General features: G+C 40.4%; 1 protein-coding gene and 1 long non-coding RNA gene across 3 annotated transcripts; one reads left to right on the top strand and one right to left on the bottom strand.

The window, feature by feature from the left end:
- The first annotated feature begins 28,045 nt into the window (after positions 1 to 28,045).
- On the top strand, positions 28,046 to 101,798 carry LOC131232224 (folate-biopterin transporter 1, chloroplastic). Of its 2 annotated transcripts, none has more exons than XM_058228422.1 (9): positions 28,046 to 28,381; positions 47,647 to 47,891; positions 57,096 to 57,160; positions 57,242 to 57,404; positions 57,986 to 58,134; positions 58,226 to 58,471; positions 89,942 to 90,110; positions 90,214 to 90,306; positions 100,990 to 101,798. In XM_058228422.1, the coding sequence occupies exons 1-9, from the start codon at positions 28,090 to 28,092 to the stop codon at positions 101,290 to 101,292; spliced, it is 1,725 nt and encodes a 574-aa protein (XP_058084405.1). In that variant the 5' UTR covers positions 28,046 to 28,089; the 3' UTR covers positions 101,293 to 101,798. The 2 variants fall into 2 exon arrangements, with proteins under 2 accessions (XP_058084405.1, XP_058084404.1); XM_058228421.1 differs by having other exon boundaries at positions 47,638 to 47,891.
- LOC131232226 (uncharacterized) lies at positions 64,439 to 68,123 on the bottom strand. Its single transcript, XR_009164817.1, has 3 exons — positions 67,302 to 68,123; positions 67,058 to 67,148; positions 64,439 to 66,939 (listed from the first exon to the last, which is right to left on the bottom strand). It is a non-coding gene; the product is annotated as an uncharacterized LOC131232226 (long non-coding RNA).
- Positions 101,799 to 144,179: the final 42,381 nt, after the last annotated feature.

Raw genomic sequence — 144,179 nt, 5'->3', positions numbered from 1 at the left:
CTTAATAATTTTAGACAATGCATCTACAAATGATAGCATGATAACGAATTTACGGAACTAGTTTAGGGCCATTGGTGACTTGTATTTTGGTGGAAAGATATTTCATGTTAGGTATTATGCCCATACCCTAAACTTGATTGTACAAGATGTCCTTAAAACAATTGAGCCAACAATCAAGAACATAAAAGAAAGTGTGAAGTACATATAAGAGTCACCTTCACGGTTATATACATGGGATGAGATAGTAAAATGGTTGAATTTGTCATCTCAGAGAACGATGAAGCTAGATATCATGATACATTAGAATTCAACCTTTGAAATGTCAAATTCAACGATAGCTTTCAAAGATGTATTCTCTCACTATGTGGAGCATGATAGTGCGTATCTTTGGTTGCCTTCTGATGATGATTGGTCGAGAGCTTAATTAGTTCACAAGTTCCTTTCATTTTTTTACGACACACCGAAAAAATTTTCAGGAAGCAAGTATCTAACAATAAATATCTTTCTGCCAGAACTTTAGAGGGTAAAAGATGTTTTGCAGAGAAGTTGTAGTGGACCAAACTTTTTACAATTAATGACCATGGGTATACAATTAAAGTTTAAAAGTATTGGTCTAAGTGCAGTCTGGTAATAGTTGTTACAGTTGTTCTTGATCCTCAATACAAGATGTTCATGGTTATATTCATATTTAATAAGTTGTATGGTGTGAAGAGTGCCTCTGAGGTCGATAAGATTCGTGATGTAGTTGATGATTTATACAATTTCTATATACAAACTTTGGGCACTACAAAAGATAAAACTACAGCCACAGGCATGTACACTCATGAAGTGGGTTCTAGTTCTACTGTTGATGAACAACCAAACACAATCGATGATTTCATATCTTTCTTGGCACAGGTTGAGACTCAAACGCAGATAACACAATCAAAACTTGACCATTATTTTAATGAGCCACTTGTAAAGTACAAAGGCGAAGAATTTGATATTTTGGACTGGATTGGATGCGTTCGATCTTGGGGAAAGGGAACTCTACCGATGAGTTCGATGATGAAGAATGTGACAAGCAAGATGAGACAACATCTGCAACAATCGCATGAAAGAGGCTGTAGGATAAGACACTACCTTCTATTTCTCTTGCATTTGCTTACAAGGTACAACATGATATTGATAATTATTTTTTTATGGACTTAAATTGTAATATTTGAAGGGTGGATGGATATTTCTCTCTTTTCATTTGTACTTTTAAATTAGTTAATGTTACTTAAATCTCATATTATATGGTTGGCTAGTTGCATTTATTCATCATTATATCTTAATTATTTATGTTGCCTTAACCTAACTAGATATATTTCTTTTAAAATAAACACCTATAGATATGTCATCGGAAGATGATACATTGGCAGATATTTGGGATTATGGAGTCAAAGTCTACTTCCATAATGGAAAGATAAAGTTACAATGCAAGTTGTGTGGAAAACAATTTGTAAATAAAATAAATCAGTTGAAATTACATTTGGCTTATCGAGAAGGAGACACTACACCATGTAGAAAAGCTTCTCAGGAAATTCAGAATTTATTTCGAACCATTCTCGACTCAAATACAAAGACTTTCTCCACCCCTCCCCCTACAACTACAACCAATACAACCAACGATAGAAGATATAAAAGTACGCCTATTATAAATGAAAAAGGGTTAAGTAAAGGAACTACCTCTAAGCCCTCCAAAGTTAGTTGAGAAGAACAAGAGAGACTTTTAAGGGAACAAGAAAAACAAGATTATAAGAGAGGTCATAAAAGAAAGGTTGAAAATGACATTCAGGACCAGACAACAACATCTACCCCCTCCAAGATAACATAATGTTGAAACACACAAGAGTAAATCATCAAAGTTTCTTAAAAGTTTCGCAACATTTTATAGGCGGTTTGGAATCCCGTACAAATCGAATCATAAAAAGTGGCTGAAAAAACATGTTGAATCTATGAATGAGAACGATGGAAATGCATCTCCACTATCTGATTCAGCAGAGGTGGACACCTCCAGCTCGGAGTCAGCCCAGAGTTCTCCTGCAGTTGAAGCCGTAAAAAGAGAACTAAAGGATGATTCCGGCGACGAAGATGGAGGTGAAGGAGGAGGTTACTATTATGAACAAGGTTACTATGGTTACACGCCACAAAGACATTCATCATACAGATGTTATTGAATAAACAAAAGTTTTATTTGTTTGTATGTGGACTTGGTTTATTTACTCTTGATTTTTTACAATGTATATTTATGTTGTTCGTTTTATTGATGTGGTTTATTTACCTTGGATCTGTGATATTTTAACAGTTGAACGACCTAGCTCAATGGTCCAACGTATTGATATCATATGTCTCGCCATGGATGATGCTTCATAAAATCTCCCAAATTGAAAGATCTTAACCTTGGATCTATGATATTTTAACAGTTGAATGAGGATTGCTGTCTAATTTCTTTATTAACCGTCTATTTGTTTGTCATTAATTGAATGGCTAGAATTTTCAAATACGGGATATACATTGTGTTTGGTCTAATCAATAATGGACCCTATCCTTGTGGCATGAAATGTTACAATCTGTTGACATTAAATTGATGGTGAAAACAATATGTTAATGGTAAAAAAATGTAGTGAGATAAATTATAGAAAAGCTACCTGATCAGATTGTCTCCTAAGTTTTATTTTTAAACAGTAAGCCATCCATCTTGGTTCCAGTACAATAAATGGGTGTTCCCGATCAATACATGACCCCGCCACGTGTTCTGTGGAGAGATGGGTATACCATAGTCCAATTCTTCCTACTCTACCGGTAAATGGGTGGACCCGATCAATACATGACTACTGTATCGTCTTTTTCGAATCCTGGCCAGCTAGCCCGACGACCCATTGACCCAACCTAAATCGTAGCCAACTCGATTCGACTCGATATCTCTGACTGAGTCGGACTCAGTTCGGGTTAGACCAACCAAGATCCGGTTCGGATCGACTCAGGCCCGTTAGACCCGGTCCCGAGTCGGATCGAGTTTGGGTCAGGGATTTGACAAAACTGTCACGCCCCGAACTCGGGAACCGGGCTCACAAAATTCCCGATCGCCGAATCCGGCGCCGACAGCCTCCGTAGAACCCCATTCTCGGACCCCGGCACCCATTCACCAGGTTCCGATCCTGGGAAACTACAAGGAGGGTTTCAAATAATCAGTCTGAATCATAATGAGCATAACAAAAAGCATAACCCACAACAATAACCACAAGAACACCACCACAAAATCCACTATGATCAAAAACTTTTTAGTACAATGCGGCTGAAAGGGGAAAATACAATGTAATAAAAGAAACAAAACTCCAGAAGCTCGGCTGCACGCTCCAACTACAGCGAGACTATGGCTGCGACTGCGTCCTGGCGTCACCTGCACGCATCAATCGTGCATAAGCTTATAGAAAGCTTAGAGGGTGGTGTGAGTGTGTGCGCAATACAAACGTGCTCAAAATGCAAGGTCAGAGTGATGCGGAATCATGGTGATGAGCACATGAATACAATCACCGTACAAGGCTATGCGGTGCAAGATATGAATGCTATCGGCCATAACACGCCATACGATGCGAGATGCAACTCAAGCATGTTAATCCTCATCATGTATCAGTGCTTCTCTCTGCGATCATCACCGGGGTTTAGTACACTCCAAATGGCACTGCCGCTTTCCTAGCCGCACGGTCCAAGTGAGCGTAAGAAACCTCACTATCCTCCTGGCCAATAGTCTGCCAATACTTATCCGACACGTCGATAGTGGACCCATTCATGAGCTGGTCAAACTCAACTAGTATTGCCCCCTACCCTCGGGCGAGTAAGGCCACACTCCTTTCCAACCGACCACGACACAGTGGGAGACGCGGCCTCCTGGTATTCGGCCCTCATGCGCTCGTATATCCACTCGGTCTCGACGTTGGAGTCATCCTCTGGTACCATCGGGTTTAGGGATTTTCACCCAGGGACATCTATGGTGCCCGTATGCTAGAACCAAATATTTTCGATCTCCAATCCCGCCATCCACGATGTATCGTGGAGGCTATGGCCCGATGTCGCTAGGGCATACAAGAACTACAATCACACAAATGCAAGTGCATGAATCATACCATCAACCATGAACAGCACTGTATATACCATGCACTTATATGAGGCAACTCCGCCTATCAGGGAGCCCATAAACAGTCTATCCAAAGGTATATGCTATGATCGGTCATTCCTCACATCAGGCATACATATGGTGCGAATGATCATGAATCATGCATCTATACTAAACATGTTATGTGGTGATGGGCTCTGATCAACATGAAGATGAGCCCAAACAGCTGATATACTATAGACATGGGCCTATTAATGGGCCTTAGGGAGGATCGTAATGCGGACATTTAACCAACATTAACCTTACAATGTGGACATCAAACCATCATTACTCCCAAGGCATGCCGCTATAAGAGTCGACACATAAATCATGGTATGGGCCTCATGCACATCCCATTGGGCCTCTAAATCAAATAGGCCTCATGCATGGGTCTCGTAAACATATATCAAGGTAGGCTTCATTGACGGCCACCAATGCATCCACGTGGGCCTAGTCACATGGGCCTTACATATATCACAATGGGCCTCATAAAATGGGCCTTGACCCGTGGGCCTCCACAATGGGCTTTAAATTATCTCCAACACAGTTGGACAGTTGGATGAAACACATACATCATGATGGAGCTCACACTAACAGAGGGCGTGGTTTATAATACATACGTAGGTGGGTTCTAAGTAGGACTCACCGTAACGCTTATTCTCCACCCAACCTAAGGCCCAATATCATGTTTATTTTCTACCCAACTTCGGGCCCAACATAATGTTTATTTTCCACCCAACTTAGGGCCCAACAAATGTTTATTTTCCATCCATCTTAGAACCCATTATAATGTTTATTTTCCATCCAACTGTTCATAAGGTTATGTGGACCAGGGTAGAGCCCACAGTAGTTTTTATTTGTCATCCAATCTATTCATAAGGTCACGTGGGCCTAGATAGGCCCACTGTAATATTTATTTTTCATACAACCGGTTGATGGGGTCGTGTGGACCAAGGGCCCACTGAACTGTTTATTTTTCATGCAACCTATCCACAGGGCCACGTGGTGAAGGGGCCCACCGTAATGTTTATTGTCATCTAACCTGTTGCCTGGACGTTGTATTTTTTTGTAATATATAAATATATATATATATATATATATTATTTTTTGGGTCATGTGGACGGTGGATGTGGGGCCCACCGAAGTGTGGTTCACGAATCCGGCCGTCCATTATGTGGGTCCCATCCGGCTAACGGTCCAGCTCAAGAATAATCACCATCCAAAACTCGGGTAGGCCCCAAAACGATTTTATATGTTTTGGCATGTCTTCACATGATTTTAAATGATGTGGCCACCTGAGTTCCATATACACTAACTTTTAGGGTGGACGGCGGAACGAGGGAACCCAACAAATGCATGGTTTGGATGGCCTAAACGCGTCAACGTGGGGCCACTGGTGGCGTGAGCCCGCCAGCCGTCCGTCCGTCGCTGGCCGCGTGATGGCGGCAGTCGAGCCAGCGCCGCCTCCCTTGTCTCTCTTTTGTTTTTTTTTTTGAAAATTTGATTTTCTGCGGATTTTCATAGGAGGGGCCCACATCCGCAAGATCCACTCCAGCCATGGGTCCCTATGGCTTGATACAAGCCCATATAGTCCAATATCGGGCTATTTTTGATATGCAGGAGCCTTAGGGAGTAAACCGAAGGTAGGAACACTGTTTCCTATATCACGGCCCGCCAGAAAACCAAATCAATCTCATTTTTCGGTTCAACGCCTTAAGTGACCTGAGGAAGAGAATGGACGGTTTGGATTGTATAAAAACATCAAGGTGGGGCCTGCATGAGTGGCCCACATCTCCCTTCCTTTTTTTTTTTTTTTTTATAAAGTCCACTGTTGCAACGTCCAGCGTCCAGGGACGCTGGACGGTTTATATATTCACAAAATTGTGGTGGGTCCCATGTGGATGTGGCCCACCAATATATATATATACATATACATTTAATATTTATCTTATATTGTATATATATATAAATACATATTATATTATATATTATATACATATATTATATAAAATATAACATACATATATATATATATACATATAAAAAGATGCATTGGACCCATCCCAACAGTGGAGGGTGCGGATCATCACCTATAATAAAGTGGGCCACACCGTCTGATGTAGATGGACGGGGGAGATGTAACACATATCGGTGGGATCCACACCATTACAAAGAAAGAATGAGAGAGAGATAGAAAAAGAGATACACGGTGAGATAGAGGAACCCCGCCACTATGGGCCCTCTTGATTAAATCACATACATCCAAATGGGTCCCACCAACAAGTGGGCCCTAAAATTTAAATTAATGGAAAAATCACCCACCTTATCTTCCTTCTCCTTGCTCCCTTGGACTCCTTAGCTCCTTACCTTCACTTTTAATGGAGGTTGATGAAAGATGAATGGTTGAGATTGGAGATGAGAGGGTGGGCCACACTTGAAGTTGAGAGGGAGTGTTGGATGAGTGAAATTTCTCATGGGATTTGGAAAAGTTGCTAGAGAATGAGAGGGAGAGATAGAAATAATGGGTGGAGGGATGGGTGGAGTGATAGTTGTAAGAAATGAGTGATGAGGGGTATGGTTTAGTTTGAAATTGGTGGAGAAGAGGGATGGTTGAGGTTGAAAATGAGAAAAAGAGGAATGGTGAGGTGGAAAGATGGTGGACTTTTGGAAAAAGAGGGAATGGGTGAAGTACTTTGAGGTATGGTTGCATTTATGGTTAATTAGTGGGACTAATTGTGTAGAGATTCCCTCGAAATCCGTAACGCGCGGTGTTTCTTCGGAATAAACGCTGATCGGCATCTTCTTACCTGGGTATCGGTTTGGTGCGCAAGTCACGGCGTTGGAACCGCGGCGACGACGCGATTACTAAGACATAAGTTTCGGATCGAGCCGACGTCGGTGTGCGGGACCTGGCTTAGGATCGTGCGCAAACACCGAATACGGTGCGAAGGTTGCCGGAATTTGACCGGAAGGACCGCGGAAGCTAACGGAACAGTACGGATTAGGACACGGGTCTTACAAAAACCGAATCGAGTCGAGTTGGACCTAACTCTGTCTGACTCAACTTGATGCCCACCTCTACATACACCCGCTAGTTAGATATGAGAAAATTATGGAATGCGATTGTGCTGATGTATATGACAAAATAATGGCTAACTGGGTAAGCTTCTTGGTAGGCCTACTCCGATTATATCAGTAAGCCATAGAACATATGTCCACCAGGTAGATACAAGAAAATGATGAAAGGCAATGTAATGATGATGTATATGAGGAGCAAGAGGGTTGAGAAGGGAATGAGTATTGCACGATATTAATGCTCTGATTGGATGAAACTGATTAAAGCTTAAATGGTTAGATGAATGGTAATATCGCAAGGCTAGATCAAGTGACTTAAATTTGAACTTAGGTGGCTCATGAGACTCAGATTCTAGCTAGCCTACGGTAGACCAAGGTTGGACTCTCTCTCTCTCTCTCTCTCTCTCTCTCTCTCTCTCTCTCTCACTCTCATTGGTAGACGGATTGTCACGCCCCAAACTCGAAAACTAGGCTCACAAAATTCCTGTTCGCCCGAATCCGGCACCGACAGCCTCCGTAGTACCCAGTTCTCGGCTCCCAACACCCATATACCAGGATCCGATCCTGAGATCCTATAAGGAGGAATTTCAACGTACATTTGTCTCGTAATAAGCATAACTATAAGCATAACCCATGAATAATAATCAGAATACCATCATAAAATCCACTAAGATAAAAAAAAACTTTAAAGTACAATGTGCAAAAAGGGAAATACAATAATAACAAATCTCCAGAAGCTCGACTGCACGCTCCTGCTCCTGCTAAGCTACGGCTGCAACCTGGCGTCACCTGCATGCATCAATCATGCATAAGCTTATAGAAAGCTTAGAGGGTAGTGAAAGTGTGTGCGCAAGGTAACAATGCAAGAAGATAGTATCAGAGTAATACGGAAAGATGTTGATAAGTCTATGAATGTAATCAGTCGTACCAAGGCTATACGATACAAGGTATGAATGCTATCGGCCATACCAAGTCCATGCGATGCAAGGCATGAATGCTATCGGCCATACCAAGGCTATGCGATGCAAGGCCTACATGGCCAAGGTCATATGCAAGATGCAACTCTAGCATACCAGTCCTCCTCTGGGACCGCATATCGGTACAACTCATCTCTGGAATATCACTGGGGTCTAAAGCACTCTACACTGGTTACCTCCTCCCTAGTCGGGTAACCAAGTAAGTGAAAGAGACCTCACTACCTACCTACCAATTTCAGCCTGGCTCGTCGGTGACGAACCCATTTGTGAGCTGGTCAGACTCAGCTTAGCTTAAAGCCCCCTCACTTGGGCGGATAAGGCCACACCCCTCCCAACCGACCACGACATAGTGGGAGACGCGGCCTATTGGTATACGGCCCTCATGCGCTCATGTATCCATTCGATTTAGACATTGGAGTCATCCTCTGGTACCATCAGGTTTAGGGACTTTCACTCAGGGACATCCTTCGCGCCCCATGTAAAGAGAAGATTTTCGGTGTCCAAACCTACCATCCATGTTATACCTGTAGAGGCTATGGCCCTGATTTCGCTAGGGCGTACAGCAATCACAACACACAATGCAAGATGCATGAGTCACACAGTCCAATCATGCATCAATCCTGCACATATCGTGCGCTCATGTGGGACAGCTACGCCTATCGAGGAGTCCCATAAACAACCTGCCCTACGGCATATGTAATAGTCAATCACATCTCATAATAGTCATACAGATGATGCGTATGGGCATGAATCATGCTGCTATGCTGTCACATAATCATAATCGGCATTAATAATCGGCATCGATGATCGGCCTATATGCAAGGCGGGGTCCATAGGTGAACAGCCGATCTAAACCATAATATAAAGATCGGCCCTCAACCGTGGATATATCAAATCCAATAGCACGGAGCCATCCGTCTACAGCGATGATGGACCATGCAACATCAATGGGGCCAAATGATCTGGGTTAACCCACTTAGAGAATGATGAGAATGGGCCTAACAAGGCCTAAGGGAAGGTCACAATGTGGACATTTAACCATCATTACCCATCAATGTGGACATTTAACCAACATTGCTCCCAAGGAGTGGCCCACATAAAGCTAAACATATGGTGGGCCCATGGCCTCACATAAGGGCCCAATACACATCCCATTGGGCCGTACACAAAAGCCTCATACACATCATAATGGGCCTCATCAAATGGGCCACATATACATCACATTGGGGCCTGATATCTGGGCCTCAAATACATCATAATGGGCCTCAAACGAGGGTTATATATATATATATATATATATATATATATATATATATATATATATATATATATAGACTATCTGGATATCCCAAATGGCTGGATGGTTTAGATATAACGTATACCTCAAGATGGGCCCCACCGTCAAAAGGGTTGGACAACTAGAATATAACACATACATCGCATGGGTCCCGTCGTCCATATTTGGACGGTGGACATCATGGGTGAACACATGCATCATGATAGGACCCATCGTCCAGATCATGGTGGGCCACGTCCAAAAAGAGAATTGGATGGACAGCTTGGAATAAAACACATATATCATGGCTGGCTGCACCCAGCAGCAGATGAACGGTGCTGATAAAATACATAAATCATGATGGGTCCCCACAGCACCGTCCATGTACGGACGGTGTGGATACAAACACTAACATCAAGGTGGGTCCCACCTTCCCTGGACAGATGGACGGATTGGATATATATACATCAAGGTAGCTCCCATGGCACACCATCCAGATGGACGGATGAATATACAACACATCATCTGGTGGGCCCCATCTCCACACATGCAGGATATGTGGGGTGGGTCCACACGGACGGACAGCGTGGACAAAAACAAATACATCACTGTTGGGGTCCACACGTGGACAGCAGGGATGAAACATATATATATATATAGGTCCCACCGTCTTGTGGTGTGGACAGTGTGGATATAGACTGCATACATCAAGGTGGGCCCACCCCACACGTGCAGCACATGTGGGTGGGTCCCACGTCCTAAAAAGGACGGTGTGAATAAAACACATACATCATGCTGGCCCCACAGCACCATCCCAATCCATGGATTGTGCAGATATAGAATGGGCACCTCAAGGTGGGTCCCATCCCACACGTGTGGGGTGGACCCCACAGGGCTGCCCGATGGAGGACGGGATGAATAATACATACCTCGTGATGAGATCCACGGAACTTGCTGACATTAGTCCAGCAACTGCATGCTGCTGGCCGTCCAGCAGATGGATGGCCCAAATACGACACATGCATGAGGTGGGTCCACACGTGTGGGACCCACCAGCAGCTTTGAACAAGTTGATATTTATGTTTTCTCTTCATCTGGGCCTGTCCAGACGGACAGGCAGCAAGCCCGTCCACTGGACAGTCCAGCAAGGGTGGGTCCAACATATAGACAACATGGATATAATACATCATGGTGGGCCACACACACACATCATCACCAAAAAGAAAAGAGAGAGAGAGAGAAAGAGAGAAGAAGAAAGACCGTGGGGACCCCGCCACTATGGGCCCCTCAAAAGATCCAAACCATACATCATGATCATCATAAGGGTCCCATGCATGCATAGGCCCTATAATGGAAAATTTGAGGTGGGGATGGGGATGCCATCCCCACCTCAAATTCAAGGGTCTAGATGACCCATCAATGAACTAAATCAAATAATACATCATGATGGGGTCCATGGAGGATGGCCCCATCATGGCTTGTGCATGCAACCAAGGTGGGCCATTGGCCATACCTAGGGGGTAAAATAGGATCTCCACCATTGATTGGTGGGTCCTACATGCCCTCAAGCAAGAATAGAATGAAGATCCATGGAGAAAATGAAAGAAACTACACCTAAGATGCACCCACCTAAGATCTTCTTGTCCTTCTTCCACCAATGGCTTCCAATGCTCTAAGGAGTGACATTGAAGGGTTGAGATCGATTTTTAAAGGCTAGATTTGGGGGTGGAAAGCTTGCAAAGGGCTAGAATGTTTTGGGAGCTCTCTTCTCTCTTACAATGGAGGATGAAAAATGAGAAGGAAAATGGAGGGAAAGAGAGATAAGAGAGAGAGGGAGTAGCTAGGTAGGCTCTCTCTCAAAGGTAGGTATGATTGGTTTGGGGAAGAGAGGTGGCTAGGGTGGTCATTGCTTGTACGAGAGGCATGGCTAAAGTCATCATTACCTTGTAAGAGGCATGGGGCTATGGAGTAGGGTGGTAGGGTGGCTAGGTGAAGGGTTGATGTCATCCTCATAATGACCTAGGAAAATGTGTCATGGGTTAGGCGGGTCTCGCAACATGCGGTCCACGGCCATGATCATGCGCAGCCCACATCTCATGATCTAGACGTCAAATTAACGCACGAGACGCGGCGACGGTGCGGTCGCAATGGCATAGGTCTCAGGTTGAGTCGACTCGAAATTACAGGATGCGGCTTATGGTCACGGGCAAATGCAATATACGGGTCGCAGGTCGTCGGAATTCAACTGAAGGACCGCAAGATCCTACGGAACAGAATGATCACTAGGATACGAGCCTGACAAGGATGGTTAGATGGCTGAGGAGAGATATTTGATCCTCTCTGAATGCTTTGGATGTAGTTTATTAGGATCTAGTAGACGCTTGAAATGAGAATGGGAGGGGGCTATTTCTAGCCTCCAAACCTAGTTTGTAATTATTAGTAATCTTATGGGCAAAAGGTGGTTGAAGGGTTAAGATTGGAGATAGCCACATGACACCATCTCATGGGTTGGATGAGGTAGTAAAAGGGTAATTTTGGGTAAAGAGATGGGCATGAGAGTAAATACACCTCAAGCGCACACTTAGAGTTTGGAAAAGGGAGATCTCACATGCTTGAGGGACACCATCCCAAAGAGGGGGAGTGCCACGTGGTCGGCAGCAAGCTGGCTGCTGCTGGTCCCCACTTGAATTCCTTACTTTAGCAGGCAGCCTCCTCTAAGCATGTGGAGGTTATGCTGTGAAGGAAGCTTTGTTGAGGTTTTACATGGCACTCCGATTAGGCATTCATTGGGGCTTTAGTTCGGGCTTGGTTTTGGGCTTAGCTAAGTTAGTTGATTGGATTATTGGACCAATTAGGGTGACCAGGTGAGTTAACTCATCGAGCTGACTTAAGGCTCTATGGTTTTAGGTCTTAGGGTTGAGTTTAAGGTTTAAGATTAAGGTTCCTAGGGCTTAGTATTCTAGGATTAGGGTTTAGGATTGGTGTTTTGGTTGACCATCTATTGGTTCAAACTCAATCAACTTATCAACCTGAGATGGGGTGTTTACAATTGGCAAAGGTTGTGTGAAACTGAATGCCAAAGTGAGTGGACACCCCACTATGTCGGTCAGTCATGAATTGTTATCTGGATTCATTGCCTGCCTTTATGCCTGTGTTAATTGGTTGCCTAAAAATAAATAACTCGCACATATCACGATGGTTTGAAGAAAATGTTACGATTGTTCCAACACGGGCCATCAATCGCAACCTTTTCACTTTTGATCAGTACTAACATAAAAAATGTACTGTAAGACCCATATCCTAGCCTGTACCATTTCGTAGGCCTCCGCAGTCCTCTCGGTCAAATTCGGGTGACCCGCGATCTATTATCGGTGTTTGCACGCAATCCTGAGTCATATCCTGTATATCAGTGTCGGCTCGACTTGAGACTTGTACCCTTGCAACCGCGTCGTCGTCATGGTTCCGATGCCGCGTCTCATGCGCCAAGGCGATACCCGAGCCAGGAGATGTGAACCCGTGTTCAATTCGAGGAAAACGCCGCGCGTTGCAATACTGAAGGAATCTCTAAGACACGTCACATCAAGTATGAGCAACCCAACCCATCCCTCTCTTACACAACCTTACCTAAAGTCAACTCTCTCTTACAACCAAGTATACATCCATCACCCATCTCACACCCATCACACCCCATCACTTACCCATCCCTCTCTCTCTTACAACCTCTCTCTCTCATCTTTCTCTCATTCTCCCAACTAACCTAAGCACCCAACGTCCATGGCCTCCCAAGGGAGAGAGGAGGCTATGTGTGCGCCACTTCCTATCCCTCTTATCCTAGCCACTCAATTTTCATCTTCAACCATCAAAAGGAAGCCAAGGAGCAAAGGAAGCCATAGGAGCCAAGATGAAGATTGATCGGTGGGTGATCTTTGAGTTTCTACCATTGATTTCATGATTTGAGGGCCCACTTGTATGCGGGACCCATTTTGATATATGTGTTGTAATCAGGAGGGGCCCATAGTGGCAGGGTCCCTCCATCTCATCGTCTCTCTCTCTCTCTCTCTCTCTCTCTCTCTCTCTCTCTGTAATGACCCGAAAATTTTGTGCTAATCTTTCCTTAGTAGTTGTTTTTGGGGTAATTAGCGCTATACTCGATTGCTTGTGAAATTTGCATCAATCACTTTAAATTGGATCTGCATGACTCAAAACGTGTAGATTAATTAGCGCATGTTACTCTGAAATCTGGGATCTATCGCTAAATCTAGTTGTTCTTGGGAATTTTTGGAAGTTCTGGATCGGACCTGGACCGCGCTTGAAAGTCCGATAGCAATGATCTTAGGCTGTTGCGGTCACCATGTTGGGCTTGACCATCACCTCAAAAATCAAGTCCAGAAGATGTCCTGGGTCGATTTGATTGAGTTCGGAGTGAAGAGTATGAGAATGGTTAGAAATTTATTAAGCTTTTATGAAATCTGAGTCGTGTCGCTTGCGCGACGATTTTAAGTAATCTGACCGTTGGATTCTGACCCAATTTCACCCTCTGATCAGGAAGGTGGCCCAGGCATGTCCTTGTACTTGTGGACCTGATCGAGATCCTGTGACTGTTGAATTGAGTGTGGTCCGCGACGGCTGATCTGAAGATTCGGTCGGTACGAAAACTCAGCTTGACCTAGATCCATGGTCAGTGAGCTTAAGTCCGACCTTTCGTGGTAATAGGCCCACCAGAAGTGCTTCGTTGGATCGCGAGAGGCCGGTTTTGGTTATACCCTAAGTATACCTTGACCCTAGGGTTATTTTCATCAATTTTAGGCCTGTTTATAGTCCTTAAAACCCTAGCTCTCTTTTCCATACGAATTTCTTAACCCTAGCTTAGAAAGAGAAAGGAAAAGAGAGAGAAAGTGAGAGAGAAAGTTAGTGAATCATCCTAGATTCTTTCTTATTCTTCTTCATCCTTGAACCTTCACTTTAAAATCGTTATTCCGGTGATTCTGAGTTCATCTTTGGGTAAGTTAACTTAATCCTAATCTGTGTTAGAGCTTAGAATAGTCTTGGTGTTGTTGTATCTCATTTCTATTCTTGCTTTAGGGTATTCTATCGCCGTTGACGAAGACAACTCGTCTGAAATCAGTTCGGTGTTCTTTTATGGCTTAAGGTGCGGACTTTAAGTGTATAGGTTATGGTTTTCAAGGCTTTCAATGCCAGTGAATGGTTTATTCTTGCTATGGATGAAATTTCACATGCTAAATGTTATGTTTATTTTGCGTTCCTGATATGTATGTGTTATATTGAGATTTGTGTATTCTGTGTATGTATAAAGTACCGTATGCGTATAAAATATGAACCTGTGTTTGTCATGATTATCTGTCGTGTACTTATGCTAGATGTATGTGCAACAACTCCTTGGCAAAAGGAATTGTCCAAATGTGTGTATTTCAACATACGTCATGTATGTTGTATTATGTATTCTAAGTGTTTGTAGAAATGTCTGAATGATCTAAAGTGTGATATATCAACCTAGTATGGGTGTTGAGGAGTGATTCTCAACTCTCCCACTAGTGTGTATGATTTCCTTCATGCAAGTTATATTCCTTGTTATTCAATTTCAAGCTTTACTTATGCTTACATTAATGTTAAGTTGTTATCCTTCAAGTACTCATATGTTACATGATTTGAGTTGTTGTTCCTTTACTGTTCTACATTCAATGCGAATATCTGTTGTAGTGTAATGTGTGTGGGACTATGCATTAGTTCAGGAAATCGGTAATCTGCCTTAGGTTCGTGGCTGAGATTGCTTTCGCCACGAAGGACGTGATTAGACGAACCCGAGTCGTATTAGAGTTGTCGGCAGTGGTTTGGCCACGCGGAGTGTTTGCGCACTCTATGTCGTTCAATTCAACATACGCTCGTGCTAGTCGAGTTCGTCAAGTAACCCGATTGTCCGATGTATGTTCACTATACATGGACGCTACTGTTTAAATCTAGGGTACCGACTTACCAATGAAATCCTATTAACCATGGTACCTTGATCCACTAAGACTCATGAGTCGGACATGGTGGTATGGGACACCGCGGTCGAGCTGTCGGCCTACGCTGGGGTGACGAGCCTCCCCGTAGTGACCAGTGAACAACCGAACTCGTGAGCCGATTATGGTGGTATGAGACACTATATTCGTACTGTCAGCCTACATTGATTGGTGACGAGCCCTTTGTAGTGACCTCGAGCATACCTGGATATCGCATTGAGGTGACGAGCCTTGGTGTAGTAACGATGGTGTGATAGGCGTGCATTGATTGGTAACGAGCCCTTTGCTACAACCTAAAACCATATGATCGTATGAGATGTCTAGGACTGACGACCCTAGAATGGATCACTGTTTGGATGGTGATATGAGGAAGGTACCTTAGCTTCCCAATCCTGTTGTATGAAAAGGACTAATAACAACTTGGTAATCATGTTCATGCACCGCATTTGCATGTGCTTTGTAGACGTGGCGCACTTTGAGGCGATGTCATGCGTAACGTAAGATGAAGACGCTAAGAGTGTACGCATGAGGGGCACGCATCATTCTACATACATCCTTGCATTAACAAGAATACTTAGGACTTGTTTAATTGTTCTGCTTTATCATTACTGCTTGATTGAACTGATAACATGTTAACCTGTGCTTTATTGTTCTACTGAGTGATCACTCACTCCCACGTTCTGGGGCGGTGTTAAACACCCACCAGACTCTGTCTTAACTGCTGATGTTGCAGATGTGGATGCGACCTCTGAGGCAGAGCGGGAGATGAATGATGATGAGGCTGCTTTCTCTTTTATGCAGTTTTCAGACAGGTTCTAGTGAGCCTCATTCTGATGCGCGAGATGCTGGGATTTCTTTTGGAATTTAAATGATGTAATTTTGATACTTGTAATTTTGATAGTAACACTTGTCAGAACGACCTGGTATATACATGTACTTCAGGGATTTGCACTTGTACACATATATTTCTATAAGTCTTCTGCTTGCTTTCTTCACTTATCCCTGAATTATATTTGCTAATTGGCTTAATCTATTCCATATTTTATGCACTAATACAGACAACATACATCCATCATTAAATATGTTGCATAAGTGATGTTTTGGAACTCGGGAGCTGAGTTATGCTCGACCCCTGAATTTCAGGGCGTTACACTCTCTTTCCTAATGGTATGGCCCATCTTGAAGAATGTATCATATCCATGTCGTCCATGCAGTGGGCCCATCTTGCTAGATTGTCTAGTGGATGGGATCGCTACTCGTCCGTCTGGACAGGCCCGGATGAAGGAAAACATAACTATCAGCTTGATGCAAAGTTCCTGGTGGGCCACCACGTGTGGACCCACCTCAGTACACGTGTTCATCAAGCCATCCATCTTACTGGACGCGGGGCCACGGACCACACAATACGTGTGTTATATCACCGTCCGTCTAGCGTCCAGGCCTGGACGCTAGAGTGTATATGTACATATATGTGTGTGTGTGTATATATATATATATATATATATATATATATATATATATATAATGTAATATATAATATATGTAATAAATATTCATATATATTTATATATTATCTGGTGGGCCCCACATGGGACCCACCCATTTGATGGAAGTGGATTGGTTGGTCTACCACGTACCAGCCACAGCTGTTGTATCGTTAGCAGGTCTGTGGGACCCTGACTATGACGCAGTGATCCATCTGCACCGTCCATTCATGCAGGGCCCACCTTAATGTAAATGTTTTATCTACACCGTTCGTCCAGGGGACGCATTGTACATGTGGTGTCCACACCGTCAGTAGGACGTGGACCCCACACGATGTGGGTGTTTTATCCAAGTCGTCTAGCCACTGGACGTGGGCCATGATGTATGTGTTGTAAATCCACACCGTCCAGCGTTTCTGGACGGTGGGACCTGCCTTGATGGATGTATTCTCCACATCGTTCATTTGAAGACGTGGACCAGCTATGATGTATGTACTATGTCACACCCCAAACCCGGAAATCGGATTCACAAGAATCCCGATCGCCGAATCCGGTGCCGACAGCCTCCAGAGTACCCCATTCTCGGCTCTTAGCGTCCATATGCCAGATTCCGATCCTGGGATTTTACAAGGGGGATTTTTTTTGTGTACATTTAACTCGTAATAAGCATAACCATAAGATTACCCAATTCACAAAGGCAACATCATCATCACATATCCACTAATATAATTATTTCAGTACAATGCTAAAAAGGAAATACATAAATCGAAAATCAAGCTCTAGAAGACCACTGTACGCTCCAAGCTCAACACTGTTCCAACCTAACATCACCTGCACGCATCTATCATGCATAAGCTTATAAAAAGCTTAGAGAGTGGTGTAAGTGTGTGCACAAAGTAAGTGCCAAGTATTCAATACAATACCATAGTCATACAATACCGAAAATGCTGGTAATCCATAAATCGTACAATGTCGAAATAAGCAGAAATACTGGCAGGATCATGAATTTTCAGAGTAAGCAGAAATACTGACAAGATCACAAATCATAAGATAACAGAGTAAGCGAAAATACTGACAAGTCCATAAGTCATACAATATTAAAATACGTAATATGAATCAACTATGCAAATGAGGAGTCATAAATCGTCAAATACCAGATGCAGAAGATGCAATGCAATATACATTCCTGATGAGTAACACAAATAGTGTCAGCCGTACCTAGACCATATAAATGTAGAAACACAACAGCCCAAATTGCCATATACCGCGGATGTAATGCAATATGCGGTGCGAATGGAATGACTATGCTGAAGTGTGAAGTCGGGATGATAATACGTAGTATCGCAGGCTATGGGGTCCATCACAAGGAACTTCTATCCAAAGCAGTCCCATATCTAAATTTAGATAGTCAGACTCAATGTGGTAAACTTCTGATCTCAAGTTAGTCGCACGCCCCAACCGAACTCCTAACCATTGCGAAGGTACATATAAAAAATAGTTGCGCACCACCAGCCCGAGTGGATAGTGAGTGAATGAATGAATGAATGAGTATGCAACTCCTGCTCAATAAGTCCATATATCAGTACAGTTTCTCTCTGGGATCATCACCGAAGTTTAGTACACTCCAAATGGCACTGCCGCTCTCCCAGCCGCACAGTCCAAGTGAGCGTAAGAAACCTCACTATCCGCCTGGCCAATAGTCTGCCAATACTTATCCGGTACGTCGATAGCGGACTCATTCACGAGCTGGTTAAACTCAGCCTAGCAATGCCCCCTACGCTCAGGTGAGGAAGGCCACACCCCCTCCCAACCGACCACGACACAATGGGAGACGCGGCCTCCTAGTATTCGGCACTCGGGCGCTCATGCATCCACTCGATCTCGACGTTGGGATGTCCTTTGGTACCATTTATGGCAGCCCGATGCTAGAACAAATTTTCGGTGTCCCGTCTAACCATCCACGATATGCTTGTGGAGGCTACAGCCCTGATGTCGCTAGGGCGTACAATAATAATAATGCAAGATGCATGAGTCATACAATTCAGTCATGCATCAATCCTGCACATACCGTGTGCTCATGTGAGATAACCTCCGCCTATTAAGGAGTCTCATACAACACGCTCAATAACATCTGCAATGATCAACCACATCTCGTAACAAATATGCAGATAATGCGTATGGGCATGTATCATGATGTTATGCTGTCATATACTTATAATCGGTATCAATAACCGGCATCGACAATCAACCTCGACAATGTGGATATTTAACCAACATTGCTCCCAAAGAATGGCCCATATAGATCCTAACATATAGTGGACCATGACCTCACATAAGGGCCAAATATACAACATCATGGGTCCCACTTAAGAGCTTAATACACACCACGATGGGCCTTTCACATGGGCCTAATATACATCACAATGGATTCCATCGCCCGACCCTCAAATGCATCACATAGGCCTCATATACATCACATTGGGCCACGACAATCAGATTCGATAATCGGCCTTGATCGATAATCGGAATTGACAAAATCAACCACGTCAATCAGAATCTGCCTCGCTACTCGATCTCGACAATCGGCCTAACAAAGAGCCTATGGAAATGTCACAATGAGGACATTTAACCATAATTACCCATCAATGTAGCCATTTAATCAACATTGCTCCCAAGGAGTGGCCCATATAAGGCCAAACATGCAGTGGGCCCACGGTCTTACACATGGGCCTAATATACAACATCGTGGCCACAAATATACATCACAGGTGGGCCTTACTAAATGGGCCACAAATACATCGCAATAGGCTGCATCATTTGGGCCAGAATACATCACAATGGGCCACAGCATATGGGCCAGAAATATATCACAATAGCCATAGCATATGGGCCGAAAATACATGACAAGTGGGCCTACACATGGGCCTCAATACATCACAAGTGGGCCTCAAATATACATCACAGGTGGGCCTTGCACATGGGCCAGAAATATGTTACAATGGGCTTCATCATATGGCCTTCAAATACACAACAGGTGGGCCCCACACATGGGCCTTAAATATATCATATGGGCCGTATCAATGGGCTACACCAACGGGCCTAATACACAACACTATGGGCCGCTTACATGGACCTTCTACACAACACTATGGGCCTACTACATGACACTATGGGCTGCTCACATGGGCCACGCCAACGGGCCTAATACATTATCACAATGGGCCTTGCCCATAGGCCACGAATAAATCACAGTGGGCCTTGCCCATAGGCCTCGGACGCATCAAGTCGGGCCTCATCATGTGGGCTTCAAATACAAAACAGCTGGGCCCCATCACATTGGCCAAAAATATAAACACGTGGGCCCCGCACATAGGCCATAAACACATCACATCAGGCCTTGCCCATGGGCCTCGAATACATCACAGTGGGCCACAACCCATGGGCTTCTAATACAATAGGTGGGCCCTGCACATGAGCCCCAAATACATCACGTCAGGCCCTTCCAAATGGGCCCCAATTACATCAAATAGGCCATATCAAACGGACCACAACAACTACACCATTCATCCATCTATAGAAATCATTTTAGATCATTACCCAAACAATGAATCATATCAAAAGATCATCCAGACCATACCACAAATAACAGTGGTGATAGTGATCAAAAGGTCAGTTAGACCACATAACAAATAGCAGTGGAGACTGTGATTCCCACTGTACAAAATATCACAGGGGCCATCATAACACGTATTTTTCCATCTAGTCTGTTCATAAGTCACAAGGACCTGAACCAACCTGTGAAGCAAATATCATATTGGTCCAAAACTTCTGTGAGCCAAAAGGGGTTTCAATGATAGACGTCCCATCTCCACTGTTTTTGGCAGTGAGGTCCACTTGATAACTAGATCTGTTTTTTTTTTTTCATCCCAAGTCCTAAGATGAGCTGATCAAATGGATGGACGGTTTGGATGTTTCATATACATCAGGGTGGGGGGCCCACGTACTTGGCCCACTTAAGACCAGCTTGCCATATGTATGAATGGTTTGGATGGAACACCCTCATTAGCCGTGGGTCCCACCGTCCAGCCATCTGGACGATGGATACAACACATAAGTGTGGGTCCCACGTGGTGGGCCACCCACTACAGCCCTCTCTCCCTCATATGTATATCGTATAGTATTATATAATATATTATAGATATGTACGTATATAAAGCACGTACATCATCTATCCACGACCCGGCTAGATGAAACAGATGGACGGTTGGGGTTTAACACATACCTCATGATGGGATCCACCGTCTCTGGCCACCTGGACAAGTGGATATACGTATATCAAGGTGGGTACCCACTGTCACATGCCACATGGCGTGGCCCGGCCAATGGATGGACAGAGAGGATGGGTCCCATGGACCCTGATGACATTCTCAGGTGCTGCACGTTGCAGCCAAAAGAGGAAAAAGAGGAATGGGTCCCACGTTTTGACTACCCTCCCCCATCTAATATCATATATTATTTCATATTTATATTTTTTTTTCCTTACTGCTAGCTAGCACACCCACTGTCAGTTAGCACTCTACTTTTAGCCATCTCCACCGTCGGTCCACTCTCCACTGTAAGTCTAGGATGATGTGGATATGCACCTCATCAAGGTGGGTCCCACATGGTCCACCTGCTTTGGATCCAAAACTTCTGTGAAATCCCAAAGGATTTCAATGGCAGACGTTTAATCAACACTATTTGCTATGACGTGGGCCACCTGAGTTCCTCCAATGGCTGATTTTGGGATGACCCACTGATTAAAGGAGGGTCCATCAAATTCACGGTATGGATGCTCCACATACGTCACGGTGGGGCCCACAGCTGGGGCCGTGCATCTCTGCCCACCCACGTCCACGCAGACGCTACTGCATCTCTGGTCAGCGGCAGCAGCAGGTGTTGCATGCCTGCCTCACGTTTTTTTTCTTTTTCTATGGATTTTACTAGGTGGGGCCCACATCCGTAGAATTTGACCCAGCCATTGCATCCCATGGCTCAATACCGATCAAAATAAGCCCAATATTGGGCATATTTCGGTGTATAGAATCATCAGGTGGGTTTTAACGGTAGGAAATACTATTTCTTACGATATGGCCCGCCAGATAGTCGGATTGGGTTCATTTTCGGCTCAACGCCTAAAATGATCTGAGGAAAAGGATGGACAGCTTGGATTAAGTCCACACATCAAGGTGGGGCTTATATAAGTGGTACACCCAAAGTTTTTTTAAAAAAATCAAACTAACATTCTAGTTTCCTTGTTAGTACACAACACTGTCAGTTCACTCTTCACTTCTCAGCCACGTCTAGCGTCCCTGGACGCCGGACGGTTTGCATACAACACATGTGTAAGGCGGGTCCCACGTGTGGGGACCATAGCTGATGGGTCCCACATAGACGTGGCCCACTTGATTTGGACCAACTTGATATTTATGTTTTCCCATCTCTCTAAGGTAGGGCCCAAATGGTTTGGATGGTTGGATAAGACATACATCAAGTGGGGTACATTCGGGTGGGCCACATCGCCACATCGTCACTCACAACAAAAGTGAAAGAGAGAGAGAGAAAGAGAGAGAAGAATAGAGGCACCCACATCATAAAAATGGAGAAATCTACCCTAAAAATGCACCCACCTTCCTTCTTTTTCCTCCATAGTGCTCCAAAGCTCCAATGAGGCTCCTTCAACGATGGAGATGGACTTCTAATGGTTGGATTGAAGGGGATCTAAGGTGAATGTGGCTAGAAATGGGAGGGCTGCCATGGACATTTTTAGCTTCTCTCTTACTAGGGGAGAAAATGAAGAAGAAGAGAGAGAGAGTAATTAATTCATGTAAGGCTATAAATGCTAGGGTTGACTCATAGGGAAAATAAATGCCATAATTACATGTGAGCATTTATTACTTGGCATGGGTTGATGACATCACCCCATGATAATATAGGAAATAGTGCCATTGTGATATATGGGTCCACAAATGTACGATCCACAACTATTATAATGCGCGAGCTACATCTCATGATCTAAGAGTCGCATTGATGCACGAGACGCAGTGTTGGAATCGCGGCGACGACGAGGTCACAATGGCATAGGTTTTGAGTTGAGTCGGTTTGGGTTTACAGGATGTGATTCAAAAGCATGCGCAAGTGTTATCTACGTACCGCGGGTCGCAAGAATTCGACCGGAAGGACCGCGGGGTCCTATGGAATAGTACCGAATAGAATACGGGTCTCACATACTATATCTACACCATCCACTTGGATGAGGTACATGCAACATCGTGGGTCCATAGAGCACCATCTAGTAGTGAAGTGGGCCCATGCCATTTGCGGGTGACAGATTGCATGCATGCATGTCACGTTGAATGACTTGAGTGCATGGCATGTGTGTATGTACATGTGAGATGCATGACTAGTTAGTACTTGTAATAGTTGTATGCATGCGTACATGTATGATGAGTGTGTGATATGGTGCATGACACAACATTATGTGTTATACATGCATGGATGTAAGTAATACATGCACGAGTGATGGGTTATATTGAATGCATATGTGACATATACGAGATGGATGCCTGATCCGCGCATGACCTAAACTATGGTAGGAAGTAGGGTTGTTCACGAGTCGAGCTAGCTTGAAAAACTCCCTCGACTCGGCTCAAGTCAGCTCAGATTGACTCAGCTTGAATGGCCGATTCGAGCTGAGCCTAGTTAATTATTTGAAGCTCAAGTTGAGTTCAAACCAAGTTCGACCAGGGGGCATTTCAACTCGACTCGAACTCGAACTCGACTCGACTCGAACTTGAACTCGACTCGACTCGAAGCTTGAACTCGAGCTCGACTCGGCTCGATTAATAAATATATTAAATATTCTATATATATATATATATATATATATATATATATATATATATATAAGTTTAAAGTTTAAAAAAAAAAAAAAAAAAAAAAAACCCTAGAGTCTCTACCCGACCGCACGCACCCGCTTTCCCTTTCTTCTCTTTCTCTACCCACTGCCAGCCGCACGCCCGCCCGGACCACCACCACCAGTTTTCATTTCAGCTCCACAATAGTATGATTTCAATCTCTCGAGATCTACTTCTTGGGTAAGAAACCCAAGAAATCCGAGATGGGTTCTTCTCAGATTTGTTAGAGCTTCAAAGAAATCCAATGATCCGATTGGCTAGAGCTCTTTACTTGGATTTCTTATCTGTGTTCTGCTCTGCTTCTTTTCTAGTACTTAGATTTCTACTGGTGGAAGAAGATCAAGAACAGATCGGTTCTTACAGGTTTCCTCATCCGATTCGAAGCTTTGTTTGATTTTTTCATTGGGTTTTGCTTTGATTCTCTTAAGATTTTTGAATTTTTCATCAATGGAGGAGAATCAAGAACAGAATCCATTACTCTCTCACCCAACAAGCTCGAGCTCGACTCGAGGTAAACTCGACTCGACTTGGACCACTAGCTTGACTCGAACTCGACTTGACAGCTTTGGCAAACAAGCCAAGCTTCAATGTTGAGCTCGAGCTCGAGCTCAAACTCGAGTACATCATGGATAAGCCAAGCCAAGCTTGGTCCACCTCGACTCAACTCGGCTCGATGCCCACCTCTAGTAGGAAGGCACGTGTGAGGCTTGAGGTCGAGTAAGCACTCCCTGGTAATATTATTTGAATGCATGCCTGCACAGGAGCTTAGCCGTACGTGTGAGTGTATTGCATGCACCTTCACGGCCCTGTCAATTAGATGTATTTCAGGCCCATCATGATGTATATTTGAGGCCCATGTACAAGGCCCACCAATGATGTATATAGGCCCATGTGTAAGGCCCACCTATTGTGTATTTGAAGCCCATGGGTTGTGGCCCATTGTGATGTATTCAAGGCCCATGGGTTGTGGCCCATTGTGATGTATTCGAGGCCCATGAGTAAGGCCTGATGTGATATGTTTATGGCTCATATGATGAGGCTCATTGAGATGTATTTTCGGCCCATGTATTGCAGCTCATTTGATGTATACGAGGCTCGTTGGTGCGGCCCATTGATACAACCCACTTGATGTACATGAGGCCCGTTGGTGTGCCCCATTGATACAACCCATGGTGATTGTATGAGGCCATGGGCCCATGATACGTTTGACCCTATGGGGGCCACTCCTTGGAATAATGTTGGTTGAATGTCTACATTGATGGCAATGATGGTTAAATGTCCGCATTGTGACCTTCCCTTAGGCCCTTTGTTAGGCCGATTTCGATTATCGAGACCGATTGTTGAGGTCGATTCGATTCCGATTGTCGAGGCCTAATGTGATTTATATGCGGCCCATATTTGAGGCCCATTGTGATGTGTATTCAACCCCTATTTAAGGCCCAATGTGATGTATATAAGGCCTATGAGATGAGGCCTATTGTGATGCATTTGAGGGCCAAGCGATGGAGCCCATTGCGATGTATGTTAGGCCCATGTAAAAGGCCCATCATGATGTGTATTAAGCTCTTGAGTAAGGCTCATGGTGTTGTATATTTTGCCCTTGTGTGAGGCCATGGGTCTACTATATGTTAGGCTCCATGTGGACCATTCCTTAGGGCAATGTTGGTTAAATGTCCACGTTATCGAGGTCGATTATCGATGTCGGTTATTGATACCGATTATGAGTATGTGACAGCATAGCATTATGATACATGCCCATACGCATCATCTGCATGTTTGTTATGAGATGTGGTTGACCATTGCATATGTTATTAGGCAGGTTGTTATGAGACTCCCTGATAGGCGGAGGTTATCTCACATGAGCGCATGGTATGCGCAAGATTGATGCATGAATGGATTGTATGACTCATGCATCTTGCATTATGTGTTATGATTACTATACACCCTAAGGACATCAAGGTCGTGGCCTCCATAGACATATCATGGATGGCCAGATGGGACACCGGAAATCTGTTATTAGCATTGGGCTACCATAGATGGCCCTGGGTGAAAATTCTTAAACCTCCAGGTCAGGAGACGCCCCAACGTCGAGACCAAGTGGATATATGAGCGCCCGAGTGCCGAATACCAGGAGGCCGCGTCTCCCACTGTGTCGTGGTCAGTTGGAAGGGGGTGTGGCCTTACCCACCCGAGAGTAGGGGGCATAGCTAGGCTGAGTTTGACCAACTCGTGAATGGATCCGCTATCGACGTGTCGGGTAGATATTGACTGACTACTGGCCATGCGGATAGTGAAGTCTCTTCCACTTGCATGGTCGTGCATCGTGGGTGGCGACTTACATGTAGAGTGTACTAGACCCTGGTGATGATCCCAAAGAGGAACCGTACTGATATGTGGACTTATTGAGCAGGAGTTGCATACTCATTCATTTATTCATTCACTATCCACTTAGGCTAATGGTGCGTAACTATTTGTTACATGTACATTCGCAAAGGCCATGATTTCGGTTGGGGCGCGCGACTAACCTGAGATCGGGAGTTTACCACATTGAGTCTGACTATCCAAATTTAGGTATGGGACTGGTTTGGATAGAAATCCCTTGTGGTGGACCTTGTAGCTTGCGATACTATATACTATCACCCCGACTTCACACTCCAGCTTGGTCATTTCATTCGCATCGCATGTTGCATTACATCCACAGGCATATGGCATTTTGGGTTGTTACGTTTCTGCACTTATATGGCCTAGACGGACTTAACAGGATTTACATATTACATTATACCCTCGGCATCTGATATTTAGCTCTCTATGATTCCGTATTTGCATAGTCGATCCGTATTGCGTACTCTAATGTTGTATAACTCATGGTCTTGCCAGTATTTCTGTTTATTCTGATATTACATTCTCAGCATGCATATTTTGCTCACACACTTACACCACCCTCTAAGCTTTCTATAAGCTTATGCATGATAGATGCATGCAGGTGACATTATGATGTAGCTGAGTTAAGGTAGGAGCATGCGGTGGAGCTTCTGAATTTTTTTTTTTTATATTTCTATATTGTATTTTCCTTTCAACATTGTACTCAAATGATTATATTAGTGGATATGTGATGATGATGTTGCCTTTGTGGTTTGGGTATACTTATGGTTATGCTTCTTACGAGATAAATGTAAATTGGAAAATCCTCCTTAAAGGAACCCAAGATCGGAACTTAATGTATGGGCACTGGGAGCCAAGAATGGGGTACTACGGAGGTTGTCAGCACCGGATTCGGCAATTGGAAATTTTGTGAGCCCAGTTTTCGAGTTTAGGGCGTGACATGTACAGTAGAACCCCTACGCTTTTTGCGACCTTACGAGGATACCGACCCAAATTGGAATGTTCGTTGCTTCTTAGATCACCCTAGGAGTACTTGTTTTACTTGATCGTTAAAATAGTTAGCTGTCCTGTACTTTCTACAACTTTAAGGAAAACTCACTACGCTGACTTGGACTCAATCAAATTCCGTAAGCATCCACACCTAGGTATGTGTGGGTGATATTTTTCCATTCAATCTTTTGATTTTGACACTTAGGGTACAAATTATTTTTTCGCTATTTGGATGATTTCTTCCAACAAGTCAGCTTATCGTATTTTCGTAGCATTAACATTTGATATGATGGAGCTGATGCTGGAGTTTAGTCTGATCGTACTTTGACATGCATTCGGATCCAATAGTCTCGGAGGAAACTGTGAGACATCAAATCTTATTTGGTTTGCATTGACTCCCACCTAAGAAATATGAAAAATCTCTTAGTGCCTTGGAAGTCTGACGCTTCATTTTAAAAATATTTTGTAATTTAAAAATGATTGAAAATATCAAATTTTAGTGATAAGTTATGAAATTAAGTTTTAGGAAGCACATACTTCAAAATTTCAGCACCTGAATTAATTTTCAGTTTAGCACGTGCCATCTCATTCCAATGCAATAGGCAAAAGCAGCTACTTGCGATAGTCCGAAATAGGCGGGGTGGTATTGACATTTTGGGAAACGGGAATGAAAGTTTTTGTAATTAGCCTCTTTTTTTTTTTAATAAAATGATGAAACGTTGGTACCTGTTCCCTCGTTTCCCCGTATTTTAATGGCTACCCTTTCTATTTCGGTTTCGTTCTCACATTATTTCTTATCACCCTCTCAGCAAAACTCCTCTTTCACCTCTCCCGCCATTCCTCCCATCTGCCGGAAACCTGACCCCTCTCGCCGGAAAGTCCGACGCACCACCCCGGAACGGGAGGTGACCGTTAACGTCCCGATGTCCTCCCGGCGGGAAAGAGAGGAAGACAAGAAGCTTCTCCAACCGAAAGAATTCCAACGCGACATTGAATGCCAGATGATGCCCTACAATGATGATGATTCTTCTTCGAGAAACTACTGTGAGCATTATTAAATGCTCTTCTTATTTGATGCAACCAAATGGCCGCACTAGCCGACTGATCAAGATTTGAAGAATCGAGAACGGTTGGATTCTTCAAATCTTTATCAATCGGCTTGTGTGGCCATTTGGTTGCATCGTTATTGCTTACTGGTACTCTCTAATGTATGTGTGTGTTGTTGAGGTCTAATCCTTTTGGTAAGTATATATCGATGATTGTGTCTGATCAAAATTAGACTTCTAGTTACTATCCAAAGAGGATTGAATTTTTCTTTTTGGCTGGAATTGAAATTTTCTTTATTTATTTATTTTTATTGAGATCAGTTAGAGTCTAGAAACATGAAATTTGGAATAAATTGTTGAAAGTTTTACAAATAAAGAGTACATTTTTGTATATCACTTGAGTTGCCCTTGTACACGTTACTGCATGGCTAGTATTGTTTAGGTAATGAAGGTGGCAGTTACAAACTTTGGATTGAAGAATTCGTTGTGGTGATTGTTCCTAATTTAAGAATATCATGTGTAAGCTAGGGAGAATTAAGATATCTACTCTTGTTATCTTTGTTTTTTTTTTTTCTGTGTGTGTGTGTGGTTGTGAAGATGACTTAATATTATACACTATATACATTACAGAAGGACCAAAAGGCTGAAGAAATGAATACACAATGGCCCAAATTGTCATTTACCCTCTTGTTGTTCCACCTTGGGCACACCAAAAGCTAGGAAAGGAGAAAGGAAAAAGGAAAAAGGAAAAAAGAAAAAGAAGCCAAAGGCACAATCGGACCTACATGCACAAGGTCCCACCCCCATTATAGGAACTGAGAAACAGGCAGCTATTCCGAACAATGAGACACCCTAGTTGTTATACAATGACGACGCTAAAATCCCCTTGGAACTGAACAAGTGGTTCGAGGATCTAATTGGTGCTCGTAAAAGATCTTGAATTTCTCTCTTCAAAGGATGATTCTTAATATTGGTATAGTTGAGCGCATGGGCCTAGCTGAAATCAGTACAATAGGGGCGTCGCGTGTTGGAATCAGCCCCGTATTGGCCTGTATCGGTTGAATTTTTTGAAGCCAAAAAATTATGAGATAATATTAGAAAAAAGGAAAAAAAAAAGAGATAATCAACAATCTATCCTTAAATAATAATAATAATAATAATAATAATAATAATAATAATAAATTAAATTAAATTTCAATAGATTCAATGGTATATCAGACCAATTTTAGGTAAGAACATTGTTTGTCGAGTTGATTTGAAACTCAACCAAATGGGCCCTAATTGGACACAAATCAAGCATGATTTGGTTTATTCGGGTCCATTACAATGAAAAATAACAAAAAGAAGAAAGCATGACAAACAAAAATGGTTTACCCTTTCTTCTAATTTTTCCCATAATGGAATGGTACATTCTACGTTGGTTCTTCGATTCTTTGTTTTGATCCCAAAATAGATCTAGATCTAGTCTAAGATGAATTTTAGGGCCTGTATTGATTGAAGGTAAACTAGGGGGGTCTTTCATTTCTAGTTTTTATATTTCTTGGCTTATTACTAGTTTTTACAAAAATTATGTTTGGTTCACACTTTTTTACCCTAGGAATTCCATTCTCCAACTTTTCCTTTCAAAAAAAGGCCCTAGCTTTTAGTTGGGGAATGAAAAACCAAGAGAATTTAAAATAGAATTTAAAATTTTTCCATGCTTTCTCTAGAAACCTAATTGATAATTTATTAAGGGGAGCAAAGCAACCAGAAAACAGAAATGAAAACAAAGGAGACAAACAAAAGCAGGAACATAACAAAAACAAAAGGAAACAAAAGAAATAAGAGAAACCCCAAGAGAAGCTATACAACTAGAGACAAAGGATAGAGAAAGGAAGAGAAGGCAACAACTAAACAGCTAGAGCCGCTGATGAGATATCAATGCATCATCCACTGGAAATTGAGCCGAAGCCCACTCAACGGAGTTGTGGAAAGCCAAATCAAACACTCTACTTGGTGAGGAAGAAATATTCTTGAAACTTCAATTATCTCTCCTTCCAAATTCCCTAAAGAACAACAAGCGCCGACATATGACAAAAGTAGGAGGGACGGATGAAGAGACATTGTGCCATATGAAGAGGTAAGAAGTGATTGACGAAGGCATTACCCAAACCACCCGAGACTTGGAGAGGAGGAGGGACCACACATTACTGACATAAAGGACAATGAAGGAAGAGGTGGCTTATTGATTCCCCACTATTGTAGCAAAGGTTGTAAATGTTGGGGAGGATCATCCCTCTTCTCTGAAGGTTGTCAATGGTGAGAATCCCCCCCTAGCCAGGGTCCAGATGAAAGTTGCAATCTTAGGGGGGCATCCATAAGACCAAAAGTAAGTGGGGAAGGTGTCCAAAGCAGGAGGGGATCCTCCAATAATACAAAAAAAGGAGAAGCAAGTGAAAGATCTTGAAGCAGACTGCGACCAAACTAAGTTGTCTCCAATCTAGTGGAGTGGTTGAATGCCATGGAGTGTCAAAAGATCCAACAGCTCATGAGTTTCCTCCTCCATAAGGACTCTCCTATAGGAAAGGCACCAAGCACTTGAACCAAAGTTATTAGAGCTGACAACTGTTAAGGCAGGAAAGGCTAGGGCCAAAGGCTTGTCGAGAATCCACCGATTAGACCAAAATTTAATTATGTTTCCATCCCCAGGGAGAAAGATGAGCTTTCTTGGAATAAAGGTTTCAGCCTTGTGATATTTTTCCAGATGGAAGAGGCTTTATAGAGAGAGGAAGCCTTGGTGAACCAGGCTCCCTCTTCTACACCATATTTTGCTGATAGGATTATCCTCCACCAAGACCTTGGCTCATTGGCAAAACTCGATGGCTATTTACCGATGAGGGAAGAATTGATACTCGACAATTCCCTAATTCTTGCTCTCCCTTCCACATAAGGTTTACACACTTCAAACTAGGAGAGCAGGTGGAATTTGTTAATGTCATAGCTTCCGTTCCACAGAAAATGTCTCCCAAGCTTCTCTATTCTAGAAATAACTGATTTGGGGCATCGGAAAAGAGATAGAAAGTAAGAGGGAAGATTCGAAAGAGATGATTTGATAAGGGTGAGAGATCCTCCAAGGGAGAGGTATTTGGCTTTCCAGGGTGAAACTTTCTGCTCAATCCTTTATATGACAACATCCCAAAGGTGTTTGGCAAGTTTGCCAATACATAACGACAAATCTAGATAAGTGGAGGGGAACGAGTTAGCTTTACAACCGAAAAGATATGCAAAGAGAGAGGGAGGATTCAAGGATATTAATACCTAGTAATTCACTTTTAAAAAGGTTAGCTTTAAGGCCACATACAACTTCATAACAGCTTATGATTTTCTTGATATTAATAACAACTTCAGCCGAGGCTTCAGAGAAAAGCAGAGTGTCATCTGCGAATTGAATGTGGGTGATTGTGGGGCTGGAAGGGGCCATAAGGAAGCCATGGTAGAGGTCAATCGACTCTCCTTTTCTAATGGGGACATCAAAGGACTTACTCAGGTGTACCAGGGACAGAGACAACCACCCACATTAGTGCAACTTTCTTTGTGGATGAGAGACGAGTTCCAGATGGGGCCCGCTGGGCCATTTTGAAGACCCCACGTGCACTGGACGTGCATCAGGAAGACCCCACCTTAGGATGATGCATGTGGGTTGCTTAGGAGATCATTTTAGTTATAGGATTTCTATTTCGTGTCAATCTAGCCATTGGATCTTGTTGATCAAGCCATCGATTCTTTTAGATCTGGATCCCTTGGACTCTGATCTTGCTTTCTTTATGTTTTTTGTTATTTTTAGGATTTATTCGATGGTTAAGATTGATAATAAATGTTTTAGTTTTCTTATTTTGAACGATGGGCTACTTCACTTAAGTGAGTGGCATAGTTGTAATTATGCTGAATTTTTAATTTTGAAATTTTAATAATAAAAGCATAGAGGGTGGAGATCCAACCCTATTGGATTTTGTGATAAAAAAGAAGAAGAGAAAAGCTCTTGCTTTCTTCTCCCATATTCATGCGATTTAAAGATACTTCCAAGCGATTGGGAAGGAAGATTGGTGCGAGGCTAATATTCATCGTCGGAGGTGCGACGTCTCCATCTATCCCCACGCCATCTTTTATTTTCTCCCCTATCCAGGTATTTTCTTTAGGTTCTTCATTCTTTTCATCCTAGATCTTTGTATTCTCACAAACCCTACTTTCCCATACCCATCTACAATCCAAACCCTAACCGACATAAAACCATCCTCCCATGCCACACGTGTGGCCGTACGTGTGTATCCCACCTGCCCCTTTTAGTTTCCCACTATCATTATATAGTTTCCCACTATCATTATATCAAAACCCCTTTCTTCCATCTTCGAAGCCCTAATCCTAAACCTAAAATCCCTAACTTTCCTAGATTTTTCTTAATTTCTATAAAAAAAAAACCCTAATTCCAAAATTCTCAATTCCTATGAACCATAATTCTTCAAATTTAAGATTTTCTCCTTCCAAACCCTAATCATAAAACCTACAAATTTATCCCTTGAGTGTGGAACGTGCCTATGCTAAATTGGAAGTTTTATCCCTTCATCGAGCCTAGTTTTAATTGATTTATGTGATTTCTTAGTATGCAGGCATGTGATTTAAGTTAAATCAGATTTTATTTCCTATTATTTACTCTTAATTACTTGGTGGATTAGCATCTTTTGTTAATTGAATTACTTTATGGACTCTTTCATAATCTCCACATTGCATGCTAGCATTAAATCATGTATCCTGCATCAAATTTGGTATCAGAGAATAGGTTTAGCATATGATTTTTGTGTTGCATCTAGGTTAGAGTCACATCTAGGGTTACTAGAGTATGCATTGCATATAGGATCATATTGCTGAATTTTTGTTGGAGTATCTTATTGCCGAATTTTCAGTTTGCATCCCCATTTATGCCATTGCTGAAATTTCAGCATAGTAATTTCAGGTTGTCACATTATTGAATTTTCAGCTTGTAATTTTCGGATTACACTCGTGCTGAATTTTCAGTTTGGCACCCTCAGATTACTATTTTGTTGAATTTTCAACATAAGATTTGAGAATAACAACTAGTTGAATTTTCTGGTTAGTGTGTCTAGCATAATCTCTAGGTTAGTACTATCATTGTCATCACATTGTCTTAGGACCTAGGGTTTCCTTTTAGAGTGTCTTTGTGTATGCCCACTCGTTCTGGACGTGGCTTTGGTCTACATCCCACTATGAATCCAGAGCAGATTGCCGAGTCCCTTAACGCTATCAACAATCGTCTGACGACTATTGAAGCGCACAATAAAACCATCATGACTCAATTGACCGTGACCAATACGCGTATCGATCGGCTTGAAGGCTCCCTTCAGGCGAACCCCGACATTGAGGAAGATGTCCAATCACAAGTCGATGATCAAATTGAAGGAGTTGAGACTATGCCACTTGCAATTAATAGCCGTGCCTTAAGCCAAATTGTAGAAAGTGATGATTGGCGCATGAATTCAATTTTCCACACTTATGCCAAGTGTGGTGACAAAAACTGCTAGGTGATCATTGATAGTGGTAGTTGCATCAATGTGGTATCTGCTCGCCCCATTGACCGCTGGTATGCTAGTCATTCCTCACCCTCAGCCCTATCGAGTCTCATGGGTTGATGCATCTTCGATTCCAGTTTCTCAATATTGTCCCATTTCCATCCAATTTGGTTCCTATACGGACACATTGTGGTGTGATGTTTTGCCTATGGATATAGGCCATATCATTTTAGGCAGGCCTTGGTTGTATGATAGGGACGCAACACTGTTCGGTCGCTCGAATACGTGTTCGTTTCTATATGGAGGCAAAAGGATTGTCTTGAAGCCTCTCCCACCCAAAAGCACCTCGGAAAAAGAGGACGTCAAGAAACGTGGTCATGAAGGTGTGACAAAACTACAACTTGAGTCTCTTCCTATAGTTAATGCCCAAGAGTTTGAAAGAGAGACAAACTGATATGACGTCGTACGCCCATATGACAAGTGAGATCACATCTAAGGTTATTATGGAGATGCCATCTGAGGTTACACCTGAAGCTAGTGTAGAGTTACCATATGAGGTGAGTCCGGAATGGAGGAGTCCAGTGTTGTTATTCCAGAGGGCATACCGAATGAACTTACACCCGTGCGGGACATTCACGCATTGACTCTACCTAACTTTCATCACGATCAAATGAGTACTGGGGAGGAAGTGGATTTAGAAAGACGAGTAGATGAGCCTAGGACCCCTATAGATTGCATACCCATATCTGTGTTCCATAAGCCTTCAGAATATACACATGCATCTACACAACATATGCATGACTTGCATGTGTAGATTAGAAAAAGAATCAAAACAAGTAATGAAACATACAAAATGATTGCTGACTCACACCATAGGTTTAAAGAGTTTGTTATGGGTGATGAAGTCATGATTAAAATACGTCCAAAAGGGTTTTCACAAAGAACCATAAAAAATTTACAAGCTCGTAACACTAGATCATATAAAATCTTGAAAAGACTGGGTTCGAATGCATACTTGATAGATCTTCCACCTAACATGGGTATCAGTTCCACATTTAATGTAGAAGATCTTGTACCATTTCATAGACATTCCCCTAACCCTCATATGAAATTTGATGATGATGCCCCCGACTTGTCCCACAACCCATGGCCATTACCTGGCCCCTCTTCTTAACCTTTACCATCCATACCATCCATACCTACAAGAAGAGAGGAGATAGAGGATATTTTAGATGAACAAGCAATTTCCACATGACATGGCAGTTACTAGGAGTACCTTGTCAAGTGGAAGGGCATACCAAAATTAGACAGTACGTGGATCACAGAGGCAGAGCTTCAACAACGAGACCTAGATCTCTTTGAGCATCACCGCAGCTTTATTTCGCCAGAGGCGAAATCTTCTCAACCGAGGGGAATTGATGGGGATATCAGAGGACCTACTCAGATGTACCAGAGACGGAGACGACTATCCACATTAGCGTAACTTTCTTTGTGGACGAGAGACGAGTTCCAGATGGGGCCTGCTAGGCCATTTTGAAGACCCCACATGCATTGGACGTGCATCAGGAAGACTCCACCTTAGGATGATACATGTGAGCTGCTTAGGAGATCATTTTAGTTATATGATTTCTATTTCGTGTCAATCCAACCGTTGGATCTTGTCGATCAGGCCATTGGGCCACCGGATCTTTTAGATCTGGATCCCTTGGAATTTGATCTTGCTTTCTTTATGTTTTTTGTTATTTTTAGGATTTATTCGATGGTTGAGATTGATAATAAATATTTTAGTTTTCTTATTTTGGACGATGGGCCACTTCACTTAAATGAGTGGCATAGTTGTAATTATGCTGAATTTTTAATTCCGAAATTTTATAATAAAAGCATCGGGGGTGGAGATCCAACCCTATTGGATTTTGTGATAAAAAATGAAGAAGAGAAAAGCTCTTGCTTTCTTCTCCCATATTCATATGATTTGAAGATACTTCCAAACGATTTGAAAGGAAGATTGGTGCGAGGCTAATATTCATCAATGGAGGTGCGACATCTCCTCTATCCCCACTCCATCTTCTCTTTTCTCCCCCATCCAGGTATTTTCTTCAGTTTCTTCATTTTCTCCATACCAAATGTTCGTATTCTCTCAAACCCTACTTTCTCATACCCATTCACAATCCAAACCCTAACCGACCTAAACCCATCCTCCCACGCCACACGTGTGACCGTACGGCCACACGTGTGTATCCCACTTGCCCCCTTTTGGTTTCCCATTATCATTATATCAAAACCCTTTTCTTCCATCCCCAAAACGCAACCCTAAACCTAAAATCCCAACTTTCCTAGATTTTTTCCAATTTCTAAAAAAACCCTAATTCCAAAATTCTCAATTCCCATGAACCCTAATTCTTCAAATTTCATATTTTCCCCTTCCTAACCGTAATCATAAAACCTACAAATCTATCCCTTGAGTGTGGAACATGCCTATGCTAAATTGGAAGTTTTATCCTTCTATCGAGCCTAGTTTTAATTGATTTATGTGATTTCTTAGCATGCGGGCATGTGATTTAGGTTAAATCAGATTTTATTTCATATTATTTATTCTTAATTACTTGGTGGATTGGCATCTTTTGTTAATTGAATTACTTTATGGACTCTTTCATAATCTCCACGTTGCATCAAAATCATGTGTCCTGCATCATTTTCTAAGCATACGGTTAAGGCCCTCAACAACAACCAGGAAAAGGAAGGGGGAGAGAGGATCTCCCTATCTAAGGCCTCTTATGTCTTTGAAAAAACCTTTGGGCGATCCATTAATTAGGATTGAAAAATGAGCCAAAGACATGCATGCATGGATCCAACCACGCCATTTTGACCCAAAGCCAAGGCGGAGCAGAATATAATCAAGGTAATTGCAACCAATGTGGTTGAAAGCATTTTTTACATCAAATTTACACACCAACCCACCTTAACCTAGTTTGGACCACGAATGAATGCACTCATGAGCTACAATAGTGCAATCTAGAATTTTCCTGTTGGTGAGAAAAGTCCCCAGGGATTCAGACGACACATTGGAGAGGACGAGTTTTAAGTCTAGAGGCTAAAAGTTTTCCTAGAATTTTGTAGGGAGAGCCAAGTAGATTAATTGACTGGAAATCTTTGAGATCAACCGCTCCCTTAACCTTAGGAATGAGGGTTATGAAGGAAGCCCCCATTACCCTGGAAATATATCCGTTTTGTAAAAACTGAAAGATGAAATCAATAACGTCTTTTTTCAAAACTACCCAAAAATGTTGGTAGAACGCTAGAGGAAAGCCATTGGGACTATGGGCCTTGTCTCACCCCAGGGAAAAGATTGTAGCCCTGATCTCATCTTCAGAAAAAAGGACATTCAAGAACGAATTTTCGTCAGGCGTGATTTGATCAAGTGTAAATTGTCCAATTTGGGTCTAGACTAATGTTTAGCCGAAAGTAATGATGAATAAAATGACGTTATATGATTGCATACTTGATCTTTGTCCTCAATTGAAGAACCATTGAAGTTAATGGAACTCATCTTGTTTGATATGCTCTGGAGCTGGCTATGTCATGGAAGAAACGAGTGTTTTTGTCGCTTGCCTTTAACCACATGGATTGAGATCTTCGCCTCCATTTTATCTCCAATTGTCTGGTTGTAAAGGCATATTGGATTCTGTGTAATTCTTTAAGGGTTTTATCCTCAACTGAGAGGGGGCCAGATTCCTCCTGCACATTTAGAAACTGAATAGCCGAGAGGGAGATAGAGGCAACAACCTCCAGGTCATCTCGAGCTTCCCTTCTCCATTTGATTAAATCCAATTTGAGGGAGTGGAGCTTACGACTCAGGACAAAGTTGGGGGAGCCAAAGAGCGAATAAGATGACCACTAGTTGGCAACCATATTTGAGAAACCTTCTATTTTGAACTAAGAGATCTCAAATCCAAACGGCTCTGGGCACCAACTTTCCTCCATAGAGTCTGGGAGTATAGGACAATGATCGGATATAGGTTTAGGGCGACATCGTTGTTGACTATCGGGAAGACATCAAGCTAGGATGGAGAAACAAGAAACCCATCCAGCCTAGAAAGGATGGGAGGGTTCTGATTGTTGGTCCAAGTATATTTAATTCTTAAGAGAGAGAAATCAATAAGGTCATTGGACTCGATCCAATTTGCCAAAGATCTCATACTATGAGTTATTGAACCCCCTAGGCAACTCTAACATTCCCCAATAAACTAAAAACTAGGGAATGAATTCAACTAAACAAGCCATAGGGGAATGTAAGGAATAGCAAAAACATGTGGCATAAACGGGAGATAAACTGACATCAGTGCTAGGGTAAGTAAACTCCTTGCACTTGTTTGTTTTGCTAAAGAAAAAAAAAACCTGGTAAATGCTTTTCCTTTGCAACTATTTGGATTGCAAATCCCCAAAGGGAAACATTTTTCCTTACAAAATTGTCATTTCAAACATCAAATTAGAGGTTCTAATCCTCCCCCTCCCAAATCTTCCCCGTTACCCTCATGAAGAAAAATGCTAAACCTCCTTTAAAAGAGTACTTTGAGTTCTAGCTTCTAAGATGACATTTTACACATACATTTTACCAAAAAAATAAAATAAAAAAGGAAAATCTAATGAATCTCTTTCTTTCAATGTGTAGGTGGGTCCTATGGGGGATTCTACCTCATTATCATAAAACAATTGCATAGGTGGATTCACCGCAAACCTCATTTCCTGTAACAAATTCTTGATGCACATTAACTCATAAGTAATATATGCCATTGCTCTATATTCTGCTTTAGCACTTGATCGGGCTACAACGCTTTGATTCTTAGTCTTCCTCATGACTATTTCCTCCCACAAACGTGTAGTACCAAATAGTTGAACACCTGTCTGTTAAAGAACCTGCCCAGTAATACAGGGGCATTTTCACACCGGGCTCGAGTAGGGTGGCTTGTGGGATGCAGGGGGCACACTCGGGGTGGGCGGCCTGTGTGAGGCGGGTGGCTCATGTGAGACGGAAACCATGTGATGTGGGGCCCACGAGGGGGGTTCGGCCAATGACTTAACTCATGGGATGTGGCACTTTGAATATGAGACAAAGGGATTGATTCACCATACTCTTCAGTTTGAGCTTTTAGAGCAAGTGATTAGTTGTCCTTGGTGTTTCAAATAGCGCCCGTAGCGTAGCATAGCCGTAGCGCTACGTAGCGTCCCAAATAGCGTAAATCCCCTGTAGCGTACGCTATGGGGGTCGTAGCGTACGCTACAGCTACTTAGTGCGTCACGTCCGTAGTGTAAGCTATAATGTATTTTTTTACTATATTTTTTTATTATTTTTTTCATGTTTTCTTTGTTTCTAATGTTGAGGAACATGACACTTGGATTATACTTGATACTTTTAACCTATGGGATTTTTATTTCTTTTCATAATTGTGACTTGTGGTTTCAATTAGATATTATTAATTAAAGTGGTTTGCTTAGAAAGTTGTTGATGTGATAATTATTTAATTTGGCTTATATATGTGGATTGGCTTTTGATAAATGACAACTAATAACTTTTTTGAACATGCTTATAATTGATAAAATGAATCATCTTTTAGGCATATATATATATATATATTTCACTATTTATTATATTTGTCCTTTTTTTAAATTAAAAAATAAAAGTATCGGGTAGCTTACGCTACACACTACGTATTTACACTACACGCTATAGAGGGCTGAGCGCTACGCATCACGCTACCACTATTTAAAGCACCGGTTGTCCCGCATCACCCAATTTGCAAACACTTTATTTTCAGAGATGGCACATCCTTGCGACCCAAAATCTGTGCACGAACTGTTTCATATTCACATTTTAAGCCATATAAAAACTTGGCCCGCAGGACTCCTCTCGTTGCTGATGTTGCTTCTCTAAATCAATAGTTGTTGACGTTGCTTCTCCAAATCAATAGTAAGGAGTTGATACACATTCGGCTCCTCTGACATTCCCTTAAGTTTCGAATATTCACCCAATGATTTATTTTCTTGTTGAAGCTCAAATATTTCCTCAAATAATTGATACATCCAAGAGATGTTTTTGTCAGATGAATACTTCTCTTGTAATGCATATCACACTTCTTTTGTAGTATTAAGAAATATTACATTTGCACTACGGAAGGTTCCATACTATTTCACAGCCACGTCATAATTTGAGCATTCTTCTAGATCTTTTGATCATACGTGCTAGCACTCTCACTAGGCTTTTCAATGGTCCAGTATTTTAATTTGCCCTTGGCAGTTAAAAACACTTGGATGGATTTGGACCGTTGAAGATAGTTCGTTCCATTTAATTTAATAGAGGATATTAAGACCCTTGAAAAATCATATGGATTTATGAATCCAGTTCTTAAATCACTTTTCTCATACATCTAGTAAAAGGACTAGAATATACTCTGCAAGCTTATACGAACATGGTTGACCTTTCGTGACCAACGAACACCGAACTTGTACGCTTCAAACAGTATATACACCATACTTGAAGAGAATAACCAACCCATAAATTCCACATGTTCCAACACATGAATGGTGATGATCATGAACACCTCATCCCCTTCTCACGCATGATCCATTACAAAGGCTTAGCACACCGAAAAAGGATTTTTCACACAAGAGAGAGACCAACAAATAAAAGAAGGAAAAAGGAATTATAAGATAAAGGGGAGAAAGACGATTAGATTAGCAGCAAGGATGCTCTGGTACCATATAGAATCATAGATTAAAGAGAGAAGAGGAGGAGAGAAGAAAAGAGAGGAGAAAGTTGGGAGGAGAGGAAAAAGAGTTAGGGTTGGACATTCCTACTCTTCCCCTTGGGATTAATAATAAAAAGTAATAAGTACGAAAATACCCTCACTAATAATCTTCATATTCTAAACAAGTCCTAATCCAATATAAACACTAAATATAAAAAAGAAAGAAGCTAGCTGGGTCATACAGTGGGATGGCCCACATCCACATCCATTAGGTGGGCTGTACAACCCACATCCTCATGCATTAACACTTCTGTTGTCGTGTCATGCACTCATGCTTTCAATTAAACATTAATTAAGTAACTAAGAAACTTGTTCATGTGATATGATTTGGATTGAATGTAAGTGGGTTAGCTTTTGATAACTTATTTTGAACATGCTTTTATTGGGAAAAATGAAACATCTTTTTCTAGTTTTTTTTTTTTCCTTTGCTGTTTTCCATATTTATTTGTTTTACTATTTATTATATTTTTCCCCTATTTTTTATATATTAATAATAGAGGTGTTTATGTATTCTTTGCTGTTTTCCATATTTATTTGTTTTACTATTTATTATATTTTCCCCCTATTTTTTATATATTAATAATAGAGGTGTTTATGTAGCTTATGCTACATGATATTTCAGGAATTAAGTAGCAATTTTCAGAGGGTATTCACAACAGTTTATGGGCCATGGGATGATAGTCAAAAGTGTGAGTTCCAGGGAAAGCTAATAGGTGAGAACGAAATGGAATGATCCATGCTAAAAGGGGTGAGGAGAAAACAACTTGGTAATGGAAAATGGACAAAAAATTCACCTTAGATCTTTTTTTAAGGTGATTTTTTTTGAGTTCGAGGGGGCCAACACTTTGGTTGCTAAGGCATGGGAGATTATTGTGCCTCCCAAGGTCCAATCATTTGAGTGGATTGCTATGGCTAACAAGGTTCTCACCATGGTGTGTCGTAAAGGTAAAAGTGGCAACTGTTACACGTTACAGGGTTGTAATGGCCGTAACAGCCGATATGGAAAAAATGAGCTATAACCGCTATTATCGGCTTGTTATGCCCCCTGTAAAGGCCGTAACACACCTATAATGGTCTTTTACAAGGTAGATATAGGTTTTTTGGAATTTTTTTTCAACATTACGATGCAGATACAAGTTTGTTGGTTTTTTTTTTTTTTTCTCAATAAAAAAAGAGACCATAACAGCCATTACGGGGGCTGTAATAGCTGTTATGACCTGTATCGTAAAGGTAACGGTGGTGGCCGTTATGGTCACCGTTACCGTTACGGAATACCTTGGTTCTCACTATTAATAATCTCAAGATGAGGAGCTGCTATCTCAAATATTTGTGTCATACAGAGAGGGCAAGGAATTGGGGGAAGCATCTCTTCCTTCATGTAAAGTTTCTAGAGCTATTTGGAGTCATTTCTTTAACTTCATTGGAGTGTCATCAGCCTCAACAAAATCGTCTTGGACCTCATTGTAGGTTGTGTGCATGGGCCATTTACCTCTTGTGGAAAACTTATTTTGAAAATGATTCCATCCATGATAATGCAGGGGATCCAACATTGATACGACCTCAGTAAGTTGGAAAACCATTTCAAGGAGATTGGACATTTTCCCTGCAGGTTTGAACTATGAAGTGGGGGATGGTTCACGGATAAGGCTTTGGGAATTCTTGGTGCAAAGATAGACCACTTTGTCAGGTGTATGCTAGATTCTCTGGCATCTGCACGGATCAAAGGCAACTATTTCCCAATGCTTCCAAGTTTTGCGGGGGAGTGATGTCTTGGTCTCCATGCTTTCGCAGAAACCTCCATGATGATGAATGCTGAATTCATGGAATTTGCTTACAATCAGAATCGCAATCGGAAAATTTAATGGAATTTGCTAACAATCAGAATCACACATGGAAATTTCTGTTATCCTTTCGTGATGCCAACGGGTGGAGATGGAAGTTTGATCCATCAGGAAAGTTCACTGTTAAGTCCTTTCAGTGCCACCTCAGTGTTGATAGGGAAGGGGGTCAGGAAGCATTTTCGACCATGCTATGGTACTATCCTGGGCCTTTGAGAGTGGGGGTATTTGGGTGGTTAGTTGCCTATGATAAAATCCTTACAATCAACAATTGTCGAAGCAGGAAAATGCTGATTATCAATGGATGCATCTTTTTCCTTAAGGATGCAGAAATGGTGGATCTCCTCTTCATTCACTGTGAGAAGGCTGTTGCAATTTGGAGAAGATGTTGGCCATCTTCAACTTGCCATGGATCATGCCAAGATCAATAGACATTTTTTCAAGCCAGGAATGGGTGAGTCCAAAGCTAAAGGAAAAATCCGTATGGCAACTGTCTCTTCGTTTTTTGGTTTGGTCTCTATTGAAAGAACAAAATGATAACTTTTCACAATAGATCTGCTACTTTGGAAGTTGTATTTTGAAAGGTCAAGATAGGATTATGGGAAGCTTTTTCAGGTTCTTGGATAAACATCCTTTTCTGGGGTCTGTGATGATTTCTCATTCATCCTTTGCTCTAGTTTGCTCCTCCATTCTACAACCACGCCGCCGCCGCCCCCCCCCCCCCCCCCAACGCATTTCTTTCTTAAAAAAATAAAATAAAATAAAAATTGGCAAGTTGCCATTATAAAAGAGTGAAAATAAAAGGGAAGAGGAGAGATTAGAGATTCTAGCTTTGTTTGGCATGAGATGGGTTATGCAGGCTCAGTTGAGGCTTTGGTGCTCTCTTGTTGTCAGGGTATGCATTGTAATTGGATAAGCTCTCTTTGGTAACTTTCTCTCTTGGCAGTTGTGTGGTACTTCTGTAGAGAATGCAACAGTCATATGTTTAATAATTTTAGTGACTCTTCTGCTGCTGTGTTCCATGACACAAAGGGTCAAATTATCTCTTGGGCCATGGGGCTTGGTTCTTTTGAAGGCTGTAAAAGGGCAGGGAATTATGTTAATGTTGTATAAGGCCTGGCTGGGATCCCCGGGATAATCTCTCACACTCCCATGGTTCCTTTAAAAAGAAGAAGAAAAAATAATAATTCTGTTTTGCTTTTTGTTCGGTTTGAATAAAATAGCAATACCATTAGAAGAAAAAAAAACTGCCATCCGTCAGTTTTCTGCTATCGCTTTGTGCTTGTTTGAATACGTTTGGAGGTTATAATAGCTGATTGATCATTCTCAGTTGAGGGCATGGTGTCCTGTATCGGTATCGGTTGGCGTAACGGTGCCCTCCGAAACCGATACGGATACGGGGGCGTAACGGCGATACGGAGGCGTAACGGCGTAAATTTTTTTTTTTTGCCAAAAAAATATGAAAAAATATTGATTAAATCCGGAATATTCTAAGCATTCCAAATATGCATTCATTTATAAATTGGAACATGTTTATGGTGGTGTAACGGTTCACTCTTTGGTGAGAAGTTGTATCGGACTGTCTAATTAATTTTTTAACCAGGTAACTTGAATTTGACTACAAAATTCATATATTTAATTTTTTTTAAATATGTAATTTATATACTTAACAACTTGATATCATTTCTCCCAATAGTTCTTTAAAAAAAAATGAAATTAAATTCAGGTAGATGGCGTTACCAATTTGGGGCTGACTTGGAGGACCAATCTATTCTCCAAATCAGCCTCAAATTCATGTCATTTATTGTCATTATCCCACTTATAAATTGGTGGACATTTATTGGATAGTGAATCATAAAAAAAAATAAAAATCAAAAGGCCCTATTTTAAAAAATAAAAACTCACAAATTAACGATTAAAACTATTTAAGTAATTTGATTTTGGCATTGTGAGTTAGCAATTGCAGTCCATAATTTAATTGTCAAATTTTAAGTTAATATATGTCTCGTGTACAATTTTTTAAGGCTTGAATTAGGAGGGACTCAGATGTAAAGTGCAGCACACGTGTCAAAGTTTTTTGGGCCCCACCCGTGATGAATGTGTTATATCCACAACGTCCATTCATTTTGCCAAATAATTTTAGGGCATGAGCCCAAAAATGAGGCACATCCAAAGCTCAGGTGAATTGCACCATAAAAAACAATAATAATTAAATGTTCACCGTTAAAAATTTATTGGGGGCTAGAAAAGTTTTAGATCAAGCTGACATGTGTGTTTTCCCTTCATCCACGTCAATGTGACCCAATTAATAGGTTAGATTGAAAATAAACATTACAGTGGACTTTAAGAAAATTTTAATGGTGAGCATTCTATAACCACTTTTTCCTATGGTGTGGTCCACCTAAGATTTGGATATTACTAATTTTTTGAATCTTGACCTAAAATGATGTGGCAAAATGGATGGACGATATGGATAAAAAATATACATCATAGTGGGGCCCAATCGGGTCTGATCAGATTGGATGGAAAATAAACGTTACCGTGTGCCCTACGAATTATTTAACCGTGAAAATCATTATCTCTGTTGCTATTTTTGGTGTGGTCCAGATGATCTCGGGATATAATTCATTTTTTGGGTGGTGCTCTAAAATGATCTCTGAAAATAGACGAACGGTGTAGATGTAATAAATACATCACTGTGGAGCCCATATAACTTTGATCTCCTTTGAACCGTTCGTACAACTCGGAGCTCGAGGAGTGTCAGCGCTCGTCTTTGCGTGACACGTACCTACAGCAGTATTAAAAAAAAAATGGGGAGAGAGGGAAACGAAAAGAAAAAAAGAGGGAAAGAAGAGAAAAGAAAAAAAGAGGGAAAGGGGGAAAGAAGAGATTGAGAGAGAGAGAGAGAGAGAGAGAGAGAGAGAGAGAGAGAGAGGAAGAAGAAGAAGAAGGAAGAGGAGGAGGAGAGCTGCTCGAGAAGAAGAAGAAGAAGAAGAAGAAGAAGAAGAAAAGAAAGGAAAAAAAGGTAAGTTTTTTTTTTTGTTTTTCGTTTTTTGTTTTTTGTTTTTTTTTAGGGCCCGTCACAGCCGTTACAGGTCCGTAACGGCCGTTACGGTCACAGAATTTTGTAACGGCCGTTTCGACCCCGTATCGCGTAACGGGTCCCACCGTTACCGTTACGTATCGGCCGTTACGGCCGATACGTAACCGATTTGGGATACCATGGTTGAGGGATTTCACCATCAAATCATTAAACACAGGAAGGTCACAGAAACCCGTAGGTGCTGCATTTTAGTTTCTGACCATTATAACCTTTATTCTTCTACCCGCTGCATTTATCTTCGTAGAGCACTTAATCAGAATAAGAATCTGGAAACACTAAAATCTTCTTGTATCCATTGCCTTCTCGCAAAATATTAACAATCAAGGAAGACCAGAGAAGGTGTTAATAAATTGTACAGGATTGCGCTACTTCACAATGCGATGCCGGGGGGAATTTAGGCTGAGCACCCACCTTTACACTTCCCACAAAAGGTGGGGCCCATAAAGCCTATAAAAGGGCCTCTCAAGGCTTATTGAAGGAGAATGACACAATCATGCTGATTGCTTATGGATGATTGCCGTTGATTTGGGGGTCGAAATTCTTAAAGTACAACTGTTGTATTTGGAAGATTATAACTGCTGATTTTTTTGGGGTTGAATGTTTGGATTTTTTGCTTAATCTCTGTAGATACAACTGTTGCTACACAATAACTAGTTTTTGGTATTGAGGAAATCTATGTTTGAGACTTGTAGGATTCTATGTTGCCCATAAGGTCTATAAAAGGATTGTTCTTGGATCAATCTTTAATTCTATCTAAATGATCACCAACATCAACAGTTCCAGTTGATATTGCTCTCAGAATATGTCAGTAATTTTTTAAGAGAAACCTTTAATATTGTTGCTTTCTTTTGCTTGAGTTATTCGTGAATCTCTCTCTTGGTACATGTTGCGAATATGTACGATGGTTAAAACCATTGGTTCTTCAGAACTTTACATGACACACTATTGGCCAAATCTAACATTGCTTGGACAACCCTAACCCTTCAGCTATGTGCGTGTGTGGATTTTTATTTATTTTTTTAACCATCTATTTACCTTCCTCAAAAGTCCTACAACCAAATTGCTAGGATTGTCCAATCAGTGTGACTTTTGCACTCTGCCCATCTAAGATGTGGTGCAGGTGATCAGCCTGGATTCTCTGCACATGTGCCACGTGCACAAAATCCAGTCACCAACATATGCATTTAACACATTAATTTGTCTCATTCTTCAATGTGTAATTTCATACGTGTATAATTAGAAATGAATACATTCAAGGGAACTTAGTAGCAGCAGCAACAGGTAATAAGATTAGGGAAAGTAGACTTAGATGGTTTGGTCATGTGCAACAGAGACGAAGAACTGCGCCATTTCGGAGTGAGCTGGTACAAGTTGAAGCCTCTAAAAGGACAAGGGGAAGGCGCAAAGGGATACAGGTGGAGGTAGTAATACAAGACTCGATGACCTATGGTCTAACTGAAGTTCTGGCCCTTGATAGTGAAATGGTGGGACAGGATTCGTTAGCCAACCCCAATTAGTTGCGATCATTTAGCCTTAATTACCCTTGAACCTGCAATCACCTTTTTCCTTAATCATGTTCCCCTGTTAGTTTCATCAGTGTCTTCATGTTCCCTCATTAGTTTCAACCGGGTGTCCTCTCTAGTTGATGAAGTTGTTATTTCATTTTAATAACATTGATTCAGGAAACTAAGTGGTAGGGATATTTTATGGAATTTATATTCCTCCACCTTTTGGGAATTGCATTATCTTATTCATTGATTGAAAGTTTCAGTGATGTATTTTGAGATTATCCTTAGGTGGAAATTTAAGAAACAAGTTTCATTCACTCTCTCTGTCTCTCTCGTTTTATTGAGCATATTTTGGAAGATATGATGTTTACTTGGTATCTACAATTAGCAGATCCAGCATGCGACAACTTCTTTTGTTTTTAATTCTGATGGCTGATACAGGTGCTGCAGCATCAAGGAACCAGCTAGTGTCAGGGAAAGGAGAATTGGTAGTTAGAGGTACTGAAGGAGCCCGCAGCAAAAATGCTCACATGAAGAGCAGAAATTTCTTGAGCAATATAAAATGTTTTGGGGTGGAATTGTCCCCAGATAACATTGCAGTTGCAATGGTATATTTTGTCCAAGGTGTTTTAGGCCTTTCTAGGCTTGCTGTGAGCTTTTACTTGAAAGATGACCTTCATCTTGATCCAGCAGAGGTGCGTTATGTAAATTTTTTATTACTGTAATATAGTTAGCACTAAGTCATGTTCAGATCTTTTAAACATGTGTGCTCTGATGATAATATGTACAAGAAGGTACTTGCCATGACTGAGTAGATTAAGATGCATCTTATCAGAGGGGAGGTTCCAGGCTCGAGTTTGTCTCGATGTTAATCCTACCATCATCATCGTCATAGCGTTGTTCCAACTATTTGGGCTAGCTTCTGTATCTTGGTTCACTGAAAATTCCTCAGGCATCTTCAGTAAGTGAGAAAGCCTTCATATCCCTTCCCATGACCTCTACCAAAGTCCTTTTAGGTCCTCTTCTCATCCCCCTTTAAGACCCTTCAACCCAATCAAAGATCCCTTAGTGGGGGAGTCTGGTTTCCTCAGCACATGGTTTAACCATCTCAATCAGTTCGCCTCCATTTTAACTCCAAATGTTAATATGGTTGTTATGATGGTAAAACAACATGGATAAATTAGTAACCTCTCTCCTAAGTAGATTCTATGATTATCAGAAATCCTTCCATATAAGTTGTTCTGAGCTGCTGCTCATATATGCATTCATGTTGTTATTATAAGATCTTATTTCTCTTTTCGTTTTCAATGCCTATTATTACTTTGTACTTCTGCAAGGCATTATTCTTGGTGGTATTGTCTAGATTTTAAAGGCATTAAAAAAAATGTAAATGCTTTTATGCTTCCAGTCATCATTGAGTACACTTTTGCCCTTTTTGACTATTAACCTTATATTTTGAATGCCATAGTTCAATGATTTTATCAGTTGCTGATGAAGTAGTTTATGCATCTATTTTGAGACTTTGAAGACACTACGGGGCCGTCTGGTAGTAATAAAGGTTGGAGCCCGGACTGCCTTGTCTAGACTTATGGTAGTTAGGGAGGAAGTTGGTGTTTTTTGAGAGATATCCTAGCTAGGATCCCCAGAAAATCGGGAACAGCTATCACTTTTTGGGAGTTAACTGGTTCTTGTGTTATGGGCTAGTTAGAGGCATTTGTAGGAAGAGATCCCATGGTGTATGTTGTTTGCAGATAACATTATTTTGTTAACATTATTTTGATTAACAAGACGAGGGAGGGTGTAAACACAACTAGATTTATGGAGAGGTGCTTTAGAATCTAAAGGAGGCTTTATTTTGGTCTATATGGAGGGAGTGGAATGGTTTGTCCTTTTGGAATGAGAGTTCTTTGGGGGAAGGGATTATTGGAAAAGTTGAGGATCTTGTTTTGGGTTGGGCTCATTGTGTAAATGTAGCAAAGGCGATTAAGCTTTTTATCTCTTTTTGAGTCCTAGTGCTGGGTTTGTATTATTTTCTCGCTTTTCGGCAGTTTTTTTTTTCCTGACAAAATTTCAGTTCTCTAAAAAAAATTTTTAAAAAATAGTAGTCTAAAACAGAGTGTATGGTGTGCAATTTTGGTAACAATAGGAGTGGGAACTAGGAATTAGTAAAGATTGTTGACCAAGAAGTTTCCCAAAATGACCACTTCTGATATCTCGGTCTATAATTCATGAGAGTGGAGAGATTGAGAAGGTTGTTGCCCATAAAATTCGAGTGGGGTGGAAGAAATGGAGATGTGCCTCTGGAGTTTTCTGTGATCATCATGTACCACTTAAAAAAGGGAAGTTTTTTGTAGGATGGCTATGAGACCAGCCATACTTTATGGGATAGAATGTTGGGCAGTTAAGGGACATGTCCATAGGATAAGCCTAGCTGAGATGAGGATGTTGAGGTGGATAAATAAGGAGGTTAGAATTAGAGATGAATGCATTCAAGGGAATCTAGATTCTAGAGTAGCACCAATAGGTAACAAGATGAGGGAAAGTAGTCTATTAGATGATTTGGTCATGTGCAATGGAGACCAAAAACTGCATCATTTAGGAGTTAGTTTGTACAAGTTGAAGGCTCTAAAAGGGCAAGGGAAAGGCCTAAAAGGACATGGGTGGAAGTAGTGAGTAAAGACTTGATGCCCTATAGTCTAACTGAAGTTGCAGCCCATGATAGAGTGGAATCAGTGTTTCCATTGTCGATGAATGTCGATATTATTGACGATAATATTGGTGTCGCTGCACTTTCAACACTGAAACCACAGAAATTCATTTCTCTACCAAATGTCGGCGAAATGTCAACAATATTTTGCGATTTCTCGATAAATTGGGGGGGGGGGGGGGGGGACCGTTAAAAAAAAAAAGCATTCATTTCGGTATTTTTTGAAAGATTTGCAAGTGATTTTCAGTACCTATTGTTTGATTAGAAGAACAATCTCATTGGCGCATCGCGGATCGATCAACAGCGCTAGTCTTCAATAGGTAAGAAAAAAAAACCCTCAAAATTACCCTTTTTTCTTCGATTTGAAGATGGATTTTGCAAAAGGCATGGATTTCAGCAACTAATTTGTGATTTTGGGTGGATTTCTACAAGATTTTGGTCGAATTAGGGTTTTCGAATTCTCCGAAAGAAACCCCTCTTGACGAGGTGGGGCCCACAGAGCACCGACCATTACTCACTCCATTTTGAGCATGGTCGGTAGGAGTGGATTGCCAGTGACCCTAGACATAGAGATATACGTGTGCCCGGGGTTGTGTGGAGCCCACAGAGATGCTCGTGACAAATCCACACCGTCCATCTATTTTTAAAGACCACATTAGGACAGGTATCTGAAAATAAGGCAGATCCGAAACTTATGTGGACCATACCACACAAAACAGTGGCTATTGAAAGCTTGGGGATGACAAAAGTTTTATATCAGGATGATATTTTTGTCTACACGAGAAACTTTTAATGATCAATTACCACCGTTTTTGTATTATGGTCCATTTGAGATTTGGATTTGCTTCATTTTTGTGATGATGCCTTAAAATGAGTTTTCAAAATGGATAGACAATGTGGATATAAGGAACATAGATCACAGTGGGCCCCATGGTCAAGGATCCCACCTACCTTGGTAGATCTGGGGATCCACCGAAGTCATGCCTGGAACCGGGAGATCCGAGTTAAAAAGGGGAGCGGATTAGCTGTTACCCGTTGCCTTACCATGGGGCCCATCTTGATGATGTGTTGTATATTCGTTTCTCCAGCCCATTTTAGGACATGATCCAGAAAATTAAGCAGATCCAAATCTCAGGTGTACCGCGCCATAAGAAACAGTGGTGATTGAGTGCCTCACCATTAAAAATTCCAAAGGGCTCATTATAAGGTTTTCGAAATGTTTATTTGCCATCCAACTTGTTGATAATATCAAGCAGACCTGGATGAAGGGATAACACGAAAATCAACTTGATCCAAAACTTTTGTGGCCCATAAAAAGTTTTTAACGATCATTCATCCATGTTTCTAGTGTTGTGGTCCACCCGATATTTAAATCTTCTTAAGGTTTGGGATACACAACCACTCATAAATTGTACACATGGCATATATTAATTCAAATAAAATTGACTAGGTTGAGCCCTTTGCAACCAAGTCACAATCCCAGTGATAGAACAATCGTTGCCTCTTATCCATGGATGCTTGTTTATGGAAATAGGACCTTTGGATATTTCTCATTTGACCATCCAATAAATGTTTATGAATCTGTTACTTAGATGATGGAATAACCGTAATTTTTGGATCCATGATCCATCTACACTAGGTACCATAATCTGGACAGTTTAATTTGACTAATTGTGGTCATACTTGCAATTTCTAAGTGCTTGCATGTCATCCATTGCACTTTGTGAAGCCCACATGACGTATGTGTTTTATCCATGTTGTCCATCCATTTTCCCAGCTCATTTTTGGGTTCATGCCCAAAAATGATGCGAATTCAATGCTCAAGTGGACCCCACCACAAAAAACAGTGGGGGATTGAATGCCCACCGTTGAAAACTTCCTAGGGTCCACCATGGAGTGATTTCTTATGGCAGCGCATGCTTTTTGGCCATTAAATGAAAACTTATTATGTAATGTATTTTTTTTGTAAATTTTTTATTCTTAAATATGTAAATATATGTATTTAGGCATGTCCCGAAGTTTTAGTGAAAAATTCCACCATTTCCCCCAAGTTTTTCCCTTTTTCCTCACATTTTAGTTATCGGCAATAACGATATTATATCTTTATCTCTGGCCAGCGAAACTTGTAGCGATATCGACAACTCAAACAGTGAGTGAAATGGCGAAAAAGAATTCATGAAGCCGACCCCAATTAGTTAGCCAAGGCTTAGATGATGATGATGAGCTGGTCCTCTTGTCTCTACGAGTAGGTTCTTAGCGGATCCTTACTCTTGCTTGGGTGGTAGACTCTCAGGAGTTCCAACACCTGGTCAAGAGTTCCGAGTATCCATGGGTGGTGAAATTCCACTAGCGTGAGTGTGTGGGGGTGTGTGTGCGTGTGTAAAAAAAAAAGAAAAAAGAGTAGGTTCTTAACAAAACGCGGATTACATTCTCTCTCTCTCTTTCCTTCCCTTCATATGCTGTGTGTGGTGACATCTAATCCATCAATGACATTTAAATTGTGATTTTAGGCCCTCGCATCAAATATCCACCCGATTCATAGTATGGGTGGGTCACATGGCAGGCAATAGTGGGAATAGAGACACACTAAACATTGTGCATGGGGCCTAAGTTTGTCTAAATATTGAATTCAACTCGTTAATCAAGTTCCAACAGGATCAAGGGACACCAAATATTTTGATGATTGAAAACTCAAATGGTCCACAACACCCAATTTAGGGGGTTTTACTTGTGATTTTACATAAATGTTTCCTATTGTATGGGCCAACTGAGGTTTTTATTAAGATGATTTTTTGTATGGTAGATATGCGGGGAGAAGCCTACAAAGAACAAAACAGGCTTGTTCTTGCCACGTCAAACAGGTTCCAACAAACAACAGTTTGGCCTGACTAGGACAAAATCGGCCTAGCTAGATAAGACGAGGGTGTTATTTGGTAAGCTAAAAAATAAAGTTTGAAAATTAATTTGAGTGCTGAAAACTTAAAAGTGCTGAATTTTAGTACTTATTAAGTCCTGAAAAATCTGTTTGGTAATTTGTCTGAAAAAAAGTCCCGATATATGACATTAAGCACTTTTTTCACAAAAATCTGTTTGGTAAACACAAACTATAAATGTCTGAAAATTGGCAATTTTTCATACTTGCCCTTATTGTCTCAATTTCTATCTTATGTAGAGTATGAGACAAAACGTGTTATTCCCATGCCACCAAATTTGGCACACCTATGCCCAATTCACACACATCTCTCAAACATAATCCTTTGATTAAATGGACCATGTACTATATTATTCTTGATAGAATAATCATAACCTTTCGATTGATGTCCTTGAATTGGATAGCTAATAAGAGAAACACAACATCTCATATGTAACTGATAAAGGCCGATATGAAGGTTAGGATCATCTAATATTTATTATTATTATTATTATTTTCATGGTCCATCCATAGTGGGCCCCATGTTGACAATATTATTGATCATGAAACCAATGGGCCCACGCATACGAAAAAATTCAAGATATGACCCATATTTGGATGGAGCATCATATAACTTCACTTGTCGAGAAATGACCCATACTCAGGTGGAGCATCATATTTGTTGAGAATTAATGCCAAATGGGTCAAAGCCAAGACACATAGGAAAACCCATCTAAAAATGAGGTAGCCCACCTTGTATATGTGAAATCCACACCATCCCACCATTTTGCCAACTTAATTTAGGGCATGAGCCCAAAAATGAGGTCGATCCGAATCTCAGGTGGACCACAACACTGGAAAAGTGGTGATTGAACGCCCACCATTAAAAACTTCTTGGGGCCCATCTAACAATTATTTTCCATCCAACCTGTTGAGTAGGTCACACGGAAATGGATGAAGGGAAAACACAAACATCAGCTCGATCCAAAAACTTTTGTGTCCTTAAGAAGTTTTTAATGGTGGGTGTTCAATTACCACTATTTCTTGTGGTGTGGTCGAATTGAGATTTAGATCGGCCTCTTTTTTAGTCTCATGCCCTAAAATAAGCTGGCAAAACGGATGAACGGCATGGATAAAACACATACATCATGGTGGGGCCCACTGAGCACTATCATATACATAAACTACGTGTATGCCATCTCTAGGATGCAATCCGCCTCATGATTGCATATGAGTCCCGGGCCATCCCAAAAAAATGAGTTGGCCCACCTTGATGTCTATTTTAAATCCATGTCTTCCTACCATTTGCCAACTTATTTTAGGGCATGAGCCCAAAAATGAGGCAAATCCAAATCTTATGTGGACCACACTACAGGAAAAGAGTGGTGATTGAACGCCTACCATTAAAAACTTCCTAGGGTCCCCAAGAAGTTTTTAATGGTAGGTGTTCAATCACTACTATTTTCCTGTGGTGTGGTCCACTTGAGATTTGGATCTACTTCATTTTTGGGACCATGCCCTAGAATGATCTGGAAAAATTGATGGATTGCTTGGATATACAACACATACATTGAGGTGGGCCATACAGTTAGGGAAACACCCACTAATTTGTTACCTGGTAACATCTAAACCGCTCCTGGATTGCGCAATGTAGAACCAACACCTAGGTCTAGAGCTATACACGAGTTGAGCCGAATCGAGTTTGACCCAAGTTTGGTTTAGCTTGTTTATGTGACACCCCCTGTTTGAGCTTTACACAAGCCGAGCTTCGAGCCTCTCCCTACTATTTGAGCTTCGTTTGGTTGGTTTGGTCCAAATATTTAAGCCGAGTCGAGCCGACTTGAGCCAAGTTCGAACAGGGGTCAAGAAATGGAGATCATTGAATGACCACCATTACAACTTTCCAAGGGTCTACTGTAATGTTTATTCACCATCCAAACTGTTGATAATGTCACATAGACGTGGATAAAGGTTATTGACCATGAAATACTTTGTGGGGCCAGAAAAGTTTTGGATCAAGTTGATATTGACACTGATGATTTCAATGGCGGTCGTTCAATGATCAATGTTTCATGTGGTATGGCCCACCTGATATTTGGATCTACTTAATTTTTTAGCATATGCCATAAAATGAGTTGGAAAAATGGATGGGTGGTGTGGATATGCATCACATACATTGAGGTGGGCCCCACCACAAGAAAACAATATTGATTCGAAACTTCTATCCCCCAACAAGTTAGATCCTGTGTTGTGGTCTACCAGAGGTTTGGATCTTCCTTATTTTTTTGTCCCATACTGTAAAATGAGCTAGAAATTTTGATGGATGGCTAGATAAAATACATACAATGGTGGGGCCCACAAAGCTTTAACACCAACTATGCAGCGGCTGTTGAGGTCACCAGCCAATTCGATTCCCACTTTAGCATACTGAGTAAACTTTGTGGGCCCGTCATGTATATGTATTATCCACGTCATCCATCCATTTTTACATATCATTTTAGGGCATTATCCCAAAATTGAATCATATCCAAAGCTCAAGTGGATCACACCACAAGAAACAGTGTGCACACAATCTACGAGCCGAATCAAACCCAACTAAATCAAGTCGAGCCGAGCCATTATTGCCCTGGTTTAAGCTTGGTTTGTTTTTTCAAACGAGCTTGACTCCGAGGCTTGGTTTGGTTTGAACTTCTATTCGAACCAATCCAAGCTGAGCTTTTTCAAACCAATCCGAGCCGAGCTTTCGAGCTAGCTTGGTTTGTGTCCAGCTCTACCTAGGTCGGTCTGTGTTGATGTGGGAAAGTTCCTTGGGCCCTAGCATGATGTATGCGTTATATCCACACCATCCATCCATTTTGTCATATCATTTAGGTCATGAGCCCAAAAATGAGGCAGATCTAAGGGTCTAGTGGACCACACCACAATAAAATAAAATAAAAAATTAAAAAAAAAAAGAAAAAACCACTATTTCCTATGGTATGTTCCACCTGAGATTTGGATCTGCTTCATTTTTTTGGGACCATGGCCTAGAATGATATGGAAAAACTGATGGACGACTTGGATATACAACACATACCATTGAGGTGGGCCCTGAGGTCAGGGAAACACTCACTAACGTGTTACTTGGTAACAACTCATTTGCTCTATTTTACTCGAATTGTGTGCCATAGAACACAACACCTGGGTAGTTACCGTGTTGACATGGCAAAGTTCTGTGGGCCCCACCATGATGTGTGTGTTATATCCACACCGTCCATCCATTTTGTGAGTTCATTTTAGGGCATGAACCAAAAATAAGGCAGATCCAAAGCTCTAAGTGGACCACACCACAGAAAACAATGGGGATATAACACCTACCATTGAAAACTTCTTTGGGGGCCACATAAGTTTTGTATCAAGCTGATGTTTGTGTTTTCCCTTCATCCAGGTCTGTTTGACCTTATGAGCAGATTTTTTGGCAAATAAACATCAAGATGGGCCCTAGGAAGGTTTCAAAGGTGGGCGCCATTATCCCAGTAGATTTCTGTGGTGTGGTCCAATCGAGCTTTGGGTCTGCCTCATTTTTTGGCTCATGCCCTAAAGTGATTTGGCAAAATGGATGGATGGTTTGGATATAACATATGCATCATGATGGGGGGCCAAAGAACTTTGCCACGTCAGCACGGTTCTACCCTACTCAATTACCCTTTGAAAGCTTGCACGGGAAGTTAGAAAAAGGGCAAAGTTGTGATTTAGAAGAAAAAAAATTAACCCAAAATCACTTACTGCATTCCGTGTTAAGTCAAAGGACGGGAAAAAAAAAAAACCCTATTTTTTCAGTGAAAATCCGAATTAAGTGCTTAATTTGTTGGATTTACCAAACACTCTAAATCAAGGAAAATCACTGAAAATAGCCCATTTCAGTGATAAGTGGTAAAAATAAGTTTTACCAAACAGACCCCTAGGACAGGCCTGACTAAACAGGTTATTTAGGGTTGAACTTTTGCTGCTACCAAACGGGCCCTACATGCACAACTGGACTCTAGTTTGAGTTCCTATGATTGCTTATCCTGCTTTACATTTAGTCATCCTATTTTGCTATGTAACTATGGTGGTAGTATGCTTGCAATTGCATTCTTTTACATTGTCTCTTTCAATCAAAAAAAACATACAATCAGATATCTATGACATAGCTCATGAAATAGTTATAGCTAGGGAAAGGAAGTTTATTTAATTTTACAATCTGATCAGTTTCCAAGGAGACATGTTATGGTGACTGACAGATTATATCTGGTGACTCAGACAGCAGTGATATCTGGTGTGTCTGCTTTACCATGGCTTATCAAGCCTCTTTATGGGTTCATCAGGTCTGGTTTTAGGTATTTCACATTCATTTTGAAGAATATTATTTTTCATATCTTCCTGTCTAACTCGTGTTTGCCATGCAGTGATTCGTTCCCACTTTTTGGTTATCGGAGAAGGTCGTACCTGGTTCTTTCAGGGCTTCTTGGAGCACTTTCATGGAGTATGATGGCCACCTTAGTTGACAGCAAGTATAGTGCTGCTTTCTGTATTCTTCTTGGTTCTCTTTCAGTTGCGTTCTCTGATGTTGTAAGTATCAGCTATTACTTCATAGTTTTAAAAGCAATCATTTACCAGTATTTGGCATTTTAGTACAAACAATGAGCAATAGTTGTTCTCAAATAGATGGTTGGTTAGGTGTGGTGGAGGCAAATGGCTAGAGTTCCTTCTGTGCATCTACTCTGCTCGAGTGCTGGCATGCTTGCAAGCACCTTTGTACAATTGACTACAGTCTGAGTCAGAAGCAGATCATGGATCTGATTTTTATATGCTTGATCATGACCTCAATAATTAAATTAAGGCATGTCCTGAATATTGCTTTAGCATTTGATCATTGGAGTTTCATGTACAGTTCAATAGACAGAGAGAGGACGATGATTAATATTTTTAACCAAACTGTTCACACATAATGGGAGTTAGTGATCCAATAATTCTTACCATCCTTTAACCAGGAAATATTTCATTTATTAATACTTGCAGGAATATACAACTATTGTTCACCGAGTGTTGATATGTGCATTAAACTACTAATGCATATGTCAAAACACTCTTTTTTAATTCCGTGGTATACTTGACATGCTTCATTCAGAATACTGAAGCATATGATTCAGGTTGTAGATTCCATGGTTGTCGAAAGGGCTCGTGGTGAGTCACAAAGTACTTCTGGATCTCTTCAATCATTATGTTGGGGATCTTCGGCTTTTGGGGGGATTGTAAGCGCTTACTTCAGTGGTTCACTGGTGGATACCTATGGTGTAAGGCATGTTACATGGGCTGAGTTTGATAAAATACTGTTTATAATCTAATGCTATTTTAACCGATTATTCATTGGACTTCTCTGTAAATTGCAGGTTTGTTTTTGGTCTTACTTCATTTCTTCCCCTGATAACATCTGCGGTTGCTGCTCTTGTTAATGAACAACATGCCACTAGAGGACATAATCTTTCTCTAACCAATCAAGGCTTTGCTGAAACCTCCAAACAGAGTATCATTCAGTTGTGGGACTCTGTCAGGCAGCCCAACATCTTTTTGCCCACATTATTTATATTCTTCTGGCAAGCAACGCCTCAATCAGACTCTGCCATGTTCTTCTTTACGTAAGTTTGTATCCAGATCATGTTTCTTTTATGCTTTTTGGTTTGTGTGGATCACAGTACATTTCAGTTATAACGTAGGCAAGTTTTTAGGAATTTAAATTGCAATACAAAGGCCCCTGTAGGTACTTAATTTGAATGAAGAAAATTCTAAATCATAAAATACCTTATGCGTGTATTGTTAATATTTCACCATTCTATTGTTGAAGTCTTGTCTCCAATATTTGGGCAAACAAAACAAAATTTCTGGTCCAATGGCACTTTGTTAAAACAATAGAAAATCATAAGATTCCATTGTTGGAGATAGCCACGATTCTACCGTTATCCGTGATCATCAGCGTCATCTACCATTATCCTTCATCTATCTTGATATAATGTGTTGAGAAACCCATGCTTTTGCTGATCATTTAACTTTGTGCTCTTCAAAGATTCCATTATAATACACATTTCACAAGCATAAGCACATACTTCAACAATGATATATCAATCTTACGGCTTGTGGGGCTGGTTAGAGTTTGCATTCCTCTATCACAGAGGTCATGGTTTAAAAAAGAGAGAAATATTGGCCTTGAGCGCTTGAGGGAAGGATTTTTTTATTTATTTTTATTTTTTTCATTCTTCTTTTTAATCTGATATCTATTTCAACCCTCATTCACCACTAAAATGGTGGTCATATCCAATGTTGTCAAAATCAGTATCATATTATGATCAATCAAGATTCAAACTGGATTTAATTATATACATCATGAGATTCAATTATTTTTTTGAAGTCAACAGAAAATATGAAAAGTCACAATTTTTTATCTTAAAAGTGATATTGATTACTCCATTTCCCTTCTATAGTCATCAATTAAATATGGAATACTATGAAGTATGGACACTTCCATACAGTCAATGTGTAGGTTTATTGCAAATGTTACTATTTAAAGAAATCATGAATCAAGTTTCCAGCAAGTATCGATTGATCCATTCATCCTGGAAAGAGATGTTCAGCCTTGAGTCTATCTCATGGATTTTGAGAAAAGATAGATGGTAATTTCCAAGGAATGGAATCTTGTTCAGTAGCCTAGGTAATGACCTCCCTCAATGATAAAGGGCCCAGGAAATTCTAAAAGAGGATTCTGAAAACTTCTTTAAGAGAAAGTGTCTCCACTTTTGATAATGAGCCTCTCCTAGGACCCAAGTAGGCCAATCTAATGACGTAGTCCCTAATTACTCTACTTTGAATTCTCATTGGCAAGACGTTCAAAATTAAGCGTCTAGTCATAGGTGGCAATGGGCTGGGCTGCTTGGCCCAGCCCGGGTGACCTGGCCCTGAAGGGTTGGGGCTTGAACCACTAAACCTGGCCCAAGGGCTGGGCTAGGGCTTGGAATCTAGGCCTGTTATTCAGACTGGGCTGGCCTAGGGCCAATGATGAATAGCCCGGCCCTGCCGGTTTCCTTGGTGTATACTTTATAGTACATAGGTATTTGTAATTTAAACTAGTGTATGCAGCAATATGAAGAACTTTGATACCCGGGTGGAGCGTGATGGATTGGTTTTATTTTTTATTTTTAGGGCCAGTTTGATTTACCAATTATCTAGGTAATTCATAGTAAAGAAGTAATGATTATTTATTCCCTGTATTGGCAGTGTGTCAGAGAGCTCTGACTTCTTTTACGTCTGTTTGGTAACTCAAATGTAAACGGTATAAAACCATCAATGACCCAGCCACCTCGCTTGGTTATAGAAGGTAAAGATGGTAACTGTCACTTCAACCAATGTAGTCAGAAGTATGGTGTTCCAACCTATTTTGGAGGCTTTTGCATCAGATGGTATGTTTGTTTGCAATAAACAGAGGTAATTTTGGACTGTTGTACATAGGCATGGAGTATCTGTATCCCCACTGATCCGAAAGGGGTGTCTGACCCGATACTAGGTAGGGCCCACTTTCATCTGTGTGACTACATCCATCCTATCCATCTGTATTGATAACTCATTATATGGCCCAATCCAATTAATGGTGGTGATCCAAATCTCAGATGGACCACATACTACAGGAAATGGTAGAATCTGAGCAGCAAAAACTTGTGTCTGGGTCACAGAAGCTGCCGATGAAGATGATATCGGTTTGGTCACTCCATATACGAATTGTCGACCTGCACTTCAAGTTTGTACTCACTACAACAATCCGGAACCGATTCAATTAAGCTTTCAATGGTCAGGATTTAATCATGACTGTTTCCTGCAGATGCTTAGTACCAATTAAGATTCGGGCACGCTTCATTTTTCAGACCATGGCTCGAATTGAGCTTCCAAATCAGTTTGATGGTGCAGATTTAAGACAAACACATCAATGCCTTTAACCCCATGATGCATCCTACACAATGAACCGTCCATCTTTGTCTCACCTCATTGTAGGGGATGTTCTTAAAACAAAAGCTGATCCAAACCAAAGTCGAAGTTGACGAAGGGCAATCTTTCCACATATCATACCCACCATATAAACATCCATACAGACCACACAAATTAAAGCTTCAACACACACACGCACATGCACGCGCTCGCTCACACACACACATATACCTAAGCTAATGCATCATTATACCATGCAGTCCATAGAGCTAATAGTTATATTGTATCCACATACCATACTATCATAACCTACCTAAAAAAAACAGTCCATATCTACGTACCCATCGGTATAGTATCAACAACCACAATCCAATACAAAAAAGAGAAGATGCATATCAAACTTTTGCATCAGTGTCCAGAGAGCAAATGAGTGATGAAGATTAGTACCAGCACAGAAAATATGACACCAACTAAGGTGGCCGTGCCATCCTGCACCAACTCACTTCCTAATCCCCATTCGCGGGTACCAGACGAGGAAGGGAAGCAACAACACGTACCACAGCTAGGCCGAGGCTAATCGGATGGACGTTTGTCATCCAAACCACCACCATGACCACTTCCAACACTGGTTACATCATCAGGAAACTCTCCAACAAGGACGTTTGTTGCGTCTGCGATCCCAGAAAAGGCTGCCCAAGCAATGAAAGCTTCTCCCGCCGAGCTGTTCCCACAGTAATGTGCACAACTAAATTCCTCGACTGGTGTTTGACATTCCTCCCAACCCTAAAATCCCAGGATTCCGGCCGTTGAAAACTACATACACTTTCTTCGCTGTCTGCAATCAACAAATATGTACTCATCTGAACGGCAACCTTTCACATAACATGTACAAAATGAATCGAAAGAAATCAGATTGATCATAAGAAATCAAATGCAATATACATACCTCAAACTGTCGTATATAAATGAGGAACCAATATGCAAGTTACAGTATCATATCGCAAAGATATTTCATGAATAGATAAGTCAATATTAAATGGGTTGTCATGAAATGAGAAAATATCAACAATAGTAATATCACAAATACAGTTAATGATTTCTTTGGATGGTATTGTAATCACTACAGTGGAATACATACATTGCATTAGTCCAACAAAAAGCCACTGGACTACATAAGTCCACCAAGATACACCCCCCCTCTCCCCCCCCCCCACAAAAAAAAAAAAGAAAAAAAAGAAGAAGCACATACCAACCTATAAGGCTATTGAATCAGCATACATTCTTAGAGTCCTTCGTTTCCCTATCTCCAAATTGTAACCGAAGGACTCAAAGTAACATTCACCATATACTCACCATCACAGCAAACATGTAATAGTCCAAAAGAAGGACTCTAAGAATGTATGCTATTGAATCAGCATACATTCTTAGAGTCCTTCGTTTCCCTATCTCCAAATTGTAACCGAAGGACTCAAAGTAACATTCACCATATACTCACCATCACAGCAAACATGTAATAGTCCAAAAGAAGAAAACCCAAAATACAAACCTATAAATTATACGGTTTATAGAGTTTAGGTTAGGTTGTTCCTTATACACTCATCCCAGCTTTTCCTAACTCCAGCAATATCATTTGCACGCTCGTCACATAACAAAAAGGAATGTTCTGGTCCATGGCAATTTCGGGCGCATAGGGAAATAAACAGAACCAATAACACCACACCCTTATCACAAACTAAGATCGTCTGCTTAGAGCAACATCAGCACATAGTCCAGCCTCCTCGTAGGGGCCAAGCTAAGTAATGTTGCCCCTTGACCCTCATCCTTCAAGAATAACCTAGTTACACGAAGCGCCTCATCTCCAATTAAACCTTCTATTTCCTCCAGCGCCTATATTACTAGCAACATACAGGACATCTGCTTCCCTATAGTAATACTAATGGCAAGCATCTTAACAACATCTGCAACCTAGCTCATCCCTTTTCCAATTATATCTCAAGGCTGACCTATCCTTGCCCTCTTCCTGGAATTAACAGTGCTATTCGTGGTAGTGGAACTGTTTCCGTTAACATTTGGGCTGCGATACGAGGTATGCATGCCATCCCATCTATGGAAGGACCAACGTATTTCGGGCCCACTATCCCCAACATCATTAGATGATAGTACCATAGTATCATCATTCAAATCCACCGGAGGTGTTGGTGAATCTTCACGATCTCTTGACATTTCGGAACAAGCGCCAGCAGGTATGTTGCTAGTTGAACATCTTCTACCAGTACCTCGGTCATTGTCGAAGAGAAACGTCAGATCCTCGTACTGTCGTACCGGTTTCCCTCGAACATGTTGGGCGTAGGGATGCGACTATCGACAAAGACGGAGATGAAATGTCAATTTCAAGATTCAGTGTCAACTACCAACAATAAGTATCACATGAAATTAGGACGCTATCTCACCCGAATATAATCCTCCCAAGCTTCATCAGGGACAATCACAATTTTCATGTCATCATCCCATCCAAATACGCGTTGAGTGTCTCACAAACCTCAAAGTGTGTGTGTGTGTGTGTGCGCGCGCGCGCGCGCGAAGGCGATTACCAACATTCTTGGTACCCGCCTGATGTTATCCACGACAATCTTGTACGTCTCTTTCTTGAAACCACTAGCAGTTTTCCTGCTGGCTGCTACAACTTCCAATTGTGTATCGATTAGACAATTGTTCATATCTTCTGTCCATCGCAAGGGACCGGATGAGGATCCATTCTCGTCAACTGATTTTTCATTGCGTTTATGTGGAGACCTTCGAGGTTCCTCCACTTCCATTGGGGCCTTCCCCTTATCCTTTTTAGGTGTTTGGTTGTTTTTCTTGTTCGGTGACATTCCGTCATCAATATCTTCAGATATCTACAAGAAGGTGAACATCAAATTCCATTGTAAGCTGCAAAATTAGACCTAACCAATGAATTAAAAGGATTACAAGTTGTAACACTAATACGTTCCAAATGCCACACAAATATTGTTTTAACAAAAATGTAGTTGATGTCTATGTTGTTATGTTAGTAATGGATGAAGGTAGATGGTTGGCATTTGCATTCTACACAGCTAAAGGGAAGCCAAAGTATCATCACGTCCTTCAGAAGCAAGAAACATAGTTATCATGAGGCGAACTTCATAATCTATGACTCATGGGATGCATGTCATTCCACATCCTAGTTGCTATCTCGTCTTGTAGAGTCGTCCATTTGTCTCTTTCATGTTGTGTAATGTTAACTACCATACAACCCTCGTCAACAATGGATATCTCCACTGGTGAGGGATTCGACCCACCTGATGCATCTGAAATCCCATCGTCATCTTCTGCAATGTCCTCTGCCTCGAAAATACGGAAAAAGTTGTGAAGCATGCAACATGTGATCACAATCTTCACCTGTATGGAGAAATTGTATAGTGGTGCAGTTTTCAAAATTGGGAACCAAGCTTTCACAACTCTGAAGCACCTCTCTATACCGTTTCTTAGTTGGGCATGACGGTAGTTGAATAACTCTTTTTTGTTTTGTGGGTTGCGGCCAGTACGGTATTTGTTGAGATGGTACCATACTCCATGATAGGGAGCTATAAAACCCAGCGAATGTGTGTACCCAGTATCTACCACATAGTATTTTTCTACACAGATTATTAACAACTTAAGAATTAGCTCCAACACAAAGCACTACAAATACGGCTAAATGACGAACAATTTGACACAATACTAGATGGTATAGTCAGTTGATCATGATGATGTGTGAGGGCACTTTGTAATACGCGTGCATCGGATGCGGAACCCTCCCATCTGGCAAGCACATATGCGAACTTCATATCAAAAATGTAAGAATCTGTAACATTTTGTGATATAATCCCTTTCCGATTATGGTACGTCCTACTCTCCAACATAGGGATGTATGCAGGTATGTGTGTTCCGTTAGTCGCGCCAATACAGTCCTATGTTTAATTATGCATTAGCTGAATATCTAGTGTATAAGATAGGCAGGTAGTATCAAATTTGAATTAACTTATATGTAGCTGGTCATATCAGAAAATATGTGCTCCTATTAGAGTTCGATGATATTTCTGGTGGTGTTTTTGGGCTAGGAAGCTTCACGAACTCAGGATATAATGAGATGATGACATCTAGTGCCCTCAAGAAATATCGGCTCACTGTCTCCTCCGACCTTTTGAACCGATGGCCAATTACACCATTGCGCACATTATGACCTACTATATGGAAGAACATGACCCGTTGTTCCTCCATACTAAGGTGCTTCCCATCAGGTAGTGCATTGTGATATCGAAGAAAGGTGCATAAGTGGATGAAAGTAGCCTTGTTCATTCTCAACTACTCCTTGCACTCATTATCCCAGGCTCTAATAATCCCATTTATTATGCGGGCTCGTTCCATATCCCCACTCTTCCATGGATTGCAAAGTAAATGGCTGCGGCAATACTCCCCCACCGCAACAACTACCGTTGCAGTAGAAGCGGTAGCTGCAAATGCAGCCATCTCCTCTTCTGTCCATCCATGTTCAGGCATGTTATGTTGTTTTCTTGTAAAAGAAATGCAATAAATTTTTGTCAGCTTCCAATCCAACAGTAGACACGCTACCATATTCCCGAAGGAGTTGACTCCTATTGTTGTTCAGTGTTTCTAGTATATATGTATAACCAAGTTGACGGTACATTTATATCGCCATCGGAACCGACATTCAATCACAAAATATAATCATAATTTCAATGGAACGGAATTTGGAAACATACTAGAACAAAATGTTTGTGTATACATCCATGCGGGTATGTTCATGGTCAATGGTGTGGTAGCATCACTCGTATCATGTTTCAGCTGAGTGAACCGAATGTATCGTAGCTCTATTGTGCTCCTCGAATGTATGTGGTTTATCCACATTGTCCATCTATTTATCCACCCTCCATTTTATGGTACTACACCCAAAATTGATGCATATCCAGGGCTCAAGTGGACCATATCACATGTAACAGTGGGAATAATGATTAAAACCGTTGGAACTTCCTAAGGTCCACAGTGAGGTATATTTGTCATCCAAACTGCTCATAAGATCACGCAGACATGGATGAAGGGATTACACAAATGTCAGATTCATCTAGCACCCTTGTGGCCCCCAGGAAGTTTTCAACAGTAGACTTTCACATAACACTGTTGGCTTTGGTGTGGTCTAAATGAGCCCTGGATATGTTTTATTTCTCGGCTCAACCCTTACAATTGTCTGATACAAAGGATAGACAGTGTGATCTAAATACATAAATCATGGTGGGCCCTAGAATCACGGGTCGAGCCCTCCCCATTGAATCCTCCGTCTCAACTAACCCACCTACGATAGACCCTCTTACCCCAATTACAACCACAAAGACCACGCAAAACAACTTGATCTTCCTAGTTGTACAAATTCTCCTTCGGTGTGCCCATTGGTACCCACATATGGAGATGATCTGGAGATCCATACCATCAATACCCCAATGGTTATGCAATATTTGGGGCCCGAAGGTGGAAGATGAACGATACTTGTGTTCCAAAACATCCAGAAAAATGGACTTTTCAGAACATTCCATATCTCCCGAGGCATACTAGCCAAAGCATCAGTTATACCAATTTGGAATTTTTGCCGAAGGACTCGAACCTGTTGGATTTGGGTTTATAATATGTATTTTCCCTTCATGCATACCTCTCTGGCCAATCAAGTGGTTACATTGTAAGAATAGTACACAGACCAATCATATTATATAATATTCATTTGGAACAACATGCTGGTTTTGTTAAACAGTAGTGACTGAGATCTGTACACCATAGGGGTCTTATAGATCCCATTTGCAGATGTTGTTCATGGAGACATCATAACATAGAGTCCAAACAATGTCTACTGCATAGACACCATACGAAGACCCATTTTATTACGAAATGGTTGGATAGGAAATTTCAGCAAATATAGATCCCATTAAGTTTAGAAATAAAAAAGGAGAATGACTCAAAAATCGTGCTGGAATGCATTATATTCGATCGGTGCCTATCTCACAGTCGGAATGTTGTTGCTGGAGTTGAAGGACACCGATTAAAGAAGATCTTCATGTTGTGTCGCACACTACACAAGTGAGATTAGAGAAAATTGGATTAGAATGAGAGTTTCACTTCAAATCCTCTGGATCGTAACATGCAAATTGATCAAACCGAATCCAAAATCCCTAAGGTTAGATGAGCACCTGCCAACAGACTTCAAGGAGGCGAGGACTGGCGGAATAGCGATCGTCGTCCTCCATGCTGGTGGGTACCGGACGTAGCTACAGCGTTACACTGCACAACCAACAAAAAAAAAAAAAAAAATAAAAAAAAAAAAAAAAAATTCTAAGATAATGTGTACAGGAAATTTTCTGCGAAGTAATAAAATTTTTTTTAAAAAATACGATAAAGGCGGTGAGATTTGGGGAAGTCGGAGGTGCAAATCACCATGACATTGCCGACGGGATCAACTGCTTGTACATCTGTGGTGGGAAGGATCGGCAGCCACATTTGTTGACATCCTCAAGGAAGAGAAGCCCAGGAAGGAGTTGTACGAATGGAGCCTGTTTATAGAAATCAGGTGTAGAATATGTAAATACGCACTCTTGCGGACCACCATAAATATTTCAAGTCTGTTCACCTGCACACCAACTTCTTGTCAAATCCCCTGCGGGGATTATGCTCAAGTGTCGAGCGATACGGGTAGAGATACGACGATATCAGCTTGTTTTTGGAGGGCTGAATAACAGCTGAGGTCGTCGATATTCAAACAGCGGGAGAAAGGCATAAGTGTTGTATTTACTTCCAATTTGCGGTAGTTGGGATAATCAAACAGGCCCTTAAGGTAAGGCAAAGTGTGATTGACGATACACAAGCACTAAAAGCTGTGCAAAATGTGGACCCCATTCAGACGGCGACCATTGTATTGATGCACTTATTTAAAAATCCATGCATATGGTGGATAATTGGGTGGGGCATATGCTTGGTTGATGAATGATCTTATTTGACATTTGTGCCATAGAAAAACTTTGATTATCTGGAAGAGTGTGAAGTTCATAAACACACCAATTGCATACCAATTATACACATAGCAAACATGTAACTTATCTTTAACTTATAGGGCCGACCCTAACCCATAGCCTAGCCCTAGCCGGCTCAACCAGAGGTGAGGGCCAATGCTAGGGCCTCTTTAGCCCATTAGGGCCTGGGATGGGCTAGGGCTAGTACCGTGGGCTCTAGAGTTGGGTTAGGCTCGACACTAGCCGGCCCATGGCCACCCCTACTTCTAGTTGTCAATTGATATGCAAACATGATTAGTTGAAAATTTTCTCTCTTCAACTGCCCATATGTGCTCCAATTGCATTCACAGCTGGTAGCACTACAAGTCAGACTCAATATCTGAATCACCATTTCTTGTAGTTCAAGGCAACTATTACCACATGACTCCCCCTGCTGTCCTTTTCTAAAACTGAAGCAACATGGAATCATATCATAACATTTCACTACCAATTTAAGTAACAATGTAACAACAAAACCTAAGTAGTTGAATCAATACCATTGAATGCTTAGGATACATTTACCTGGTTGCTTCATTTTCCTTGTCTTTGCTGCATCTCTTTGAAATTACCCTTCGGCTTTCTTGAACTTGTCCATTTCCAAGTTGATCTTGACCCATCCTCATGAACTTGTAAACATTTCTTATTACATTCCTACAAACCATGGTTAGCTCCAAGTCCGACATCGATTCAAAAAATAAAATGCCACATGCTAGGGCCTATGAAGCCCGAAGTTGTCAGTTTTAACATATGCCTCTTCTTTACATCACCAAAGTTCTTTGCTATTGCTTGTTTACTAGACCTTCTGTCAGCAGATGACCTTGCCCAACTATAATAACAATATCCATTCACATTCAATGACCATGATTGGAATATAACAAGCGTTGAGAAGACTTTAGATACTGAAGAACACAATATACAGCCTCTAGATGGTGAGCATGAAGAACATGCGTTAAGTGGTTGGCTACACTTACTGCATAAACAATATCTGGACGAGTGATAATCAAGTGAGTGAGTCTCCTACAAGAAGCTAATAGGTACTTGGACTGCCCAATACTTCTGACTTATACTGATGAGGGCGATGATTGACTTCGATGGGAGATTTAAAGGGCAATGATTGACTTCGATGGGAGATTCAATAGGTTATTCACCCAGCATTCCAATTTCCAACAGTAGTAAGATGATCAAGGATGTACTTTGTTTGAGAAATGAATAAACCTTGCTTTGATCTGAAAATTTTACCTACAAGACAGTAGTGCTCCAAGATTGTTGATGTCAAACGCTCTTTAAAACTATGATCTTTTATTCCTAAATTTCTTCATGACTGTACACTGTTGGGAAATGTTATCAACTGTAGACTATCAGAACTATGATACCATCATTGCTTCTTTTAATGAACAAATAATGATCGGACATACTACTTTGAAATCCAAATTTCGATACAACACTGTTGAATTTTTCGAACTGAGCACTGGTGACTGCTTCAGGACATAAATGTCATCTTTTGGCTGGCAAAATTTGCCTCTTCATTAGGAGAAAGAAACTTATGAGGAAGCTCCATGTAAACTTTCCACTGTTGATGACCATGGAGGAACACATTATTCACTGTTTATTTTTATTTTTTGAGCTTCACCAATGGTGCAAACATTTCTTGAAAGCTGATCCCATATTGTTGGTTGAACCCTCTTGAAACGAGGCATACTTGGTATCAATGGACCCATTCAGCTTATGCTTTAAGAGTACAGTTTTAAATATTTCCATAGCATAGTGTGGCTATAGTGCTATGTAGGGTACCAAAACAGCATAAATCCAGTGTACCGTACTCTGTTTCGGGTGTAGGGTATGCTATAAGCCATGTAACATGTTGCATAGGTAGTGTTAGTTATTAGTGGTGGTGTGTTTAAAAGCTTAAAAACTTAAATTTTGTGTTGTAATGCTTTTATGTTAGATAAGCACCAATTGAGAAATGGCGGTGACTCAGCTTCCTCACACATGGCACTGGTGTTCATCAATCTCGACCATCAAAACTGTGGTTCATATTGCAGACAGTGTTCTAAACAGCCTGCACTACGTAGTGTTTGGCTTACCCTATGTGGTGTTGCATAGCCTTCATGCTACACAACACATGAAATAGGACAACTTGTAGGTACACTATATGCTATGTAGACTACGCTACATGCAACGTAGCTTATGCTACACACTATTTTTCACTAAAACAGTAAAATCAATTTATGTTTTCATGATTTGTTTCGTTTGCTAAATTTTCATGAAAAATTAGTTAATATTTTCATTGATTTAGTGAAAATATGAATGGCGGTATTAAATGAGTTCCATTTTTCTTTCTTATCTTTATATTTACTCTTTTCCCTATATTTCCTATCATTTTTATTAAAAAAATCTAGAAGTAGTGTGTAGTTTAAGTTACACGCTTAAAAGGGTTGAGTGTTACGCTACACATTATTTGCCATTTAAAACATGTGTGGATGGAGCATATGTTTGTAAGGTTTCTGTAAGTTGAAGAGGTAATTTAAACTTTACCAAAAAATAAAATGAAAAATGCAGCTTTAAAATGGTGGTTTTAAAAGTTTAATATGGAAGTTGAAAGGCATTTTAAACTCGACAATAAAAGGCTTTCATTACAAATATGCGTATTATTTTTTCGATACCCCTCTCCATGCTTTACCCTATGCATGTGGTTTGCGGGTGATTGCGTGCATCCGTAGGGAATAGTCTCGCCTTAAAAGGGGTGGGGACACCTTGACGTCGTTAAAAAAAAAAATGGGTATTATTTTTTTTGAAACGATAAATATTTCTATTATCGTTTTGACTTCCATAGTTTTATAATACGCACAAACATGCGTATTATAAAACTATGGAAGTCAGCAGGCATTTCAAAGTTCAATGTGCATGATGGGTATCTCTTCTTCAGAACTTGTCTATGAATACCCGACACTTCTCTACAAGAGCATGTGATGCAAGAATTACACTTGGGTGGCCTCGGTGGTCATTTTGGGTGTGATAAGCAACAATTTCTCTAGTAGAAGATAAATTTTATTGGCCTTCATTGAAGCGAGATGTGGCGAGATGGGTGCAACAATGTCGAATTTTCCAACTTGCCAAAGGACGGAAGAAAAATACAAGTTTATACACACCGCCGCCCATGCCTCAAGAACCATGGAAAGATATTAGTATGGATTTTGTTTTGGGTTTGTTGATGACCGTACGAGGCAATGATTCCATCTTTGTCGTAGTAGATCACTTTTCTAAGATGGCTCATTTTATTCCTTGCTCTAAGACCTCAGATGCTCTGAAGATAGCTACCTTGTTCTTTCGGGAGGTGGTTTGCTTACACAGTGTGCCAAAATCTATTTTATCCAATAGGGATGTGAAGTTTATGAGCTACTTTTGGAAAACTTTATGGAAAATTATGAGCACCACGCTTAAGTTTTCGGCTGCATATCATCCTCAAACAGATGGTCAGACAGAGGTGGTTAACCGGAGTTTGGGAAATCTACTATGGTGCTTATTTGGTGACCATGTTTCAACGTGGGATCAAATTTTGTCTATGGCTGAATTTGGTTATTACAATTCGGTTAATCGGTCAACTAGATTGTTACCATTTGAGGTAATATTGGGAATGAAACCAAGACAATCAATTGATTTGATTGCCCTGCCTATAGATGCACAACTAAGCGAAGAGGCTGAAAATTTTGACCAACATATGTGTGACATCCATGAAGAGGTAAGAAGGAAGATAGCGACCACCAATGAAAAGTATAATGCACAAGTAGATTTGCATCGGTGCTTCGTGGAATTCAAGGAGGGTGACAAAGTGATGGTACGTTTCCAACCAGAAAGATTTCCTAAAGGGAAGTACCAAAAGCTTCACTCTAAGAGTGCAGGTCCCTTCAAAATATTGAAGAAAATTAGCGCTAATGCTTATGTTTTGGAGTTGCCCGAAGGTTTGCATATTTGCTCAACATTCAATGTTGAAGACTTGACTATTTATCATGGCCACCATGAAGATGAAGCATATGAAGAGAAAGCCATAAGGTTGCCTCCCGTGCCTACTATAAGCGAAGAGATTGAAGATGTGTACGACAATCAATTGGTGTCCACAAGTCTTCTTTAGGCCCTGCTAGTCAGCCGACCACTTTAGACAACCAAAATAAATGGTGCGGCTGGGCCTCCTTGAGCCCAACATGTACATGTGCTTTTAATTAAGAAAAGTTGATTGTAGGAGTATTTTAGTAATAAGTATTTTTTAAGTCAGCCTAATAGTCTTTATTTAGTTTTTTTTTTTTTTTTTTCTTTTCTTTTCTTTTAGGGAAAAAGACATTGTAATTTGGTCTTTGAAGAAAATAAATGAGCTTTCTTTGGTCGTGTGGCTAATAAAGGTGTTGACTCCTCTCCTTTGTCTTGGTAATGTTTTTGGATATAGTGTCATCCTTGCTTATTTTGTAATGTTTTCAGATAAAATTGTTTTTCTGCTTAGCTTAGCAGCTTTTGAAGAAAAAATTTATGTTTACACCACAAAAAAAGGGAAAAAAATCTTTAGTATCGTTGATTCATGTGATACATTGCAATACATTCCCTATTAGAAATTCAAAAGCAAATATGAAAAAATCACCAAAAAAAAAAAAAACCATTTTCTCCTAAATATTTTTGGGGGAATATGTTTTTATACTCATATCGCATGATTTATGAATTATATGAACTCATTTTGGATATAATTGCATCACTTATGTCAGACAATGCATAATTCAAGACCCTGTATGATGGGGACATCAGGCACACGCACGCCACCCCCTACGCACGTACGTACGAAGGAGGGCCCTACCATCAATTTGGCTCGATGACGACATCCAGGGAGGGCCTCCTAGTTAGAAGACGAAGTTTTGATTCAAAAGAGGGGACTCGATAGTTAAGAAAAGCCCATCATGGAATCTCATGATCGTGGCCCACTTGCAGATTAATTTCATATTTTAGGTTTTGCTTATTTATGTTATTTAGAACATCGTGAATGCTTTAGATTTCTTTGTTTGGTTTTTATTTTGGTTTACTTCATCGCCAAGTAATAGGTTGCGCACATGGCGCGAGTTTTGGGGTATAAAGTTTTCCCTATAAATAGGCACCCCTTATAGTTCTTTTCATTCATTCAAGCTTAATAAAAATTCCTGCTTTATTTTTCTGCTCTCTTAGTGAGTTGTGGAAGAATTTAAAAGTGGGCGCGAAGCCCTCCCTTTTCGAAGGGCTAACTACCGCGGTGCGAAGCCACATTGATCTCGATTCACCCCCATCCTCCATCGTCTCTCTTTTTTCATCTTCTACCACCATCCGTGTTTTATATTCGTCCTTTGCTGCAATAGCTTTCTTCTTTACAGCAGAATTCTAGATTTTGGCCCTGTGGGAGGGCTGAAACTTCGACGGAGCACCACGCACAAGTCGTAGCTCGGATCGACCCGAAACTTCGGGGTTTTGGAGCATACCCCTGGCCAACCAAGGCCAAGGAGAGCTTTTCCGCAATGGACGCCCACTAGCACGTGCGGCCAGGTACCTGCACACGTGCAAGCGCCCCAGGCCCGCTGTCCACACGCAGGAACAGTCTTTTGGATCAGGTTTTCATCCTCTTTTACCCTCTCATACCTGTTTTTCATAAATCTTAACCCTAGATTGCGTTTTTCATACCTCTTTTGCCCTTTTCTCACCCTAGGGTTCCTTGAATAGAAATTAAGGAATCCCTTGGATTAGGGACTGATTCTTATGCATGTGTGGTTGATTTCTATTTCCCTTTGAGCATTGTTTGGTCCATAATTTTTATTGATCTAGTCCTAGCCCGTGTAGGCCTGGACCCATTCAGATTCCCCTTTGCTTGAATGTTTGGACTTTTGTGTGGGATGTAGAATTTTATGTTATTGTTCTGAATTAGTATGATCTAAGCCTGAAATCTTGCATATCATATTTCAATTTCATGTCCTGCGTCAAATTTGGTATCAGAGCTTAGGGTTCTTATAGGGGAATGCATCACATGTTTAGGGTTTAGTTGTTTATGTCCATTACGCATCAATTCTCATCATATATGGTTGTTTAGAGGTCTATAAACCCTGACATAAGCTGCTGAAATTTTCTATTATACCCTTATTTGAATTATTTTAGAAATTAATGTAGCTTTCTATTTTTAGGTTTAGCAACTATTTTTTTTAGAAACTTTCTTAATTTGTTTTTAGAAACTAACTTTCTATTTTTTAGAAACTTTCCTTTTTCTTTTTTTTACAAACTAGGTTTTTTTTTTTTGTTTTTTAGAAACCTTCCTAATTTGGTTTTTTTTAAGAAACTTTCCTAATTTGTTTTTAGAAACTTTCCTTTTTCGTTTTTAGAAACTAGGTTGCTTTTTTTTTTTTTTTGTTAGAAACTTTCCTAATTTGTTTTTAGAAACTTTCCTTTTTCGTTTTTAGAAACTTTCCTAATTTATTTTTTTAGAAACTTTCCTAATTTGTTTTTAGAAACTTTCTTTTTCGTTTTTAGGAACTAAGTTGCTTCTTAAATAAATAAATAAATAAAATTTCTTATATTTTGACAACTATATCGCTAAATTTTAGTAACACTGCGTAGTTTCCCTCATATAGAGTCTCATAGGATCATTTAGTCTCATTTAGTTACATATAGTCATCATAGAAAGTCCTTAGGTGGAGTTAGCAGTCGTATGCCCCCATGTATGGGTCGTAGTTGGTTTGCACCCTACACTAAACATGAAACGATTGCAAGAGTCACTAAATAAACTGTCCAAGCAGATTGAGTCTTTGGGTAAGCGCTTGGATATGGACCAATGTTTTGAACAACTTGATGTGCGCATTACCCAACTAAAGGCCTCCGCCGAGACAAACCTCACCATTGGGGTGGATGTCCAATCTCAGGCAGGTGGCCAGGAGGATAAACCAATGAATGGAGTTGGCCGAGGAATCAGTTATGGGCGTGCACCCGTGCACCCACCCAATGAGGGACATCAAGACCACTATTTTGAGGGGTATAACATATGCGGCCTTGTGGTTGAAGAGATTACACCAGAGGCTAGTGTAGATTTACCCACTGAGGCCATTCCAGTAGTGGATGAGTTTCGTGATGTCTGTCCTAATGATCTATTGGATGAGTCTCCCCCTAGGAGGGATATAAAGCACACTAGGACATGGGACACTGTAATACCTACAGCCGAGTTTGCGTTTAATAGTTCTATCGATAGGTCTACAGGTCTCAGTCCTTATGAAGTCATTACTGGTTATAAACCTGAGAAACTCATTAATCTTGTCCCTATGTCAGTCTCATAAGCCGTCAGAGTCTGCAGAGTCTTTTGTGCATAACATTCATTCATGGCATCAAGAAATTAGGCAGAAGATCACTACTAGTAATGAACATTACAAATTTTCTGCAGACCAGCATAAATGTTTCAAGGAATTCAATATAAGGGACTCTGTAATGGTCCACATCAAGCCCGGGCGGTATCCTCCGGGGGGCCGTTCGTAAGTTACCCGCGCGTAGCGCTGGACCCTTCAAAATTATAAAACGAAACAGTCTCAATGCGTATGTGGCAAATCTTCCCCCCTCCATGGGAATTAGTTCCACATTCAATGTGGAGGATCTAGTTGCATTTCAAGGGGCCATTGATGCATTGTCCAGCCTTTCGCCTAACCATCCTGATTCCCCTAACCTTTCCCTTGATCCATGGCCCCCTCTCGACCCATCTTCCCAGTCTCTACCTCCTATACTTACCATTCCCGACCCATTTTCCTAGCCTCTACGTCCCATACATACCCATCCCTGCCCATTTTCCTAACCTCTACCTTCCACAACTACTCTTCCCGACCTTTCTTCCCAGCATTTACCTCCCATACCTAGCCTTCATACACCCAGAGAGGAAATAGAGGATATCCTGGACCATCAGATAGTTTCAACGTCGGACAGCGAGTTTTAGAAGTACCTGGTTAAATGAAAGTCACACCCAGCTTCAAAGAGCACGTGGCTCACTGAGGAACTTCAGAGACTTGATCCTGACATCCTGGAGCGGTTCAGGAGTTTTATTTCGCCAGTAGCGAAATCTTCGCAGCCGGGGAGAATTGATAGGGACATCACGCGCATGCACGCCGCTCCCTACACACGTACGTACGAAGGAGGGCCCCTCCGACGATTTGACTTGATGACAACGTCCAGGGAGGGCCTCCTAACTAGAAGACGAAGTTTTGATTCAAAAGAGTGGACCCGATAGTCAAGAAAAGCCCATTATGGAATCTCATGATCATGTCCCACTAGTCAGATTGATTTCATATTTTAGGTTTTGCTTATTTATGTTATTTAGAACATCATGAACACTTTAGATTTCTTTGTTTGGTTTTTATTTTAGTTTACTTCATCGCCAAGTAATAGGTTGCGCACATGGCGCGAATTTTGGGGTATAGGGTTTTCCCTATAAATAGGCACCCCTTATAGTTCTTTTCATTCATTCAAACTTCATAAAAATTCCTGCTTTATTTTTCTGCTCTCTTAGTGAGTTGTGGAAGAATTCAAAAGTGGGTGCAAAGCCCCACCCTTTTCGAAGGGCTAACTACCGTAGTGCGAAGCCACATCGATCCCGATTCACCCCCATCCTCCATCATCTCTCTTTTTTCATCTTTTACCACCATCCGTGCTTCAAATTCGTCCTTTGTTGCAACAGTTTTCTTCTTTACAGCAGAATTCCAGATTTTGGCCCTGCAGGAGGGCTGAAGCTTCGACGAAGCACCACGCACAAGCTGTAGCTCGAATCGACCCGAAACTTTGGGTTTTGGAGCATACTCCTGGCCGACCAGGCCAAGGAGAGCTTTTTCGCAATCGACGCCCCCTCGCACGTGCGGCCAGGTACCTACGCACGTGCAAGCGCCCCAGGCTCGCTGTCCACACGCGGGAACAATCTCTTGGATCAGGTTTTCGTCCTCTTTTACCCTCTCATACTTGTTTTTCATAAACCCTAACCCTAGATTGCGTTTTTCATACCTCTTTTGCCCTCTTCTCACCCTAGGGTTCCTTAAATTGAAATTGGGAATCCCTTGGATTAGGGACTGATTCTTATGCATGTGTGGTTGATTTCTATTTCCCTTTGAGCATTGTTTGGTCTATAATTTTTATTGATCTAGTCCTGGCCCGTGTAGGCCTGGACCCGTACAAATTTCCCTTTGCTTGAATGTTTGGACTTTTGTGTAGGATGTGGAATTTTATGTTATTGTTCTGATGAATTAGTATGATTTAAGCCTAAAATCTTGCATATCATATTACAATTTCATATCCTGCATCATTGTACAAAGGAAACTTATTGTGCATACTTACTTTTTGTGATTTTTTTAGTTCCAAGTGTATAATCATGTCTCTTTCAACATATCCAAAGGTTTTATTACAAAATTCCTTCATTTCCCAAGGTTTACCTCAAACAGGGACATTTTCCTCCCGATACATGTGATGTTTCTCATTCGATACCGGTATGTTTTCACATCCCAAGGGTGCCATACATGCATTAATACCGATATTTAAATCACAATCAGGGAGAATGTGGAGGGATGTGATTGCATGTAAATATAACGTTTAAGAAGGGGATTGGTGGGTAAAGGAATCATCCTCATAAAGGGCTTCGAGGTTGTGGAAAGCGGTTAGCAAAATGGTAGGCAAGTTCAAAGAGGGGATCAGGTACTCATGCGACAACGGGAAGAGGATTAGGTTTTGGCCAGACCTTTGGCTTGGGGAGCATACCATCCAAGAGGAATTCCCCACAATACCCAACATTACCTTGGATCGGAATGTGCCTGTGGAGCGGTGGGGCGGCAGAATTTCATTCGGCTCTTGGAGAGGCCTTAGCGCATTACGCCAGCTCTGGAAGTAAGCGACTCGATGGCGTGGTCCAATTCTAAATCTGGTTGGTTTTTTGTTCTATCCATCTATAGCATCCGGTTGGATGCAATTTGGTTGGGATGTATGCTCATATGTCCTTCGTTTGGTCCTGTGGAGCCTCTCCTACGGTGGTGACTTTTGCATGGCTAGCGGGAAAGAATAGGGTGCTCGCTATTGGCAACTTACAAAAGAGATTGATGGTAATCCCCAATTGCTATCTCCTATGGATGGTGGACACAGAGTTTGCGAATCGCTTTTTCACCCATTGTGTGTTCACTCAGACGGTGTGGGATAGATTCCTCGCTTGTTTTAAGATTTCTTGGGTGATGGTTAGGTCCATTAATGAGTTCTTTCTAGTGTGGCATGGGGGAGGAGGTGGGTGTGGAGGCTAGTTTTATTGGTGATACTCAGGGCTTTGTGGGGTGAAAGGAACAATCGCTCCTTCCGGGATAAGAGTGGTCTAATCAAGACGTTTTTGAGAGGGTAAAGTTAGATGTATGTTCTTGGTTCAACAATGAGTTCTGTGAAGGTTGGGTTGTATGTTGATGCTTGCCTATTGGTGCTTTTTAATATAAGTTTTTTTAAAACTTTTCAAAAAAAAGAAGAAGAAGAAGAAGAAGAAGAAGAAGAAGCGGTAGCAAATGTGAGCACCACTACTGGGGAGACATGTGAGTTCCCAATTACAATCAGCTTGCACCAAGGATCAGCATTGATCCCGTACCCATTCGTATTGGTTATGGATGAGTTAACGAGACATTTTCAGGAAGATATCCCATGATCTCTATTGTTTGCATGTGATATAGTTTTGATTGACAAGCCAAGGCCGTAAACACAGCTAGATTTATGGAGGGGTGCTTTAGAATCTAACGGGTTTAAAATTAGTTACACTAAAAGAAATATATGGAGTGTAAGTTTAGTTAACAGTAGGAGTGAAAATGAGGAATTAGATAAGATTGTTGATTGAGGAATTAGATAAGATTGTTGATCGAGAAGTTAGTTAAGATTGCCGACCAAGAAGTTTCCCAAAATAACACTCGATACCTTGGGTCAAGAATTCATGAGAATGGAGAGATTGAGAAGGATATTGCCCATATAATTCGAGTTAGGTGGAAGAAATGGAGATGTGCCCCTTGAGCTTTATGTGATCGTAATGTACCCCACAAACTGAAAGGGATTTTTTTTATAGGATAGCTATAGGACTAGCCATGCTTTATGATACAAAATGTTGGGCAGTAACCAGTAAGGAACATGTTCATCGAATGTGTAGCTGAAATGAGATTGTTGAGATGGATGAGTGGCAAGACAAGGAATGATTGAATCAGAAATGAATGCATTTGCGGGAACTTAGGAGTAGCACAAATAGGTAATAAAATGAGGGTAGGTAGACTTAGATGGTTTGGTCAATTGGAATGGAGGGCAAGAACCGCGCCTATTAGGAGTGAGTCGGTACAAGTTAAAGGCTCTAAAAGGGCAAGGGAAAGGCCCGAAAGAATGTGGATGTAGTAAGAAAAGACTTAACTACCTATGGTCTAACTGAATGTATGACCCTTGATAGAGTGGATGGCGGAAAAGGATTTATCTAGCCGACCCCAATCAATTGGGATAAGGATTAGATGATAATGATGATGTAAATTTTCTGTTGTCATCCAAACAACGAAAATCGTTCTATTGAAGTTCTCCTTCCAAGAAGAGAAAACCCAAGGGATTAAAATTCCAACAGAATTTATTTCCCATGCATCCATATGATCCTCAATATCATGCATAATGTTTGGTAACAGTTATCCAATGTATTTGCTAGGATTGTTTTGGAGGTGAATTATATTTAGGCCCTGTTTGGTAGATGCCTAAAAATGAGTTCATCTCATTTTAGTTAACACTAATGTATTATTTGGATGCCTCTAATTTTTTTACTTGTAAACACATTACGCCTTAAAAGAGTTTCAGGTGTAATCGGTTTACATGCTGTTTCATTTGGCTTTCAAGTGGTAATATGTTTACAGGTAAACAGATTGTGTGTTTGGCTAGCCTGTAAAGTGTTTACAATGAATAAAGTAGGTATTCATACCACAGAGCTTGGGTGGTGAACCTTCCAAAATCTGCAAATCACATAAGAAAGACTTGATTTTTTTAGGGCCCTAAGAAAGAATTAAAGCAAGCACACACTAAACGGATTGGATTTCTTCCACCCATCACAGTGGGCCCCAAATGCAATTTAAAAGTTTTTAATGGTGGATGTCCCATCCTTTCCTCATATGGTTCATTTGATAATAGATGAGCTGTTTTTTAAGGGCCATGAGGGAGCATCAAGGGAAGTACATTATGGATAGATTAGATGTACCATACACATTACTGCGGGCCCCACATATCATGGGTGTATATTATTAACCATTGTGTTCTAACATATATAATGCCTTTTTAGCTGTAAAGACTTTGCCTGTAATATGAAGCATGGCTTTTTACTAGGTTTCAGATTACAGCTAAAATTTGTAATCTCTTTACAACCTATAAAGGCTTTACAGGCAAATACATGCATCCAAACATGTAATCCCTTTACAACTTAAGGACTTTACAGGCATCCAAACGACCCCTTAGGGCCTGTTTGGATTTCCAATTCCCACGGTAGTTGGTTGTAAAGAAGTCATAATTACTTTTTACATGTATTTGCAATGATTGTCCGTATTTCTCTTGACTACTTTCACACGATTGTTTTTTAGAATTATTTCGGTGTAATAGACATCAATTCACTAGCCGTGTGTTTGGGTAGACGGTGTATTAGTCATGTCATTTCGGTTTTGTTGTTATGGTGTCCAGCACCTCAGCTCTATTACAAATGCAAAGGATTGTTTGAATTCTTCTACAATCTTGATTAGAGATGTGGATTGTAGTGTGTCCTTGTCAAACATTCCTGATTGGAGATATGGATTGTACTGTGCCCCTCCCAAACATCCCGTGGACAGTGGTCAATGTCCTGTGGGACCCACTATCTTGTATGTATTGGATCGAGGCCGTTGATCCATCTACACGAACCATTTGGTGCAATGTAGTAATCAGTGGGGGCCTTAGTTTGGTATCAACGCGGGATAATATCAGGATGACCATTCATTCATGTTGTATGGTCCACACCGTATTTGGAAATGCTTCAATTTATGGAATCAGCACTATATGGTAGACCACGTATAAATGGATGGTTAGTGTGGATAAATAGACAATGGAAGGACGGTGGCCACTTACACTGGAAGCAAGGTGGGTGAATACGAGGGTACCTATTCTAGGCCCTGCAAAAAAGTTCCCTATGATGTTTTTCGGATGTGGGATCAACAACCCACTCTATAAGAATTCAACCCATATATGTTATATATGTCAGCTATGATATATGTGTCCAAAATTATATTGACCACAGTCTTTCATACAGACATACCGACGCAATTCAATGTCCAAAAGCATGTCTAAAACAGTCCTTTTTAAAGCATCTACACAAAAAAAAAAAAAAAAACCCTACTAAAATGTCATCAATATCCGGCAAGTTAAGTTAGCGCCAAGACATGAGCTTAATGGTAAGGATTAAAACCAGGCAAGCGAAGATTATCCTAATCAGGGCCGCAAGTGAACGCGGCGTTTCTTCAACACCTTCTTACCTTATACTGTTGTAATCAGTGGATGGACGGTAACAGGATGGTGAGGGGGGGGGGGGGTTGCTGGAGGGTTCATGCAATTAGCAATGGAACGCAGTCCATGCGTCGACAGCCAATTGTCATGATCGTCCTCGTTTTCCCATATTGGTGCATTTGTAAGCTCCAAAGTCTCGCAAAAAGCTGTCCATTGAATAAAAAAAAGCCTCCAATGCTGATTTGTAACCACGGAAGCGGACCATGGAATATCCCTCAACCTGTTCACGACACTCTTCCCAGGTATAATAGATCCCAGGTCGGCGTCCGTTGAATACAACATACATCTTTTTACCCATCTGTACAACACGAAATATTGTATACAACGTCAAACTGAGTGTATTACTAATGTGATTTATTAATATAAAGTATCACAATTTGTATCCAACTATAGCAGAAAACTGGTGATATGAAGACGACATCATACCTGAAGTTGGGACTGTATGTGTTAAACCTGTGTAGTTATCCTATACATTATGTAGATATAAGCAGCATAGTCATAATTAAATCAAATATTCCATGAGATTAAAAGCAGGTAATGCAGGTTGAAAGGCATCGAAGGATTAAGCATTAAATACACATCAGCATCCAAAAAACAAAAGCAGATATCATCCAAAATTACCCACATTTCAAAAGCTAGTCAACACAACTAGTAGAAGAGCAAAAAAAAAATGTTGTCTAAAAAACCACTTGGCTGACCAGCCAAAGCATACATAACCCCAACGACCAGGTGGAGGGTACAACGATCAATTAGACGACTGATCTGGTGAAAGCAGCATCAGCACAATGTCCAACCTCCTATGCTTAGGGAGAGAAATGAATAAGGCAGATTGTTGTTCATCTTTTGATAGTATCCTTGTTGTGCGTAGAATCTTGTGACCTGTAAGGCCTTCAATCTACTCCAAGATAGGTACAATCTGCGACATACGTACCATTTCCTTGGTGTATGGTTGTAGCTAGTGACTTGACAGCTTCAGCAACGTCACTCATTCCTTTGCCAATGATGTCGCAAGGGCCATCCATTCTTGCTCTCTTCCTAGAATTGGATGTGATGCCTGTGTTCACGGAGTTGTTCCCGTTTACATTCGGACTACAGTTTGCAATATGAGTACCGTCACGACTTTAAAATGACCATTGGATGTTAGGTGGACCGTCCCCTACATCGTCACTCGATAACACGAGTGTATCATTATTCAGATCAACTGACGTTGTCGGTGAAATATCGGGATCCCTAGACCTTCTCGAACACATAGTATTATGCATGTTTCCTGTGGAAGCATGCAATCCAGTAGCTCGGTCATTTCCAAATAAGTACATTAGGTAATCGTACCTTCGCACCTCTTTCCCCCGAACATGTTGTGCGTAGGGATGTAACTATTGACAACAACAAAGAAAAATCGGTATTAGTAAACAAACGTGAGAAGATATGTACAATTATAAAATGAAACATTATGCTTAAGTAACAAAAAAGTTAATTCGATATTAATCTCACCTGTATGTAATCCTCCCAGACATCGTCCGAAGCAATCACTAGCTTCTTGTCATCATCCCCAGTGTTCGAAATATTGGTATTGCGTTATGTATCGCAGCCTTGGGATACGTATACGTATCGGTTATCACATGGGGATATATCGATTGTATTGTGTAATGTATCGTTGTTGTTGGAAACATTGGAAATTGGTCGATTTTTTCAATGAAATTTCAATGATTGTTAAAAAAGACATCAATGAAGATTTATAAATCAAAACATTATAAAAAACAAGTGCAAATAATAGGTTTTCTTTGTATGGGGTCCTAATCTATGCGTTGTCTAATTGAATTGATGTAAGTATATTCAAAGTTTATTCTTATAATTTATAAATGTCAGAAGACGTGTGGAAACACAAGCAATACATTCAAATACAAAAGAAGAATCACTAAATTAGGTTATATACATGTTTGATTTTATGTTCGGACACAGATTGCAACCGATTTGTGAGAAATTGGGAAAATTTTATTTTATTTTTCAATTTTCCACAACTTGGTCCTTCTTCTCCAAGCCTCAAAATCAAAGATCCCAATCCATGATTTTTCTTGCAAAACATGGATTCGTAACAATTTGACATTGATTTAACATGATTTATGGAAAAAAATAATCGAAAATAAAAAATGCTCACCAGATCGAACATGTGGGATATATCTCACTACTTGTGCGTTTCGTATCGCACAGGTGGGATACAAGAAATATCGTGGGATATTGGCCGATATCGTCGATATTTAAAACACTGATCATCTCATCCAAACCCACTGGCGTTCAGGGTGTCCCGAACCTCGAAATACAGCCTCTTCAATGTGTGGAGGCGATTATCAACATGTTTCTCCTGAATTGATATCCTTAGTGCACTCCTGACAGTTTCCACGACCGTTTTATAGGTCTCCTTCTTAAATCTGTTAGCACTCTTATGGCCATTTGCAACAACATTCATCAACGTATCAATAAGGCAGTCATCCATTTCATCGGTCCAGCGCATTACACCACTAGACAATCCATTTAATTTATATTTCATCGGTGTCATTCATAGTGTAACACACGGGTCTTGACCGGATTGTTTTGTTAGGGTTGACTGGTTGATTCGCTTGTTCGGTGACATTTCCCCGTCATTAACTTCAATTATCTACAAATAGTAAAATGAACATATATTTAATAAACAGTACAACCTTGCATACAAGTCATATAAAGGCAATATTTTAACAAACCTGAAATATAATACACACATTCATAAGATGATATAAAAATTAGAGGAAGAGCATCTTTTTTCAAACATCCAAAATGATGGTAATCTAAACACATGCCTATAGGTAACGGAGTACAATCCTGTGAGGCTATACCTACTACAAAATGACAAATTATAATTCGATTATCATATGCTACGACTCACAGGATGAGATTCATTCCGCATCCTCGAAGCAATAGTCTCGATATATCGCCCATTTGTCCTTCTCACGTTATGTGACATTAATCTCACATGGTGATAAATTTATACTCTCTGTTACATCTGTTGATGCGACTTCCTCTTCTACCAAACCATCTCCTCCAGATAAACAGATAAAGTTGTGTAACACACAACATGCGATCACTATCTTCACTTGTGTTAGAAGGTTGTATGGTGAAGCTGATTTAAGGATTGGAAAGCGAGCTTTCAATACTCCAAAAATCCTCTCTATAACGTTTTGTAATTGAGCATGCCGGTAGTTGAATAGTTCTTTCTTGTTGGAAGGATTGCGGCCTGTGTGGTATTCATTGAGGTGGTACTGTACACCGCGGTAAGGAGCTATAATTCCAGGAGAATGAGCGTAACCAGCATCAACTACGTAGTACTTACCTATAATTAATTAGGAGTAATTATCAATATAATTTCATGAGAAATCATATTATCAAGATGTTCAATCATATAGATTTACACGAAGTACCCTCGGGGATAGTAAAGCGATCAGTGGAATGTGTCAAAGCACTATGTAAGACGCGTACGTCAGAGGTAAATCCCTCCCATCCAGCGAGCACATATACGAACTTCATGTCAAATGTACATGCGCCCATTACGTTCTGAGAGAGGACCCCTTTCCTGTTACAGTAGGTTGCACTTTCCAATGCAGGCACATAGGCGGGTGCATGGGTCCCATCAATTGCATCAATGCAGTCCTAATTTCAACATGAATTATTAAGAAAAAATATAAAATAATCTTATAACAAGAGTGGACGTTGCATAATGTGATTACAATTGAGCATACCTGAAAGTACGTGCTCCAATTGGGATTTGCTAGGATCTCGAACGGTGTTTCTGCACTTGGGAGTTTCACAAACTCCGGATATAGTCCGACAATAGCATCCACCACTTTACTAAAATATCGGCTTACGGTTTCTCCAGATCTTATAAACTGACGCCCGATGACACGGTTTCTAACATTATGCCCTACTGTATGAAAGAACATGAAAAGTTGTTCCTCCATAATTACATGTTTCCCATTTGGAAGGAGATTTCTATTCCTGAGAAATGAGTATAAGTTGAAAAATGTGGCCTTGTTCATTATGAGTTATGCTACGCACTCATTGTCATCCGTTCTAATTATCCCATTTATTATCTTCCTTCTTTCCATGTCCCCAAATCTTGAGGGTGATTTAAATAAAATATTATTGCAATATTCCCCCACTACAATAGTTGTAGTTGTTGCAGCAAGTGTAGCTGCAAAAGCAGCCATTTCCTCTTTTGTCCATCCTTGTCCCTCCATGTTACGATTTTTTCTTGTACAACACATCGAATGAAACTGAGTCAACATCCACCACACCAATATCAAGCATCAGTTCCATAAATCTGGATTTATAATTTCAAATGTTCTTCAAAATATACATTTCTTCAATCTATCTATTCAAATTACAAATCCTATATCTGACAATAATTCGTTATCAAATATTTCTTTTTCAAACAGTAGGTCTCATAGAGTTGATCAAAACAGTAGATAGCAAGTTGTGTAGTTTGCTAATTATTTCTTCGATTTTAATTTTCATTATGACTAAGTCACCCATCAAACATCACAACTACTTTCTGGGTAAAGTAAAATGCCTACAGAAATTGAATCTGGAGGCATGCATTTGTGGCAGAAACATTTTGGGATTACTGTTATATCTCAAATGTTTACTTCTTTATGATAGATAGTATATCAAATATTGTTTAATATCTGATTAGAAAACGGCCAAAGTACCGTTCACAACAACAAATATTAAGGAAAAAACTAAGAGAAGAGTGAAACCATCTATTATAATCACCACCCCAACAGACACCAAGCCTGTAAAACATAAACGCTCGAGGCTCAACTGTTATGTGGATCTTGTGATGCAGGACATGGAAATTAAACATGATATACAAAAATAAATAAAAATCAAGCTTAAGATCATACTAAATTAGAAACAATCACACAAAATTCCACATCCCACACAAAAGTTCAAACACTCAATTAAGGGGAATCTTACGCGGATCCAGGCCTACACATGCAAGGGCCGGATTAATCAAAATTATAGACCAAACAAGAATCAAATGAGGGTAAATTCATCCACACATGCACAGAAATAATTCCCCCAATCCAAGGGATTCATAAATTTCAATTAGGGGAACCCTAAGGTTGAAGAAAGGGCATAAAATTGGAGATACGAGTAATTTAGGGTTAGGTTTAGGGATTTTGGGTGAAAGAGGAGTGAAAGAGAAGAGAAAAACGAACCAGAGAAGTACCGCACGTGTGGACAGCAGCAATGGCCCAGACGCACGTGCGTGTGATCCCGGACGCACGTGTGTGGGGCCCACTATTTAGAAAAAGGCCACATTGGCCCTGGTTGGCCAGGGATGGACTCCAAAACCCTCAAATCTCAGCTCGATCCGATGCACGGTTTGTGTGTGGTGCTCCGCCGAAGTTTCAGCCCTCCTGCAGGGCCAGATTCTGAAAATATGCTGTAAATGGGGAAACGCTTGCAAATATTGATGGATTTGTAGATGGAATGCTTGTAGGAGAAGAGAAATATGGATGAAAGAAGGTGGGGGCGAATCGGGATAGGTGTGGCTTCGCACCATGGTAGTCAATTGAATCTCCACAACTCAGAAATTTAGAGGACAGAAAAACGCAACAATTTTATTAATCTTATTGAGAAAAAAATACTACAAGGGGTGCCTATTTATAATAAAACCCTATACCCCAAAACTCGCGCCATGTGTGCAACCTATTACTTGGAGACGAAGTAATCAAAAATAACAACTAATCAAAGCAATCTAAACCGTCCATGATATTCCTAATAACAATAATAAGCAAAACCCAAAGTACTAGATCAATTAGAATAGTGGGCCACGATCATGAGAACCCATGATGGGATTCACATGACTATCAGGTCCACTCTAACGAACCAAAACGTAGTCCTCTAACTAAGAGGCCCTCCCTGGATGTCGTCATCGATCCAGATCGATGGTGGGGCCCTCCTCCTTGCGTACGTGCGTAGGGGAGCGTGCGTGTGCGCGTGATGTCCCCATCACCTTGTTGATGGATGGCCATCACCAAATGCCCATGGATTACTTGTGTTTATATAGTACAGATATTTTGGATTCTATAATGTGTTTTACTCACATAAGCATTTGGGTGTTGAGAACAATTCAAAATGTCATTTGCAGGTTAAGGTCTTGAATTACTAGGAAGCTTTGGGTGTGATTGCAGCTCACAAAGTAGGGATTGACCCAAGATAACTGATTTTTTTTTTTTCCTATACAAACGTAATTCAGGCTGTTGGTCAGGTGGGCCGTGCCATGCATACACCAGTTTGATCATCAAGTGACTCTGGTCATCAGGTGGGCTAAGAAAAAACAAAACAACATTCCACATTCGGTTCTGCGCACCTAATGACTAAGGGCCATGGCACATACTAAGTGGGGCCAACCTGATTAAATGCCCATGTTGGCATATGGCGAGAGAGGGATCGAGCCTCCATAATTCTTCACAAGCATGTTGTATTGCTTGGATTGGCATCGTCATCCGATCTACGACTTCTTGTGGACTATTAGTGCAAGGTACTCGCGGCTGGTTTTTCGAAGACTTAAGCATAATCAAACTGCTGAAATCTCAAGATTTCTTAGATTTTGCTGAAATCATTATCATTTGAGAAGTCGTTTCATGCCGATCATCTCCTCCTGATAGGATTTTCATGCGTAATTGGTATTCTTTTGACATAAAGACTACCCAAAATTAGAAATCATTCCAATCCAATAAATCAGGACAGGAGGAGACCCCTCAGGATGAAGAATCATTGCCCATTTCTTGTGGGGACGTGATCATGGCTAATCCGATGATAACCCATACCAAAAATCATATTTTGATAGGTCAATTCACATCTGACCAACGGTCCTATAGGCTTTTTGGCCTGGCAATAAAATGCAAGGATAAGAGACTAACAACAACAAAGATTTGGATATTCAAAGAATGACAATATTTTTTACAAAATATCAATTCGTCATCAGATGGCCCACATATGTTTCACAGAACATCAATGTCATCAGATGGGCCACATATGCCTAACCACGTGCATAGGTTAAAAATTCTTGTCCTTTTTCCAATAACCGCAAGAGTTCAAGCCATATTCCTTGACTATTGACATAGAACAGGAGATGATTTCCTACCAGTTGAGGAGTTTGCATAGGTGATGGGGAAGATGTCACGATCTCCGGGCTGAGAATCCATTGTAGGAGGGAAGAAATAGGTACCATGATCAGGGTATGATTTGTCATTACATGCAATACACGATTTTGCAATAACATGCAAGACAGGAAAATTATAATATCATGCAAGGCAAGAAAATTGCAATAACATGCAATACAAACCATCAGGGAAGAAGATGGTTCGAATCATCAAAAGAACAAAACATCCCTTTGTAACTACCTGCTTTTGATTGGAGATGCTGCGGAAACTGCCGATGACCAGCTTATAGACAAGCTCCGAAGCCGTATACTGTCGACCATGGAAACAAGGAAGAAACACGGCATGAATGAAGGGATTTCCGATAACCAAAGGCCGGATGAGAAGAAATACAAAGAGAACTGTACCAATGAAAGTATCCGACCGTTGTCGTCTTACCTTATTGGAGTGAAAATGCGGGAGAACGCAGTTTGGTCCCTCGATGAAGAAGACACAATGGTGGAAAATCTGTTTTAAAGGCCTCTGTTGCCCACGTTCGTGCTCCAATGCTCCTGCGGACCACGGCTCTTTCCGGTGTCAGGTCTGCTGCATTGATATCTCATATCGATTTACCTGCAGCGACATGTTGTTTCAGGCGGCTACTTTACTCTGAAACACTGCCATTTCAGAGGCTACAGTAGTGCATGTATTTACGGCTATATTCAAACACTTGTTAGAAGTCATAATGACTTATTTACAGCCGAATGACGGTATTTCAGAAAACCAAACAGGCCCTTAGAGATCTTTACCTTTTAAAAAAAAATTTTAAAAATTAAAAATTAAAAATAATAATAATAATAATAATAAACGTATTGTAGATCTTGATCTCTAATGCATAATCACTATTAACATGAACTCATTATTTATCAGAGATCTTGATCTCTGGTACATAATTTCTGTTTACCAAAATGAGATAACTCATTTTTAGGCGTCTACCAAACAGGGTCTTAGGTTTAAATCCTATTGTAGCTTGATGGAATAAAAATTCATATCTTGTTTCTACACCGTCTGGTATGAATCCCAAGCCTATACATGCCCTTCAATTCTGTAAAAGGGTTAATGTGTTAGTTTTGACAGTTGCTTGCTGCTATATGTTGACCTCCAACAGTTTCAATTATTATTTTGTGCACATTGTTTCCTCCTTTGCTTACCATTCAGTTTTCTCTTTAGAGAATCTTTATTTTGTTGTAAACAATTTTTTGTTGTTTCTTTTGAATTTCAGCACAAATAAACTTGGTTTTACTCCAGAATTTTTAGGACGTGTCAAGCTTGTTACTTCAGTGGCATCATTGCTAGGTGTTGGACTGTATAATGGGTTCCTGAAGAATGTTCCATTGCGAAAAATTTTCCTCTTGACAACCATTATAGGTGCAGCTCTTGGGATGACACAGGTGCTTACCATTCATTTATCTCAGTTTCATTAATGATATTTGAGAAATCTTTGATCTGGATGTCATTGTCTAACCATTGACAATAGTTCATATTATTGCTCAGGTTTTCCTTGTTACTGGATTAAATCGGCAATTCGGTGTGAGTGATGAGTGGTTTGCTATGGGAGATTCTTTGATCATAACAGTCCTTGGTCAGGTGATTGATTGCCTTGACTTGAATATTAGATAATTTTCTATACCATGAATGAACACAGCTTTCAAGGATATCAGTTATTGTTGCATACATTAAGCTTTGGTTACTTCACTGTGACTGGACAACAAATATATACCATCACCCCTGAGATTTAGAATTTTAGAGGAGAATGTGTCATATAGGCACTCTAAAAATTAGCCATTCCACAGAATAATTGACACGTGAGCATTTGTTACCACCCGGTGATCTCATGCTGTTGATGAGGTTTTTTGCCTAGATGTTCTTGCATATTGCCTAACTTTATGAAAAAATGTTTGTAAAATTTGCTCTTTAGGCACAGAAAGAATAGTTACCACACCCACATGCATATAGAGAGTAGACAGAGCAGATTCCTCTTTTTAAAAAATCCAAATTTCCATCTTAGAATGGAGTTTGCTTGTTGAGCCTGAATGCTTTGAGTTATGATTTCATTAGCAAATGTGTTAGTATGCAAGTCCAGAGTTGTATGAAGGCACACAGAGATTAGTGTGGAACAAAAATGTTGACCATAGCATACTTTGCCTGCTACAGGCATTGAACTGGACCCAAACTGAATGATACTTGTCACCTGTGTTAAGTGGAGTTCAAAAATGGTAGATTATCAAAGTTAATAAGGTTTTACTTAAACTAATTTTCAGAACATTTTATTCTTATGTTCATTTTCTTATCTTTTTATATGATGGGCTCTTTATTAATGTTTCTTGTAACTACTATTGGAAGTTGGGTAGCGTGAAGAAGGGGTTCAAACTTCTCTTTTTTTAATGCAAAGTTGGGAATTACCGTCTTCATACCTCACCTTGCTGTTGGGCATTGGGAAACCAGCAAAACGCCTTTGGGATTCCATCACCCAAGGATGGAAAGGAAATTACTCATTTACAACACATTTACAGTTGGCATGGAAAATCAAACATGCCTTTTTAGGAACCTATTTCTCCTCCACTGGCTGCTTCTTCTTAAGAGCCTCTGAGGTTAGATACGGTCGGGTCAAAAATCCCTAGCACCACCTCTCTATTGGTAGAGGGATTATCTCCCCTACGCTAGCACAAGGGCCCTGGAGATTGCCGAGCCATTTCATTCACCAAAACCTGCACCTCTCTATTTCTGAGCTCGAGGTCAAATCTTGCTCTTTGAACTACGAGCTTCCTCCCTCTGAAGCTATCCCCATGCAACAATGTCATTGTTCTTACCAATTCCTCTTCCGAGCTCATCTTGACAAAGGTGAAGCCCCAATAGGTCTGTCCCTTAGTAGCACGACCTCCATCACTGCACCCACTCTCCCAAACACCCTAGAGAAGTTGATTGGGAGACAACCCTCCAAGAATCCCTCAATGTAAAGGATTGGGTAGTATAATAATGGGGCCTTCCTTCCTACTTTCTTCTCCAGACCTGATTTCCTCTTCCCAACAGCCTCCCAAGGATCACCATCCTCTTCCTCTGATACCTATTCCAGTCCCAACGAAGCTACAACCTTAGCGTTTCCTCCTGCTGTCCTTATAAGCTTCCTGTTCGCTACCGACTGTGAACTACTCAGCTTCTTGGCGATGTCTGACCCCCTCAACGTATCTTGCTTCTGTCTCCACATTTTCCAACTCTCCAAGTTGAAGAATATAGATTTTGCAGGGTTTAGTCGATTTTTAAAGATTCTATAAGGTTTAACCAACTGTGAAATTTTGAGCCAGTTGGCTAGTGGAGTCTCCAAGTCAAACACATCATATTCGAGAGGCTCCCCACATGCTTCAACCTAGCAAAAAAGCATGGCCACCAAAATCCAGTGTTCACACCCTCTTACCCCCATTCAATTTTTTCTTTTCTTTTACAAAGCCCAAGCATCCTATTGACAAGGGGAGATTGCTAGCCCATTAAAAGCCCAAAAAATGAGCCCCATACTAGCACATTAAAACCCCCAAAAATTAGCCCAAGGAAAAAAAAGAACCATCTTGCCAATTAAAACTTCAAAAATTAGCCCTATTCCAACTCATTAAAACAAAATAAAAATAAATAAATCAACCCCATTCCAACCCATTATAAAAGTAAATAAATAAATAAACAGCCCCATTCCAGCCCATTAAAAGCCCTATCCCAGCCTATTAAAAGCTCCCAAAATCAGCCATATTCCAATTCAAATCCAGCCCCATTAAAAAAGAAAAAAGAAACTGCCAAATATTTTATCCCTCGCTTTGCCAATGTCACCTCTTGAGACATGTCTGCCAGTAATGGTCACATCTATCGAGAGAGGTTTATTGATCAACAACAAAACAATTGTATCACCGAGTTATTCGTAAGAGTAGCCAACCTGGAAACCGTTGTTGACCAGCTACGTGGAGAATAACATGGAGACCCACTTGATGGTAACCCAAATCTGCAACCAGGGTTCCAGCCTGAATCTTTGGTGAATCAATATGGAATTGGTCCTTAGGAGTCTATTTATGACTTCTCTTTGCAGAGAGAGCCCATGACGCCTCGATAGAGATGCCCACCCAAGAAAGATATCATCAAGAAAGTATGAGTTGAAGTTTTAGACTTCACGGGTCGCCTTGATGCAAAGACTTTTGTCGATTGGATTACAACGCTTGAAGATTATTTTTCTATGGTATGCCATGGTTGATGTCCAACGAGTGGCCTTTGTTAAGGTCAAGCTGAAGGGCCCAATATGAATCTTATAGAGGAGCATTGACGACAACCATCTTATCATGGTTTGCCCTACTATCACCAGGGGTGTTGACATGAAAGAGAAGCTGGAAAGTAAGTATTTGCCTTCAAACTATATGGATACCCTCCTCCAAGAACTCCTTTCATTCAAACAAGGAACTTTATTGGTGGATCACTATACTAAGAAGTTCAGTGAGCTTTTTGTTCATTGTAAGCTTGTAAACAGACCGTACAACTAACCACTACCGGGCAAGGTTATGGTAAGAGATCCAACGTGAGATGGCTATGTATGATTTTGAGTCAATCAACAATATTCATCGAAAGGCTCGAAGAGTTGAACAACAGTTGCGGCAGCACACTCTTTGACGCTTAGGCTCTCCAGCCTAGGAATCTTTTGTGAGAAAAGGTCTGGATCCACATCTTAATCGGACTTCACCCTAGGGATACCGACCACCTTACTACCAATCGTGCCCACAGATGTAGACTCCGCTAAGGCAACCATAACCTTGCATCACCCTCCACCACAATATTCATATTAAAGGCAACCAGCACTATAAGGACATGACACCAAAGGGTGAGGTCCTATTCCTAATCCTCCTCGAGAATGTCGTGATGATGACTGCTTCGTTGTGGACAAATATGACATTTTTCTAATAAGTGTTTACAAGATTGGAACCCCCATTACTGCAGTAATGAGGACCCCCTACTACCTGGACGGTCATGAGTATTACAACGAGTGCATCGAGATGGAATGACCCTATATAGAGCCTATATCACAGATGTAGTACCCTCCCTCCCCCCAGCTGAAATTGCGGTCAAATCTAAGGTTGAAGGTCTCACTCTTATCATATGTTGCTTCCTTACCATCACCAAGGAGGAAGAAGAAGATTGGCGATAAACCATTGTTTTCTGTACATGGGTAAAATGTCAGGGTAAGTTATGTAGTATGATCATCAATGGGGACAATGCAATGAACATCGTTTCTTAAGTGGTGATTGATAAGCTCAAATTGCCAACCGAAAGGCGTCCAATATCACACAAGGTTACATGGGTTGATGACACTACCATCCCCGTAACTCGAAGATGTGTGGTGTCCGTTAAATTGGCATTTATGAGGACGGCATTTGGTGTGACATAATTCCGATGACTGTCACCCACATCCATCTCAGTCGACCTTGGATTTTTGACCAAAAGGTACAAAGCAACGGTGACGCTAACACACACATTTTCCTCTAACAAGGTCATTGTATCCATCTTTGCCCGTTGCAGTCTATGTTGCCTCCATCTACGCCCCTATCGCCAACATCAGCTACTCTTCTCAACTTCTGTATTCTCACCATGTAGAAGTTTGAGGAAGAAAGAAAGGAGAAAGGCATAATGTCCGTTAGTCACAAAACAAGTGTAGGAACTTATTACTGATCAGGATGAGCCTATTCCTAATGAAGTCAAATCCATGCTCCATGACTTCCAAGATTTGGCCTCTGATGATCTGCCCAAGGAGTTGCCTTTGTTGCAGGATATCCAACATGCCATAGATTTGGTTCTCGGAGCATCCTTACCTAACTTACTAGTACATTGAATGAGTCCAATTAAGTTGAAGCATCAGGTTGATGAGTTGCTAAAAAGGAGCTATATCCGAGAGAGTCTAAGCTTATGTATTGTGCCAACACTTCTTATACCCAAGAAGGATGGAATATGGTGTTTGTATGTGGACAACTGAACGATTGATAAAATCATAGTGAAGTACAAGTTCTTCCTTCCTCAGCTTGATGTTGGACTTGATGTCAAGTACTAACATCTTTTCCAAGATTGATCTTCGTCATGGGTACCACTAGATCTACATCTGACTTGCTGATGAATAGAAGAAGACATTTAAGATGACGGATGGTCTTTACAAGTGGTCGACATGCCATTCAGTCTCATAAACGCGCCTAGAACTTTCATGCATGTCATGACCCAGTTGTTACATCCCTTTATTGGCAAGTTTCTCATTGTCTATTTTGAGGACATCCTTATATACAATAAGTCGAAGGAGCACCTCAATCACCTGGGTCTTATCTTCGGAGTCCTTCACCGCGAGCGCTGCTACATTAACCTTAAAAAGTGTACCTTCATGAGTACATCCGTGATCTTCTTAGGGTACATTGTCTCATTAGAGGTGGACCTGCCAAGGTGAAAGCCATCGTTGATTGGCTGACACCTACCACTATCTCTGAAGTTCATAGTTTCCATGGCCTTGCTACATTATACATACGCTTTCTAGGAAACGTCAGCAGCATCATGGCTCCAATCACCGATTACATGAAATAAAGAGAATTTCAATGGACAAGTGCAGTAATAAGAGAGTTTGGTATGATCAAACATAAGATGGCCGAAGCTCAAATTTGCACCTTTTAGATTTTGAGAAGGTATTTGAGGTGAGTTGCAAGCTTCTAACGTCAACATTGGTGGAGTTCTTGGTTAGGAAGGCCATCTAATGGCCTTCTTTAGCGAAAAAGCTCTTTGAAGCAAAGCAATGGTACTCTACTTATGACTTGGGAGTTTTTGCCATTGTTCTAACTCTACAACATTGGCATCACTATTTGGTTGGCAAGGAATTTGTCATATACTATGATTATGAAGCTCATGAGTATCTAAACTTTCAACAGAAGATGAGTGCTCGTTGTGTCAAGTGAAGGGCTTACCTTCCACAGTTCTCCTTTATCATCCGCCACAAGGCTAGTAAGGCAGTCAGGTTGCTGATGCATTAAGTTGTTGTGCGCATTATTGTATTTGTCATTGATGTTTGTCATTGATCCAGAATTTGAAGAAATACAATGTGAGTATGTCGACGATAAGGATTTCAGATGTATTTATACAAATGTTCTAGTGGAGAACATGTGAGACACCTATATTTTAGCATTTGTAAGATTACTTGTTCCGAAAGACACAACTTTGCCTACCCAATACATCCATCTACTAATGTTTTGTGAGGGAGTGACACGCTAGTAGGTCCTAGGAACGATTACGGTGCGATTACAAGTCCCGAGAATGATTAGGGAGCAATTACAGGGTCCGGGAATGATTTCGGTTCAAGTATAGGTCTTGGGAACGATTATGGTGCGATTACAGGTCCGGGGGAATGATTACGGTGCGATTATAAGTCTCGGGAACGATTATGGTGCGATTACAGGTCCTAAGAACGATTTCGGTGTGTTTATAGGTCCCGAGAATGATTTCGGTGTGGTTACAAGTTTTGGAAATGATTACGATGGGATTACAGGTCCTGAGAATGATTACGATGCAATTACAAGTCCTTGGAACGATTTCAGTGTGATTAATGGTCCCGGGAACGATTACGGTGCAATTATATGTCTTGGGAACAACTTTGGTACAATTACAAGGCTAGGGAACGATTACAATGTGATTACAAGTCCCCGTAACGAATACGGTGGGATTATAGATCTTAGGAATGATTTTCGTGCATTTATAGGTCCCAGGAATGATTGTGTAGTGGTCACTTGGGCTGTTATAAGACTCTAGCCCTCATTGTGGATATATACTTTTGGCCTCATTTAAAATCAGATGCCTTAAAGATTTGCCAGTTATGTAGGGTTTGCCAACTTGCTAAGGGTTGAAAGAAAAATAGTGGATTATATCAACCATTGCCTATCCCGCATGCTCCGTGGGAAGATCTTATCATGGACTTCATCCTGGGTTTGCCAAAGACCGCTCGGAAAGTTGATTCGATATTTCTGGTGGTTGACCGATTTTCAATGATGGCTCGTTTCATACTACGCCTAAATACAGTAGATGCTCTCAAGATTGCTCAATTATTTTTTCGAGAGGTCGTTCGTCTTCAGGCGCTTTCGAAGACAATTGTGTCACATCGTGATCCCAAGTTCATGAGTTATTTTTAGAAAACCTTTTGGGCAACAATGAAAATCAAGCTTCATTTCTCTTATGTCCACTACCCTCAGACCGTTGGTCAAACGGAAGTGGTCAACCATAGATTGGGCAAGTGATTATAACTCAGTCATGTCATCTTTTGAAGCAGTAATTGGTATATGACTGCATCTCCTAGTCAATTTGGTTCCTCTACCAGTAGAGTTGAGACCAAGTGAGAAGATTAATGACTTCATTCGTCATACTGATGATGGTATCAAAGAACATATTCGTGATGTGGGACCATTCAAAATCATAAAAAGATTTAGTGTCAATGCTTATATTTTAGATCTCTCATTAGATTTATCTATCAATCATACTTTCAATGTGTAAGATCTTTCTATCTATTGTGCACCATACTGATGATGGTATCAAAGAACAACCTATCATACTTCTAACCGTTTTGCCCCCTATAGATGTGATCATTGATGTTCTTGACAATCAAATTGTCTTCACACGCCAATGTGGTTACGAGAAATTTCTCATCCATTGGCAAGGTCGACCTCTCTCTGATGCTACATAGATCACACCTATAGACTTCCAGCACCTGAATCCTGACCTCTATGAGCAATACCAAGCCATTAACTCACCCAAGTCGAGTTCTTTCATGCCGGAGAGGATTGATGCAGGCTGATCTGGTCTCAAGATCCATGGGTTAGGCCCAAGCCTAAGCCTATAATTGGCCACAATGAGGAGTTCATATCCTCCTAGTTAGGTAGCTAGCTATGCAAAATCAATCAGCTTGCATGTAATAGAATCTCATTAGCAGTGTTCAAAGTATCGGTATCACTACAAGTTTCGCTAGTCAGGGATAGGGAAACAATATCGATATCGCCAATAATATCACTGATAACAAAAAATGTGAGAAAACGGCGGAATTTTCAATGAAACTTCAGGAGATGCTAAAATACACTTATTTGCATATTTAAGAATAAAAAATTTGCAAAAAGAATATATACACAATAAGTTTCCATTTGAAATAGATTTTTTTTAATAAACAAACTTTCTGTGATATCTCTACGTTGGCAATATTATTGAAATATCGTTGATGCACTTGTGATACAAGCATCACCTAGAATTTACATAGTCGAAAATATTGGCGATATCAATACATTAGCAACACAAGCGACTCTTGGAATTTTCACAATTGAAAATATTGGCAATATCAATTCGTTGGCGGTACTTAGCAATACATTGTTGATGCTTGGAATTTCTAATACTACCGGTGTTATCGGTATCGCTAGGTGTTATCGATACCGGTGTTATTGGTATCTCTAGGTGTTATCGATATCGCCAAGCTGGGGATAATAATATCGGAGATATTTCGATAATATCGGAGATAATTCAAACAATGCTCATTAGGTATCTCTTATCCATTAAGTATCTTTCATATTTACCTTTTCATTTTTGCATAAATCATTAGTTGTCAATGACATTAAGAATCTTCCTTATTTGTGCGTCTAAAAGCTTATTTAAGGGCCTGGCATGAATTGTATCAAGGCACCTTGAAAGTGAATGAAAATCCTAGTTAGTGTTTCTACTTTGTTTACAATTCTTGTGCTTAGTTTGGAGGTGCCCACGTTTAGGCAGATCCTTCCCATCGATCGGTTGTGCCACTATGTTTTCCAGGACTTGGTGATGAGGAAAATGATTGGGACTTGTCGTAAAGCGGATAGTTTCTACCTTCTAGATAATGTTGGTTCTCCTTCAGCATTGCAGTCAAGTACTAACTTAGTATGAATCATAATAATTCCCAGGTTAGACTGTGGCATAGACATTTGTCTTTTCAGTCATTGAAGTTGTTATTTCCATACTTGAAGTCAGTTTTGAGTCAATCTATAATTTGAACTTTGTAAGTTGTGCAAGCATTGTAAACCAACTTTTTCCTCAAGTTTGAATAAAAGATTGTTTTAGTTTCATTTTGATGTGTGGGGACCTGCTCCTATTGTATCCATGGATGGCTATTGATATTTCATTTCTTTTGTGGATGATTTCTCCCACTGCACCTGGTTGTATCACATGAAGGCTTGTGGTGAAGTACCACACATTATTAAAAGGTCTCATAAGATGGTACTCACCCAGTTTGAGAAGAAAATAAAAATATTTCAGTCAGAAAATGCTCGGGAATACTATGAAGGTATATTACAGGGTTATTTAGAAGAGTATGGGATGATTCATCAAACCACTTGTTCGTACACTCGTCAGTAGAATGGACCCAATCTGCTTTAAACATGTGTAGCATCTTATCAGTTGTTTTAGTCTGCCAATCCACTAACAACCAATCCATTTCTTTCATAATCCCTAATACAAAACCATGAAGAATCAAGATTATCTTCCGCCAACCCATTTTTCAAGTTGCATCATGAATTGTTTCCATAATTGTAGAGTGGGTGTTGTAAATGGAAGGGCTTTAGGGCTATTTGAATATGGGATGCATTGAATTGGATAGGATGGCCCTGTCCATGTAATTTGAAGTAGGAGGGGAGAGGAAAGTGCCAGCTAAGGTGGTCTTTTAGGCTGTTTTGCTTCAGCTACTTATGTCTCAAGTAGCTGATCTCTCTCTCTCTCTCTCTCTCTCTCTCTCTCTCTCAGCCAAAAAACCCCAACATAAAAAGTAAATAAATTCCAACTCAAATAAAGTGGTCCCAAATGTGGACCCATATTACTTAAAAGCAAACAGTGCGAAATGGGAGTCCATGATGGATGAGAAAATCAGACGGTCCAAAACCCCAAATTCAGGAGGAAATCCCTTACCTTATCTTCTTCTCCTTATTCTTCAAGGACCTAATCAGCGGGTACCAGAGAGAAGAAGAGTTTGAGACAGAGAAATGGGAGTGGGATCGAGAGATATGTTGCAGGAGAAATAGGGTTTGAGAGGGGTTGCCATGGCTGTAGTGGCTGCTCCCAGCGGCGGCCATGGTCATCGCTGCCACAACTGACGAAGGGAGGAGCAAAAGGGATGAGAGAGAGAGAGAGAGGCGGTGGCCATGGTGGCTGCTGCTACCGGCCGGCCTCCCCATCTCCTCCCCCCCCCTCCAAAAAAAAAAAGCAATACTTTTAAACTCAAGGCCAGGTGTTCAACAACTCTTAAATTGGCATTTTACCAAGCTAACTTTTGTCACATAAGCTACTAACCAAATAAGCAGCTTATTAGTGTGTATTCAAACACGCCCTTGGTGTATTGGTTTTGGCTGAGGCCATTTTGTAGAAGAAAAACATGTCCTTTAGGATACACAATTGAAGATGTTAGGATTCTCCCTAGTCCGAACAGGCTCTTAAGAATGACCAATTACAGGGTCCTGAGCCTCAAGAAATGTATGGTTTGCTGAGTCACGATACTCTGCGCATGTGGTGTCATTGGTTTGGCGGTCTGGAATGTTGATCTGATGGGTTCTGTGATCGGTGGCCAACGACCCTGAAAGTATCCATGTTTGGAAGATCCTAAACCCTCCATAAGTGACCAACAGAGGGACAATGAAAAGAATACAGCAAGGGTGGCAAAAGTAGTGCAAAGATTGAAGAGTAGCATCTTTGAATCTGGTAGATTTCAGGGAATCCTCATCTTTGCTGGCCCCCATCATATCAACTGTCTGGATCACTGGGTGATGGGCCCCACATGTATGAACTCCTATGCCTCACCAAATGATACATTTGCTAATGTTCAGGACCCTACAATTGGTCATGTCTTTAGCAATATCGGGGTTAAACAAATGTTGCCTCATTCAAACTAAAGATTCAGCAAGTTGTTTGCAATAGCTACAAATTCTATACACCTTAATTCATGTGACAGATTCATACACTACTTGTCAACAATGTGCATAAATTACATTGCATTCAACTGATTGATATTTATTTAAATGGTCTTCAAATGCATAGTTTTGTTTTGATTTCTGTGACAACCTCGTATCGTATGATGTTTCTGCAATTTTGTTGAAATGATTTGTAACCTACAGCAATAAGTACTCAATAAATAAATAAAAATGCTTGAAATACTAAAAACTAGTCTTAACTAGTTATTTAGAAAATAGTTATTGAGTTGGTGGCCAAACAAATAATAATGTATGGTTCCTGCAGGCATCATTCATGCCAGTTCTAGTATTGGCTGCAAAATTATGCCCGGAGGGTATGGAAGCCACACTCTTTGCCACGCTCATGTCCATTTCAAATGGAGGCAGTGTCACCGGAGGACTGTTGGGTGCTGGTCTGACTCAGCTTTTCGGTATAACTAAGGACAGTTTCGATAACTTGGCAATCTTAATAGTTCTATGCAATCTCAGCTCATTGTTGCCACTGCCACTCCTCAAACTCCTTCCCAGAGAAAACCCAGGTGCTATGTCGGAAGGGAACACAGACACCCAGGCAACCAAGTCGAATTGAGGTGAGAACTTAATTATACTTTTTTTTTCCTGATGACACGCCAATCCACTTGTTGTATCATGAGAATGTGGGCATCATGATTTTGCCTCATCAACTGTAACTTGTCACAGAATGAAGAATGGATATATAATTTTTTCCAACAAAAAAAAGGTTACGAAAAAACATATACAAATTGTAGTTTTGCATATATGTATGTATTATACTATGCAGAATACACACACATGATCAACCAGTGTGGGTGTAGATATCAACTCCCTACCAGCATGTGTGTGCATGCGTGTGTGCGTACAATCCCTAGGGTCAGAATCATGTAGGAAATTTCCTTTGACACCATACTGTGAAAGTTAAATGGATGCAATACAAATGCCCATTAATTAGATTAAAAATGGCTCCTATGTGCTTTCATGAGGCATAGTTTTAGCAAGTTGAAACGCTAGTTGCGTATAAACTTTTGCTCCCGCATATATAGATACTAGAGATGAAAGCTCTATTTTGCTTCGCTTACATATGATATGAAAAAGTTCATTATCATCATTTTGAAATTGTTTCAATTGATATTTATTGTATATTATCTTTAAACCTTGTGCATATATCTGTTTTTTTTCTTTCTGAATGTGATCATAGTTTTTACTTTATGCATATATGTTTTGCAGCACCGACGTTGGTACTGTACTGATGGAAAAGTTCTGTGGGCCCCGCCATGATCCATGTTGTCCATCCATGTTGCTAGTTAATTTTAAGGCATGAGCCCAAAAATGAGACAGATCCATATATCAGCTGGACCACACCACAGGAAACAGTGGTGATTGAACACCCACCATTAAAAACTTCCAAGGGCCCACTGTAGTGTTTATTTGCCTCCTAATCTGTTCATTAGGTCACACATATCTGGATGAAGGGAAAACACACGTATCAGCTTGACTTTTGTAACCCCAAGAAGTTTTTAATAGTAGGTGTTCCATCACCAATGTTTCCTTTGATGTGGTCCACCTGAGACTTGGATCTGCCTCATTTTTCCCAGTCTTGCCCTAAAATGAGCTAGAAAATTGGATGGACGGCTTGGATAAAACATGTACATCATGGTGGGCCCAATGAACTTTTCAAATAGCACTCAGGAGCCAAGAATGCACTGCCATCCGCATTACAAGCATTGGAAACGAGTTCACTCGATGCTTGATGGTGTGTTCTCCCCAGAAATTGGGACCTCCTAAAAAGGTCTGTGAGATTTTGGAACTCGGGTGGGTCACACTTTCTGGTACAGTGACAATTCATGAATAAAACCTATAAAATCACTTGGTGGGCCCACGTGAGTTCTGAAATGGCTTGAAATTTCGTTTGTACCTTCATCCCAGTGGCGTGAACACAAGAAACGGGTCAAATAGCTGATAGAAATTTTGGTGTTCCCCACATGCCAACACTGGACATCTACTCTCAAATGTATCCTGTGGTGTAGGTCACCTAAGTCATGGATCTGGCTGTTTTTGGGACCTTGGACCTTGCGATGGGGGCACCACTGATGGTGCGGATTAGATGTCTAGACCCTACACACACACACACACACACACACACACACACGGAAACGCTCACCTGCGAACCAGTTCGTACGTGTTACATACAAACTTTTTTGATATATATATATTACATCAGATGTGTCAGCCCCTTGGCCCAAAAATGATTCAAGTGGGCCATGGGAGTGAATACAGTGTCAAGGGGGGCTCTCATCCTCCAAATTGTTTCCCCATCGAAGATTCAGGTAGAGCACACGAGTGAAAGCAGTGCCAAGGGGGACTCCCACCCTCCAAATTCTTTCCCTATCCAAGATTCCGGAAGACCACACGAGTTAAAACAGTGTGAAGGGAGATTCAGGAAGATCACACGAGTTAAAACAGTATGAAGGGGACGCACACCCTCCAAAAATTATTTCCCTTCGTCTGGCCCACCTCAATCACGTATAAGGCTGATTTTTGGGCCAAATTTTAGTGTTTCATGTAATGGTTGGAGTGGATTTCATATAATCATCACAGGAGCCCTAAAAAAATTAATGATGGACGTCTCTCCTCTCAACTGATTCCTTTAGTATGGCCCACCCGAAAAAAACATTTCAGCCTGATATTTTGGCCTTAGGACCTAATTTGAAATCACGCATCTGATGGTTGAAATGGATTTTGGAAATGTGTTGGAGCCAGCCGAACTTCACATCCCTTCATCTAAATAGAGATAAATGCTTTTCATGTCACTGGATTTAATGTAACCGAGTTATGCCATTTACCTAGGAAATGGGTACCCCCGACTTGATTTTTTTTTTATTTAAAAAAAAAAAAAAAAAATTCTACACCTATCATCAACTGTGACCAAATTTGAGTCCCAGGGTTAAAACCCAGCCCATCTATGATTCAGGTGGATCACACGATTGGAAGCAGTGTACAAGATAATGTCCACCCTCCAAGCAGTTTCTCTCGGTGTCACCCACATAGATTCCCTATGGCCTAATTTTGGCTCCCATGCATTGGAATGGATTTCATATAGAAGTCATGGAAGGCCTCGTAAAAATTCAATAGTAGTTGTTCCCTCTCCCATTGTTTCTCTGGGTATGTCCTACCTGAATCACGAATCTGCTTGGTTTTTGAGCCCTACGGCTAAATTACCATTACGGACATAACGGTTATAGTGAATTTCACGAACGCATCACAGTGGGGCCCACCCTGTGTATGTTCACCTCCGTCCACACCAAGGTCTCCTGTGTTGCAGTTGGACCATAAATCTGAGTTGCAAAGCAATGTGATTTTTTGTCTAGCCTTTTATCAAAGCCAGATTAAGGGACTGTATGGCTTAGATTGATTAGTGGACAAAACATCATCAACTTTTATTACTCAATCATGGCCATTTTATTTGTACGTGGGGCTCAATTGATTAGTGGACAAAACATCAACGACTTTCATGCATCTATGAAGAATCAATAGATAAATTAGAGTAGAAAGAAATTGAAGGAAGATTCGAACCAAAGTCTTTTTAATAGAGACATACTAGAGATGTTTTAATAATTCAAAATTTATTACTTAGTGTTTTTAAAACTGTTGGAACCGTTACCCAAAAAATGCACGAATGTACATGATAGTGCTACTGCCGTGTTAGCACCTCGTCTCTCCAGTTCCCTCTTAAAAAAAAAAAAAAAAAAAAAAAAAACTAGCTTTTTTTTTGTTACACACGCACTCAACACCCCACACACCCATGCAGTCATACCATGGGATTTCACCACAATGGGTACTTGAACCCATGACTTCAGTGTTGAAAGAGTCTATCACTTAGTCATGAGAAAGGACCCATCTAAAAAAAAAAAAAACAGCTGATTGGACCTGTGATTTGGTCCACTTTTGTTGAGTTGTATCCAGTCAGCTGATATCTTTTAGGCTAACTTTCCGGGCCCTGTTATGGCATGATCAAGTGAAGCCTCAGCTAGTTTCCGTGAGGTTCGGCTCGAAATCCTACTGAGCTTCGAGTTCACGGACTTTAAGAACTGTTATTGGGACGTGGGCAGGTGTCTAATGGTGGAGAGCTGATCAGGTGAGACGCCGACCTCACCTAAGACTGTGCGGCCCTTAGGTGGGGTCACCGGGGGGCCACCTTGATGTATTTTTTATGTATCCACGCTGTCTATCATTTCAGGGCATTATTCCAAAAATCAAGCAGATCCAATTATCAGGTGGACCATATCATAAGAAACAGTCGTGACTGATCAGTAATGGGCCACAAAAGTATGAGATCAAGCTGATATTTGTTTTTTTACCTTCATCCAGGCTTATGTGACCTTCTCAACAGATTGGATGGTAAATAGACACTATAGAAACATTAAGGTGTGCCCAAGAAGTTTTTTATGGTAGGACGGTCAATCACCACTGTTTCCTATGGTATGGTCCACCTGATAATTGGATCTGCTGTTTTTTTTAGAAAAAATAATGCTCTGAAATGATCTGGAAAAACTGATGTACAGCATGGATACATAATACATGCATCAAGGTAGGCCCCACGGTAAGGGCCGCACCATCCTAAGTGAAGCCCGGGTCTCACCTAATCCGCTCTCATAAGTGTGCATGTCATGCGGCTGCGTGGTAAGAGGTGGGATCTAGATAAGATTATTTTAAGAGGATAAAATCAGTTACGATGTTTACGCAAGATCTGATGCAATAGCTAGAAAGACCACACGTGTCAACACTATTATTTGGAAGATCACATGGAATCTTTACCAATACGATCTCATAAGGAACATGGTAGAAAGATAAGGTGATCGTTGCTGGAACACGAGCTACTCTTAAATCTTCTCGTGTACACACATGGTGAAGAATGATATGCTATAATTAATATAATGGTCTAAAAAAAGTGTGCACGATAGCAGGGCTAGTCGGTGCAAATTCTTCTCATTACAAATGACAGAATATAAACAGGTCACAACACTAATCTGATTATGCAGCAACGATCACCTTACCAATAAGATCGTGGAAGGCAACCCTAATTAGATATGTAATTGGCCATGTCTCTTAACTGGCTAAAGGATAGAAGCGAAAATCATAAATCGATCCCTAAGATTACGTGCCACCAACCCTTATATGTTTATAAATAAAACTAAGAACGAAGAGCTCGAGACCGACGCCAATGTAATGTGACTTCTCTATACAACACAACAATGCTTATCCTTTGTCTTTCATAGATACCCTTATTTTAGAATTTGATTTTAACTCCTCTAATGCTAGCTAGATTCGATTACTTATCCCTCCACCCTATGTCCATAAACACACCATTGGATTGTTGGGAAGATTGCTCGGTCTATAATGGAATGCTACGGAGCTTTCCTACTGCATGCTCAATAATTCCATCAACCACCTTACTACGATGCTCAAATCTCTTGACCGAAGCGACGAACAAGCAGTTGAATTACAACCTTGTCTCTACAAGCCTGACCCTCATCAGGATTTCAAACGGACTATCACCCTACTCATTGCCTTGCCTACATATTTCATTTTTGAGTAACAAACGGACAATTGTTAATATGATCGTTTATCTACGAAGCCCAATCAAACAACAAGTAGATTGCCAAAGATCCGTCCTCCACCAGTCGTCTCACCACGAAGCTCAATTTTCTATCAAGCAACAAATAGATACTCATCCTGCGCTAGACGACCATCTTGCTACGAAGCCCGATTTTCCGTAGGTAATGAATAGACAACTATTCTTCACCACAACCATCTCGGCATGAAGCCCAATTTCCTACCGAGTAATGAATGGATAACCATCTCATGCTAAATGACCATCTCACTAACGAATAGACGATCATTAAGCACCACGGGCATCTCGGCATGAAACCCATTCTCCTACAAAGAAACACAAAGACCATTGTGTTTTTCTTTTAAGTTGATTGTAAGCATATCTATCTTAAATATTAATAAAATACTTTCAGCTTTAAGTTGTTTGCTTTTTATAGATATTGTGTCATTGTTAAACTATGGCTATTATCTCACGCTTAATTGAAAGTCTTTTCGTTTGAAAGGTAAAAAAGAACTTATCAAAAGGATAAACCTTCCCTTTGCAAATTGCCTGAGTTCTCTCAAATTAGTGGCTAGGTAGACGACCTATCTGAATAAACATAGGTCTTAATTTGTCTATTTCGGCACATGGGGTCATAGGTGTTTGGTTCGATTAGAGATGAATTCATCTCTTACACACTCGACACAAACAACATGCAGATCGATGTTGAGCCAAACACCATTTTTTTTGGCACGCCTTATGGGATGCATGTGCATTCATTTGTTCAACAATATAATAATATAGTTAAAAGATCTACCTGGTTCAGTAGAAATCTAGAAGACCCAAAAGAACAACTTGTGGACGGTGTTATAAGTGCCCTGCACAACTTGTAGGTTTTTCTGCAATAATTTTTTGAACAGAAAATTACTCAAGCTAAAAACTTCAATAGGTTGAAAGAAGTTCTCTTACATAGAATACAATTGCCTTACAATTGGCTTGACAATGATAATCCTCCAGGGGATCCAAACTTGGAAAGACTGGATAATCCTCAATCGAGGCTTGGCCGATTACAACAGCTACGCTAAAATATGCCACCACAAGTCATTATAAGAAAAAACAACCAAAACGATCGTCCTGACAACTGGAATCCTAGGGAGCCATAATATAGTGCAAGAGTCAAACAATTTGAAGGGCAACTCCATATGCCTTTGGTTCTTCCTTTCGCAAACCTCGCAACTCAAGAACCAGTTACAACCGTTCAACTCAACAATTATGTCATGAAAATCTGAAATTATTTCAAGAGGTATTGCGTGTGAAATATTGTATATTTTTCATTTATTATGCATTGGTTTTATAAGAATATACACGCTTAATTGATCTAATTACGTATGTTTTTCTACACGAGGTGATTTTGAGAGTTAAGGTGAAAAGGATCATTTAAAAAAAATTAATCCTTAAAGAATGACGAAGCGAAGATTTGGAGATTTGGAAGTGATTCATGAAGATTTCAAGTACCAAAGATTCAAGAAAATCAAGTGTAAAAGAGAGAAAATGTTGGCAGAATCACAAAGTGAATAACATAAATAATAGATTGTTCGGTCCCACTTGAGGTTGGTTTGGTCCAACTGAAGATGCATAGAATAGTCAAGCAAGAAGCTGTGATTTTCGAAGATAATTTGGCTCGACATTTGGTTTGACTAAAGCCATGTTTAGTGCCATCGAAGGAGAGTTCGATGTGATCTAAGGAAGATAGAGACTTTAAATGCAAATTGAAGAAATTTAGCTACAACTAAGAGACTAATTCAGTGGGACCGAAGTGATATTCGGTGCAACCGAAGCAATATTCGGTGCGACCGAATCATAACAAAAGTGAGTAAATTTGAAATCGGTTTTAAGTCAGTGCGGATTTTTTCTATATAAATGGGTGATTATAGCTTTCTTAGATATAATTTAGGGTAAAAGTGATAGAGTAAGGAGTTATCGAGCTTTTACAAAGTCCTTCTTCTTCTCCAAGCTTTCGATTCTTCTTCAGTTTTTATGTTTTTCCTTTGAGTTTTAGCTCAATCATATCATTAATTGGCTAATCTCTTAGCTAAGGCTAAGAGGTGGAGCTTATAGTTATTTTTAATGCGTAGTTTACTTTGATTCAAGCAATTGGTTTGATTTTGAACAATTTATTGATATTTGGCTTGAATGAAGATTTATTTTTTATTTAGTTTGATCCATTGTCAACTCTGGGCACATTGGATGCTTAGGAATTCTAAGAGAAATTTCTTATCTATTTTACAAGGGATTGATCTATAAAATTCATTAATCTATTGTACACTAAGGGCATGATAGATGCTTTGAATTTCTTGCGATCAATACTTGATGCTTTATGTGGGATCCAATTCATAGAAGTTCAAATTTGTTTTGGTATGTGAATATTGATTTAACCACTCTATTGTCCGACTGGATATGATAGGAATTCGATTCCAGTTGAGTAATCCGATTAAATCAAGTAAATTACAAATTAAAACATATCTATAAGTGGATCATTGGCGCTTCAATGTTTTATATCTATTGATTTCTTTTACAATTATATCATTACTGAAAGTGCCCTCGTTTATTAATATACGTGAGTGTCGAGTTTTTCAGTCAAGTGAGCCCTAAGATGAAGACATCAAGACAAGACTCTTCAAAGATGAAGGCACATGATCATCCTTAACAGGTAAACTATAGCCTCATCAACCCCACAACAAACCCTGATAGGTAATGCCCACATAAAAACCCAACTTACCCTAAAAATTATACATTTCAAAAACATCTTCTAGTAAGGTTGAAGTTAAATTGCACCTTGAGTATTATTGGAAGGAAGAAACAAAACAGGAAAATCACATGTCCCTGTCAAGTGCATCGAACTACAATCGAGGACATCTTCGATGCAATCGAACATCGTTCAATTACATCGAATACACGTCCATACTGTCCAGCAACAAAATAAAAGAAATGATGGAATCATCGATTGCATCGAAAGTTGTTCGATTTCATCGAAACCAATGTTTCGATGACATCGAACGCATTTCGATTACATCGATGTTGGACTTCTTCCGAAATCTGAAAATTACTCTAAGTACTCCTCAATGACATCAAACCCTTTTCGATGGCATCGAGAGTAAGTTATCGATGGCATTGAAACTAACTCAATTTGTCCTGCGAGCTTTCCAGGAAAACCTATTTTCTTCAAGTTCATCAAAGACCATTCGATGCCATCGAAATTCAAAATTCAATGGCTCGAAGGTCTATTCAATGACATCAAACAAGGGACAAAATTGTCCAGCAACCTTTGTGTATTTTTCAAAAGAAATCTCGATGGCATCGAAGTGCATGTCGATGACGTCGAAGGATGCTCGATGAGAACGTTTAGAATCTGTCCTACATCCATTTGAAAATGAAGTGTAGGAAGTTGATGCAATCGAAGAAGGTTCAATGGCATCGAAATTCAAATTTTGATGACATCAAATTCCCTTCAATGGCATCGACAATATCAGATTTCTACCCCTTTTTTAACCGTTGTGATTCTAACTTTATAAATACACTAGTGTTACTTCTTGTAATTTAAGCTAGAATTTAAGAGAGTTTGAGAGAGTTGCTTCAAAGAGATTATACCATCTTCCCCATTCCCTCTTTCCCATTAAAGTTCAACATTCAATCTAGGCATAAGCATTAACTCATCATTTTCAATGCTTAGATTGAATTATGAACTCTAGCATTCATTGAGTTTCCAATCGACCTCGTCATAGGTAAATCCTAGTGTTGGAACTCTTAAATGCATAGCTCATGGGAACCTTCTCTATGTATTTAAATCATATCATCTAAATAGAGAAGAAAAAAACCTAAACCTTACAACCTCGGAACATTAATCGAAGCATCAGAAGCGGTTGCGGTTCAAGGGAGTTGAAGACTCTTCGCCATCATCGAAGATCTTCACATTGGGCGAGAAAGGGGCTCACTTACTTATTTGTAAGTATACAGAGTCCATCGTGTCTGAAGTCATTTCCTTGTGTAGGATTGGGATTCAAAGTTTGAGTGACAAACTCCCCAAGACCTCTTTGTAGGCCTCCGACGGGAGAATACATGATCCTTGTGCAGGACAAGTTGTCTTGTGTAGGCACTTAAGGGAACCTTGTGTCTGTCCGTTACTTAACCTTGTGTAGGTTATGAAGGTTCATGCTTAACCTAATTTAAAACCATTGGATAGTGAAATCCGGTATACTCTAGGAGAGAATGCATCTGCCGAGAGTGGAGTAAGCAAGTAGCTGAACCACTATATATGACTGTGCTTGGGATTTTTTTGTGTACATTATTCTAAGTTATGCTTATGTCTATCAAATGATTATTGTGATGCATGATCTAGTTAATGTATAAGTATTGATAGAAATTGCATCCCACACACTATCACATACACTATCCTTAATAGGCTTGTTCTCTATTGGCTCGGAAGCCATAGAGTTATTTTGCCTTACTCCTTCGTTTAAAGTTAGGCATTGTTTGTTCTTATTATAAAATAAAAAAAAAAAAAATTTGAAAAGTCTTATTCACCCCCTTCTAGGACATTTGGACATACTTAATATTTCAGTAATAGCTGTTCTACCGCAATTTTAATTACCTCTTAAATCATATTCTATAAGTAGATTTAGTTATAGTTCTAGTTCTAAAGTATTCCAGAAATCGTACAATCATAAGTCGTTGTGGGTATGACCTTGGTCTCACCGAGTTATTACTACATTACAGCCATGCACTTGGGGTTTATTCGATCAAATTTTTAACGCAGTTGCCAGGGACTTTGGCTGCGTCTTTCTGAAATACATTAGTATTAGAATTTGTGTACAATTAGTGTTAGGGTTAGTTTTTTGTTGCATTTCTATATTAGGATTTTCTAAATTTTTAGATATTAACATTGTTTCTTCTGTTTGTAGAATCTAACCTAAAATCGTCAATTGGGTATTATCCTTCCAACCCTCTTACTTTAGTATTTTAGATTTATTATTTTTTTGTAATTTTTATTTTAGTAGAAGTATGTTTAATTTAGAATTAAGTCTGAGAGTGGTTCATTCCCAAGTGGGTTCATGACAAAACTCTACGTCTCTTAAGTGAAGGATGATTAGTTGAAGGATTGTCTATCCATCGTTGGATTGGACAACACCTAAGATCCTCTGAATTGGCTGAGAATATGGTTGAAAATCAACCTTATCATCGTGTTGAGGAGCAGCAAAATGAGAATAAGGTGCACAATGGTCCTCCACCTGGAATGCTATATGATTATCTACAATAAGTGAGGACGAGCACACATTCCTATATGATATTTTCACATAATGTAAGAAATGTGGATTTTAAGCTAGGAGTGATCCAACTACTCCCAAAGTTTCATGTAGTAGATTATGAGAGTCCATACCTACATCTCAAAAAGTTTGATGAGATTGTAGCGACCTTACACTTCCATAATGTGCTGGACGGCACCTTAAGATTAAAATTGTTCTCTTTCTTTTTGAAGGAGAATGCTAAGTCATGGCTTCACTCCTTGATACCGAGATCGATTGTGACATAGGCTGGGATGATCTGAGAGTTTCTTAAAAAGTTCTTCCCAATTCATAAAACTAACACCCTTTGATGGGCAATTATGAATTTTTCATACAAAAAGGAAGAAACCTTCTTCCAATGCTGTGAAAGATTCAAGAAAACTCTCAATGCTTGCCTACATCATGGCTACGAAATTTAACATGTCATAAGCTTATTCTATGATGGACTGACTTCGCCCATGCGCCAATTCGTAGAGATTGCAATGGAAAATTCATGAACAAAGATCCTGATGCAACATGGGACTATTGTGATATGCTTGTTGAAAATGCGTAGTCAAGAGATACTTCATCCAAGCCCACTAACTCCAAATCATCTTAGTCCAAGGAGAATGGAGGAATTACGTCTTAAGGGAGGAAGTCGATGTTAATGCCAGGGTGGCTAAACTTATAAGAAAGGTTGATGCCATGGAATGAAAAGAGTAAAAAGGGGCAAACTTGACGAGACCATTGAAATTGTTTGTAGTATTTGCACTAGTAACATATACTTAACGCAGGAGTGTCCTACAATTCCTACATTCCAAGAATTGCTACACGAACAATCCAATGTCATAAATAATTATCAAAGCCCATTCAGCACTCCCATCTCAAATACGTACAATTCTAATTGGCAGAACCACCCGAACTTCAATTGAAGGAATGGACAAATGGCTAATATAGACAGATATCCTCAAGGGGCTTTTCCTTCAATCTTCAATCCATTATTAAATTAGAAAAGAACCCGAGAGGATCTGTTTAAAAAAATCATTCATAATCAAGAGATGTTCAATCAAAACACCTTAAAAGCATTCAAGGAACTTAACACTTCCATTTAAAGATCGGAGTCACATATAATTGTTAGGGAAAAAGGGACTCTTCCAACCCAACCTCTACTTAACCTGAAACCACAATGAGAGATAAGTGACCTGAGCTTTTTGAATCAACATGTGGAGTAAGCAAAGTTCATCACCACTCTTAAAAGTGAAAAAATAATTGACAAAAACATCCCGACAAGGGCTGAGAAGCCCAAGGACTCGGAAGAATCTGAAAGGAATGATGGGCCTAGAAACACTACACATGGGAAAGAAATGAAAAAGGAATACAAGCCTGTTGCTCCATTTCCCCAAAGGTTGATTTCATCAAAACCTCTACCCAACACTCAAGATATCTTAGATATGATAAAACAGGCAAAAATTAACATCCCTTTATTGGATGTTATAAAAAAAATCCCATCATATGCTAAGTTCCTAAAAGATCTATATACGACCAAGAGACGACACAATAACCATAAAAAAAGATTTCTAATAAAGAAAGTGAGCGACATCCTCACAAGATGTGTCCCAAAAATACAAAGATCCCAGTAGCCCAACCATCTCTTGTGTGATTGGGGACCACTAGATTGAATATATATTACTTGATTTGGAAGTGAGTGTGAATTTAATCTCATACTCAGTCTACGAACAGCTGGGCCTAAGTGAATTAAAACCCACAAAGACCACACTTCAACTCATTGATCGTTTGATTCGTATACTGAGAGAGATGATAGAAGACACGCTAGTCCTAGTCGATAAATTCTACTATCAAGTAGATTTTATTGTTTTGGATATACAGCTCATCATTAATGCTAGCACTTAAATTCCTATCATCTTTGGCCGACGTCCATTCCTTGCTACATCAAACGTCGTAATCAATTGTAGGAATGGGATTATGAAACTATCCCTTTGGAACATGACACTCAAGTTGAATGTGTTTAACATGTGTAAACAACAGGAGAATAGTGATGATGCACAAGAAATAAATTTGATAGACTTATTTGTGGAAGATAAGTCACCTTTGACTTTATACTCCGACATTCTAGAGATATGCTTGGCCCACTCTACTGATTTAGATGATGACGTGATTAGGGAGATGGATGCCTTGCTTGGTAATACACTAGTACTTGAAACTAACCTATAAAGGCATGAATTTGAAAGATTACCTCAAATTGATTCAAGGCCTCTACTGTCTAGTGTCAAGGCATTGAAGCTTAACTTAAAACCATTGCCTATTGATATTAAATATGCCTATTTAGGTCAAGATGAGACATATGCAATGGTGATTTCTTTTCAGATGGATGAGTAACAAGAGAGCACATTGATTTCTACTCTCTTGAACATAAAGGAGCCCTTGGACAATTACAAACCTCGAGGGAATCAATCCATTTATTTGTACTCACCACATTCACCTCAAAGAGGATGCAAAAACATATAGACATTCACAACGCTGTCTAAATCCAAATATGAAAGAAGTGGTTAAGGCTGATGTGTTAAATATATTAGATATAGGTATCATATACCATATATCCGATAGCCAATGGGTGAGCCCAACTTAGGAGGTACCCAAGAAGTCCGAGATCACCATTATAGCCAATGCAGATAATGAACTCGTGCTAACCAGAGTCACTACTAGTTGGAGAATGTGCATTGACTACCAAAAATTGAATACATTCACAAGGAAGGACCAGTTTCATTTGCCTTTTATTGATCAGATCTTAGAAATGTTAGCGGTCATTCCTATTACTGCTTCGGTGATGGGTATTTGAACTACAACAAGATAAAGATAGACCTCAAAGACCGGGAAAATACCACATTTACATGTCCTTTTAGCACCTTATGCTTACGGCATGATACCATTTGAACTGTGTAATGCCCCCACAACATTCCAGCAATACATGTTGAATATTTTTTCTCACATGGTGGGGCAATTTTTAGAGGTCTTCATGGATGACTTTCCTATCTTCGGTTTATCCTTCAGTGAGAACTTGAAATTAGTGTTGAAGAGATGTAAATAAAATAACCTTGTGTTGAATTAGAAGAAATGTCATTTCATGGTTCAGAAAGGGATAGTCCTTGGACATATTATATCGTCTAATAGAATTGAGGTGGAAAAAAGATAAAATGGACTTAATCTCTGACCTATCACCACCTAAGAGCATACACGACGTGCGATCCTTATTAGGACACAATAGATTCTATCGAATGTTTATAAAGGACTTTAGTCTCACCTCTCATCCTTTATACAACATTTTTCAAAAGGATACTCCCTTCGAGTGGAGCGAGGAATGCCAAAAAGCTTTCACCAATCTCAAAGGCATGTTGATTAGTGCTTCCATCATGCAACCACCCGATTGGAGTTTACCTTTTGAAGGCATATGTGATGCAAAGAGACTATACAATTGGGGCGGTACTATGACAAGGAAAAGAGAAGAAGCTCTACATCATCTACTATGGGAGTAGAACTCTAAACCTTGCCCAAGTGAACTACTCTACTACGGAAAAGGACTCTAAGCCGTAGTGTTCACTCTAGAGAAGTTTAGGTCCTACTTACTAGTATCCAAGATCATTATATTTACTAACCATACGACGCTAAAGTATCTTCTTTCTAAGAAGGACACTAAGCTCGTCTACTAAAATGGATCCTTCTACTCCAAGAGTTCGACCTTGAAATATGAGATAAGAAAGAAGTAGAAATTGTAATGGTTGACCATCTCTCTCGGCCTGTCCTATCTAATTCCATGGAGATGCAACCTATCAATGATATGTTCCCTAATGAACAACTTTTTAAAGTCTCCCAATTACCTTGGTACGCTGATATTACCAATTATCTTGTCATGGGTATAATTCTTACCCATCAAACTATGTAAGATAAGAAGAAATTCTTTGCCGAGGTACGTAAGTTCTTTTCGGATGATCCATATCTTTTGAAATATCACCCAGATAAAAGCATTAAGAGATGTGTGCCTAATCATGAATAACATAATGTCATATCCTTTCACCATTCTTATACTTGTCGTGGCCACTTTTCAGCTAAAAAAACCACAACAAAAATTGTGCAGTGTGGCTTCTATTGGCCCACTATGTTCAAAGATACAAATGAACTCTGTAAAACATGCGAGCAATGTCAGAAATTGAGAGGATTATCTCGTCGAAATATGATGCCACTAAACTCATTCTTATTATTGAAGCATTTGATTGTTGGGGCATCAATTTTAAAAGACCATTGCCCCAATCTTTTGTAAATCTCTATATTCTACTCATTGTTGATTATGCCTCCAAATGGGTTGAGGCAATTCCATGTCAAAATAATGATTATCGCACAACCATCAAGTTTTTGAAATAAAATATTTTATCCCTATTTGAAACACCTCAAGTCATTACTAGTGATAGATGATCTCATTTTTGCAATAGACGTTTTGAATCATTAATGAAGAAATACGATATTTCGCACAAAGTGAGCACCCCCTATCACCTTCAGACGAGCATCCAAGTTGAAATATCAAATAGGGAAATTAAATATATTCTCGATAGAACGTGTAACCTGGATCGCAATTATTGGTCACTTCGACTAACCGATGTAATGTGCGCTTACCATACAGCGTACAAAAATCCCATTGGTATATCACCCTATAAACTTTTCATTGGGAATGCTTGCCACTTGCCTGTAGAGTTGAAACATAAAGTGTATTGGGCTATAAAAATTTTCAACTTCAATCTCAACAAAGCCGGCTCGTTGCGCAAGTTACAACTTAATGAACTTGAGGAAAACTAGAACGATACTTATGAGAACTCTCAGATATACAAGGAGAGGATGAAAGTGTTCCATGATAGGAACATTCTTCGTAAAAGTTTTGAAGCAAACTAAAAAGTCTTTCTGTATAATACAAGAATTCATCTTTTTCCCAGTAAACTGAGATCCTGTTGGACCGACCCCTTTAAAGTCAAAACGGTTTATCCTCATAGGGCTGTCAAGATAGAAAATCCAGCAAACGGTAACATTTTTCAAAATGAACGGTCATAGCCTGAATCCATTTGTTAAGAAATTTGATTCAAAGGATATGTCCATTCCTTTGATTAATCATGTCTATCTGGACTGACATTCTAGTTTGATGGAGGTCCATCTATCCAATTATTGCTTTCTTAGGATTAGGTTAGAATAGTTTAGGTTTGTTTAGTGTTAATCCCCTTATATGGTGGAGAATTCATACCATTATATTCGTCTTCTTCAGGTACTCTCTCTCTCTCTCTCTCTCTCTCTCTCTCTCTCTCTTACTCATTCCACTTTTATTTTTGCTGTCTCATGTTATGATGCATTGCACATCTTTTTACATTTATGACAATGTAGATTTTAAGTTGGCGTGAGATTAGATGAAAGTAATCAATATTTTCTTAGTTTTTAAACAAAATTTTTCAATTTTCATATTTCAAAATTATCTTTGAAGAGTGATATTCTATGTTTTTGAATATGTAAGGCCCGTATCTTAGATCGTACCATTCCCTAGGCTTCCACAACCCTCCCAGTCGGATTACGACGACCCGCGATCTGTTACCGGCATTTACACGCGATCCTGAGTTGTGTCTTGTATAACAGAGTCGGCTCGACTCGAAACTTGTACAATTGCGACCGCGCCGTCGCCGTGGTTCCGACGCCACATATTACGCACCGAGGCGATACCCAGGCCAGGAGATGTAGGCTCGCGTTCAGTTCGAGAAAAACGCAGTGCGTTGCAAATCCCAAGAGAAAGTGCCATCAATTACATCAAATGTCACATCAATCCATCAATCAAAGACAAGTACAAGCAACCCATACCTTAGCTTACCTTTCTCTTACACAAGTACCATAAAGTCAACAACTACCTTACTCTCATGTCACTCCACCATCTCTCTCTCTCTCTCCCATCATTTCTCTCTCTTTCATTCTCTCTCTCATTTTTCGTCCCAATCAACTCACGTCCAAGCTCCCCATGAGAGAACTAGTGTGGCCCACCTTCCTACCTCCCATCTCCACCATTCAAAGTCCATCTCAACCGTCGGAATCGTTTCCTTGGGGCTTTAGAGACTAGGTGGAAGAAGGAAAAGAAGATCAAAGGTGGGTGATTCTCTCTCTCTCTCTCTCTCTCTCTCTCTCTCTCTCTCTCTCTCTTCTTCCTTTATTTTGTGGCCCACTCAATGAGATGTGATGTCTAATGGTCCATCAAATGAACCCCATGGCCGTCTAAGCCATGTGGGCCCTACCTTGTGGGTGATGGGAAAGCACAAATATCAAGTTGATCCTGTCAGGTGGGCCACGTCCACGTGGGACCCACCTTGAAGAATTTATATATTCACTTCGTCCGCCCGGCGTCATCCAGGGACGCTGGACATGGTTCACACAGCAATTAAAAAAAATGATTTTTAGGCTTTTGGGTGGGCCGCTCACACAAGCCCCACCCTGATGCATTGATTCAATCCACACCATCTATTCCGTCCCTCAGCTCATTTTAAGCGTTGAGCAGAAAAATGAAGCCAATTCGATTATCTGGCCGGCCATAGTATAGAAAATAGTGGTTCTTACCATTAAAATGCACTCTGAAGTCTTCTATATGCCAAAATACCTTGGATATTGGACTCATTTAGCCTATAATGAGCCGTAGGATCCAATGCCTGGAGTGGATCTGCCTGATGAGGGCCCCCACCTAGGAAATTCTTAAAAAATATTTTTTTTAAAAAAAACACAGTAGCAGCAGAGCTGCTGTCGCTGACAGCCAAGGACGCTAGTAGCATCTTGTTGGCGTGGACGTTGGAGGAAGGGGTCCCAACCATGGGCCCCACCGTGATCTATGTTGTCATCAACACCGTGCATTTGGGTGGGCCCCATTTAGGCAGTGCCCCCCCCCCCCTTGAAATCAACCGTATATGGACTCAGATGGCCCACATCATAGGAAACAGTGGGATTGGACGTCTGCCATTAAAACCCTTTTGGGTGTTCCAAAACTTCTAAACCATTATGAAATTTATTTTTCGTCTACATCCAGGTCTGCGTGACCTTATCAATAGGTTGGACGGCAGGTAAATATTATGGTGGGCCCCATGTGGGACCCACCTTTGTGGGATGATGATGGGACGATGTACCTACATCAGCTATATAGCTACTGTATTACTATCTACAAGTTCCGTGGCTCCATCTTGATGAACGTGGGGTATATCCACACCGTCCAGCTCTTTTTATGGTGGAGCCCACCTTGATGCATGTATTTCATGGTCACGCTGTCCATTCATCTAATGGTACCTACATGATTTATATGTTTTATCTACACCACCCACACACGTGTGGACTCCACACGTGATGCATGTGTCCTACAACCAGGCCATCCTTCCAGGCCTAGACACTGGGTGCTGGCGTCCCCCTTTTTTTCATATACACACACATATATATAATAATAGTATATTATATTGTATTATATTATATTATATGTATATATGATTTATATATGTGTGTGTGTGTACGTGGTGGGCCCCATGTGGGACCCACTTGCTGGACGGATTGGCAGAGGTACCTCACACTAGCTATTTAGTAGTTTATGTGGGTCCATTTGATGTATGTATTGCATGCTGTTCATATGTTCCATCTACACCTTCCATATGAGTGGGCCTACTAGATGAGGTATGTGTTTTATTCATCCGTCCATCTAAACGACGGTTAGGTGGGACCCTCTCTGATGTATATGTTTTATATAAATGCGGTCCACCTATTTTGCCAAACGTCGACACTACCATGATGTATTATTTCATCCATGCCGTCCAGATTATGTTGGACGATGCTGGGCAATGTTTGGGTGGTGCGGTCCAATGTTTGGACGTGCTGGGCAATGTTTGGACAGTGCTGATCGTCATTAGTGGGCCATGTGCCCCATGAGATAATGTGTACAGTGAAACACATGTTGTACCTGCAACTATTGAAATGATTTTTAGATGTAATCCAAGCTCCCATTTGTCGGGCCCACTTTGATGCATTTTACGGCCCATTTGTCGGGTCCACTTTGATGTATTTTATAGCCCATTTGTCGGGCCCACTTTGATGTACTTTGTGGCCCATTCGTCAAACCCACCTTGATGTATTTTGTGGTCCATTCGAGGTGCCCACCTTGATATACTTGTGACCCATCTGTGAGGCTTATCTTGATATATTTGTGGGGCCCATTAGTGTGGCCCATTGATGCGGCCCACTTGTTATACATGAGGTCCATTAATGTGGCCCAACTTGATATAATTGAGGCCCATGTGCAGGGCCCGCCTGTTATGTATTTGTGGTCTTTTTGGCATGGCCCATTGAGTTGTATTCTAGGTCCACACGATGCGGCACACTTGATGTACACGAAGCCCATTGGTGTGACCCATCATGATATATTTTGGCCAATGGGCAGGGCCCGCCCGTTTGTATTGTTAAGCCCATGTAATAAGGCCCACTCAGTATATGAGGCCTAGTATTGAGGCCTGTGTGATGAGGCTCATGTGATATAATTCAGGCCTAGGTGCAAGGCCCACCTGTTGTGTATTCGAGGCCTAAAGTGATGTATGTTGGCCCATATGACAAGGCCAATGTGACATAAATGAGGCCCATCGTGATTGTATGTGAGGCCATGGGCCCACAATATATTTGGTCTTATGTAGGTCATTCCTTGGGAGTAATGATGGTTAGATGTCCTCATTGTAACCTTCCCTTATGCCTTGTTAGGCCCATTCTCTTCATGTGTTAACCCAAATAAGTGGGCCCCATTCGCCATAGACAGATGGCTCCATGCTATCGGATTGATATAACCACGACCGAGAGCCGACCTTTACATTATTGTTGATTGGTTTTCCATCTATGGACCCCGCCTTATTTATATAGGCTGGTTATTAGTGCCGATTATTGATGCTGATTGTCAGTGCTGATTATAGATATTGATTATCGGTACCGATTATCGAGGCCGATCTCGAGTGTCGATTCCGAGTATTAAGGCCAATTAGCGATCAAGGTCGACTATCGTGATCGATTGCCGATTTCCAATTATAGAGGTTGATTATCGATTCCAATCCCGATTGTTGAGGTCCAATGCAATGTATATGCGGCCCGTATTTGAGGACCATTATGATGTGCATTCAGGTCGTATTTAAGACCTAATATGATGTACATGAGGCCTATGTGATGAGGCCCATTGGGATGCATTTGAGGACCAGGCTATGGAGCCCATTATGACGTATGTTAGGCCCATGAGAAAGGCCCATTGTGATGTATTCATGGCCCATGATGCATGGCCCACTTGATGTATTCGAGACGCATGTATAGGGCCCACATGACATGTATTTAAGGCCCATGAGCAGGGCTGCCTGTTGTGTATATGTGGCCCTTGAGTAAGACCCACTATGTTGTATATCAAGCCTTCGTGTGAGGCCATGGGCCCATTATATGTTTGGCTCTATGTAGGCCATTCCTTAGGGGCAATGTTGGTTAAATGTCCACATTGTCGAGGTCGATTGTCAATGCCGGTTGTTGATACCGATTATGAGTATGTGACAGCATAACATCATAATACATACACATACGCATCATCTGCATGTTTGTTATGAGATGTGGTTGATCATTGCATATGTCATTAAGCATGTTGTTATGAGACTCCCTGATAGGCGGAGGTTATCTCACATGAGCACGCAGTATGCGCAGGATTGATGCATGACTGGATTGTATGACTCATGCATCTCGCATTATGACTACTATACGCCCTATCGATATCAGGGTCGTAGCCTCTACAGACACATCGTGGATGGTCAAATGGGACACCAAAAATGTTTGGTTCTAACATACGGGCGCCATAAATGTCCTTGAGTGAAAATTCCTGAACCTTCGTGGCCAGGAGACGCCCCAACATCGAGATCGAGTGGATACATGAGCGCCCGAGTGCCGAATACCACGAGGCCGCGTCTCCCACTGTGTCGTGGTCGGTTGGGAGGAGGTGTGGCATTACCCGCTCGAGGGTAGGGGGCAATACTAGGCTGAGTTTGACCATCTTGTGAATGGGTCCGCTATCGACGTGCTAGATAGGTATTGGCAGACTATTGACCAGGCGGATAGTGAGGTTTCTTACGCTTATTTGGACTATGCGGCCGGGAGAGCGGCAGTGCCATTTGGAGTGTACTAAACCCTGGTGATGATCCCAGAGATGAACTGTACTGATATGTGGATTTAGTGAGCAGGAGTTGTATACTCATTCATGCATTCATTCATTCACTATCTACTTGGGTTGGTGGTGTGCAACTATTTGTTACGTGTGCCTTCGCAATGGCCAGGATTTCGGTTGGGGCGTGCGACTAACCTGAGATCAGGAGTTTACCACATTGAGTCTTACTATCCAAATTTAGGTATGGGACTGGTTTGGATAGAAGTCCCTTGTGATGGACCCCATAGCCTGCGATATTACGTACTATCATCCCGACTTCACACTCCAGTATGGTCATTCCATTCGCACTGCATATTGCATAACATTCGCGGCATACAGCATTTTAAGTTATTGTGTCTCTGCATTTATATGGCCTAGGTACGGCTAACACTATTTGTGTTACTCATCAGGAATGTATATTGTATTGCATCCTTTGCATCTGATATTTGGCTATCTACAATTTCTCATTTGCATAGTTGTTTTATATTGCGTATTCTGACATTGATTGACTCATGGACTTGTCCGTATTTTCCTTATCCTGTTATCGTATGATCTTGTTAATATTTCTGCTTACTCTGATAATTCATGATCTTATCAATATTTCTGCTTATTCCGATATTGTATGATTTATGGATTACCGGTATTTCTGGTATTGTATGATGATGTCATTATGTTGAATACTTGGCACTTACCTTGTACACACACTTATACCACCCTCTAGGCTTTCTATAAGCTTATGCACGATAGATGCGTGCAGGCGATGTTAGGTTGCAGTAGTGTTGAGCTTAGAGCGTGCAGCGGTCTTCTAGAGCTTGATTTTCGATTCATATAATTCCCTTTCAGCATTGTACTCAAATGATTATATTAGTGGATATATGATGATGATGTTGCCTTGTGATTTGGGTAAACTTGTGGTTATGCTTATTACGAGTTAAATGTACGTTAAAAAAATCCTCCTCGTAGGATCCCAGGATCGAAATCTGGCATATGGAATGGGGTACTACGGAGGCTGTCGGCACCGGATTCGGCGATCGGATTTTCTGTGAATCCAATTTCCAGGTTTGGGGCGTGATAGAATATATTTGAATGTGTGATGATATGATACAAAGTAATTTTTGAAAATCTTGAGTCTAATTAATTAGCAGATTTTTTAACAAAGTTTTTTATTATAAACTAATTATAAAAAAAATTAAACATCAATTGAATCTAGTTCACAATTCATGTATCACTCATATTCTCTTAAAAGTTAACTTGAACTCTTAGTGTTTTAACTTGATAATTACTCAAAAAATGTTAGGAACCAAGTGTGGAGATCTTTATCTACCTTGATGTAAAAATAACTAAAGAACCAGGTAAAAAATATTTGGAATAAAAAATGGCTACCCATTGCATGTGCTTAAATGAGAAAAAAAATGAAAAATGAAGAAAAAAGAAAGAAAAAAAGTTTGAAAATATTAAGAAAGCCATCTGTGAAAAATAAAAAAACTAGATAAATAAGTGAAAAGGAGATGGTTTGGAATCAGTAACTTGCGTTGATTTGTCCACCTTGAGGTAATTATTATTTTAACATTATGGAGAAAATTTTAACTCTTATGGATTATAAGTTAGAAATTCACTAAGGACACTAGGAACTTGATGTTTGGATGCATTATGATAATTAATTGATGAAGATGAACGTAGTTTAATGGTTTACTAGGGATATTAGGTTCTAGATCAACTTATTTCATCATTGTATCTTTAAATATGACTTGCACATGTATAGGATTGCACAGAATATTGTTTTCTGAGAAAGATTTGAAATTTGGGTTTTGAAGACTAGTTGTTCGCATATTTTGTTCGATATTAGCAAAATGTTGATTGGGAGGTGTCTAGAGTGTGAAGTATTGTATATTTTCACCTTATTATGCATTGATTTTATAAGCATAAATGCACTTAATTGATTTAATTACGTATGTTTTTCTATATGAGGTGTCACGCCCCAAACTCGGAAACCGAGCTCACAAAATTCCCGATCGCCGAATCCGGCGCCGACAGCCTTCGTAGTACCTCATTCTCAGCTCCCGACATCTATACACTAGGTTCCAATCCTGGGATCCTACAAGGAGGATTTCAAGCATGATTTTGATTCAGTGTAAGCATAACCATAAGCATAACCCACGAACAATAACCACAAGAACACTATCACAAAATCCACTATGATAAAAAACTTTGAATACAGTACGTATGAAGGGAAATACAAGATAATGATAATAACAGAAACTCCAAAAGCTCGGCTGCACACTCCAACTGCGACAAGGCTACGGCTGCGTCCTGGTGTCACCTACACGCATCAATCATGCATAAGCTTATAGAAAGCTTAGAGGGTGGTGTAAGTGTGTGCGCAATATAAGCATGCTCAGAATGCAAGGTCAGAGAAATGCGGAATCATGCGGATGAGTACATGAATGCAATCAGCCATACCAAGGTTATGCGGTGCAAGATATAAATGTTATCAGCCATGTCAAGATCATGCGATGCAAGATGCAGTTCAAGCATTCCAATCCTCATCATATATCAGTACAGTTCTCATTCTGGATAATCACCGGGGTTTAGTACACTCCAAATGGCACTGCCGCTGTCCTAACCGCACAGTCCAAGTAAGCATAAGAAACCTCACTATCCGCTTGGCCAATAGTCTGCCAATACCTATCCGGTATGTCGATAGCGAACCCATTCACGAGCTGGTCAAACTCAGCCTAGCATTGCCCCTTACTCTCGGGCGAGTAAGGCCACACCCCTTTCCAACCGACCACGACACAATGGGAGACGTGGCCTCCTGGTATTCGGCCTTCGTACACTCATATATCCACTCGGTCTCGACGTTGGAGTCATCCTCTGGTACTATCGGGTTTAGTAATTTTCACTCAAGGATATCTATGGCGCCCCGATGCTTAGTAACAATATTTTTGGTATCCAATCCTGCCATCCATGATGTGTCTGTGGAGGTCATAATCCTGATGTCACTAGGGCATATAGTAATCATGTCATACAAATGTGAAGTGCATGAATCACACTATCAGTCATGTAATAGTCCTGCGCGTACCGCGCACTCATGAAGGGCAACTCCGCCTATCAGGGAGCCCATAAACAATCTGCCCTATGACCAGTCACTCCTTATATCAAGCATACATATGATGTGTATGAGCATGAATCATGGATCTATACTAAACAAGTTATGTGGTGTTGGGCTCTGTTCATAACGAAGATGGGCCTAGACGGCCTACACATTACAAGTATGGGCCTATCAATGGGCCCTAAAGAGAGTCATAATGCCGACATTTAACCAACATTATTTTTACAATGTGGACATCAAACCATCATTGCTCCCAGGGCATAGCCCGCTATAATTGTCAACACATATACCATGGTGGAATCACACTACAATGGGCCTTATGTTCATCCTATTGGGCCTCGACCCATGGGCCTCCAATATGTCAAATGGGCCTCATACCATGGGTCTCATATATATCAAAGTGGGCCTCAGTGGGCGGGCCACAAATACATCAAGTTGGGCCTAATCACATGGGCCTTGCATACGTCACAATGGGCCTCATATCTATTAAGGCGGCCTCAACAACGGGCCTCATACAAATCAAGGTGGGCCTTAACAATGGGCTATAAATATGGTAAGTGGGCCACACCACATGGGCCACACTCAAATATAAGTGGTGATAAGGATTTCCACTATTAGAATTCCCAAGGGTCTAATGGTGGACGTTCAAACCCACTGTTTTCTATAATGTGGTCCACCTGATCCTAGATCTGTCTTATATATATATATATATATCCATCACAGGTCTTAGAATAATCTTCAAAATGGTTGGACGGTTTAGATGAAACATATGCATCATGGTAGGTCCCATAGAGATGGAAGGCATAGATAAATCACATACTTCATGGTGGAGGTCCACACTGATGAAAGGTGTGGACACAATGCATACATAAGTGGGTCCCAAGTAGGATCCACCATAATGTTTTTTTTTTACCCAACCTGGGGCCCTCCATAATGTTTATTTTTCACCCAACTTGGGGCCCACCGTAATGTTTATTTTTCATTCAAACTGTTCACAAGGTCACGTGGACCTGGGGTCCACGGTAATGTTTGTTTTCCATTTAACCGGTTGATAAGGTCACACGGACCTAGATTGAGGAGGAAAAACAAATTTCATATTGATCCAAAACTTCTGACCCCAAAAAGGGGTCTCAATGGCAAACGTTTAATCCTCACTGTCCCCTGTGATGTGGGCCACCTGAGCACCACATATGGTTGATTTTTGGGCAGCCCACAGTCCTGAGGGGAGCCTATCAAATGGACGGAGTGGATGCTCATCACACATCATGGTGGGGCCCACGGCTGGGACCCACATCCCTGGTCGTCCGCCCACGCGGCAGAGTAGGACGCTGTCGGCGACCTCTGTCAGCAGCAACAGCAACGTTACTGTTGTTTATTTTTTATTTTTAAAAAAAACATGTATTTTAGAGGTTTTTCATACGTGGGGCCCGCATTTGGGAAATCTGCCCCGCCCATTGGTCTCTATGGCTCGATACAAACCCGTCAAGTCCAATATTCGATGGGTTTTAGTGTACTGCAACATCAAGGTGTATTTCAACAGTGAATATACTATTCTCCACACTGTGGCCCGCCAGAAAGTCGGATTGGGCTCATAATTTGGCCCAATGCCTAAAATGATCTGGGGAACTGGATGGACGACATGGATTGATTTCATACATCAAGGTGGGGCATACATGAGCAGCCCACCTAAAACTTTTAAAAAGGCTATATTTTTTTATTAACTGTTAGTACACGCCCATGTCAGTACATGCACTCCACATTAGCCACCCCTATGTCCAGCGTCTAGGGATGCTGGACGGCATGGATTATTATAGGCATCTGGTGGGTCCCACATGAACGTGGCCCACCTATTTAAATCACCTGATGTTTGTGTTTTTCCTTCCATCTGGGCCCACCAATGGGCTAGATGGTGTAGATCAACACACCCATCAAATGGGTCCCACGAGGGTGGATGGTGCGGATAGATCACATACTTCATGACGGGGGTCTACCTAGGTGGACCACAGGCCATATCATCAAAGAAAACAAAGAAAAAGAGAGAAAGAAAGACAAGAAGGACGGTGATGGATGGGCCCCGCCACTATGGGCCCCACATGATACAACTCATACATCAAAATGGGTCCCACCAACAAGTGAGCCCTAAAATAAGAATTTACGGCAGATCACCCACCTCTAGGCCTTCTCCTTGGTCCCTTAGCCTCCTTAGCTCCTTGCCTACACTTTTGATAGTGGTTGATGGGGTTTTGATGGTGGGGATGAGAGATGAGAGGGTGGGCCACACTTGTTGTTGTTGTTTGGGAGAGAAGAGAGGTTGGACGTGGGATGCTTGGGAGAGATTTTTTTGAGAAATGAGGGAGAGAGAGAAGTGATGAGATGATAAGGATGGGTGATGGGTTGAGTGATGGGTTGTAAGAAAGGGATGGGTGGAGTGATGTGTTGTAAGAAAGGGATGGGTGGAGAGAGAGAGAGAGAGAGAGAAAGAGTTGACTTTGGGAATGGGAGAGATGGGTTGCTTGTACTTGGGTATGACTTGTACTTGACTTGTGCTTGACATGAGTAATTGATTGATTGATAGGACATGTTGTAGAGATTCCCTCGAAATTTGCAACATGAGGCATTTTCTTCGAATTGAACGCGGGCCCACATCTTCTGACATGGGTGTCGGATCAGTGCGCAACTCGAAGGTTTGGAACCGCGGCAACGGCACGGTCGCTAAGGTACAAGTTTCGATTTGAGCTGGCTTCAGTATGCATGACTCAACTTAGGATCGTACGCAAATGTCGGATACGGGTCGAGGATTGCCGGAATTCGACCTGAAAGATTGCGGAAGCCTATGGAACGGTACGGACTAGGATACGGGTCTTACATGAGGTGATTTGGAGAGGTAATGTGAAAATGACGATTAAAAAAAGAATTAATGCTTAAAAAATGACCAAGTGAAGATTTGGAGATTCAAATGTGATTAATGAAGATTTTAAGTACCAAATATCCAAGAAAACCAAGTGCGAAAGAGAGAGAAAAGGTTGGCAAAATCACAAAGTGCGATAACAGAAATAACAGATTGTTCGGTCCTACCTGCGGTTGTCTCGGTCCAACTGAAGATGCACAGAATAGTTCAGCAAGCAACTATGATTTTTGGAGATAATTCAACTCGACATTTGGTCTGACTGAAGACATGTTTGGTGTTACTAAAGGAGAGTTCAGTGCGACTTAAGGGAGACAGAGACTTCAGATGTAAATTGAAGAAATTCGGTTGCAATCGAGAGGTTAATTCGGTGTGACTAAAGTAATATTCGGTGCGATTGAAGTGTACAGTCGATGCAACCGAAGTGTAACAAATGTGCATAAATTTGAAGTCAGTTCCAAGTCAATGCGAATCTTTCCTATATAAATGAGTGATTCTAGCTTTCTTACATATGATTTAGGGTAGAAGGGATAGAGTAAGGAGTTGTGAAGCTTCTACGGAGTCCTCCTTCTCCAAGCCTTTGATTCTTCTTTAGTTTTTATGGTTTTTATTCTAGTTTAAGTTTAATCATGTCAATGATTGGGTAATCTCCTAGTTATGGCTAAGAGGTGAGGCTTGTAGTTATTTTTAGTACTTAATTTACTTTAATTCAAGCAATTGGTTTGATTGTTGAACAATTTATTAATATTTGGTTTAAATGAAAATTTATTTTTGGTTTACTTTAATACATTGTTGACTCTGGGCATATCGGATGCTTAGGAAAGCTAAGAGAATTTTCTTATCTATTTTGTAAGGGATTGATCTGTAAAATCCATGGATCTATCATAGACTAAGGACAAGATAGATGCTTTGAATTTCTTGTAATCAATACTTTGATGCTTTATGTGGGAACCAATTTAATAGAAGTTCAAATATGTTTTGGTATGTGAATATTCATTCAACTGCTCTATTGTCCAACTGGATAGGATAGGAATTCGATTCCAATTCAGTAATTCTATTGAATCAAGTAGATCAAACATTAAAGCATATATATATATATAAGTGGTTCCTTGGCACACTAGTGTTTTATATCTATTAACTTCTTTCACAATTATATCATTGCCTCTTAAATCAGATTCTATAAGTAGATTTAGTTATACTTCTAGTTCTTAAGTGTTCTAAAATTTACACAATCATAAGTCGGTTATGACCTTAGTCCCACTGAGTTATTACAACATCGCATCCCTTGCAGTTGGGGTTTGTTCCATCAAGAGGTAATCGGCCAAGGTTAAGGCCAATGGGTCAATTGACCCATAAATCAAAAGCTTTACCCAGCTTGGATTGATTGACAGTTTGGGTTGTTGCAAGGCTACAAAATTCCTGAGTTCACTCCTTTCTCTGGGGAGAGTGACTAGTTAATGATCAAATACATTGTATGTTTTACTATATAATGTGATGAAATCTTGGCCAATGATTATTTAAAGTTAAGGCTCTTTAGAAAGTCTTTAACAAGAATGACATTTACATGTATATAAACTTGCCACCAAATTCAGTTCACACATGCTTGAACATGGAGGAGGGACCCCACAACCAGTTATTCTAAGCAAAGATTGAAATGTCAATGGCTAACTATCTCGATAGAGTCAATGTCTAGAGAAACAGTCGAAAGTATATTGCCTACTTCAATAAGGTGAGAAACTAATATTCAGTTGCCTTGCTAAAGACTAGATTTGTAAAAATAGCCTAAAATAGTTCTGACACGAAACTTTAGAAGAGGTTTGAAGGGATAGAATTTGAGGACTTATTCGAGCTCTTTGCCCAAGCAACTAAATACAAGTGGCTTCTCTGTGAGGAATGTTAAAGGAAGAATGCATCATTTGGGACTTATTGTCAATGTCAAACATAAAACTAGCAATGAAAGAGGTAATGGCTAAAAAATTATTTATCTGTTAAGCTTTATTTAGAAAGGAGATGCGTAGCCCTTCTAAGCGTAACTTCAAAAGGAAAAACTTTGAGTTTAAAAGGCAATATGTCACACCCTGACTCTGGAAACCTGAGTTCACTCGACTCAGTCATTGATTTGATGGTGTGACTCAATGGGGAGGGAATAGTATTATACACACAACATAATAATTATCAGAAATAGTAAAATTAATTAATCATCATACATCCGGACAAAAGTACCAAGTATCTATTGGTTGATATCCAGCAGAAGCTCATACATCATTATTTAAAGTTGTTGAGGCACAAAAATTAGTTGTGTGCCCCACGTAATAATGTGTTGCGTAGCTGTGAAATAGGGATGTATTGCACGACCGCTCGACATAAGAAATATATATGACAGAAAAATGGGTTATTCTGTTGTGGGGTGAGGAAGCAGGACAAGATTGAAAGATCAGTGGCGTGATTGCGCAATATGCATCTCATGTAACATATATATGTTGTGTGACCATGCACCAGAGTAGTGTTGTGTACCCACGCAATAAGGTTATGCTATGTACATTTGATGATTCACACGTGCAGGTTCCTATAAATACCCCCTCACCCTTCTCATTTAGATACTTGGAACATTTGAGAACTCCTAGAGTATAAGAATAGTGAAATTAAAGCATTGAGAAGGTTGCAGGTGAAGGAGGAGGAGAATGAAGATGGAGGAGAGTGGAGACAGCCTGTTGCCCGACCACACAACAGTAGTCCGTACAATCATAGTAGTCCATGCAATCACAGTACTCCGCACAATCAAACCTATGAATTTCAACACAAGGTTTTTAGCTTGTGTATCAACGTGAAGCAAGGGTTTTAAACCCACACAATTCTTCTATCATTTTGATGAAAGGCCGAAATGCTGCCATAATCACTTTTTTCAATTATTATTTAACGTTGTACAATTAGATGTATTTTGCTTTAGAATCCAGCACAATGAAAGGAATGTAATAATGTATTGACTTATGATTAAATAATTGACTGATGATGAGTGTTCTTTCATTCAAGTTACTTTGTTATTTTTAAAATAAAGATATTCCAACCCCTAAAATAATTTTCTGACCGAAACAAAATTGTGACTCTATTAAAGATCGAACTAAGAATCTCTAGTTAGAATATTTGCATTCAATGATAACAATGAAATAATTGAAGAATACTTGTTATCAAAAGGCGCTGCGAAGGTGCCAAAATGACGACTCTCGACAGGAACATTCCTCCCTTTATCTTTAAAACAAAGTATAATTTGATTAAATTTAGATAATTAATGATGACATGTTTTGGAATTCAAGGTACTCCATTCTCGTAGAATCATAATGGTTTCTCACTTAGCTAACGTGATCGTTTAGAGTTAACCAACCATTCACATTCAATGCACAATTTTGAAGCACTTAATGAATGGAACACACGATTGGAATTCCAATGCAACTATGCATCAAAGGGATGTGAGTTTGAGGTAACACCAGTGACACATAATATGTGTAACACAAACCTCTGTGGGGCCGATCATGATGTCTTTGTGATATCCAATCTTGAGGCCCAAGGAAGTTTTGAATCAAGCTGATGTTTAGGTTTTCCCTCCATCCCAGAGGGAATCACTTTGGATGGAAAATAAACATCACCGTAGATCCAATAAGGTTCCAATGGCGTGTATTCAATCCATGATTTTCTTATAGTGTGGCCCACCCAAGTTTTCCATCTTCCTCATTTTAGGCTCTGTAAATACCCCATCTGATGTAGGAAAATCTACACCATTTGATCTGAACTAGTAGTTAAACTAATTTCAGGAACACCTAAATCTTTAAAATAAAAAATTAAAAAAAAAAAACTCCCCATCTTATAACCATAATTATTAGAGCATTGAAATTTGATTACCACTAGTCAACCTAAAGCACCCTGCATCAATAGCACATCCAAATTCAAGTCTAATCAATAGTGGGAATTGAATTCCCGCTATCCACCGTTAAGCTCAAATCATTGAGTTTTTATGCCCAATGAGTATTTCAAGATTCAAACCAAGCCAACTCGACAGCAGATAAAAATCTAATTGCCACTTGGGTAATTGAATTCCTGTCTGCATCTTTATAAAAGGAGAACATCTTCATTCTAAAAAAACATTGGGACATTCGGGAAGGAGATTTTGGAGGAGAGAGGTGGAGAGATTTTTGGAGATGATTTCAAGAGATATGGAGAGGAAGAAAGAAAAAGGAGAAAAAGAAAAATATAGAAAGGGAGAGAGAGAAAGTGAAAGAAAGAGAGGGAGGAAAAGGGAGAGAGAAGGGGGGGCGGGGAGAGAGAGAAAGTGAAAGAAAGAGAAGGAGGAAAAGGGGAGAGAGAGAGAGAGAGAGAGAGAGAGAGAGAGATAAGTGAGAGTGATTTAGGACCCGTTTGGGAGTGTGGATTCAAAACCCCTTGGATTTGAAACCCGTTGGATTTAAAATCCTTCTATTGTGTTTGGCACCCTGGATTGGAAATCAACTTTAATCCAAAAGCAGCTATGCATGATATATTTACAGGGGTTTGAATTTAATTACTAAATCAACTTTAATATCTCTAATTAGTAAACATATGTAATGTTTGACACAATGGTTGTAATAAGCCCATTGAAATATATACTTTGCTCGAAAATGATGAAATTCAAAGTCTCGGATGGGCCACAAGCACAAGATCATGTCCGAGTGACTAACCAACAATTTTTTACCGTTGATTCAAATGGACAATGTTTGGACGACGTTGATCATCATATTAAAGTAATTATAGTGATGCAATTGATAATCTAGTTGTTTTGAGATATCATTAGTGGGTCATGTGCCCAATAGTATAATAGTCTAGTGACACACATATTATACATGCAACTATTGGAAGGATTTTAGATGTGATCCAAGCTCCCATCGTGGATTGCAAACCCTCTTTAGGGGATTTGAAACCCCCAGTTACTTTATGGTGCCAAACAACTTGGGGATTTGAAATCCCCTCAAATCCTCCCAAATTCATGGTGTCAAACGACCCCTTAAGCAATCTCATCTCAAACCAGTTCTTCCCAACAATTCAGAACAAACAAAGCAAAGATAGATATTGAGATATCTAATCACTTTTAGCATAGAGTATTGGGTTTCTCGGTTATTCTCTCACATTTTTAGGCATGTGGTTTAGTTTAAATTCTAGTTGCAACATTTTTCTTGTCTTATTTTTTACAAATAATTATCTTTTCAGTCACAATCAATGTTAAGTGCTAAATTTTGTCTTTCTCAAATTAAATCATCCTTAAAAATCCTTAAATATCATAAGGTAGAGATTACTCTTTGGTATAGGTAAAGAAAGTTACTTAATTCCTTTCATCTTCATCATCCAGGCCCTTAATTGAGGCCAATGATTGTATAACAGCAACCGTAGGAGTCATTGAAGTTTGAGAGATTTGGGGACTTCAACATCTAGCCGATTATAAATCTCAAAACTATTGGTTGGTGGTAACTCCAAGTTAAATTATACCATTTACAAAGTCATTCACACAACACAATTTGGGCAAGAGGGCATTCTTTCTCCTAGTGGTGCCCGGTGCACCCGTATAATTGCTCACATCCTAACATTAGCCAGAGAAACTAATGGACGAATGAATGTCACGCATAGAGCTGTACATAAGTCAAACTGAGTCAAGCTTGGCTTAGCTCGACTCAGCCTGGCCAGCAAGCTACCCCAGCTCGAACTCAGCTTGGCTCTGTTAGCAGCTCGGGCCAGTTCGAGCCGAGTTCAAGCTTGAGCTTCTGAGCCGAGTTTGAGTTTGTCACTTTGATTCGAATTAGTTCAAGTTTGATATATTGAGTTTGAGTCGAGTTTGAATTCAATTTCAAATTTGAGTTCAAAGTTGAACATAATACTAAAATATATAAAATACAATTATATCCATTATAATTACACTGTTAACAAATTATAACTAATAATTTTCATAGGAGTGCCTTCCTCTTCCTGGCATATAATTATAGTCTCCTACATTGTCGTTCAATCCATCCGAACTACTATCTAATTTTTCATATACATATTGGTTCACCTCTTCTGAATCATAAGTAAAGAGAGGTTTCCTTCGTGTTTTTTTATAGTTTGAATTAGATTTTTTGAACTGTCTTTATGTGAAGATTTGTACGTAATACCCAATGCCTTATAAAATTCACCGAGACAGGTGAGAAACTTTAATTTGTTACTTTTATTCTTTTTATTGCTCGTGCTCGTCCTATTGCATTACAATGTTGTCTTGGAGAACATTGCTAATGCTTAGAAGCCCATTCCATACTATGTTTTAAGGTAAGTTGGAGTTGATTTTCTTCTAAAACTTTTAATTTGGTTTCCTCCTCTGCCTCTTCCGTAGTAGTTCTCCATGTACTAGAAAGTTTAGATGGAGTAGAAAGTTTCTTATTTGAATTTTTAAGGGCCTAAAAAAGAATTTGGACATCATTTAGGGAATTAGGGCATGGTTTTGCACCACCACCCCAATATGCCAAGTGTAACCAAAGCTTATTAATTTGTTAACAAACTTTGTCCTACACAAACTACATACAATTGTTATTCTTCCAAACCTTAGCAATTCGACAAGGGAACCGTAGTACCAAATGTTGGTCGATAGGTCATATGACAACATATCTACACTCATTTAAAAAATAAAAATAAAAATGTTGAGGATTTATAAAAATAAAAATAAATTAGAAACGAATAACTTGATATAAGAGCTAAACAAAATTAATATGATCAACAAAAACAAATAAGCAATAATAAGTACAAGTCACATTGCACCGCTTTCAACTTAAGTAACGTTACATCGCATTCAAGTTTTAATAAAATAAAAATAATTTATAACCTCATTCATGTAGTTGTTGTTGAAGGTACAATCTTATCTTGACTCTCAATCTCTTCCTCTTCCTCATCATGAATATTACCTCCTCATATCGGATGCAACCAATCTTATATACCAATTAATAATTCGACTATTTTTTATGAAAGTGAGCTTCGATGCTTGCTCACAACCCTATTTCACATGCTAAAAGCAGATAATGATGCCACTGTTGAAATTGGTATTGATAATATGTCTCTTGCCATCACAAATAATGTAGGGTATTTTGATTCATTAACTCTTATCTTCCACCATTCCAAAATATCAAAGTTCGAGTGCTTTATGATTGGTTCTTTTAGATTAATTCTAGCTCCAATTCCTTTGTCTGAACTTTTGTTTCTTCTTGTGTTAAGACATGTATTCATTGAGTAGATCATCGTCGCTTATAGAAACATCCACAACTTTAACTTCTTTAACACTTACAATGGCTAAATTAGTAGCATACGAATTGTACAAATCTTTGAGTGCTTGACAAGCTTTAGATGTCTCCATTACCGCTCTTTCAACAGAATAAATCTTCATAAAAATAAACTTGAGTAAGTCAATATTACAACAATGATAAAAAACAACTAATAAGGCTATCAACAAATGACATTCGTCCCAATACTTTTCAAACTTCATTTAAATACCAATTGTCATATGTCTTATAAAATCTGGACTCAGACTGGCATTATTTTCTAGAGCATTATTAATCTTCTAAAGAGACAAAATAAATAGATTCATGGTTGGATACTTATTTTTAGAAAAAAACTTTGTGAAGTAATAAAAAACTTTGAGAAAGTTGTGAACTCCTTTTGCTTGGCTCTAATCATCTGTACTTGGCAACCAAGAATACGTTCTGTCACGCTCCGCATATTTAGAAAATGCAAACTCCAATTTCATTGTCGTATCTAACATTCCATAAGTCGAGTTCCAACGTGTATATATATCTAACTTCAACATTTTTTGAGATAACACATTCAAATGTTGGATGATGTCAGTCTATATACTCAATCTCGAATGCAACTCCCTTTATATATTTCACACTTTTTCTCATGTTCTCTATAGTGTGGTGAATTATTTTAAGCCCTTCTTGTACAATTAAGTTTAGAATGTGGGCATAACATCTAACTTAGAATATTTTTCAAAGAAAAAAAATCAATTACCTTAAACTGGTTACGTAGACATGAAATTATTCTGTCATTTGCTGTGAAGCAATATCTAAATTATTACAATTTTTTTCTTAATGCCTCAATCTTGTAAATAACTATAGATGCAATTTGAAATAAGCAAACCAGTATGAGGAGAAGAAATGTGGCGGAAGTTCATAGTTCTCTTATAGAGTTTCCAATCTTTATCTACATAGTGTGTAATTAATGAAATGTATATATTTCTTGGATTGGATGTCGTCCGCAAATCAAACCTCAAACTTATTTTGGCTACTGATGTCAAAACTTCTTTTAGTTTCATATTCTCATTTGTGTATATCTTCATGCACTCTCTCTACATAGTGATGCATGAGACATTTTCACCTTAAGGGTTAATGAATTGACAAAAAGACATGAACACTCTGCTTTCTATCATTTTGAAAGGTTTTTCTTTAGCGATCACTAATTTAGCATATCACTCTTTCAGTTTCTCCTTTTCAAACTTATGAGTGGAAACAATTCATCAGAAGTTGTCCCCTTTCGACTTACTAAATGACAACAACTATTGGCCTAGTGGTGGGAGGTTTGATCTCTTAGAACAAATTTGCTCGTGTCTATTTAAATATGTTGTTGACCCCCTAAAATTGTTACTTTATAATGACTTGTAATGAATACATTTAATTTTCAATACATCATTAACCATTACTTTTTCAAAGTCATCTTACACTATGATATTTTTTTTCTTTAACTGCAGTTGAAGACAAGTATCCCTTCATAATAAGAGGAGATGTGGCTGATGCACCCGCACCAAGGGTATTTGGGGCTTCATCACTTGTCATATATAAGGCAAAGTTTGGATATGTTATAATCTTTACCACACTACTCTATAGAATTGTAGGATATAATGCTTACTTAGATGGTTATATTTATATAACTGTCTAAATCAATCACCCATTTAAGGTTGGATAGACTGTAATGCCTTCATTTTCCATTTTAAATGTCATGCCAAAATTCTGGCAACATCTCCCCTTATCTCTCTAGATATATTCATAATGTATTTGATTTCCATGTCAAGTATCAACATAAAGTGTAACACCCTGGTTCTCATAACCCGATGATAGTCACTCGGATATGAGAACCCAAGCATTACGTCATAAAGTGATCTAACATACATCTAATTAGTAGCAAATCTCATAACAACAAGTGAGGTAACTACTGCATAAGATAAGGATATCATAAGAAATAACAAGAGAGTTCAATACAAGTAAATGAAAGCAAAATGAAATCCTACAATAGGAAATTATTATTACAATTCAAGCAAAACACAAAGTCTGAAGTACGAAAGTATGTAAATCCTAAAATATCAGTTAAACTCCAACAACTCAACTACATTAACATAAAATTCTTCCTCGCCGAATTCCTCTTCAGCCGTCCCTGGGATCCCGACTGAGGGATCTCCTTTCATCATCAAACCTGCATCTATTTGGTGCAACCGCACGATTGGATGAATGATAACTCAGTGGAAATTTTTCTCAAATATTCATGCATATCAAAGCCTTCCAACGTAATTTAAACCAACATATCAATTTTATCAAGACAGTAATATCATATGTACATATGCATGGATGAATGAGTGTATGTTTAAGTCACAGATCTGGGGATGCACATCCAGATGTTAGAAGAAAAGGTCGCTCGTGGTAAAATGACTACCTGGAAAAGACCATGTAAGTGAGTGCGCTCAAGGATGTCTAACCTCCTGGAAAAATACTCAAGATATACCCGAGGAGATTCTAAACCCAGAAAAGCCTCGTGTAAAGGGTGAGCGGCCCATAGCGGTGCAAATGCACATATTCTGATGGTTTAGCTCGAGTAATAGAACCCTTAGCAAACCTAGCAGAATGTGGCTTACATTAAGCATTCGGTATAGCTCATATGTCATGCATGGATGTTATGCACCATGGTATCCATGTACATTCCTTAGATTTGACAAAATTACTCCTCAAATTGTAAACATAATCAAATCATAAGGTTCTTAACAAAAGATTAAGCATCTAACCATGAATTCAACATGGAGCTTTAAAATTTCTCTAAGCCCAAATGAGGGCCCACAAATGTGGCATATCAAGATCAAGTATGATTAACCCAATAGAACAATTTAAAGTTCATTCTACCTTTCTTACAGGAGGTGGCAATCCACACATATTCTTCGTCATACAATTTATAAGATAACATGAAATGAAATTTCCTATCTCATGTCATGACAAGTAGAAGTATACCCATAATCAAACAATTACAAATGTGGCATAGAAATTATAAGACAAAATTCTATACACATGGTTAATAAATATAGAATTAGAGCAATAGGAATTTAAAACATTACTTCAAGGTCATCAACACTAAATATGAATGAAAGAATTGAATCGATATTAACAATATTCTAGAATTCAATACACTTTAGTTTCAAACTAAGATGGACATTAATGAATGTAAGAAGCAATGAGGGCAATTCCTCACCTTCCAAAAGCGATCGCTTGTAAGTATGCATGCACATACTTTAGGATTACGTTTCTAATTCAGTGAAGTAGAATTGAAGATGTCTTGGTTCGCAACCCGGTTAAACTCGGTGTAAACTCCTTTTCTCTCATTCTCCTCTACTCTCTCTAGAGCCTCATGAGGCCTAAACCCTAGCCAAGCCTGAACTTGGTTGACAACTCAGTCGAGTTGACTCGTTTCTAACAACTCAGTTGAGTTGACATGGTTGGTGCAACCACTGCCCAATCTCTTTCCCTCTCTACCACTTTCTCTAACTCTCTTTTCTTTTGCTCTCGTTTTCTTTTCCTCTCACTCTGCTGGAACTCCAGCTAGACCCAGGTTAGGCCCACGCCTAACTCGAGCCTGCTGGCTTCGCAATGAGTCCGCCCACAACTCTCTCTTCCTCTTTGCCTCCTTGATGACTGGACAAGGCTGATGATCAAACCCAGACCGAGCTTAGCCGGAGTCAGGTCGGTGCGGCATTGCGTCGATAGTAGGAAGACAATGCCCCTCTCCCTCTTCATCTTCTTCCTCTTTCATTCCTTCTCCTTTCTTTCTACTGGAAAACTTAGCCAGACCTAACCCGATGACTCGGCAACAGTCCTTCATTTGCCTTACTTTCTTCTTCTTCCTCCATTCTCTCTCTCTCTCTCTCTCTCTCTCTCTCTCTCTCTCTCTCTCTCTCTCTCTGTGGCCTTATACATGGCCTGGACTCAAGCTAGATCCGTACCCAACTCGAATCGAACTCGCTCTAGACTCATTGTGGCACGACTGTCATGCCCCAAACCCGAAAATCGGATTCATAGGAATCCTGATCGTCGAATCCGGTGCCAACAGCCTCCGTAGTACCTCATTCTCGGCTCCCAGCACACATATGCCAGGTTCTAATCCTGAGATCCTACAACGAGGATTTTTTTTTTCAACGTACATTTATCTTGTAAGAAGCATAACCACAAGTTTACCTAAATCACAAGAGCGACATCATCATCATATATCCACTAATATAAATTTTGAATACAATACTGAAAGGAAAAATACATATGTCAAATAAAATCAAAGCTCCATAAGTCAGCTACATGCTCTAAGCTCCATGTCGCTGCAACCTAACATCACCTGCACGCATCTATCGTGCATAAGCTTATAGAAAGCTTAGAGGGTGGTGTAAGTGTGTGCACAAGGAAAGTGCCAAGTATTCAACATAATGCCATGTTCATACAATATCTGAAATACTGGTTAGATCATGAATCATATGATATCAGAGTAAGTAGAAATACTGATAAGTCCGTAACGATATGATCAACCTCATCCAGGATATGTGATGAAAAGACACAGCAAGCCAATGTTATATAATAAGAAAGTTATGTAAATCGATTAGGTAATGCAGAAACATAATGAACCAGATATCAGATATCGATGATGCAATACAATATGGAATTCAGAAGAGCTACGAACACCATCAGCCTCATAAATGCAGAAACATAGCAACCCAAAACACTATATGTCGCAGATGTAATGCAATATGTGGTGCGAATGGAATGACCATGCTGGAGTGTGAAGTTCGGGATGATAGTACGTAGTATCGCAAGCTATGGGGTCCATCACAAGGGACTTCTATCCAAACCAGTCCCATACCTAAATTTGGATAGTCAGATTTAATGTGGTAAACTCCTAATTTCAGGTTAGTCGCGTACCCCAACCAAAATCCTGGCCATTGCGAAGGTACACTAACAAATAGTTGCGCACCACCAGCCCGAGTGGATAGTGAATGAATGAGTGAATGAGTATGCAATTCCTGCTCAATAAGTCCACATATCAGTACTGTTCATCTTTGGGATCATCACCGGGGTTTAGTACACTCCAAATGGCACTGCCACTCTCCCAGCCGCACAGTCCAAGTGAGCGTAAGAAACCTCACTATTCACTTGGCCAATAGTCTGCCCATACCTATCTGGCACGTCGATAGCGGACCCATTCACGAGCTGGTCAAACTCAGCCTAGTAATGCTCCTTACGCTCGGGTGGGTAAGGCCACACGCCCTCTCAACCGACCACGACACAGTGGGAGACGCGGCCTCCTGGTATTCAGCACTCGGGTGCTCATGTATCCACTCGGTCTCGACGTTGGGGCGTCCTCTGGTACCAAGAGTGTTTAGGAATTTTCACCCAGGGCCATCTATGACAGCGTGATGCCAGAACAAATTTTCGGTGTCCCATCTGGCCAACCACGATATGCCTGTGGAGGTTACGACCCTAATGTCGCTAGGGCATACAGTAATCATAATGCAAGATACATGAGTCATACGAACCAGCCATGCATCAATCATGCGCTCATGTGAGATAACCTCCGCCTATCAGGGAGTCTCATAAAAACATGCTCTATGACATATGCAATAATCAACCACATCTCATAATAAGCATGCAGATGATGCGTATGGGCATGTATCATGATGCTATGCTGTCACATACTCATAATCGATATCAATAATCGGCATCGACAATCGACCTCGATAATGTAAACATTTAACCAACATTGCCCTCAAAAAATGACCCACATAGAGCCTAACATATAGTGGACCCATGGCCTCACACAAGGGCCGAATATACAACACCATGGGCCTCACTCAAGAGTTTAATACACATCAGATGGGCCTTTCACATGGGCCTAACATATGTCACAATGGGCTCCATCGCCTGGCCCTCAAATGCATCACAACGGGCCTTATCACATAGGCCTCGATACTCGGCCTCGACAATCGGAATCGATCGATAATCGGAATCAACAAATCGGTCACGTCAATCGACAGTCGGTCACGACAATCAAAATCGATCGATAATCAGAATCAGTAAATCGGTCATGTCAATCAGAATCAGCAATCGGTCACGACAGTAGGGATCGATCGATAGTCAGAATCGACAAATCGGTCACGATATTCGGCCTTGATTGCTAATCGGTCAATCGGACATGACAATCAGAATCGACAAATCGGTCTCGTCAACCAGAATCGATCAATAATCGGTCAATCGACCATGATAATCAGAATCGACAAATCGGCCACGATATTCGGCCTCGATCGATAATCGGTCAATCGACCATGACAATCAGAATCGGCAAATCGGTCTCGTCAACCGGAATCGATCGATAATTGGTCAATCGGACATGACAATCAGAATCGGCAAATCGGTCTCGTCAACCGGAATCGATCGATAATCGGTCAATCGGCCACGACAATCAAAATCGACAAATCAGCCACGATATTCGGGCTCGATCGATAATCGGAATTAATGAGAATGGCCCTAATAAAGCCCAAGAGAAGGTCACAATGTGGACAGTCAACCATCATTGTCCATCAATGTAGACATTTAACCAACATTGCTCTTAAGGAGTGGCTCATACAAAGGACTCATACACGACGTAACGGGCCATACATACATCGCATTGGGCCTCAACCATGGGCCTTAAATACATCACAATGGGCCTCGCCCATGTGCCTCAAATACACAATAGGTGAGCCCTACACATGGGCCTTATATACATCAAGTGGGCTACGTATCTGGGCCTCGAATATATCGAAAAGGCCATGTGTCATGGGCCTAGTACTTATCACAATGGGCCTTGCCCATAGGCCACAAATACATCACTTGGGCCTCCTCAATGGGTTGCAAATATAACACATTGGGCCTGAGCATATGGGCCACAAATACATCACTGCGGGCTACACAAATGGACAGCATGGATATATAATGTATACAACACGGCGGGCCGCATATACGGGCCTAATATACATCACCAAGGGCCACGACCCATGGGCCTCAAATGCATTACAAAGTACTGTGACCCATGGGCCCCAAATACATTTCAATGGGTCGTGACCCATAGGCCTCAATACACATTAGGTGGGCCACACTAATGGGCCTCATACACATCAAGTGGGCTGTATCAATGGGCCGTACTAATATATCAAGGTGGGCCTCAGGGATGGGCCACAAATACATTGAGGTGGGCCATAAAAACATCATATTGGGCCTTAACAAAGGCCATAAATACATAACGGGTGGGCCCTGTATATGTGCCCTCAAATACACCACATGAGCCATATAAACATCAGGTGGGCCATAAATACATCAAGGCGGGCCTCATGGATGGCCACGAATACATATCAGGTGGGCCCCATCATGCATAGGGGCCCTCAATTACACCACATGGGCCATATAAACATCGAGTGGGCCATAAATATATCAAGGCGGGCCTCATGGATGGCCATGAATACATATAAGGTGAGCCCCATCACATGGGCCACACCAAAAATCATTTCAATAGTTGAAGGTGTAACATGTGTACCACTGTACACATCATTCTATGGGGCACATGGCCCACTAATGATGATCAACACTGTCCAAACATTGTCCATATAAGTCAGCACTGTCCAGACATTGGACATGTAAATCCACATTGTCCAGCACTATCCAAACATTGTCTAAGAAAATCAGCACCCTCCAAATATAGTCCGAGTAAATCAGCACCATCTGGACACTGTCCAACTCATCAGCACCGTCCTGTTATTGTTCAGCACCATCCAGCACGATCTGGATGGTGTGGATGAAATAAATACATCAAGGAGATGCCCACTTGTTTAGACAGCATGGATAAAACACATATCAATGTGGGCCCCACCGTCCAACGGTTATTGGACGGTGCAGAAACACATATCTTCAAGGTGGGTCCCATGGAACTCATTGACGTCAATATATCAGCTATGGCATGTGCGAAGTGCTACCTTAGCCAATCCGTCCAGCAGGTGGGTCCCACATGGGGCCACCACACACACACATATGTAATATTATAATAATATATATTTATTTTATTTTTTTGAAAGGGGGTCGGTCCAACGTCCAGACTCTAGATGCTGGATAAACGGATGAAGCACATGCATCATAAGTGGGCCCATGACCACGCCATGGTTGGACAGTCTGGATAAACAGACACATCACGATGGGCTCCACGTAGGTGGGCCATGGATAAAACACAGGCATCACAGTGGATCCAAAATTCCTCTGACACAAAAGGGGTTTCAATGGTAACGTTCAATCTCATGCTGCTGGTGGTGTGGACCACATTAGTGCCATAAATGGCAGATTTTTGGGGTAATCCCATGCCTAAAGGGGACCCATCAAATACACGGTGTGGATACTCCACATACATCACAATGGGGGCCTGAGGTGGGGCCCACTCTCCCTGTCCCTCAAAGGCAGCAAGGACGTTGTTTGCTGCAGCATCCAGAGGACGCTGACAGCAACAGCGTCACAACACACTTTCTTCTCTCTTCTTTTTATTTTTTATTTTTGATGTGTAGTGGATTTTTTATAGGTGGGGTCTACATCAGGAAAATCTACCCCGCCCATTGGTCCTTACTTGTTAAGACAGACCAAACGAGCCTAATATTGAGCATGTTTCGGGGTACAAAAACAGCAGGGTGATTTTCAACGATAAAGGAACTTTTTAGTATGCTATGGGCTGCCAGAACCTCGGATTGGCTCCATTTTTCGGCTCAACGCCTAGAATGAGGTGGGAAAGGGGATGGACGGCTGGATTGAAAATATATATCAAGGTGGGGCCTACACAAGTAGCCCACCCAAATCCTCTTTTTTTTTGCGTTAGTGCATCCACTGTCAGCTCACACTTTATTGTGAAGCCCATCCAGCGTCCAGGGACGCT

This window comes from Magnolia sinica, chromosome 18 (genome assembly GCF_029962835.1).
Source record: "Magnolia sinica isolate HGM2019 chromosome 18, MsV1, whole genome shotgun sequence".
Classification (NCBI taxonomy): domain Eukaryota; kingdom Viridiplantae; phylum Streptophyta; class Magnoliopsida; order Magnoliales; family Magnoliaceae; genus Magnolia; species Magnolia sinica.
The sequence above is the reverse complement of the archived record's forward strand: the minus strand, read 5'-3'. Positions and strand labels throughout refer to the sequence as shown.

Coding starts and splice junctions, on each gene's coding strand:
- LOC131232224 (XM_058228421.1), top strand. CDS start 28,090: ATGGCTACCCTTTCTATTTCGGTTTCGTTCTCACATTATTTCTTATCA. Junction 47,892..57,095: donor TTCATCTTGATCCAGCAGAG/GTGCGTTATGTA, acceptor CTGGTGACTCAG/ACAGCAGTGATATCTGGTGT. Junction 57,161..57,241: donor CCTCTTTATGGGTTCATCAG/GTCTGGTTTTAG, acceptor TTTGCCATGCAG/TGATTCGTTCCCACTTTTTG.